Genomic DNA, 101100 nt, shown 5'->3' on the forward strand with positions numbered 1-101100 from the left:
ATAATTGACTTGTAATAATACCTGGCCTGCAGCTTGTCCTGCTTGATACAGGAGGGATGGAAAACCTCAAAGGCACTCTTGTCTTGTCTTGAATTCATTGTCACTGAACCACAGGTGTAATAATATCTTTGTGACCATTTTTTTAATTTCAATTATTTCTGCTTTGGGTACCCTTACAACAAAGAAGTTTATTCAAGCGTGCTATTAGTAAACTTTTAAACTAAAAGTAAGACTGCTTGCCTTCAGTTTACATTTATTTAATTATCAGAGCTATAAAGTCAAAGTATATTTGGCTTACTTAATCTTTTGCTCAAGATACAGCATACTTAAGCAAATAAAGGTACATTTTTATATGTATAGTCCACTGGTAGTGTATATTTGAGTTAACGTCAAGTCTCCTTATAGTACAGTTAAAGATATATTTCAAGTATAAAAAAATGATACCTTAGTAACCACGTGCCCTTCCCCACATGTCATCCCCTCTCTCTCTACCCCCTTTTCCGGTCATAAATTTCAGTCACTATCATAATAAAGGCTCAAAAAAGCCTCCTGAAAATAATAATAATAATAATGAAAACTTAGGTGTAAACTAGTTGTTACTACTCTTAAAGAATACTTAAAGTATACTCTCATAATCTAAGAGTGGACATATATATATAGTGCAGTAAAAGGGACATTTTTTTTCCATCTGAAATGAAGTAGAAGCATAAAGTGGCCGAAGATGAAAGAAGGCCTACATTGAAATGTTTCTAACACTGGTTGCCTAACAGGGCGAAGCAGTATATAATGGCTTTGGTTGTCTCGTGGGTTAATAAAAAACAGACATATGGGACATAAGTAGCAACAATAAAAAGCGACACAGCAAACACAAGCCGGGCAATAAATCTCACTCTACCTTTGAGCTCACCTATATCACACATTATGCAAGCTGCGTTATGAAAACCTGAACATTTTCAAATATTCAGTCGCCACTTTGTTGTGATTGACGTTGAACGGGTAGTATAAGGTGTAAGAAGCAGTAAACTTCATGAAATAGTTCATGAAACAGTTTCTGTTTTTAAGAAAACATCTTTTTATCCAGATGAATGTAGTGGCGAGATGCACGTGCTGAACGTTGCCCCGCCTCCGTTCCGCACACAGCGCGCTGTAATTGGCTGGCTTTTCAGCACAACCCAAATCTGATTGGACGCCAGGGTTCAGTGGGCGTACCAGGATGCAGTTGTTTTGCAACTGTCACAACTGCAACTGTGGGCGTCAGTGAAACATCGTAACACACGTTAGAGTTTATTCTGTACAACTGGTTTATCTTATTTTAGGCGTCTGTTTGTAGAAAATGGCGAACGTCGACCTCGCTGAAGTTGGAAAGAACTTGTTGAAGAGCGAAACTGGAGAGGTAAGACATGAAGCTGGTCGGCTGCTCAGTGTTTAAGGTAGCTAAGTTACAGCCTTGAGCCTCCCTCTTCTTTGTAACGTCTCCATATTGACTGGTTTGTGTTTAAAGGTGTTATCTTTAATTATGAAGCTGGGCTGTTAGGTTGCCTTCTTCCCCTCAGAGGTGTTCCCTGCTGAGACTTCCGTGTTAAACCTGTCATTACCTCACAGCACTGATGTAATTGCTGTCAAACGACCCCTCCAGGGTGACATAATGATGATCTGAAGGGACTAAATGTGAATATGAATCATGACATTGCACTGTTTGAAGCTATGATAATAACAAATAAAGTTAGTACAGTCCACCTGCACCTGTTTCACATATGATGTCTGTGTCACCTGTTTCTTGGGTTCACTGTTTCATTGTTGTACCCTCTCTGTGTGTGTCAGAGTGTAGAGCTCCAGTCTCTGTGGCAGGACCAGCCGGTGGTCCTGTTCTTCCTGCGCAGGTTTGGCTGTCAGATATGTCGGTGGATTGCATCAGAGATCAGCAAACTGGAGCCGAACCTGAGGGCCAGCGGTGTAGCACTGGTGGGCGTCGGACCAGAAGAGCTCGGGCTGAAGGAGTTCAAGGAAGGAGGGTTTTTCAAAGGATGTAAGCAGTACTTTACCTAGAAAGCGATTATCGACCCTGGCAGATTATCGGGCCGATATTCAGCATTTTTCCGATTATCGGTATCTGTGATTTTTCTGACAGATTGCTGATAAAATAAACTAATTTCAAAAAGTGCTACTTTGGCCCTGATGCAGCATCCTCTCACACAATGTCCTGCCTACAACACTATCTGAATGGTAACACGCCACAGTTAATAGCCTATAAACACTGAATAATCTCAATCTGCAAAGTAACAAGTTACTAAATGTGTCAAATAAATGTAGTGGAGAGGAAGTATCAAGTAGCAGAAAATGGAAATACTCAAGTAAAGTACCTGAAAATTGTGCTTCAGAACAGTACTTGAGTAAATTGTACTTAGATTTATTGCATCACGGTTGTTCGTAATTCATTTTAACCGCAGATGAATATCGGTCCCAAATATCAGGTATCAAGCTCTTTGATTTCTAATAATCAGACTTGGTATCAGCCCTGAAAAAGCCATATCGGTCGGCCCCATAATACAAACATCCGCCTTTTTATACTTGTGTTGCACTTGACACAACAGCCCATCATGTGGTCTCTTAACTCTTATAGAAAACACATCTCAACAGAGTAGCATTAATTGGAAAAGTCTTAAATATGATCCTCAAAATGTTTTTACATGACACTTTTAATTGTTCAGTTGTTTTTTGGTCTATTTATTCATTTTTAATTTGATCAGAAATGATCCAGTGACATGAATATCGATGACATGATGGCAAACTCTACCCAAAAAAACAAACACACAAAATATTCCAATGAAACAGGAACTGTATCAGATTTTGAACCACTTACTGCAACTTTTGGCAGATCTTTGTTACACTGCAACTTTTAAATGGGTAACAATGCAGCTAAATACAAAAATGTACCATTTCATTTTGTTTTACTTCTAGTCTACAAGTAAAACAAAATGAACTGCTACATTTTTTTTTCTGTATTTAGCTGCATTGTCACGCTTTTAAAACCAGTCTTCTGTGACAAAAAGTTTAGATGAGTCACAACGATACAGACATGCACATTGACTCCATCGCTCTCAACAGCCAGTCCTTTTGTAGGATTGTAAATAATCACCAATCATCTTCTCTTTTAGCCATTTACGTTGATGAACACAAGAAAAGCTACAAGGATTTGGGCTTCAAGAGGTGAGTAAAGTAAATCCATTTTTGAAATGCATTTGTTTTGATAAATTGTATAAATTGATCAAATTGCCTGTTTTGGGCTTTTTTTTTAATAGCCAGGTTGCTTTATTCAGGCTTGTTTCCGTAGACCTGGTTGCTTGTTTCTTACCCGAGATCTGAAATCATTGGTTTTAATCTTAATTATATAATGGAGATGCAACGATTAGTTGATAAATTGATAGTCAGTCATAGATTCATTCTTCATTCGTTGTCCTCTCTGGGTTTTGGACTGTTTTTTGAATAAGATATTTATAAATACATTTCTGTGTGCTGCAGGAAATCATAATGGGCATCTTTGTTTTACTTGTCATCAGGTTTGGCCACTCATACTGATCTCATGCTAAAATATGCTGCCTTGTTATGATCTCTAATTGAGAAACTGTGTTTTCCACACTCAGGTACACAGCTATAAGCGTGGTTCCTGCTGCTTTGGGGAAGAAAGTACGAGATATATCTGCAAAGGTAGATATCTTCATGGTGATATGATTACTTTTTTGTTAATACCTGTCCAGTTTCAGACAAGTAGGGGTAAAGTTGGTGAAACCCGGACTGACAGACTGACTTCTGAATGCCTCTTTTCTCTGCTATTTTCAGGCCAAAGCTGACGGCGTCCAGGGAAACTTCTCAGGAGATCTGCTGCAGAGTGGAGGCATGCTCATTGTGGCCAAAGGTACAATCAATATACCAACACTGTCGGGGGATACTAGTAATCGTCTGTCTTGTAAAGGTGTGAGGTAATGAATCATGGGGTGTGTCAACATGTGAATGACCTTGTAGCATGGCAGTCATAAGGGAAAGGTGTGTACATTAAATGAGGTAAATAAATGGTTAAAGAAATGCATTTTTGTGCATGTCCTCTAGAGGGCAATGCTACATCACTTCATGGTAGAGTGGCTGGGAGTTGATGATGAGGTCTCCAATCCACTCACTTTCAACTTCAGTGCTCCTCATGTTAGTTGCCTTTCTTCATTCTCATTCTTTCCTCAAGTGTGAGGATTAAACTGCTCATTTAAACTAATCAGCGTAGCAATAGAGTGTTCAGTGTTGGGTTAATAATTCTGCATACAGGAGAGGAGAAACTCAACATTAGGAAAACTAAGAGGATTTAACATTTTTAGAGAGAAGGCCTGACTGTCACCTTCATATATGCTGAATGAGAGACTTTAAAAAGGGATACTGATGTCAACAAGGGGCTTGAAATATATTTAGACATTTTCTATGTCAAAGACAGTCACACTTATTCTCTTTTATGGTGTGTTACTCGCAGCTGGAAGTAGATTACTGGTCTTTCTGTCCTGTCTGCATCCTTTCTGGAAGCAGTTCTCACTCAGAAGTTTTGAATTAAAACCTGCATTAGACATTTTTTTGGAGGACTTTACCTTTGGTTTTTTTTGTGGTGTTCTTATTCTTGTACTTACAATGTATCTTTTGTTAGTATTTTTTTAATCACCATTGATACCTAGGTATGTCATTTTTTGTTAAATGTTGAATTGAACACTGACAAGCTGCTTACTAATGATTCCTCTTGAATTCATTTGCCCTGTAAAGGTGGAGAAAAGGTCCTACTGCACTTTATCCAGGACTCACCAGGAGACCACCTACCTCTGGAGGATATTTCCAAGGCTTTGGGTATCTCAGCTGAAGTGAAAGCAGGACAGAGGCCAGTGGTAAGACATCCCATAAACAAACAAGAAAGATACAATAAATTCTTGATTTATTTCCTCCCACTATTTGTATTACTTCCCCTCTTTAACTTTTAAATCCTGCTCAGTGTCTGCTCGGTCTCAGTGTTCTCATTAAAACACACTGGACTGATGTAATAGTTTTCAGCAGACTGATTTACGTCAGTAGCAACACACACAGCAGAGTAGCCTCTCTAAAGACAATTTCACACTTATTACTCCATCTTCATGGTCTGTCAGTGTCTGTGTCAAAGGCCCCGAAACCCTTTTAAACTTCAGTGATGATCTCAGCAGCGATGGAGGAAAACACAGTGTAAAATATTCCACAACAAGTAAAAGTCCTGCTTTGAAAATGTTAGAGTAAAAGGATGAATATGATTAGGAATATTTATTTAAAGTAAAAGTACTAAATGTAGAAAATGGCCCGTGACTAACATATTGTCCGATTTGTTTTACTCATGCTTTAATATAAAAGTAACATTTTACTGTTATAGTTAATTGAGTTGGAGTTAAATTATAAGTTTGTGTAGGACTGCAACTAATAATTCTTTTAATTAATCTGCTGAAATGTTTCATGAATTATTTTTACATGACAAATGACCGAAAAATTATGAAAGTTAATTTTCTGTCAATTAACGTATTGATTGGTAGACTAATCATTAAAGCTGTACTTGTTTGGAAAATGCTGGGTAGTTTGATTTATGAAAAAAATCATATTTTATAAACCCTTCACATGCGTTTTATGAAAAAACATCTTAAGTTTGTAGAAACTAAAGCTGTCAAATTAAGGTAGTGGAGCAGAAGCTGAAAGTGGCATGAAAAGAAAATACTCGAGTAAAGTACAAGTACCTGGAAATTGTACTTAAGTACAGTACCTCCACCACTGGATCTGAATCTGTTCCTAATTGTACGTGAACATCTCTGCAAACACAACAGGAGACATTATTATACAAATACCACATGAGTAGTCAAACATGGAAAACCAGTATTGGCAGCTTTACCCAAGATTTATGAAATATATCCTCTTATTTCTCTCACACAGACTTTCATGTGGCTTCAGCAGTGTGCTCCAGAATTAAATGTCAAGTATATCAAGGAGGAGTTAACAGCTTTAACCTGTCACTGATTACTATCATTACTGCATCAATGGAAGCGATTTTTACATAACACGTAAGAACCAGTTATTTGAATAATGATTTTGTTATCTTAGAAAGAACCCACTGAGCAGGCAACGTCTGTGGACGTCCAAAACAAGTTGATATCATGTCCGTCGGGCCAGGCCATGATCTGGACGTCCATTGACAGCCAGAATTAGTCGATGAATGACGTTGAGAAAAGACGTCCAGTCAGGCCATAATCTAGACATCCACTGACATCCAGAATTAGTTGAGAATAGACGTTCATACTGGCTATGATCTGGACGTCCACTGACAGCCAGAATTAGTCGACAAACGACATATAAACGTCTATACAACGTCCAGAAAAGACATATAAAAAACTTTCATTCTGGCTCCCCAGAGGACGTCTTTTAGACGTCTTGGATGTCCATAAATGACGTCTAAAAGACGTGATCTAGACCACTTGGGTCAAACATTGGGTAATGTAGGCACCAGGTTTTGAAAAGGAAGAAAAAATGGCGTGGAATAAAAAGGTGATATCTCTGTTTCTGCTGTATCGATTTTGGTCATCTGTTTTAAACTGTCCACAATGATACCAACAGTGTTACAGGAGTGCAATGTTTGACCAGTGAACTGCTTTCAAAACTACATTGCCCACAATGCAACTTATCACATATCACACATATCTCATATTCAGGCTGTAAACATATTTTGAACATCGTTAAAATATAGCTGTTTTGCATTTTTATCAGAACTTGGTAACAGACCTCGGTTGTCACGAGGGTGTACATGGATAAAATTATAATGGATATACATTTAGAAAACATGAGGATAGTGTGGAGCATGACATTCACTTATTAATGGCTGGATCATTACGATCTGAAGGCTCTTCTTATTTCTAAAGGTGGATTTTATAGATATCAGAAAGAAAAAGAAAAAGAAAAATCACTCAGGGGTCAGACACATAATGTCTGGAGTCCAGAGCAGCAGGGGTTTTGTCCTGTGATCAGCAGAGCTTTCGGCATGCCCGTTATATCCAGCACATGGTCCTTAACACCCTCGCCCCCTGACTCTGTTGCTCACTTCATACAAAATGCACCATATCAGATTGCTGTATTTAAAGTAGTCTTTCCCATGACCTGTTTGAAGACCAGCAGATGTCATCGCTGACGCCCAGGAACAGAATAAACCTTGTTTTCTCTGAGGGGTCAAAATGTGGATCAAACAAGTGCGAGTCACAAGCTATATGACGTGTGTGAGAAGAGGACTGGGCAAAGCTAAAGCTTGGGGTCACTGGTTAATACAGATAAAACCAAGAAATGTCTTCTTGTTCAAACCTTTCCTGCTCAAACAGCTGATAGACAGTGTTTACATCCCTTATCTCTATCTAGAGACGGAAAAACTCAGATTTCCCTGAAGAACATCCTGTGTGTCTGAACGTCAGAATGATGTTGAGGTCCCATAAACACGACTAGTTTGCAATCAGTCTAGAAAAAACAAACTTGAGATGTGTGTTTATCCTAGAAATAACTTACCTATCACCTTATCTGTAACTAAATCACAGATAAGAAGTTAAAAGGTCAATGGCCAAGTCAATACATACTGTAATAACACAACGTCCTCAGTGTGATCCGGTTGCATATCACCCGCAACAAACAATGGGACCACTTTTTTTTAAGGTCCCATTTGTGAGAAAAGTAGATTATTTAGTCTCATTCCCAACCCATCAAAGACTGACCCTTTGGGATTGTAGGACGGGTTGGCCGCCATCCCAATACAGTTGAGGTGTTCACATTAGTGATCAATAAGCTCTTTTATATCAATACGTTCCACAATTGGGTTCGTGGGAGATTAGTTTGACTGCCAGTTATTGTCATCAGAACATAACATATGATCACTTCAGTTGTGCACATAAAATGGAAGAATAAGACTTGCTTGCTGTCTCCTGCATTAGGGTCCACCGTCTCTGCTTCACTGTGACACAGAGTAATGTGGATTGATTAAAATGGCAGCGTAACTGTTCCATCAGACGCTTTCTGTATAGACACGTCATTTAAATTTGAATAACGAATGTCTCTTGCTTATCAATTCCAAGTAAATAAACGCCTCTCACTTATTATTTGCTGTTTAACTTTTGTACTTTTTTCTTGCAGTGCAACGATGACGTCTGTACTCGATGATGACACAGCCGACCATCGTACCTGATGAATAACTTCGCATTGGGAAGCTGAAATGAAGATTCAGGAAGTGGAATGTCATCAAAATACCAAAGTGAACATAAAAGTGCTGCCAATATTCTTATAATTACTTTGTGACACTATATTATATTATTATATTACCTATAATGAAACTCATAAATGTCATTAATTTTAAAGTTTACACTTACATACTGATCTCGATGATTCTTTTACATTGCCTTTTATGAATTTGCATTTATTATACTCAGTTAATGTAAAATACATTTTATGTGTGTGTATCTAATTATAATAAAAGTTTAAAATCAGTTCTTTGCTTCAGTCAGTGGGCAGTTTCATGCAGACATGAGTGGAGAGGAGGCAGACGGCAGAACGACAGTTATCACTTCTGACTATAAACTGAAGTAGCATGTGGGAGCCGTAATTCATAATACAGTGAGAAGACACATGACAGTATGACTCTGTAACATTAAGATGAACATAATGCCTCTGAGTGCTTTTATGGTTTAGCAGTATCATAAAAACACATAGTGATGTTTTTGCTTCTACATGCTTGAGAACGAATCCTAGATGTTTTTGTCAGGCTTTTACATAAATATATAACATTTTAATTATACATTTGAAGGATTAAAAGAGAGACTTGAGATCGTAAACAGTTGAGACAGTCACTTTAATGGCAATCTAGATAATTACATAGCAGCAGGAACATTCATAAAACATCTTTAACGTCTGAAATCCGGCGAAGCAACAATGTTATTTCATAAATATTCATGTAGATAAATAAACTCCTCTGATTGGTATACAGATGAAACATGTTCATATATAAACAATAATGTATTTGTACTTGGCTGGTTATTTCAAAACCACACAATTTCACCATATAAGCTATAACTAAGGTAAGAAATGTTCGCTCTCTTTCTTACCTGGTTCAGATCTTTTATATGTAAATACTGCAGTATCACATCGAGTATCTACAATAACACATCGTATATTCTTATTATAAACTTTTGTTTTCTGTCAACAATGTTGAACGGTTTTACTCATTTTGAGGAAAACTAAACAAAACATACACGAGTCTAAGCTGTTGGCCTTCAAACAGCAGCCCATTGTTGCACCGTAGCTTATGATTTATCCTCCAGCATTTCTCTGAACCAGACATGATGAGTGTGCCTTGTTGTTTCAAGGAATAGACTGACATTCAGGGAAATCATTACTTGCATTCTGAAGGAGAGTGAGATGAGAAAATTGATACTGTTATCACGTTAGTCTGTTTATGTAAGGCTGCAGCCAGCAGCCGGTCAGGATAGCGTAGCACAAAGACTGGAGGCAGGGGGAAACAGCTAGCAGACACCTAAGGTAATACAATCACCTGATTCATCCGTGTGAAACAAAAGTGTAAAAACTATGAGTAACTCAGCAAAGAGTTAGTCCAGCATATAACCCTTTGTAAAAAGGCAAATTGTTGAATTAACATGTTGGTTTTTGTTTAAATTAAACAACTGAGATACCTGTATCATATTGCGATCTGTATGCTTTGTGATCTGATCTACTTGAGGATTACAAAATAAAGGCAAGATTTGAATTGTTTATTCCCATAGTCCCATTTTTATTACTCTTGGACAGCACCATGTTTTTCCCATTTTTCCAGTCTTATTAACAAGCTATGCTAACTGGCTGCTCGCTATTGCTCATATTTAAATGACAGATAAAAGAGTGGCATCAATTTTCTCCTCTAACACTCTAACAGAAAAAACAAAATAAGTGTATTTCTCAAAATGTCTGATCTTTTGCTTTAAGATAGCGGCACACTATCCGAACCTACATTCTGAGTAAAACAGTCATTTCATTAATGTGTCCTCTTTCCTCTCTAAACACAACAGTATTTGCCAATACGTGAAGACTGAGAGACAGACTGGGAGTGTAAAGCTTCAATATGCACATTCAACTTGGCCTAAATAGTCGTGTTCAGTTTACCAAGGCATCCTGAATGTGACCTAAGACAAGCAAACATTCAAAACCAGCTTGTTTTCTGTTTCTCTGCTGTGTTTGAAAGCTCTATTCAGCACAAAAAACGGTAGCTACCTGCAGTCACTGCCTCCATTGTCTCTTATGAGTTCGGCTCTGCTTTGATTCTCCTGTCATTACTTGTTAATAAAGGTAGAAAATAACAGTCCTGGCCCTGGCCATCTCTTTAATGACAAGCCACACTCTTCAGTGTGTCTGCCCGAGGGGCTCGTGGTTCGGCTACAGCGGTCACCACGCTTCAGCACACCGCACTCCATCCTTTCATCTTACACAGCGCTGATCAATGTGAGATCAGGGGGCAAACCACTTCATCTGCTGCTCGTCCATGTGTGAGCGTATCTGAGGGGGTTTCTTCTTCCTTTCCCTTTAGCATGTAATTGGCTTTGCCTAGAGGCTAAAAGTCTTTTAATCACCGTGTGTTCTTGTTTCCTCTCAGGAAATAAATGTTCTCCTGCAAATCGATCAGCATGTCGAGTTAAATGTACTTACAGATATCATACAAGCAGACGTGGTCATTTTGAATACATGTAGGCAAGTGTCATCTAACAAGTGGCACATGTGAGTTATACGTCAGTGAAGTATGAACACTTTGGAGCATCTAAAAATCATGTAAACGGTGGAATATGTGAGAGGGAGCGAGCTTCAAACACTCAGCATGTCCAAACCTTTATCTAACCGTGGCAGTTTGGAATAATGCAATAAAGTGATATACATAGGGTTTTTCATCATTGTCACATCACTCTCCACTGAAAAGTAGTAACAGGCCACCAATATTTCTCAAAACATCAGAAATGCGGTTCCTTACAGTCATGACATACATTTACATGTCTGCAGTGAGTGTTGAGCAACAATCATTGGCAGAACGTGATTAAGAAAATTAGAAAAAAGAAGATCCTCCAAAAAAATACTAAATCGCTTTGTAGATTTCAAATATTTATCCACTCTGAGTGTAAAAATGCTGAAAGCAGCAGCTCCAGCAGAATGTTAATTTAAGGTTAAAGCTGCAAAGATTTAACAGTCTTAAAGTCTTTTGATAATTTGTTTCACGTAACAGTGAGTGACCAAACTCTCAGAGTGTGACTAATTCTATTGTAGCTTTACTTCAGCAAAGCTCCGAGCTTTCATTTATTTTGGTCCCTTCAGTCAGACTTAGAAATGTTCACTACTCTTCCTCCTGAAGTGGCACGACGTCTTGAAAACAATACATCAGAGGAAAGACACTTAGGGCAACTCAGTGCCAAACGATAATGGATAAATCACAAAGATCTGCACAAGAGATTTTTTTTTTTTTAAGGATTAATTCAAGAGCCAGCAAGATTAGCTTTTACCTTTTCACGAGGTCTCAGTTTTCTATGTCGACTTCATATCCGTGTGCCCACTCATCATGTGTCGTGGGAACACAGCAAAAAAAGAACAAGTGACCTACTCATCCACAGACAACACTTGAAACTTGAGAAGATACTCAAGCAAGTTTCTTTTTTTTTTTTAGTATGCGTGCTGCAAGTTTTGAAACTATGGTGTAGTCCAGGATGTAAATACATCTACAGTATATTAATAACTGTGTCATCACTCTGCCCCAAATAAATTGAGATAAGCTGGATGTCTCCGCGGGTTTAAGAAGCACAACTTGTTCTTTTGATTTGAGTCGCCCGTGTCAAGAGATAAATATCCGAAGAGTCAAACTTTCTACCAGACGCGACACTTCTGCTCGGGGTTCATTCGACTTCCTTTTTGGCACTCGAAAGCTTCTGAGAATGCTTCGAAATTCTGGAGAGAGCCGAGCACCCTGAAGACAAAAGACAAACATTATCAGGCGATAAAAGCTAAAAAGGAATGAATGAATACTAGAAGAGTGAGGCCTCATATTTGGATCAGCAGATGACTCCAATACTTAAAGTGAGAACAGACGACTTTTCTCCCACCTAGCGTTTCCAAGCGGTGTTATTGTTGGCGCCGCTGTCGTTAAGAACTGGATCGCTTTTTGTTTTCTTCAGCGTAGCTACTACCAACAACAACAGCGTGAGTTTAATCATTTATTTAGTCTATAATAGAGTCTATGAAGCGCCAGTCTGCCTTCACTGTCCCAGGAGATTTCATGCATGGTGGCAGACAGAATTTTGTCAAGACAGTGAGGTTCATGGGGAACGAATCTAAACACAGATGGTGTTATCGTTCTAGCTATAACATTATGTGAACACTTTCTTCATAATGATACGTTGAGTAAAAAACGTGTCTATTGCCAGTTTGAATGAAAATACTTTTCCAGTGGGAGTATTAGGTTTATATTTACAGTGTATTAAAACTTTACGAGACAAATTGCCAGCTGCATCCAGCTGAGGTGTATGGCTGTGCAGAGACTGGAGGAAAGCATCTCTCTGAAACCGAATTAGTGTGTATATGCAGATTTTTTTTAACGCAGGTAAACTTTGTGGAAGTTTTCCTGTTTGTTGTGTGTCATGCTTGATGTTACAGTGGTGACTTTTTTACATCTTTTGCTTCAGTCTCTCTTTCAAACTTGACGACATTCAATCGCTGCATCAACAGAGACGGATGGGCTACTATCTTTGCCAGCCAGCATCCCGAACTTTAACATGCGACACAGTTGTTTAATCAGTAATGAAAAACATCAGACTACCCCTTAAAAATAATCTTATTGGTTCTCATGTATATATCTGAGTGCACAATAGCTCCTTACCTGTATTCTAAGGGACTGTGTGAGTCAGTCTTGATGGACTGGCTGGCATACTCAGGCCGATAAGCACCACACCACACCTAGAAACCAAAAAGTCATTAGGTGAGCTCGTTTTAAAAGCAGTCATTGTGAGATAAAATAAGGTCTCCACAGACTAAAAATAGAATTAATATTTCACCTTGAATATAACATGTTTATTCTATGTAATTAGAGCATACTGCATCTAATAATCTTTCTAATTCCCAGCTCTTATATTTAAGTTATTTAACTCATACTGGCTCGTAAACCTCTGTGGGAAGTGATTGTGGCTCTTGAAAACGATTTATAAAGGGTGTCTGACCTGTTTTTATTGTGGGCGACAGTAGAAATGACTTATGCTTTACATTCCCTGGCAGCCAGACGCTCTTTACTTTGGCAGCTGCTCTTGACCACTGTGTGCAGCTGAACGCTCATTTGTTCTGGGATTGCTTCAGCGTCTCACCCCCCGACCCCTCTGCCTTTGTCCCAATGTTCACTTCTCAGCACCAAACACCCACTAAAAAAATTGCAACCCCGGAGCTTTGGCTCTGGTTTCCAGATTGAGAAATTACTGTCTGCCCTCTGTCTGCTGAAATAACACTTTTAGAAACGACACATTATTCTTACTTACTTGGGCAAAGTTGAGAAAGAAAAGTTGCTTGTGATCCATGTCTAGACCAGGTAGACGAGGCTCTTCACCCTCCATCTCAACCCACTTTAGATAAGCCTGTAAACACACACACGCACATGAAAGCAGATTTAAAGTTTATTATAAGAGTTTGTCATTGCTGCTGAAATAGTAACAGATGATTTAGGGCTTTTGCAGCTGATATCCAACCTTGTAGGCTTGGCGAACACCTCCGTTGTCTGCAATGTTCTCCCCCAAAGTGCTGATTCCACTGACCTGCAATCACGAACACACACATGACAGCATGAAAACACTCATTCTGGTGGTCACTTTAATACACGGTGTACATTGTCAGGGATTACAGCCGAGACAAAACGTCTCATTTCATACGTGCCGGTGGGTGCTTACGTTTTGTCCGCCTGCTAGCTTCCAGTTGAAGTTGCCATATTGTTGCACCATGCACTGTGACTGCTCTTTGAAGTGCTCAGCGGAGTAATTACTCCACCAGTTTAGCATATTACCATCCTTGTCAAAATTACGCCCTGCAAGGAAACGTAATGCGTTAAGTAAAATACTGTTTACCAAACTTAACCTATCACAGTCAATAATTGGTCATCTCAAAATAAATAGTTATTATTAAATCACAGTGAAAGATTAGCTGCGTTTATCCGTATGGGCTTCCTAAAATATCCATGACGAGTCACTTCTGTCTCACCGTTGTCATCGAATCCGTGTGTGATCTCATGTCCGATAACCATTCCTATTCCACCGAAGTTAAGGGCCTGGTGCTGCTGTTTGCTGAAGAAAGGCGGCTGCAGGATCCCTGCTGGAAACACTGGACAGACATAAACAACAGGAGTGAAACGACATTAAGTAAACAGGATTACAATGAGGAGTGACATCTCTGAGTTGTCACGGAGGCTCCCGGCAGGGCTCTTACCTATCTGGTTTCTGTTGGGTGAGTAAAAAGCATTCACCACAGCAGCACCGATGATCCACCTGGGGAGTGATTGGTAAAGCATTTATAACTGATTAAAGAGCACTAAACTGCATTTTCAGTTGAAGATACTATACTGTGAAATCAATGCAAACAACATGTTTCGCACCATCAATATTTAGAACTTATTTTTTAATGCTGTTTGGGGATTACTCGATGACGACATGGATCGTCTTTCTCTTGACATTCTCTGTTTACTATCTTGGAAACATAAAGAGAGAGCAGAAATGTATGATTGTTTTTTGTGTAGTGATTGACCTCATTTCAAAAAGGGGTTTGTGTTGTCACCCTTGATGACGTTCGATGAGTACAAGAGCTTGTGTTTTACAAAGGACAGCGGCGACCACATCTCGTCAATCAGCACACAAGTAACATGTTCAAGTTTCCAAATGGCACAGGTGATATGTCAATCCTTCCCATTAAAAGTCTGTGGAGAGCAGATTCATAGTCAGGTGACTTTTGTTGTCATGTTGACAAAAATAACCACGTGGTTGACTTTGTGAACGGTCGTAGTTTAGTTAGGTTTGTGAACGGATCATGGATTTAATTGTAATAAGTACGTTACGTTGTGTTTCGTTGCATTTTCTTACGTGTAAGTTAAACATGGTACATCTGTTAAAGATTTAATATGTAAGATTTCTGAATTAAAACGTCTAAAAATAACTTGACGTTTATGTAATTTCATATGCTTTGTTGCGATGTGTACTTAGATATCTGAATTGTTTCCAATAATCTTCAAAAATCCATTGTTTTACTCAAGGTAACTCATGGTCACTATAACTTCCAGGAGAGAGTCAGAGAGGAAGAAAGTCTGTGATGATGGGAAGGATCGGCGATCGCCTGAACATTGGTGTACATGCTGCATGTTTGTTACTTCACAGCTTGTAGTATGAGATGAACCATCAGCTTACAAGTCTGGGTCCACTGGTTCTCTGAGCTTCTTCAGACTCTTGTGTGCTTCAGACCTGAGGTTCTCGAGGACGTTCTCAAAGTAGTGTTCTTCGCTGAAATTAAGCTGGAAAGAGAAATCAGAGATGAGCGATGAGTAATTCAGTCATTTTAGAATTTACTAAAACCGTTCTTACATACATGAGCGTACTCCTGGTCCAGCTTCTGGTTGCTGTCCTGCAGAATATGATCTGGATAGCCGATATGCTCCTTGATTGCCATGGCCTAAATGACGCGCATAACGATTAGTGTGATGACGTAACACGTAGAGAAAGTACATCTTTATTTTATCAGCTTGGCTACTTGTGCTTTACCTTCTCTCTTGCCTTCTCCTTCGAGGGACCATCCATCCAGCTCAACTCCTCCAGTGTTTCCACATAAGCCTTCTGGATCTTACCGATGAGGTCACTGACCTGTGAAATGTGGTTAACACAATCCCATACAGAAACAGGTGAAGAAAATGAGAGTCGAATTGTGATGGTGATGCATCCTTGTAATAATTTTCTCAAATCAGGTACAGTAGAAAAGTACATTTCTCCTCCAGCTCCAGTCGGCAGTCAACATTACAGAACATAAACACCCGACAATGGACGTCACCTCCGTGGATCACTGCTGAAGTCAGGTTGATAAACGGGGTTGAAGATAAATCCACTTTTTAAATCCCAACATTTTAAAAGTAATGTGTGAGATCTATGATTCGGAGCACAGTCTGATGTGACTCTGGGTGTTTGTTCCTCCAGAAGGTCTGGCTCTGCATCTGACTTTCTAGGAAGTGACACTTGGCACCTCAAGGTCTATTTTTTCCACATAATGTACATCATGAATTTCTATACATTTTCTTTGATTATTTCTGTTTTGTTCAGGGGGTTCAGACCAAATGCACTTGACTTCTTACCATTTGTTTGCTCTCTCCAGCAAACGTCTCACGCACATACAGAGCTCCAACTGCGTTCTCCATGCTGCTCTGGACATAACGGACACATTCTCGCCACCACGCGTCCTCCACGGTGGTCCCATAGAGAGTCTGACCACACGCACACACAGACAAACATACGCACGCTGTGATTTTGTTTTTAAAAAAGATAAAGTTATCATGTGCCACACAGTGTTCATCTGACCTTCCTGTAACGAGCTCTGGCATCTTTGAATCGGCGGCTCAGGCTATTAACTCTGTCAATGATGAGCTGCCAGGTGAGGTAGTTCTGCATAGTTCTGCAAACATGCATATAATATTTGTTAGACTGTAGTGCTGAAGTGTAGATAATCTGTAATCATTTGTTCTCATTGCACTGACCTGACACTGTGTTTGGAGAGAACGTCATTCATCTTCTCAAGATAAGGAGAGCTGTACACCACCACCTCCTCCTCTAACTGGACCTCCGTGGACACACTGGACAGCACACCTTGAATATATCGCGTCCAGTTAAAACCCTGGAAAACAAAAGGTAGGACATATATTTTTTACATGTTTAGTTTTACTTAGAGGTGCTGATGGGTAAATTTGGCTACCTTAGGACAGAGCCAAGCTCGCTGTTTCCCTTTGTTTCCAGAGAGTGGTATCACTCATTTCATCTTTCTCTTGGCAAGAGTCAAGAGTATTTTCCAAAATGTTGAACTATTCTTTTAATGGACAAATGACAGGTAATGAGAAATTAATATTTTCCATGGCTATAGTATAAATGTGCTATAAACTTAATTATATAATTGCCTTCTATGGTTCTCTAGCTGTCAACTTGCTCAAAGGCGTTCCAACAGCTAAACATTGCTTGTTTATTAAGTGGAAATAACCTCATTCACTCATTTAGTTCTTCCACTTAGACTTAACTTGAACCAGTGACCTGCTTGCACACTACGTAACACACAAGAAAGAAGTTAAACACACACTTACATTAAGGCTGAATGTGCTCTGTAGCTCTCCAAGTGTCATCTTATTGTAGAGAACAGTGACATCTTGCCGCTCCTCTGCTGGTGATGTGGCCTGTCCAGCAACAGGAAGGAAACAGCCTTGTATAAACTGCTGTCGGTTACATATATATATTCACATTTTGCTCTCCTTTCATCAGCATAGTCTCATTTGTCATGCTCTCGACAGGCACGGACAAATAAACAGGTTAAAAGCTTGGCCGATCTCCTCAGTCTACATTAAATGTAGCCTGGTTCTCTCATTCACTGGAGGCAGAGAGGCGGTGCTCATTTTTCATCTTGTCATTATTAATTTTCCTTAGCCCTCGTCCCACAACTCCATTTCCTGTTGTGGCTGGCACTCACATTGGCGATGTCTGTCTCCAGCTCCAGCACTTGCATCATTTCCTCCCACACACGGTCGTCATCCTGAGTCAAGTTCCTGTCCTCTCGGGTTATCTTCGCAATAGAAACCATGAAATGGAGGTAGGCCTCACGAACCTGTGGTACAATCACAAGCGCTATAAATCTTGTTTCCACAACAAATTAAGATGTCAGAACAACAGTGGTGAATGAAACTATATCATTATGATTGTGCCACTCAAAAATGTGACACAAGAAAACATCGAACATCAAAGTTTTCTAAAAGCAAATACAATTTCTTCGATAGAAAATAGTTCTGTTACTGTGGACTTCAACACCACATCCACCTCTATTGTACTGTGGTGGAGGCAGAAATCTAAGAGGAAGATATCTCAACATTTTGACAAAGAAAACATAACTCGAGAGAGTTAAGACAGAAAATCATGTTTTTCTTGTGGTTTGTGTGAACTGAACCTTTTTGTAGTTCCCGTCATTGAAGTAATAATCTCTTGATGGCATTCCAAGTCCCGGCTGGTCGATCTAACCAGAATACAAGAACAGCAGATAAACATTTTTGCATTTCCATAATCTTTTTTATTATATTCACACATTGTTTTTAACAGTATGATTACGATGGCTGGCGATATCCCACATTGCAAACTGTAGTTTATATTGAGTCAATCCCATGTGCACATTTCTAAAACCTCCCAAGCACACAAAACGCTTATAAATCCGCTGCTAAAAATAGTCCCACACAAAAACACGATAATGTTTGCTACTTGATTAAGCCACCACATCAAAGGCTCCTTAATATTTCCTTCCTCATTTTCTGGTATTTTCTTTTTTGGAGTGCCTGGTTTGCCTTTGGAATCGTCTTTTTCTCCCCTTTTTAAACAGAGATGTAGAAGACTGGAGGGAAGAAGACCCGTCAGTACGCCTGCTTTGCGTCTTTACACTGACCCAAACAACACCGACATAGTGCTGCATCAATTTAAGATTTTAAATTGCATGCTGGCGTAACAGGGAGGCGTGGCACAACGTCAGTGTCCATCGTGGCTCCGGGCTAGGAATGGTACGAGACATTTTAGCTCGCTGGCTGGCATGCTGGCTTCGACGTTTTGACTCTGTTACAAACTCTGCTGCCGGCTTAAAGGCGAAACAAAAATTTCCCCGTTCTGTGTTTGTGCGTTTTATACAGAACAGCGAGGCGTTTTAGAAAGGTGCACCATTCCTTCCTTAAACAGGCTGTGTAAAAGGGGCTTATAATGACTGTTTAATGATATAATGGCTGTAATGTGTTATTTGTGTGCCAATAGACGGTGATCTTACATAAATGATATGGCGCCGGGAGTCACGGTCGTCCGTCCACACGTACATGTCCAGCAGAACCTTCTTGTGGAAACGAGCTGTAAGCGTTGCCAGCGTGTCCTCGAGGCTCCACGCTTCCTCTGCACCAACAGGAACAAAAACTGACACTTTAAACACAACTGTGAAGAGGTATTAAATGTAACAGGCTGCAAAAATCCGGCTCCCTCTCTGCCCCTGCTGCACATTTAACTGGGCTCTCGGTGTAAATCTGTGTGTGCAGATGCAGCTATGTGTGGTTAATTCTGTTTGAGCCACTGTCCATGATTACATTTAATTAAAGCGGCAAGAGCCGGGAGCTCGGGGGAGAAAGGAGTAGACTATTTAAAGCATCCTTCACAGTCCTGAGTGAGGACTGCTCCGCTGCCCACTCATCACGCTCCAAACTCCACACCTGACTGCTCAGCTGAAGAGCCTGGGCCGGCCTCTTGATCCCGCCAACAAAGCTCGTACTCAGCAATTCACTGAGCGTAAATATAGATACACATGCTCAGTGTGAGCACATGTATTTGGGTAGGAACGCTCGTTTGTGTATGAGTGTATCACATGTGCACATTTGTACAGAACAAACTGTAAACATTATTCAGAGTGTTGTTCGGGCGGGAGCATTTCTACCTGCAGTGGTGTTCCAGTCATCCGACGCCACAGGCCAGTCTCCGATACTGTCAATGAGGCTCAGGAGGGGCTGCGAGTCACGCTGCTCGATGAGGCCTGCAGGCAAAATGCAACAACTTATAAAACATAACATCATCGTAGTCTCGCTACTGTTCATTCTGTTCATTTCTTTACCTTGGAAGCAGCAGCTGACGTAAGCAATCTCACCTCAAGAATCTTAATTTTCAATCTCAACTTTTAAGCTGACATGGAAGAGAAATCCTTAAAAGTGCCATAAGTAAGAATTTTAGTTTAAAACGTTCAAAAATTAACTCGAGTTAAATGAACTCGAACAGAATGTGTAGAAACAACAGTGGTGACGATGTGTCAAATACCTCTTTGTATTGTTTCACAGAGATATCTGCTGAAGTTAGCATGCTAACCAGCTAGCCACTGATTGTCCTGTCTCGTAATACCAATTTTTACCTCAAGAGGCGATAAACCTTATATTTCAGGAGGTGGGAGCTGACTGATGCCTGCCCTCTTGCTCTTTTCCTGCGTCACGTTACTTATGTTCCCGATATCTTCATTATCCCAGAGTCAGAATCCTGGTCCCGACAACTAGCTGCACGGCTAACTGAGCTAACAAGCTTACGGCAGCAACAGTTACCAGCAGTTAACAGTAATTCTGGTGATATGATGCTCACTAGGCAGTAACGTTAGCTATAAATACTAAGATATTAATGTTTTTATATTTATATTCATTGTATGACACTTATCCATGTCCAGCCTTCATTATTCAATTAATTACGCCACTTTAGTACTGAAACAATGTGATATAATAATGAATAATTCAAGGACACATTGTCTCTACTAGTTTTCCATCACACTTTCATAAATGACAAGATGATTCTGATGAGAAAGATCGTAAAGCCTAAATATAACTTTAAGCAGAAACCCTGGTTGAGAAAGATCATGTAATATGATCAAGAGCTCAAGAAACACCGACTGTTTTTGTCACCACGCTTTAAGTTTTCTTGTCCTCTTTTAAAAATACTGACAATACTGCCTAAAGAGAGCCTTACTCTCATTCATGCAGGAGCTGTAAAGGATCTTGGCCTTCTTGATGGCAGCTCTGTCCTCTCCGTTCTCCGTTTCAAGAACACCTGCAACAACAAAACACATGCAGACATTTCCTTCTCTGAATGAAACCCACGCATGGCTCCGAAACGCTGCAGCCCACTGACAACTAGAGATTAAGCTGACCTTTGAGGACAATCTCCAGCTTGTCCCTCAGAATGTCAAAGACGCTGTGACGGGAGCTCGTCTCCGGTATGACATGTCGCTCCAGCCAACCCCCGCAGGCGTACTGGTAGAAATTATCACAAGGCTTCACGGACTGATCCATGTTCTGCAAGAGGCGAGCGGCTTTGAGGGGAAAGATTCACACGTGGTCAGAAAAACAGCTTGTTGCAGGGGAGGGGGTGACATTGTAACATAAAACAGCAGGAGAGCAAAAGAAACAACAGTCCCCCTCACCTGCAGTAACACAGTCTGCAGTTGTGCACACACTGTTGAGGCTGGAGCGAAACAGCTGGCCTGGAAGAGTCGGTGTCAACATTTGTGAGAAGGCACGTGCAGGATTTGACAAATCACACCCACACTGAGAAAAGGAGGATGTCGTGTGAAATGAAGGGCTAATTCTAAATAGCCTGAAACCACGGTATAGTCTGTGTGTGTGCGAGGCGCACTGTCTATGTCAGCAGGGACTCTGTTCTTTCACTTTTGTGTGGCACTGCTGATCAGGCAGTAAAGGGAATTACAGTGACTATCAGAGGTGCAGGCTTCAATATGACACATGCCCACTTATCCCCCAGTGTGTCCTCTGTTCAGTTTAAAGGCTTAAAACGACCGACACTCACCTGTTGAGCACCTCGACACACTCGACCTGTTAGATTGCTCTGAATTGGTTGGAAGAAACAGATTTTAGACAACATTAGACACAATCGGGACCACATTCTTCCAACTTATGACGATAATTGCAATGGTTTTAAATCCACTGGTAACATTTAAGCCAAACCAAAACTCAAAAAAGAGCCTGGAGTTGCAGTAAAGGTTAGGCCTGTGCGTGTGTAGTGTAGATCCCTTATTCTGCATATTTTGGTGAATAACATTATCCTTTAAATATCTCTCAAAAGGTTAACGTGACATATGTGCATCAATATTGCATAGAGCGCATCCTGTCCTGTTTGCAGTCACACAAAAAGAGAGAGCAGGGAGACACTTGTCATTACTGTTGCCATCTGTAATATCTGGATCTTTCCACTGTGAGCCTGACAGAGCAATTACCTTTCACAACCGATGTGTAGAGGACTACCAGCCCAGCCAAGGCACAGCTGACCAACAGCAGCAGCACGAACAGACCGATTTCTGCAACAGTCCAACGACGCTTCCCAGGTTTACTTGATTTCTCCATGATATCCATTTGGCTTTCGGATTTGCCCATATTCCTCCTGACTGCCGGCTCTGTGGGAAAGACACCGTGTAGTGTGGGATGGTCCAGGCAGAAAGCTACCAGTGCGTGTGTGTGTGTGTGTGTGTGTTTATGCATGTGTGTGTGGGCTGTGCAGTGATCCATCGGTAAACTGTGCCAGCTGACCTGCAGTGAGTGAGCTTCAACTGACGAACACCTACAACAACTTCACCGACAGGAGTTGTGAAACTGTTGGTCTCGTTGCATGAAAACAGTTTGTCACTAGATGTTCTTCTTTTCTTCCAGTTTTTTTTTTTTTTAGCCTTCATGTGCCTATTTTTACAGCCTTGAATCCACAAAATCTGCCTCTGATTTATTTATCATCAATACTAACTTTCAGAAAAGTAAAGGCTGAAATGTGCCTTTAGGAACAAAATGCTTGCTTTGTCTTGCTTTATCTGTAAAAGGACACCATAAGTCAGTGGTTTCAAGCCCCAAAACAGGAGTCCAGCATTATTTTTAACGGGTCACAAGATGATTAGAGGTACAAGAATTTAAAGTAATCTTTATATGATAAAAAATAACCAGATCTCATCAATCTACGCACAAATAACACATCTTTACACTTTCGAATTGCATGCCGTGCATACACCAGAGTCCAATTTTGCGTGCAGGTGATACACCAATCCTTCCCATTAACTACTGTGGAGAGCTGATCCAGTCAGGTGACATTTATCGTCATATTAACAAGTAAAATCTTTATTGACTGATTTCATTCTTATGCCTAAACAAACCAAATAAACCAACTCTCTTTGTTTCCATGACTGAATAAACTGAATAAACAAACTGACCTTAAAGGACAACACAATTTCCTGCTGTTTTCCTTTGTTTATATGTGGCGGACCCTGCCACCTTTCTAGCTTCAAACAGTGTTCTGGGGGCCTTAATTTGTATTATTACCTCATTAATATTGTAAATATTAAAATTATGAGTTTGAATTTCTTCTCCCAAACTAAATAGTGCCCCTTTAAGCAACAAAACTATTCGATTACATAAGTTTAACACATTGGTTTCACACGGGACACAAACACCAGTCTCCTGGAAGAACGTCCTGTGTCCTCCCTGCTTGGACATTCTTGGTCCTTATGCGACATAACTGCCATTTTTTCATGCGTTTATATTTGGACGCATCTGTTTTCAACAGAAGTTAATGGGAAGGACTTGAGTGTCACCTGCACTCAAAATTGGTCTTTGCCATATGCATTGCACACAGCTTGTAAGTCTAAAGTCATGTTATTTGTACACAGATTGAAGCGACTGGAGCAACGACACAAAACTGTGACTTTTTCTCTCACCAGCTGTCGTTGCTTTATGAATGGGTCACAAGCCAAAACGATTGGGAACCACAGAGATAAGACACTCATCTTTGTGTTACGAAGGCTGAAAAAATACAGTCTGACCTTTAAGCTACATGTACATGAGTGTCGTCCATTATCTCACTAAGAGCGTGTTTATAAGACTGACTTTTCGCTAACTGCAAGGCGACCTTCAAAATCAATACATGCAACTTACTGCCCATTTTGTAAAAGTTATTTGGGACAATTTCCAGCTGGTTATTTTTCATGGGAAGTTGGGCCATCTCCAGCTAAAGAACCAGGTATTTTAAGCTAAACCATGATGTTTTCCTGAACATAAACAAGTGGCGTTGTGCCTGAAACTATGACCACAGCATGAGCACAGCGACCAGAGAGAAATAGAACATTGAAGCTAAACAAATGGAAAGTCGAACATAAAGAAACGTAAAGCTTTAAATTCTAGCTAATATTTATTCTGGCGATTGGGTTGCTGATTTTAATTTTATCAAGGAGTGCTGCACACCAGTGGTTAAACAGATTAGTTTACAATAATAATGATGGTTCTCCAGGGCTCCGCGTACCTGTTTTAATAACCTGGCCGTACTCAATGCAATGTTTATTTGGGACATTATCTCTCGCTTCATCATTAAACTCCATCTGTTGTTAATATAGTGGAGGATGGAGAGTCGTCGTGTATATTGAATGTATCATTTACTCTGGAAACAATTTAGGGAGCCGTAAATGTACCATTAAACTTACTTTAGCCGGCTATTGTGGTTTGAAATATCTGCCGCCTCCCCATCTTACCTTACCCCCTACACACACATGCACACACACACACCAGACCTCTAGCCATAAGCCTACTTCCAGAGAGCTAATTTCTATGCACAATAATTATGTATGTGTGAACACAATATTGCAAATGAGCATTTGTGCAGGGGACAAAACGACAATCACCCGTGGCTTTCAGCGGCATTGCTTCGCATCTATTCACTCTGCAGCACCTGTTTCTCCATAACCAGCGCCATTGCCCTATCATTAGGCCTGACAGGGGACGGGCTGTAAATCAGAGGTTCACACTGCTGTGCCCCATTAGCCCTTCCTGATGAATACTCATGGGCACATATCTGGCACTACAGTGATGAAGAGCAGGCGGGGGCTTGTTAGAGCTGCACTGACATCCTCAGTATCAGAGAGCACAGAAACTGAGGCAAAATCCTGTTATACCGCATTAAAGCCAGGTCTCACTTTGTGGAACACTATGCGCAGTCTGATGTGTCAATACAAGATTTATTGTCTAATAGGAAGAGTTATTTACATCTTTAAAGGTCCTCAGAGAGCTGTTTAATTTCTCCCTGTGTTAGGAGTGGGTACAGGCATTTTAGCTAAAAATCTTTGATTTTGCTTCTTTGATTGTAAATCCTTTCATATTAATTCCAATCATATCAATGCAATGCAGAAAAATTGTCCAACAAGGTTGAAAAAAGACATGTTAACATTTTAAAATAGGTTGAAATGGCTTTACAAAAGATTTTTCTGCTCAGAGCAGCAATAAATCAGACCCACCAGTCTTTGGTGAAGGCCATCAGATTTGCATTTTGTTCGTACATTAGTATTAAGCATTTTTGATATATATTAAGACACAGGTAAAAACTAAGTGTGTGCTGATATGACCAAAACGCAACACCCAACAAAATCTGGGAAATAATGTGAGGAAGTATCTATGAATGAATCGTGGATGAAGGTAAAGCTGTTTGCAGACTTGTAAAATATAACTGCTTAACAGTACAACATTTGAATCATTAAATACCTTTTCTTTCCTTTAACAAAATGGTACTATACTACTTTCTCCCAGCCTGAGAAGTGTTGATCCACCAACCAGATGGTTTGGACAGCCTCCTCTCAGCCTAAGAGACAATGCCCAGGGCCAAAACACATTCCACGGTTTCTCACTGCCATGAGCACAATCTAGGAGTCAGCCTCACAGGTGTACTCGCATTTTTATCAACCAGCAACAGAACAAAAAGCTACAGTGACAGAGAAAATGTGTTTCTGTTCCTGCAGCTTCAGCTCTACACAACATTCTCCAGCTTTATGCGCGGGCACCACAGTGTGGCGAAGGCCTCGGCACATCATCCCAGCCAGAGGTCTTGCCAGGAGGGCAGCATTAAAACAACGTTGCAACTATAAATACAGCTCAGCATGCACTTTGACAAAAAGTACTATTTTCAGGCAGCAATCAAGTGCGGTTGGACCATTTCTATTCAAACTAGGGGAAACGACATCTGTAAACATCATGAGAACAAAGACTTTGATTTCTACACGTTTACTGTATGCAGGAGGCGATTTGTGTCAGGAGGGACTGACCCGGTCCGTTTCATTCAGCCATGACAGGCGGACTGACTGGTTCTTTTGATGTCAGAGCCGTGGTCAATGCCACAGATTCTAACTCGCACAAACCTCAGTCAGATAAGGGATCAATGAGTCAGACAGACTAGACCTACATACTCAACTAAACAACCACCCCGACTCTGCACACTCTCTGCCATGAGGGAATGGAGAGGGAGGTAGCAGGTTAACAAGGCGGATGGCATCCCGCCTCATACACTGTATGTACACAGGTGAGGAAGAACAATGCTAAGGATGGATTTACATGGACCGCATCATCGTGACTTCTCACTAACAAGAACAACTACTTCCCAATCAGAAAGCTGGCAGACGATCTGCATTGTGGAGATGTGAATTCGGCAAACTTGTGTATTTCTTTTGTCGTGTTCACCTTTGACTGTAACGTGTAAAGATGGTTAAACATGTTGGTAATGCTTTGGGTGATTTATAATTAATAAATTCATTTTAGACTAATAAGATGTACACACCTTGAAAAAACATCATGAAAAAAGACTTAAATTGTGTGCAAGCAAGTGCGTGTTGCAGAGGTTTTTTACCCAGAAGTTATTCTAAACAAACACTGTGGTTTGGTCTGTAGAAGAGACATTGTGGCTCCACCGATCCGGTCAGTGACACTGATGATTCAGTTCAGTTCAGCTCCAGGATCCAGTGTTAAAAATGTGTTGAAATGAGTGACTGAGTGCGTGACCTCAAATGATATTCTGATTAAGTCCCCAGAACCTTCGACGTAGCGTGCAGGTGTTAACATACCAGCGAGGCGTTGTAATCCGACAGGTCAGAGGTTCAGTGTGTCAAAAATAAAAATCCTTTCTGTGAAAGTGAAACTAATCCGTACTAAATGTTTTGAGGTCTCCTTGCTTTAAGCACATTAACATTTCACGCAGCTGTGTTCACTGACTGGTACTGATTTTCTCTAAACTTCCAAACAAAACAAGGATTAAGTCGCAGGTCAGGCTGCACACTTTCTCCAGTTCAGTGTTATCCGTTCAGCCACTCACTACTTACCTCCAAGTCTACAAAAACAACAACAGCGTTCTTTTTTAAAAATGTCTTTTACAAATCTGTCCTGGGACTGCTGACAATCTGACACAAGGCTGCAGATGCAAGTGGCTCTAACTTTGGGACTTGACAGCAAACGGGAATATAATCTCAAGGATCCAGAAGCTTACCTTTGAATGTGGCGATGGTAGAACTCCCTGAGCCGTTCACCCCAACAGCGGGCTAATATCTCAAACACCCCTGCTGAGCATCCACTCAGAGCTGGTGTGTGGAGAAATGAGTCTGTGCTGCGGGTTGAAGGAGACGTTATCCAGCTCAGTGTGCTGCTCAGGGTATGAGTGAGGCAGCAGAGAGAGAGGGAGAGCATGAGACAGAGGGAAGGAGGGAGGGAGGGAGGGAAAGAGGAGGCAGATGGGAGGTGATAGTACTGGATTGTTTTTGATTACACTGCTGTGATAAGAAAAAAATGTGAGGGACATGTTTGTTATGAGAGGTTGAGGTGGATTATGAGACGTGTGTGTCTGAGGGGTCAACAGGATGTGTTAAAGCGAGCATCAGTGTATATTTCTCACTGTGAAGTGTCCCCAGCTGCTGAGCGGAAAAAGGGCAGAAAAATCTGGAAAGCTTGCAGAAAGATAAGACAAACGTCTAAAGCGTCTGTAGACAGATGATCTAAACATCCCCTCACTTGTCATCTCCATTGTGTCCAGGTAGAGACTCGTCTTCAGGGAGATCTCAGGTGCTCCTGGTGTGCTTGGTGGGGATCTGAACCCTGGCCTTATGTCAGATTGAAATGGCATGGCGCCCGGGCTCATTATCAGCCTGATTAACCACACTAATTAGCTGATAAAAAAAAAAGAAAGTGGGGGCCGAAATGTGATTGGTTGCTCAGGTGTTGTTGCTGCCTGAGAAAGTAAACAAATTTAGTGCATCAAAGCCGAAACAGGACAGGCATTTAGGACGCGTTAATATGTTAGAGATCCTGTCTTCTGCTCACGTGCAGCATTGTTTAAATTGAGTGAGGAGGAGAAGTGAAGGAGCCAGCAGTCATTTAAAAACAACATGACTGATGAAGTGCAACACAACAGGGAGTCGAGGTTTGCAACTGAGTCAATAATTTATTCATAGATTTTATTTAGCAGAGAGGATCTTTCCTCTCATATCGTCACTGTGTTCAGTGTTTTGTATTAAGTTGTGCAATGAAATTAGTCTAAAGGGCCCTTTTTAATATTCAGGGACAACGCAAATGTTTGTGTTTTTTTTAAACAGTTGTTTACGTGGTTTATATTTATTATGTATGTATTCTAAATACATGTGTTTTATTTTACATGTATATGCTGTACATATATGTAAACGCCTGCTCTCAATGACCCCTCTCTGTTTGAATAAAGGTTTGGAAAAGTTTTTTGCTTTGACGTGTCATCATGAAGTAAACATTGTCTTTGCGACAGTGCGCCAACAGTAATACCACTTGGTAGGGAACATTTTCTGCTGACACCTGAAGGTTTACAACTTGATTAAATATTTTGGTGTATGGTGGCGCCCATTAGCTCAGTTGGTAGAGCGGGCATCCCACGCAGAGGGAGTCCAGCCTGGGCCCTTTGCTGCATGTCACCCCCCCTCTCTCTCTCACCCTCTTCCAGTCATCTCTCTGAAGCTGTCCTATCAATAAAGCCATACAAAGGCCCCTTCTTGACTTGTACTTGTTCAGCCCCTAAGGTAAAACATAAATGTTATTCCTGGAAGGAAGAACAGAGATGTACTTCCTACACACGGGAATCACAAAAGGCCAAGAGAGAACATGTAATCAGGCATAAAAGTGTTTCTCCTCACTGTCCTTTTGAACTATGAAGTCATCCCACAAGCACGGTGGTAGGTGCATTGCAAACAGGAGACTCATACATCTGCCCATGTGACTGCTGCAAAGAGCCATGAAATTAAAGTAAAATTTATGCTTGAGAATATCCGAAAAGAAAGCTGCTTTATCTTAGTCCCTTCTTGCAGAAGAGCATCTGCTCCGACTAATGTATTTCTGCTAATTTGAGCTTTCATCCAAAGTAAATGAACATCAGTGCTTTTAAAGGCTCGGTTGCTTTTGGTTGAGCGTATTCTTTCCTTTCAGAGTGATGCTGAGCTGCTAAGATTTTCCTCACATTTCCACGAGTCGCAACCTTCTGCTTTCTGCCAGCCGTGTTTGTGCTTCCTGCTCTGCGTCGCAGTGCTGACAGCTAATGTGTTCATTTTTTCCTGATCATTCCCCAAATTCAACCAAGCTGTTTGCAAACATCACATCTTTACTTTGGTGCAGTTTCAAGTCTGGATATTGCAGGTTACAGACCATATTCTCAGCTTTGCGAGAGTAAGCCTAATTACGTTTATGAGGGAGCTTTAAATTAGATTATTGGTGATTTATTTTCTGTAAGGCGGAGTATGTTTGTTCTCACGCAGGCCATAAACAAATACTGGACTGTCTCGGTGATTAGTGGATCTGAAAAACAAGCTTGAAAGCTTTTTAATTAGGCTATTGTTGATGAATGCTACTGTAAGTATTTGATGGAGAGGGCTGCTCAACTTTGCTAAAAGCCTGTGGCAGAAAATGAAATGTGTGCTCGGAGACTCTCACTCGGAGACGCGCAGAGAAGGTTGTTGTTGCACGAGGACGACAGGTCATGTATTTTAGTTTTTTAAAAAGTCTCATAACTAAAAATGTTATTGAATCACAGGTTGCGTAAAATGGAGCCGAATGGGAATCTTCTCTTCTTTGTTTCCAAGATGTGAAAATGTTCTAATTTGAAGCCGGATTCATTTATTATCGTATCATTTTTCTTTTTCTCCTGTTTTTTGGTTTTGCCTGAAATATCTTTATTTTTGAGCGTACAGCTTGACAATAGTAGTAATCACTGCTTTACATTCTCCTCTCCCTGTTAATTACGTCCCATGGTAAATACTGTCGGATTAAACCAGAAGTCAGCGTGAGCTTAACCAGCGCAGAATATTTGAGTTTTTAATTGCAATGCTTAAAGCCATTTTCGCGCAGGAAGCTTATTTATTGTGACTTTGTGATGAGGTGATACTATCAGTCCCTTTTTTACAAACACTAACAATGCCATAGTCTTGGTTATATAAGGATGCTTTGTTGACAGCAGGAGAGACAGGATGAAATAGCGGCATTGATTGTTGTTTGACACACGGCCGCTGAGGCCGTCCGTCTGTCTGACATGACAGCGTTAGTTGTCCTTAAACACTCTCTGTCAGCTCGGCAGCGTTCAGTTAGATGCATTGTCCTCCCTCAGCCCCGAAAAACAAAAGGCAGTGATTAACTGGTATGTTCCTGCTCTGTTGATTTACTGCATGTGTTTAATAGGCCTCAGAGAAGCGAACAGGTCATTAAGCACAGCAGTGGCATTAAAAGCCCCAGAATGAGGTCCCACTGCAGACGAACTCAGAGGAAAGCGAACTTGAAGCAAACCTCGTGGTCTCTGTCCCTCGTCTCTTAAATCAGCGTCCATTAGATGAGCGTGTCCAGGTGTAATACGCTGGAATACGGGTGTGATTGCTGGGGTCATCGTGGACATTTTCACCGGCGTCTTCACTCCTCACTCTTTCTCAGGCTAAAACCGAGCGTGGCCGAGCATAATTCTCTGTAAAAGAAGTAAAGAGAGGAGGACATTTAAAAAAGAAATCCAGTTATGCAGGGGCCTGCCATACAGATAATGTTAAGTGTGTATTAGTGTCGGTTTTTCTTTCTGGACATGTTTGTTAAAACTTATACAATTATAAAATAAATAAATAACGTGGAAAGGCAGAACCCCAAGTAGTCGTTTGTGAACATCTTCTGGCTTAATACGCGTTGAATGGAAGTACTGCATTTAAATTTTACAGTCAGTGGCTCAGCGGTGACGACTGTCAAATCTAATGCAATCCAATACGACAACTCAGCCATTAATTCAATCTTTACAAACATGATAATGTTCAGTTTTTATTGAGACTCTTAGGTATCTATTTTACTATACTGTATGTTTATTATTGAGGTTTCAGTTTGCGGCAGTGGTGGAAGAAATCTTCAACACCGTTACTTCAGTAAAAGTAGCAACGCCACACTCTGAAAATACTCAAATACACAAGTTAAAGTCCTGCTTCTAAACGTTACTTGAAGCAGCTACAAGGGATCTTCGTTTTATGTTGATTCTGGCGGTCCCTGTGGACAAAAGCACGAGCACCACCAGCTTGTGTCTGAAGATCTTGGTCTCGCTGGCATGTGCATCTGCTTAGAAAGCGATTGCAAGAAAGATCAAACGTATTTTTAAAACTGTATGTCTGTGATGTAATTATCTATTTGTGGCTATGTTAGATCAATAACTAATAAGATGAAGGTGAAACGAAATATCGTATATCGTCCAATAAACAGACGTTTATTACAGTGATCCCTAAAACGGGTTATCAAACACTTGGTACAAAGATATTTATCAGAGGCAGGATATTGTACGGTTTAACAATGAACCTTATTGTTGACAAGATCTGACACACCAGACGTAGACCCAACTCGCGACAGTTCAGATTTTCCAAAAAGACAGACTGAAGCTAGTTTGGTAAAGAGAAGATCAGTCAGCGTGGCAATCATTCACAAGAAAAGGCTAAGGCAGAGGCGAAGTCAGGTCCAAAAGACAGGATCAAAAAAACACTTGTAAAACGATCACTATAGGACGAATGCCGCACGCAGACTAAATACACAAGGGAGGTGGGGACAATACACACAAGTGAAACACATCAGGGAGGGGTGACACAACACGGCGGGAAACACACAAGGGCAGGAAGGGGATCTGAAACGAGAGGAGGGTTAGACACCAAAATAAAACAGGAAACAGAACCTGAAAGAACGATGTGAACAAAAACGTGACCTCTAAAATTATATAAGTGCACCAAAACTTACTGAACATACTGGGAATTCAAAAATCCTAAATGCCCCAAAGCATTTTTAACTGCGTTATAATCTTTAAAAAAGTTTTCGGCACATATCAGCCAACATATGCGCTGATCCTAATACATCTGTGAGAAGCCATTATCAACCAACCAATACATCAGTCAGGCTTGAATAACTTCTTGCTCTTATGTACTTTTCTTCAATAACCTTTTGAACGCTGGACTGCTTGTTAGACTGTTGTACTGGGTCTGAATCCACTGCTAATAAAAATATTTCAGTTGTCTTTTCCTCAAGCTTGTGACAGAGTTGCTTGTAGTGACAAATGCCGCTTAGATCTCTCTTAATCCCAACAATATCCTATTAAATCATCAACTGCACATGAAGCGGTCCCTTTGGTCACCGACAGGCAAAGTGACAACAGACCCTCCTCGATGGGGTCTTTCACTCTCCACCTGTCCCTCAGGCTGGAGCAGCCAGGACAGCGATGTGGCAGGTCTAATCCTCCTTATCTTAATGGCATCCACCACTATCGCTAGAGTGTTGGGGACAATCGACCCTTTCCCTTTCTTTATCAGCAAAAACCACTTCCCTCACCAATCCTGTTGGTCACCCCCGTCCATCAGACCGGCTCACCCCTCCTTCTCCTCCTCTCCGTCTGGCTCCTCGGCTGGTCTTGTCACTCTCTGCTTTTACCTCACCTGATCGCGCTCTGTCACAGCCTCACCGAACTAGTCTTTATTTCGATGTTCCAGGAAAAATATAAAGAAGCTTGTTGAGAAATGTTTCTGCTTTTGAAAAAAAGGACAAATGGCATATGTTTTTGACGGAGCCACAAGCTCACACTGCTCACAGAGTGGATGTGTACCTTGGCCTCGGGTTGTTTTCCTTTTCCTTCTCACATTCCCACTGTGACGAGGGCGACTCTGCAACGAGAGAGTCAAGAGAGACTTTTCAGATCAGATAAGAGAAAGCGGAGATAGCCGCAAGCAGCGGACCATATGGTAATACCAAGTTTTCTTTTCAAAGGCCTCACACAGAGCAGTTTGTAGAACCACAAACTCTGTTTCCCTGGACCATTGCTCAACTGAAGATAAGTCCAGAGATTGTTTTAACAGGCAAAAGGCAAACTACATTTTGGGACGATTTACACAATGAGGCTCATTGTGCTTTACTTTAAAACAATATTTGCTCAGATGGATCATGACTGATTGTTTCTGGCAGTGGGTTAACTTGAGGGAAATAAAACCAATAACCTCGGCTTGAATACCAAATTCGCTGTTTTGTCTCGTACTTCCTAGAGTATTTCTCTCTTCGTCTCTCTTTGTCTCTGGGAACTGGCAACAGCTGAGCAGAAAGGGCATCACTTTCATCGTCTAATAGAAAAACCCTACAAAAATGCTGTGCCATGGTTAACTAGAACAGCACTCAGTAGAGCGCATACCTCCGCCAAGTCATAATCATAGTCTCCATTGTGTTGTGGAGGAATAGTAGGCTGATAAAAAGAGAAACAAGTTAAAATGAAAAATGCCTTTTAAACCATTTTAGAGCACATCAACAGTCATGTTGTGCACCTGTTGAACAATATATGACAAAAGATCAATTTCTTTGTGTTTCTATAACAGATCATGTCTTCTTCCTGTAAGACAAAATGTCACGTGTGCTTACGAAAGCTTGTACCAAGTTCAACTAATAATATCATGCTATGCATCAATCAATCAAACTTCATTATCACTGATTACCGTACAGAAACACAAAATTTTAAGTCTTTTCACTAATTTGGGTAGAACTGGATCATATTTTGCGGAGACAATGTTTTCTGGTTTTCCTCCAAACATCCTACGGCAACTCTGCCTAAACCCACTGTGAGTCATGGATTTTCCTGACGAACAGATGGCTTTACTTGTTGGCTAAAGTAATAGCTAGCAGCGACTAACTGTACTGGGCTCCAAGTTAACATGCTGACAAATTAACAGCTGTTGGTCTCAGTCTCGGATGCGGACAAGTGTTTGGCCGGCCCTCGCATCACTTAAAGGGTCTCTGTGCAACTTCTGTGTTGTCCTTAAATCCTGTTAAATCATGTTAGCGGACTCCGTTTCTAAACTAACGTTAGCTACTGTTGCTGTCTGTTAGCGGAGCAGAGAGAGGCACTGAGCCAAGGCATTCGAGAACGTGCGTAAGTCCCATCCTTTGGACTGTCGCTGTAAACCTGACCCGAGTCCTTCACAAAGAAACCAACAGTCCAACAGCATAAATAACTTAAAGAAATCATCCACAGGCTTGTATCTGCAACCGAGAGCGAGACGGGGATGGTCTTATTTTTCACATCACATTACAATCTGCTCACATTTGTCAAATAAAAAAGCGATTAATACATTTAAATTGCTACAAGTTGTTATATAGAGCCCCTTTAATCGACCGTGTTCACTGGCAGCTACAGGTGATCCTTCAGACGGAGTTGGCAAACCAACCAACCAACACCAAACAGTCACGGGTGAAAACATAACCTCCTTGGTAGAGGTAAAAATTCTGAACCTAGACAATAATTAGTGATGATTGTACTGTATGATTTGATACACACCCCTCATGTATACTTATCATAATGTACTGTTCAGGAGCTGCTGCTTAAAGGGCTTTAGGGATTAATCGATCAATTGACGTTCGTTATACAACAATGTGCTGCTGCTGCATATCATCTGTGCAATGACGTTCATTTCCCAATAATTTAGCTTCTTATCTCCTAAAAACACCTTTGGTTCCCTCAAAATAATGACATCAAAATCATTTGTCTTCTAAAGGTGATATTTTGTTATTAAGCAGAAATATGAGTAAATCTGCCTTTTCTTTTGTTTTTGTTGTTGATGTGTCCGTTATCTGTACCTAATGAACGATGAAGCGTTCTGGCGGCAGGCAGTAATTGCTTGGAGCCCAGCAGTAGGGGTGTAATTAGAGAGACAGGGAGGAGTATATGACTTCATGACTGGCACCGTTTAATGATAATGGGGTGCAACTCCACACTTCTGTGGTCAACTAATCATACTGGACTGGCCTGGACAGCTCTCAATGCAAACGAGCCGTGACTGGAATACTGAGCAGCAGCTCGCCCACGCAGTTCCACACCATTCGCTCCGCGGGGGATCAGGCATATGATTATGGCTGTGACCCTGCACCACCTGCAACACTGTCATTACTGCCACCACGGATGGACAGGTTTAACATAAATAAACTAATGTCATCAAGCCACCCAGCAGAGGATGAATACGTACGACTGTTCCCACTTTCAAAAGTACAGGTTGTCCTTCAAGAGCGATACAGATCAACACATTGATCCATCAGATGTCAGTCGACATATATTTAACACAGGAAATCAGCAGGAAATTAAGACTTTTACCTGGAGCTACTATTATATCTATGTGCATGCAGCTGATCAAATACATTTAATGTACAGCAGCAACATGAACAGAATGTGTAGATTTGATAATGTGCATCAAAGGCACTACAACCTATTAAAAACTTTAGATGGACAAGTCGGATTAAACACTGTCTGTTCTGTCAGGTTATCTTTACAGAAGCAGGTGACATCTGTATGTGCAGAAGAGTGTCATGAAATATATACACATTATTATACAGCCACACAGATTAGAAACAGTGCAAGCAAATTCTTCCAGACAACAAAATGCAAATGTTTTGTGGATGTATTGATTAGATGGAGCTTGCTCATTAAGCTCACAGTGTATGTAATGTAATGTTTACTTAGCTGCAAATGATTAACAAGGGCCCCTAGCTGAGTCAGGAGCCCAACATCAATTATCATTTGGTGGCGTATAGCCTTCTTGTATCACAAAAGGGGTGTTCATCTGTGAAGATTATTTTGCTGAACAAAACATGTGAGTATCATAAACTTGGCTGATATTTTATTTTCTGCGATGTTTCAAAATCCAATTTAAAAATCCCATAAGCTTTTTGATGAGGGAACCAGGGCGATGCTAACTTCTGGTTTAGCCTACAAAAACATGTCATTGCTACACCACTCCATTTAGCAGCTAATGTTAGCTGATGACCATGGAGAAGCATTCGCAGCTAAAGACCCATATTTCTCAAGAGGTGGTGTAAACCAAAGCAGAGCTAAAAAGTGGGTGAATATAGGACTTGCGTTGATGTTAAACTTGACTCCAAGTGAATGATAATGTCTTCCAGAAGTGTAAATAGCCAACTATTTACTAACATGTTCTCTCATTTAGCTTAAGAAACTACTAAACTACAGTGGATCAATCTGTGTTGCAGGTCACTGAGCTGCCCCCTAGTGGCCAATAAATCACTGTTATTCCAGGAAAGACCAAAAACACCACTTTATTAGGTACACCTGTAAAACATAAAGCAAATCAATACAACAGCTCTACAGATGTAGTTTACCGCTAATTCAGATTTTACCAGTTATTTCATATAATATGAACTACACAACAGTATATGAATAAATCTAATGGACTCCACCCCGACCAGCTGTAATATTATCGAGCTGGTTACACATTAACACATCGGTAATATGAAATGATGCTTTTGTTTTCTAAAAACAGCTGATAACATTAAAAAAAAGTAAAATACACATAGGGACATTTTAATATGTTTTACTATGTGTATCTGACTTTTCTGTTTGAATATAGGACTTTACTTATAGCATTAGAGGATAAGGCTGACTGACAATGTCCTATATTTTTGTTATTTTCAATAGCATTACAACCATGCTATTAAAAGATCAAAAGCAAACATCAGCTTAGTCCACATTTCTGTCTGTGGCTCTCAGTCCCATAACCTCTAATCTACATGATTACTGACCATATCCAACTGTATCCAGCGTCTTATCTACCAGTTTTTCTTGAATGAATTTAAATTGTACTTAAAATCATTAAACTAGTAAAGAAATAAAAACACAAACATTGTGTCATACTGTGATTTTTTCTACGTATGTCTTTTGTGTGTTACATTTCTGTTTAGAGCTAAAACACTGTTATTCAATTGTCAAGCTTGTATCAAAAGATGTTTATACTGTTGTTCCCTTTGGCAATTTAGCATTTTGCAATACTCTTAAATTATAAATGATGCGATACTTGTTTTGTACATTTGTACATTAATAATAAAAGTGTTAAAAAAATGTCTAGTGTCACAAATTAAGTAAACAGTGCCCTCTCTCGTTCAACATCATGTGCTGTCGCTAAAATCACATGTGTGTCTGTCACTTTAAGAAAATACCTCGGACTGTCGCAAGGCATGATGGGTAGACGATTCCCAGCCAATCACATCATTGTTGTCAACGCGTTGTTATGGAGCCGGAGGAAGCTGGTTCAAATCACAAAAGAGTGTGAAACTTCCGCTGTTTGATCCGCTCTCACGCAGATAAACGTGATTATAACGTTGTATGAATTTATAAAATGTGGTCAACGGAGCGACTGGACGTTTTACGAGAGCGCAACAAAGATTTATTGAACCGTTTGAAGCAGCAGAGAGAGAAACTGGGGCGCCCGAGCTGCTTCAGTCACAGCCGCAAGAGGGAGAGAGAGGACGAGGCTGAGGAGAGGAGAGACCCTGCAGAGATTCTGACTGTGACCGATGGAGAAAGCGGTTTTGCTAGGGCAGCCCTAGCCAGACCTACCGTGAGGTTTGCGGGTAATGAATCTGTTTGTTTACATAAGGCCAAAGACACCACAGCAGTCCGCAGATATAAAGTTTGCTAACACGTAAGTTAGCTAGCTAATACCGAAGTTCCTGGTCGTGCTTGTCGTTCAAGATGTCTCATTTGTCTTGTATTTAAATCGTGGCACTGACGCCAGTAGTCAAAAGCTAATATTGTGTCCGTTTTGCTAAGTTTCATACCCAAGTTTAACTCCTTAACGTGTATTTTTTCGACTACAGAAAGTGGCTAGGTATAATGAATGGTAACTGTCTAGTTAACACTGTATGATCCTTGTTTTTAAATTACTCACCTCAACTATGTCGTCTAACAAACTGTTACCTGTGTACTTGTGTGTGAGTACTTTTGAACGTGGGTGTATTTCTGGATGTAATGTTTATTTTCTTATATTGTGTTTTGCTGTTTTAATTGCCTTGTAAAGTGTGCAGAAACTCTCTTGGTGATGTGCACTCTAAATAATATGAAAGTGATTATTATCAGCCGGAGCTCAGCAGATGGTGTTATGCTTAGTTTTAAAGGATAATACTCAGATGTCCACGTGTGGACATTTGGTTACATATTGAGGTGATTGATGAAATTAAAAACTCCAGAAAGGGTGAGTTAGTGCAAGTGTAAGGTTTTTTCTTTTGTTAAAATAAACATAATTACTGATGTGTGTGGTTTTGTGTGTATGTTTTTGTTTGTTGTTTGTGTTTTCTGTTGCCTGTCTCTTTACATTGCATGGCCTCTTCAGTGTATGTGAAGAATGCAGTCATTAATGTAGAAATCTACTCATCTCTGTGTTCATCAGATGCATGTGAGGAACAAACAGGCATCCAGCACACTATTACAACACCATCTTTGACCTCTGAAAATGTAGACGGGTCTGTTGAACATACATCGCTATCGGACCTTTTCAAAGACAGCGACAGACATCTTCGAGACCACAACGGCCTGCAGGATACGCGACCAGCCCGCATGAAGTCCTGTCTCATGAATCGCAGCAAAGAACAGGCAAGAAAAAAAGAACAGGACTGTCTATGCAAGTTTGTGTTTACATTTATAAACCGATCTTGTTCCCTAAATATCAGGTATCTCACAAAATAAACAGCATTGTCTAGACTGGTTGGCTAAAAGGAATAATTCATACCAAACAGAGAAGGTATCCCTTGTCACAGAAAATGTTCATCAGCTGAACGACTGACTTAACATGATTTGGTAACTTTGAAGCAAGACATTTAAACGTTTATCTAAAAGTTTGTTTTGCTATTTTTGCCCTTGACATTCCTCACTGTTGCGATCACTCACACACCCTGCAGTAGCTATCTGTCAGAGCAGGTTTTGGCGTGTATACAACCAGTAAGGAAGTTTAGAAGACAAGTCAGTAAATGTTAGACTTTGGTCAAACAAGTGCAAAGATTTGTTCATGTAAAATCTAACTTAAGCTGCTTTAGCTGCTCAGAGAAAAGGGATATTTTAAAGCTTTTTGGAGCTAATAGAACAACAGGACTAACACTGTAGCTTTGTAAGAACTTGATGAAGAATGTCTTTTCACAGGTGATTTGCTACAAGTAGAACATGTGGACCATAAATGCTCTGCACTGTTTGTTTTGTTTTTGTAGAGAGGTGTGCAGAGTCAAGTCACATTTCAGTCTGATGACTGCGAGAAGATATCTGCCTCAGACAGGCATCATTTGCAGCCTCTACTCGGGTATGACTGGATAGCAGGTATGCCTTGTTGGTCTCTCTCTCTACCTGTTTCTGACACATAATCATCTAATGGAGCCCTAACAGGCGATGTTTGTTCCCTCTAAGGAGTCCTGGATGCTGAGGATTCTTTGATAGAGCGCCCTGACGAGTTCTTCGATGACTTGCGCATGTTTCGATCGCTCAATAGAGACGATTGTGTCCACAGCCCACAAGCAGAGTGAGTGCTTCACACTTGATTGCACCTGTGACTGATTATGTGTCAAGTTTTCCTGTGATTTATGAAGGCAACATTAAATTACTATTCACTGGCTCTCCGCATAGATTTTCTGAGGCGAACCTTTCAGACCTGCCGCTGCTAACAGACGAGGATGGCCCAGAGGCAAACATGGACACTCATCAATGTAAGAGGGTTTTTTTTAATTGAATAATACTCTCATTTTTCTAATATATCTGAAGATTTTTTCAGCTTGCTCACTTGCTCACCCTTTGTCCAGGTACCTTCTCTTACAGGATTAACAGCAGACTGTTTCCCATCCCACTTCACTCTGAGGAGCGCTGCCCAGTGTGCAAAAAGCATAAATCCTCACACCCTCACACTGCTGCTGAACCAGCTCTCATCAGGTAATGACAGTGTGTGCACTCTGACTGCCTTTTACAACCACTTATGAACAACAGAGCGTGTAATTGGTCCCAGCCAAAAGACATTTTTAACTTAATATACTTTGTCCTTGCCAAGTGGCAACGTCCAGGGATGAAAAATGAAATCAACATGGAAGGGCCAAAAACTGCAGTACCTCAAATGGCCACTTGATGCTGGCTCCAAAAATGAGTCAATGCCCATAGATCACCATATTAAATGCCCGACTTTACAGCAGAAATAAGCATGATAACAACAGGGGATGAATTTGTATACAAATAATATTAACTTATATATTATATATTAACTTATTTATTAAAGCTTAAAGTTGTATATAAGTGAGGGCGTGGCTGCTATCCATGGACAGTTTAATGTCAAACTATAGCTGACAGCAACCAGGCTTCATTCAGCTCTCCTTAGCTCCACCACGCTCCACCTCAAAGACCAAATCCATGCTTGTATGTCTTTAGTCCCTGCTTGATGAAATGCTATGAATGAAAGGGCTGTGTACAAAGGCAGTGGATTCAGGCATCGTCAGGGATTACCAAGATCTCCACTGAATGTGAGAAAAAGTTTTTAATAGTCTTAAAGCTGCTCTAAGCGTTGTTGTCTTCCTGTCCATTTTGCAAGTAGCAGTCCCCTCCCTCACATCACAGTACTTGCCAGGAGTCCTTTCTTTTTCTCAAGGCAGCTCTAGTTGCCTCTTTTTTTACTTCAAGCTTTTTTCACACTGCTCTCTGCCTGTTCACAAGCAGACAGAGCTGCCTCTTTATGGAGTTCTCTGTCCTGACTGGATTAACTGGGACGATTTCTTTTTTCTTTTACTGCATGAGCAGGGGGAGGAGAGACATGGGTTACAGACCAAACACCCTATACCAATGATTTCTGTTGGAATGTAGAGTTATTTAAAACTTTAATGGTTTGGTAACAATAATCTCATTTCCGCTTTTTGACATTGACTAATGTATTATCTACGGAAGCGTATTGCATTCACTTGAGTAATTTTTCTTTTTTTGGTTTGTTTTTCGGAGTAATATTTTTTTTTCTGTTTTTCTGAATCATTTTTTTTCTGAGTTTAGAGAGCATTTGAAACAATAGACACATTCATTCCTTTATTGAAAGCTCGATAATGGAAACAAACATGACCAACTTGTTTAGTCTAATCAAGTTTTACTTTGATCTGGGTTTAAGACACTGGGAGATAGTCCTGTCTTTAAGTCATATAGATGGTATTACCATTAGTTTGTCAACTTTACGCGGGCACCTGAGGACTTTGCGGTTGTTCAGGAGAACCCATTCAGATCTCCTGTGGACATAGCAATGTTTCTCCAGAATCAGTTGGACAGATATGGCAGGTTGGAGGTTCTCGCGGGAGTTCGAAGTATCCCGATAATTCAGAAAAAAAATTACTCCGAAAAACAGAAAAAAAATGACAACGAAAAACAGAAAATAAATTACTCCGAAAAACAGGATAAGAATTACTCAGAAAAACAAACAAAAAAAAAATTTACTCAAGTGAATGCAATACGCTTCCGTAATTATCAGCCGTTTCTCAACATCAAAGATAATATGAGAGATTGATGAGACAAAACTGTATGTCTGTGTCCTAAAATCTGTCTTTTTGGTCCCTGTCATAAAAGTGTTTGAGAATTCCTGCTGAAAGAGGTTGATCAGGGCTTTAAATCCAATTGAAAACCTTTCACTAAAAACGTTTTCTTTAGAGAACTCTTATTTTCCATAATTAGTTTTTGCCCAGTTATATTTAAATGATCATGTATTACAACTGTAGCATCATGTATATTGTCTTGTGAATTTTCTTTTTGTTTTATTTGCCAGGGTCAGCATCCCTCGCTTCACCCTCTTGCCACCTTACATGTACAAAGCTCATAGGCGATGCAGCTTTGACCCTTCTGATAGTTTGGGGTTACCATCGGTGAGTAAGCGTTTGAATTTGAGAGGCATTTTATAACTACAAAGCTTATTTCCACTGTGATTTTACATATTATCTTAACATATGTACGTTTACATTAACATTAAGTTTTCTAAGTTTCATCTTCATGGTCTTGGTCTTCTCCAGCACTGTCTCTCAGGTTGGTCCAACAAAAGTCAGTACACGCTGCCGCCACCCAGCAGCCTCGATCTGCGGAGCAGTCTGAATCTGAACAACTCAGCCCAGTCACAGAACAAGGAACTGGAGGTCAGACATTGCAGGATTTCTTCAGTATCTCAACCTAAAACACTTGGAAACATTTTGACTGCTCAAACAAAAAACAGGTGGAAATTAATTGATAGTAATACCTTGGAACTGGCTTATCTAAGTGGAATGCAGGTTACACCCATGCTTTTCCTACCATGCTGTTTCAAAATGTCTGCTGGGAAAAGGTCTGCAGCATGTGTGTTAATGTCTGAAATGTTAACAATTATTTTTCAGGATCTCTCTGCACCCAACATGTCCGGTAACCAGATCCCCGACCAGATCTCAGATGTGTCTCGCTTGGCTCGTCACAACCTCCAACGCTTCTCTCCAAAAAGAAAACTACTTATCTAGCACTTCTTATCATTTGCGCTGACAAATCGTAAATTCCATTCTTAAGTGATTAAAGCGGTTCCTGTTAGCGGTCTGACACCACTCAAAATGATTTCCTTTGTTTTATGTTCATGTTTTCAACTGAATCTGTATGCCTTTCTGTAACATCTCTGCTAAATGTGAATGCTACAGTACACTGAGAGTTTATTTTTCAGGAGGAAACAATTATCTCTGCTGAGAGTGCATCAACATTTTTCTAAGTGCCTCTTCTTTAATAGATGAATTTGAAACATGACATTATTTTTAAGAATGTAAAATGGGGATAGTCTACAAGACAGAGCAGCATATTTCACATCTTTAAAATGTGATTTGAAGTTTGAACTGATTTTGCCTCCACATGTGATTGTCAGCAGCCTCATGAAGCAAGAGATAACATTACACCACAGCGGAAAGGGAAGACCGCTAGCACATAGACTCTTTTAGCTAAATTTAACTTTGCTTTGTCAAATTTCGCAACATTGAGAAACTCATTTTGAATCATGTCTGTTGCTCAGGCAGCAGTTTGTGTGTCCCTTTCTAGCTGTTTGCCTTGGCTCCAAGGTTCAAATGCTTCTGTTTTTTTCACTTCCTTTGACACTTCCTTAACGTGAGGCTAAAATACACTGACAAAGAAAAGGCATGTATCGTATAGAGGTTGCAATTCACAGGAAACTTGTACTTGATGTTAAATACCTTTTAAATACTATCTCACCAATGACACTGTTGTTTTTCCAGTTTGAGTTAGACAAAATGTATCAGGGTGTTTTCAAGAAAAATGAATGAAAATGAACTCAAAGTAAAGGAAATGTGGTTTCATTGTGTTGTGTTGTGATTCAGTTTCAACAAGAAAATATCTGATTTTTAAACTTTCAGTTGTGTTTTGAAGCTGGAATACTTTGATGTTTTTGTAGCGGCTTGTTCAAAGCAGAGCCAGTTATCTGGCGGCAGACTCGATCTTTATCTCAGAACTGGGATGCTGAGACGACGCTTTGTGTAAGATGAGGCTTTGAGATACTACATTTGATTCGTCGTCACCACAGACAGTTGTTGAGGGAAATGATGCTTGTGAAGCTCATGCTATCGTGATATCTTCAGATCTTCAAATGAAGCGTCTGTTTTCACCCTCTGTTCATTTTCGTTGGATGGTTATCATTGCTATTGTGAGATTTTTGTCAGTAAATTAATCCAAGACTCAACATGCTTCAGACGATGATGTTTTTTCAGAAAGTCAAAAAGAGATAGAACAGGTAACTTACTTCACTGGTAAATAGAGTCTTCAGATAAAGACTTCTGTCTAATCACAAATACTGCATTAACGTTGTTTTCTACCTCTGGGCAGCCATTGGTTTCCACTTCACACAGTATGGAGAAAAACAGGATTTGAAACTTGACTGAGACCAATGACACATCACTGCAAATATAATGGCTGCCCTTGTTTCAGGTGTACAATGTTCTCATAGTGGGGAAAACGCAGACGTAGAAAAACCTGCACTGCATTGCAACACAATACGAATTAAAGGAAGTCCCTTAAAAAATACAAAGTATGTTCCTGTCTCAAGTCAGTCATTTACACTAGCAACTGTTATGCTGTACTGTTCGGAAATGAGTCAGCAGGCAGGTACAGTATCAAAGATCAGTTCACCAAAACATGAAAGTAGGCCAAATCTGACGAAAAAACGCGACTTTGATCCTTTATAACATGTTTCACTTCTACTATAGTCACGTTTTTAAGGTATGATCCTAAAAATCACTTCATAATTACACGATAAAAGAAGTTTAATACAGAGAAAATACAACAAGACCACAATATAGGCACAAGGCTGCTTCTGTTGTACTTGAACACCAGAGAAATAATGAGGATGTGGGAGGGGGAACTTTATTGTGAAATGTCAACATCTCATACAGGAAACATTAGGACATTAATCTAGGCACGACATCAGCACACGTACAGTACTGTGACTTAAACAAGACAAGACATGTTTTAACTACAGAAGTCAGTAGAGTACAGTTGTGTTTGAAAATGAAATTTCTGAGTTTTCTAAGACGAGAACACCTCCAAGTTCTTTACAATTGTTTGTCTGAAATTGGTTCTGACTGGATTTTGGTGTTTTCTCTTTATGACCTTGTTCTCATGGGTATACCAGGACCAGTAGAAAAGAGTGGAAAACTGACACAGATGCCACTTTGCTACCAAAATTTGCTTGGATTCTTGATTGTTGCTGCCATCTAGAGAACCAGCCCTCACGTTTCCACCAGTTTCGAGCGGAACGATAGTAATCAAGGACGCATCATTGACGGAAGGAGGTGCACAATGCACAACGACCTGTTGAATACGACACGCCCACTTCAGTTCACACTTCAAGTCATGTAAAAAATCTACTATGTTTGATTACAGGTGGGAACCAACTTTCAGTCAAAAAGCTCAGAACGGATCACCTTCGGAGGGCTTCACGAGGCCCTTATGAGGTATTAATTGGCTCGTCTTGCACATTTCTTTCTGAAGTTATTGTTTTCTTAATTCCCAATCATTATGTACTGTTTGTATTCTGTTTCTTTTTACTGGTCTACTATGTACTTTCCTCTTAGGTGCAATGGAATAAGATAAATAAAATAACAGTTAAAAATAAGGTGTGCGAACAGAAACAGAACTGGTTCCTTGTTGGTGGAAAACAGTTGTATTGCCTACCAGGTACCAGTACTGTAATTCATTTTAAGACAATGAAGACTGACCAGGAGTGTTGTTTTATTCACCAACAATGAACCTTTTCACCTTTGTTTCAGTTATTCCCATGCCTCAGGCCAAAGTATGTTTGGCCTGAGGCAGATGGAGTTGGGAGATGATGTTGGTTTTCAGTGCCTTCTTTTCAGATAAACTCAGGTCCTCTGCTTCACGAATGTGTGACACCACGTTTGTTATCTACATATCAGCTACAGTATCCTGCCACAGCACAGAAAGCAAGCTGCATGATTAAATTCTTCAGAAACCCACTTTCTAAATTCCATCGACATCCTGTTTCACATGCTGTGAAAACTAAAACAATTGTTATTACAGTCGATGTGGCACCTCATGCTGGGCTTTGTGACTGCACTGCATCTAAGTCAGTCCACTTCCTGTTTTGTTATGGACAAGAAGTTAGTGTAGCACATTTGAACCAACACATACAATTGAATCACACAGGGCACAGCCTTGAGAAAATTAACGAATGTTCACTTTTTGTTGATTTTTCTCCTTCAGCCTTCTTACAACACAAGTCAATTTATTAACTTAATGTCATGATTTATAAACTTGCCATGAAGGGGCTTTTATTTAATTCCAGTTGTGGGGGCAGATTTTTGGCTTTGGATTTTAAGGATTTCTGTAAAGTGCAGGTTTTGCAATGATTATGACTCACTGGTGATTTAGATGTATCCTGTTAAAGGGAGCAGTTACATGCAAACAGGTCATTAGATCCTACTTGGATTCAATCTTGAAAACAACAACACACAAAAAGGCCAAAATGGGTGTGAAAACTTTTCACAAGCGCTGTATCTGTCCTCTTATCAGGTGTAGGCTAAAACGATGAATTCACTGTATTTTCATGCTCTATGTGCACTATAGATATCAATGTGTGGAAGTACAGGATCAGTTTTTAACCACATCAAAACTCTGTCTCACCTCATAGCAGATTTTCACCTAAGATCAGCAGATGTAGGTTAGTGCCTGCCTGCACTGTTTCCTTCCTTCAACACTCAGATCAGTTCAAGGAAATAGATCCTGTTTGCTCGACTGCTGGCCCGCCTCTGTAAAATGATCAGTACAGTTCACACGCTGGTAGCTGCATCCTCCACACTCTTTAACTTGGTTAAAGGAAGCAATGAAGGGCATACTCGTACTGCTGGTTCTCTTGAATACCCAAACTACCAAGGTAGGCTTTGTGTGTGTTTATGTCTGGAAGTCTGTCGTGCATGTTTGCAGCGTTTATCTGAGTCTCTGGACAAGTTGGATATCAGCCAGTGTTCTGATTCATACGATGACCAACATACTTCTTAAAGAGTGAATTGTTAGTTTAATTTTCTTTCAGGATTCATTCAAGGAAGTGTGAAGTTTAACACTTTCACACTTGCTAAAAACTTATTTTTGTGTCTTAACTCTGAATGTAAATCTATTTAATCTTTTAAACATGTTTCTAGTCGGTCTAAGTTTTTCACATGTCTACTCATTTCTCATTTTTCTTTTTAAACTCTTTTTTGAATCAATGCCTAATGACTGTTCCTGAGTGTGACACTGTCACATTACAGTAGAGAGTCTTACTGTAAAGTTTAACAAATAGTAATGTGGGGAACCTGTATGAATATTTGGTTTCGGTTGCTTGGCATCTGATGCACTTTCAGACTGAATGTCCCATTGTTAAGAACCCCGGTCATGAAATGATGCAGCCCTAACTACTGCCTTCCTTTATCACTGTGCATTCCTGTCAAGGAGGTTGAGTTAGTCTAGGCAGGCAGCCAGGGGGAAGGAGGAAAAAACAGAATGTTCTCTTTGATAAACTGGCCGTGAAAATTAACACAAAGCTTCACAGGTTAGTCTTTATCATCACATCTTGTGTTGGTCACACCACAAAAGAAGTGTATGCTTCTGAAACGAGGGCTTCTAGGTTGCCGCCTCTGTTTCCTGTAATACGAGAAGTACATTGCAGCCGTCAGCATATTCTTACTTTTGCTTGTCATTGGAGGGCATTGTGGTAAAAGACTTCCAACTCGTGTGCACAGGACAGGTGTGTCAGCAACTGTGTCATGACTCTTCAGCACACCAACACTGTGGTTTTAGTAGCTGTATGTGTGACATTTATACTGTATGTCTGTCAGCGAGTTTGTACATGAGATACTGCATTGGTGCCTCTGTGCAGTGACCTACACCTGAGGACTTTGAATGAGGGATACTGTGGAGGTGAAATGCACCTTGTATACATTTAGAGCAAAGGCGGCCCGTTTGTCTGCAGCTGAGGCCAACAGCTTTACCAGAAGGGAAAAAGTGGGTGCAGGTGTGGGTGGTCTGGTGCTACTTTAAGCTTCTGTTTAACACGTGAACAACTTGCAGTCATTGGTCAACTTCTCTGACTAAACTGTTGACTTTAAAATGACTTTCTTTATGATCACTGGTTGACTAGGATTGTTTGTTACCTCAGAGCAGGTGCATTTCAAGGAAAAACGTCTGGCTGATACAAAAGTGGGCTTCAAATATCTCCCACATCAGTAATTTCAAAATTACTAAATTTACCCTGAAATTCGAGTTAGTTAGTTAGCATGTGTATCGGAGAGTTACGAGAAAATACTTTCATGTACTTCACTATCCTCATCTGAGCAGCCAAAGATGAGTTGCTCTTAAGTTTCACCTCTCTTTCCCACAGGTCTGCTCTCAGCCCTATCAGGCAGACTCAAATGGAAAGTGTCGCAACCAAACAACAGAGTATGTATTAGACGGTTCTAACCTGTGCTGCAAGAAATGCCCCCCTGGTAAGTTCCTTAAATAACACATAGACTCATGCTCACGCACATACTGTACAGAAAGACTAGAATAAAAGATGAAAGACACAGATCGTGAAACGTGCTGCTAAAAGCTTGGGTGTGGAGGTGTGAAAGAAGATTAACAGAGCCTACTGTAACTGAAGACGTTTATCAGTATGTTTTTTTTCCATCCTGAGAGAAAATGATTTGTTCAAACTAGAGCCAGACTGAGAAACCGGCTGCACCAGTGTATCAGCTCACATTAGCTCATATTATACAGTATTTGTGTATGAGCAGTTAAATGATGAGAATTTGCAGTACAGCAGTACCAAAGTAGACAGGGACGTGCACATGATTATAGAGGGCCAGTTTAATTACAGATGGTAAAATTTCAAACTCAGATAACCTACAGCTTATATAACCTCTGAAATTGCTATATTATTAATCATTTATTGCATTATTATTATTATTATTTTATTAGCCAGTACACACACATAGCTAACGTAGCCTGAGACCTATATTAGCTAGACCAATTTTCCAACTTCCCGAAAACCGAGTCATGACTTCCGAACTGCTAGGCTAAGACTAATATAATAATTTTTCCAAGGTTGCACATTAACACAGCTTGCATAACAAAAAGAAAATCATGGGAGGGCAAGTGCAAACTAGGCTACACATCTAAAAATGTGACAAAACCAAGAAATTACTACTGTGACTGCTACTGTGAATGTTAGTAGGAACAGCAATGTTTACAACAGCAAAGTCGCAATAAACTCAATATCTGGAAGAAGTTTAAGATTTGTGGCAAGATAAACAGCCTGCACAGCCCCTCTGTGAGAGACAGAGCAGAGCCGCAGCGGACAGAAGCGGCTTTAGGCTCAACACACATACAACACTGTATTACAAGGAAATGCGTACGGTAGATAAACGTGGCGTTTTTATACCGCTGTTTTTTTTTACATCCCTATGCACAACAGGAATTTATTTACTCATTAAAAAAACACACAAAAAGGGCACTTTTTAATACGAGGCAAAAAGGGCAGGGGCTCAAGCACCCCTTGGGCCCCATGTGTGCACGTGCCTGCCTCCGGTAGACCACCATGGGACCTAATTTCAGACAAAATATGTATAGAGAATAGAGAGAGACAAATAATTTTTTGATCCAGATTGGCTTAAACTAAATGAGGATTTGCGTTGCTATGCTTCTAGATAGACTTTTCCAAATTTCCATGGTAGCAACTTGTCAATCGCATGTTAGCCATTCCCTCAAGCATTCCCTGCGTTATTGTCCATTTTATTCTAAATGGGACCATATTAAACAAATGAACATCATGCTGCGTTGAAGAAGACTTGAAACTAGTGACTAAACTAAACTCATTAGGAAAATGTCTACTGAGGTAACAAATCAAGTGAGAAGTAGACTCATTTTCTCATCAGCTTACACGCAATCAGATTTATTTTTGAAACCAGTGGGGTTGCCCCCTGCTGGCCATTAGAAATAATGTAGGCGTAAAGAACTTCTATGATGCCTTCAATTTCCAGACCAGGAGGCTCCGCTCATGTTTAATACAGTCAATGGGCAGAGTGGGCAAAGTGTTTCAGCTTTGAGAAGCACTTGAAAGTTGCAGCTCATGAGGAGCAGGAACTTTGCTCCCCCCTGCTAGAACGCTGTTCTAAGTGTCAAGATGTGGTAATACAGTTTAACCAGAAAAACCAAGTCAAACCAAGATAACCGCATGGGACTGTCATGGTATAACATTATGACAGATAACATCAACTTTCTCTTCTGATCTTTAAAGGTCCCATATTATGCTCATTTTCAGGTTCATATCTTTATTTGGTATGTCTACTAGAAAAAATGTTTACGTGCTTTAATGTTCAAAAAACAAATTATATTTCTCATACTGTCTATTGCTGCTGCATCTTTATTCACCCTCTGCCTGAACGCTTCATTTTAGTACCTGTCCCTTTAAGACCTCCTGTAAGGCCCAGTCTGCTCTGATTGGTCAGCTGTCATAGGCCTGAGCAGGCACTGTGGTTGTACACAGTCACAGTGTCTGTCTGTGTTTATGCAGCCATGGCTTTGCTGGGGGCATGGCTGAGGGTGGTGACTGTTTAGTTCTGACATCTCATTAAAAGACAGTTTCTGAATATGGAGTTTGTACATTTCTCTGTGGACTGAGTGTGCTGATACTCACTTTCCACAAGATGGGACATTTAAGTTTTCATCTGTTAGTAGACATTTTGAAATCACAATGCACTTGTGCTGTTATAAATGCATTTAAAGTGACTAACATGCAGATTCATTCATGATTATAACAGGAATGCGACTGAAACAAGAATGCTCCGAAACTAACGAGACTGAGTGTGAACTCTGTCCGACGGGACAGTACTTGGAGAAATGGAACTTCTCTCCAAACTGCTTATCCTGTAACAAATGCAAACCAAGTCAGTAGCTACACAAAGAAGTTATTATTTATCTTTTGCTTTGCTTTATTTTTTATAAGCGAAACATTTTTTTCTACATACAACCAGATAAAGGTCTGCGGTATGTTCAGAACTGCTCCAGTACCTCAAGGTCCAAGTGTGGGTGCCAGCCTGGGAGGTACTGCATCATGGGATCTGAGGGGCAGTACTGCCAAGAATGTAACAAGTACAAGAAATGCGGTCGTGGTTATGGAGTATCTGCACAAGGTACAGCACCAATTTTGTAATACTCACAGTTTCAGTATTTACCAGAAATGCAATTGTTACATATTTCATTTTGAAACTTCAGAAAAACCCTTTGTAAGAGGAGCCATCTTGTTTTGGTGATGGTCCTTTAAAATTATTGTAAATCTCCTGTGTCAAGAACAGAACGACAGTTTGATGAGAATGGACTCAAGTATAAATGTTGCAAAGGTCATTCCCTTTGATTTCCGTTCAGTAGGAAACTGTTATTGCCTATAACCATGTAAATGCTTACTCTGACTGTCTCTCTCTGGTTAGAATTAATATATGTTCACCTCACATGGGGGTAACATTAGGTAACGTAAATGAGTTTCTGGTTGGGACAGATACAAGGCGAATGTATGACGTAGTAACATCACCAATGTAAGAACTTTTACTCATCTAGAGATGAGTTACATATACTGTAAGTTTGGTGTAAATCCCACCAACAGTAAAATATCACTTTTGATAACGTGTTTCTCTGTTGTTGCCACGATCATTTTTACTAAATAGACAGTCCTCTGTGAGAGGCTCTAGCGGGAAAAAATGGTGACAAAAATTGATTTCTTTTTAAAAATACTTGTTGCTTTGTCAATACGATGCATCCTGAATTCATGATAACTTCATGCTCAATTGATTGCTGTCATGTTTCCATGTCTGACAGTGAAATTTTAGTTAATGGCAGCATGTTTGCGTGTTGTTCTCAGGGACGGCTAACAGAAATGTGATTTGTGAACCGTGCTCCAATGGGAAGTTCTCTGATACGGACTCCTACACGGATCGCTGTCGGCCTCATACAGAGTGAGTGAAGGACAGCCACATCTGTATACATCTGTTTTGGATGCTCAGATTTTTAACCTCTCTCTGTTCCTTTCTAGTTGTCATGGGAGGGTTGTTGTCAGAAAAGGTGATGCTTCCTCAGACAACATGTGTAAACTTCAGGACATAAGATCCAACGTACAGCCCCAAAGCCCAGCAAAAGACCCTCATATTGAGAATGTGTCTACAGCTGCAAGTACAGTGATGAGTGCAGTCTCAGACTCAGAGACTCTACGTGGGCCGACAAACTCCACACCGTCTATCAGCACCTCTGTTTCAGAGGCAGGGTTCAACCAATCAACAAAAAGCCCACCACCAAGCACAGCATCTGACAACACACTTGGTACGGTAACTGATTTGGTGTTTCGAAGCAGTCATAATGAGAAAGCTGATCAGTGTCTCAACATTTCTCTCTTTTGGCCTCTGTGTTGTTTTTCTCTCTATTAGCTGCAATCCTTTCGATCGTTGGAGTGATGCTTCTTTGCATTGCCATCATTCTGCTGTTCTGTTGGAAAAAACACTGGAAGAAAGGTAACTATGCTGAAAAAAATTGCATTAATCATGTTCTTGTTTTGTAGGAAAGCTCTGATGGTATGCATATGATACTGTATTTATTTTCAACTTGAAATCTAGAATGAGATGATGTTGAAACATAATGATTGCTATCACAACCTTACTTACGGTACGCTCTGCTTTTTTGCCCAGACCCTGCGAAATTTCAACCCAAAGTGGATGCAAATGGAAATTGTGAGATTGGTGATAAAGTGAGTCATCCTTGAATCCCTTTGAATATAATTGTGGCCATACAGAGTACAGAGAATAAACCTTTCCATGTCTTTCTACTGCAGGTCAATCCAGGTTATTTGGGGGTAGCACAGCTGACTTCATTCACAGAAACCTCCCCAGAACAGCATCGTCTGCTGGTGAAAGGGGAAGCCTACAGTGACCAGAGTCAGTCCAGTAGCAGTACTGAAGCTTCGACCAGAACAGACGGCTGCAGCAGCTTTGAGTCCATCGGCCCTTTGCAGTCCACCGCAGATCTTCAGGATCCACACTGTGCTCTGTCTGAGCCCATGCCTTTACTTTCAAACATAGATCCTGTTATTCCCCAGACCAGCATCCCCACACAGTACTCCTCTCAGCCCACCAGCCCACAGATCACCAACCCCCCGGCCACCAGTCCCCAATTCAATGTCAACATCAATATCCACATAGGAAACGGGTCCGGCGGGACAACTCCCGTCACACCCACAGACTTGATGCATGTAGACTCCAAACTCCCCTTTGGAGTAGACTCTAAACTCCCCTTTGGAGAGGAAGAGCAGTCCTTTAGCATCCCACAGCAAGAAGCCGGCAAACAATCACTGACGTCAGTGCAGGAAACTGCAAGTTACAGTTTATGAAGAGTCACCTGCGTGAAAGACTGATAAATACATTTGTTTTTGCTTTGTGTCATGATATAACATTGAAAACAATCTGGCAGGCCAGTAGATGCACATGTAGGTAAAGAAAACAGGCTTAAACCTTTATTCTGTTTCCATATGAAAGTCATTAACTGGCTCTTTGTGTGTTTATATGTATATATAGTATGCTGTAAATAAAGATGTGAATATTGTCTTTCCTTTATGTCAAGAGTATTAAAGTACAGCCCCACCTCCAACTTATCTCATATAAAGAAATATCCCATACACAGTGGTGGAATGTAACTAAGTACATTTACCCAAGTACAAATTTGAAATTTGAGGTACTTCTCTGCAACTGTATACTTCCACTCCACTACATTTTTGAGGCAAATATTGTACTATCAACTTCATTTATTTGATAACTTTTGTTAGTAGTTACTTTGCAGATCACCATCAGAGCCAAAGAAGAACATTTTTAAATACAGAGAAATGCTAAATACTGGATGTTATGACGACAGTCGATAATGAGTTGACCCCTAGTATACATTCTATACATAAATGTAAATAAATGTATGATTTACTTTTACTTTTGATTAATTACATTTATTGCTAGAAAATTACTTTCGATACTTAAGTGCAGTTAATATCATACTTTTGGACTTTTACTCAAGTACTCTACTGTTTGCATGGGTGACTTTCATTTTTACCAAAGTAACATTTTAACACATGAATACAACACTGCCCATACATGTCAAATTTACAATTTTTGTTCTTGATGTATAACTTGCCAGAAAAGTATGTCGATTTCTAATCTTAATAAGTAACCAAAATGTACAAAACATACTTATACATCTTATCTTATAATAATTCCAGGTCCAAATAGTCCAAATATTGTGAAAGAAAATAATCTTTCTTGCTCTACACCTGTCCTGGAAAGAGCATGGTGTTTTCTGCGGACGCTGCTGTCCCCTGCTGGTTGAAGGCGGACACTGCAGCCTGTTGAAGCTCCTCTCTTTCTCGGCTCATTGAACACTCGCAGTCCATTTTGATACCGGCTCCTACACTTATTTTGTTTTAAGTAAAACAGTTTACTCGACGTATTCAGGTGCTTTTGTCGTATTTTGGTGGGTTTATTTGTTGTAAAAATCAAGGTAGCTAAGCAGCGATGCTAACGGGGAGAAGGAGGGGAGAGGAGCCACACTGAGCCACTCCATTGTTAGAGTGGGATCCAACTTGATATTTTTACTTTTTTTTCAGCCTTGGATTCACTCACTAAATCACTTCAATTCCTAAATTAGATAAAAATGAACCTCTATTCATTTTTCATAACGTATTCATCGAAGTAATCATCGAAGCAGTTATTTATGTAAATACTATCGCTTACACCCCCCTGTCTTTCGACACAGTTGGTAGCGTCTGTTGCCGCTGTGTGTTACCTTCCTTCCTGAAAGACACTTGCATTGGAGCCGCTGAAGTCGCTACTGAGTCTGGTGAGTTGAGGCTTTAATCTCTATCTCTATCACTTCCTTCGTTTAGGAATTGTCACACTCATACACCCACATCTGTCACACACTTCCCCAGAAACCAGCTTTTAAGATATGTTGCTTTTAAAATGAGTGTTTCGCCTCTTTTTCTGCGTCTCTGCCCCCCTCTCATCCTCCCTCTGTGGTTGCTGGTGTCGTGGTCCTGGTCGGTTATGTTTACAAATCCAGCTTACGAGCAAGGTGGAGGAAGCCAATTAAATAGCATTTACGCTAAATTACAGCACAGATGTTGACTCGACAGTTCGTGGTAGATGGTACGAATTAAAAAACTCCAGTCCAGGCTGTTGAACCTCTCTTGAGAAAGGGAATTAAAAGGAAGCTCCTCCACACCGGGGGTAGGAGGAAGACAGCAGCGGAGATAATACCGCTGCAGGTGTTTCCCTGTTTGCCTGTCGGTTGGTGCTAACAGTTGGCTGTGATCAACAAACCCTCCACAATCAGAGGGGGAATGGATTTAGGAGGTGGAGGGGAAGTATTTAGATAAAGCCACCCAAATGTTCAGGTGTTTGCACAGGTGAGGGGAAAGTGAAACTGGATTGCATCTTCTCTCGTGAGAAGCTAAATGATGGCATTTTAAAAAGAGTTGTGGTTTTATTGATGAAGAAGTAAGGCTACAAGGGCAGCTTAGGACATGTTACAGGTTATGTCTCATATCATCATATGATAGTGCTGGTTTTTAAGCGGATTTGAACGCTTATTTAAGCTACTCTTTGTGTAAAAGTGCTTTAAATTGGACTATTTTCGTTACACATCATTGTTTTTCTCATGAAATGAATCATAAAATGTTAACGATTGCTATTAAATGTCAGAAAGTTGTGAAAAATATAATATTATTCCAGAATCCAAGGCGACATCTTAAAGGTTCACTGTGTAGTTTTGGGGAAGGAATTTTAATCAAATAATAAAAAAGATTATATTTCTGAATTTGTATTATAACCTCATTCATATTGTAAATATTACAATTCTGAGTTTGAGTTTCTTCTCCAAAAACTACATAGTGCCCCTTTTTAAGATTAGTATTATTGCTTCACTGACAGTCCAAAACCCAGAGGTATTCAATATGCTATCACAAAGACAAAGAAAACAAATATTCAGATTTAAGAAGCTGGAACCTGTCAAATGTTTTATTCTTTTTGCTTAAAAATGACTTAAACAGTTAGTTCTTAATTGGTTATTAATCAAATGGTTCAATCAATGGTTGCTGATAGATTAAAGCAACATTTTTTTTTTTTTAAATAATTGTTAAAACACTACTTTTAAACCAAGTATAGCCAAAATTAACGTCCACTGAAATCTCTATACATAAAACTGAAAGTTAAATTGGACCTCGTTGAAGTACGTTTTGTTAATGTGTAACCAAAGAATCCGCTCCTGTTAATGATTTCTTTGTTATAATGTATTAGACCATTCACTAGGTGCATAATGAAATGTTTGTGGCATCTGATTGTTGTCTCCTGTCATATTTCAACAGAGATATTCAAGCTGAAATCCTAAGATTCCTGAAGATCTTGTCAGTCAACTCTCACATGGAGGAAGTGAACCACTTACTTGAATATTAAACCAATTATACTCCGCTCCAGAGAATTGCCCTCTTAGATGCCGCTCAGTCTCCGTGTTTGCAAATGGCTTGCTGTCTGAAGGACGAGCTCCTCTGTTCCATCTGCCTCAGTATCTACCAGGACCCCGTCAGCTTTGGCTGCGAGCACTACTTCTGCAGGAAGTGCATCACCGAGCACTGGAGCAGGCAGGAGCCTCACGGAACGAGGGACTGCCCTGAGTGCCGGAGGACCTTCGCCGACCCTCTCCTCTCGCCTAGTCTCAAGTTGTCCAACATTGTGGAGCGCTACTCGGCCTTCCCGCTGGACGCCATCCTCAACGCCCAGAGGAGCTCCTACCCCTGCAAGGACCACGAGAAAGTCAAGCTCTTCTGCCTCACCGACAAGAGTCTGGTGTGCTTCTTCTGCGACGAGCCGGCGCTACACGAGCAGCACCAAGTAACCACTATTGACGAGGCTTACGAGGAGATACAGGTCAGCTATAGCGCACACACACACTCTGACAGCTCATTAACAAGGTAGAGGATGACATTTTCTTAAAAACCATCAGCACTCTGTGCCACATTCAGGCAGTTGCACTCATTCACCCTGTGGGAGCTGCCCAGACAGTTCAGCCTCAGTCCTCTGCTACCACAGAGCAGCTCCACTCAAGCAGTTCAGGGATTTAGTGCTTTGCTCATGAGTACTTTCAGTACAGTAGGTGCTGAGGACTGAAATATATCTCATTTATTTTTCCCTCCCTGTTGCCCACATTACCTGTCTCATCTGTGAGTTCAGTTAGGTGTTATTCCTCCTAAAGTAAAGGGTTTTTAGACAGAAATAAATGTCCAACCTGCTTTTCATAAAAAGAATCATAAAAAGTACAACAACAAATAAAAAACTGACTGTTTACATTAAAACATATGCAGGTTTTTGCCTTTATTTAAAAAAAGACAGTATTCCTTCTCAGTTGTAAACATGGCTAATGAGAACTATTATTCCACCGTTCACATACTCTGATTAACATGACCTACCATGTGTTTTATCACGTCAAAATGTGGAAGAGTGGAACGGCTGGAGCTGCTCTGTAGTCTGGTGGTGTGGCAGCGGATACTTCTGTATCTTTTGGGTGAACAGACTGTGGCTGTGGTGGGTTTTGTCTTTTGGTATCCTTTGGGTTCTGTGCAGACATCTCACTTCACCCACTGTTGAGCCTTCCTGTCCTGGGCCGTGCACGACTAATGCCAGTTTGTGATGTTTCCTGTCAGGATGCTGTCTATTGCTCCTCTGTAAAAGCTGACAAGAATTTGGCTCTGAAATGTAGCCCTCTTACGTTTCCAAAGGAGTTAGAGCCTTTTCTGTGTTTTCTTTTTAATCAGGGTGGTGATGTGTAATGAACAAACTGTTCACCTCCTCCAACTCGGCTGCACTGATGTAGACAGGGGTGTGTGTCTTTGTCTCCTTTTTTTATAAAATCAACTATCAGTTCCTTGGTTTTGCTGACGTTGGGCAGTAGATTGTTCTCTGTGCACCACTATGCAAGATTGTTGAATTCCTCGTGATATGAACTCTCATCGTTGCTTGTAATGTGGCCGATGATGATGGTGTCATCCGCATACTTCACTATAGAGTTCTCCTGATGTGTGGGAGTGCAGTCGTGGGTGTACAGTGTGAACAGGCGGGGGCTGAGAGCAAAACCCTGGGGGGCTACGGTGTTGCTTTTAAGCATCACAATTACATTTTTTCTAAGCTTTCCACCATGTGAACACAGCCTCACACTTGATTGATGTTTGATAGATAATCATCAGTGATGTGGCTATCACGACTAAATGGCTAAAGACAAGTACTAGAACAAGTAGAACAGTCTGATGAGTTCAGAAAATGACATCACTGTACTGCAATGCAGCCTTTAAAACCAGGAAATGACGACACTTGACACATCACATCACTTAGATATCTAAGATGATAAACAGTCTCATATCACAATCAAGATATAATGTCAGTATATTAAAGAGTCCTAGTTGTGCATATACAAGTCTTTCATAACCTTTAAAAGTAGGTGTGTTTCTCTTTTTGACCAGAAATGTGGCTTTTCTTTTGGACGTGTCTCTACCACAGCCTTGCAAACTGTTGGCTAGGGGTGGGTAAAAAGATTGATTCACATCAGAATCAAACTGTCACAAATTGATTCTCTAAATGTCCCCTGGTAGTCTGATGTTGACAGAACAAAAGACGGAGCTATACGTAATGTAATGTTAGATGTATTATGGATAAATTGTGGCTTGTCTCAGTGAAGGACTCAAGTAAGGAAGTGCCGGTGCACAAGCAGTTGTAAAGAGTTAGAACCCAAAAAGTTTAGATCAAGGATATTTTTCATGACAGTGACTTTAAAGATGTGAGCTTCCCTACCAAGTGTATGTTAATGTGTCATGTGTGTTTGCACTGACTGATTTTTTTCCACATTAAGGGTTCGGTGTTTTCTTTCCTCTCACTGTTTGGATAATTCATTTCCCACGGAGCCAAAATCCAATAACTGTGAAACAAAGCTCCTAATCCCGTTCCTTCTTTGCTCCAGTATGCAAGGAAACACATACCAGTCTTATTTCATGTAGTCTGCCTCACTTCCTGAGCTTGTGGTTACCGATAAGGATATTTAGAACTGTAACATGAAAACATTTGGTTTCCCATTTTCTTGGCAGACAGCAAGGTGAACTCTCTGATAAGAAACAGAGCAAAGTGATGATGGTTAACACACAGTATTTAAGGGTTTATAGCTCAGTCCACAGTGGGTGTCACCCTAACATAATCCGTGAGTTTTGGTGATTCAGAAATTTGAGTTTCTTATTTAAAATCTTTGCTTTATGTCCACATTTCTAAAATATGACAGACTCTGTAACCTTGAATGTTATGCCTATGTCTATTATGCATAGTCTGTGCCAGAGACTGTATCAATAAGATGGCTTCTGCCTTTGACTATTCATTACACTGACCTCTTGCGCTCCTCTGAAAGTATATCTTTGACGCTGTCAAGCTCATTTTGCCCTCAGTGCTCTGAATCAATGGGCAGGTTTAAATGCGGACTGCAGCTGAATTATAAACTACACCTGACAGAAGTGATGAGACACAATCAATGAAAAATATTTGTTTTTGTAATTTATTTCTTCAGTCTCATGCCAGAATTTTCAGCAGGGGATCCACATATTTAAAATGAGAATATCTATAGCAGCCAATGACATTTAATCTGAAGCTCAGTCAACCAAACACCTGACAGTCCAGGCCAGAAGTCAAACTTCAGAACTAAAAAAAAGAAATGTAATGCACTTATTTATTAAAGGTAATCATTGCTTTAAGTTGTTCCACAAATAAATACTGTGGAAGTATATTTGTTACATCCTTATTTATTGCTCTAGATTTTAGGTTGTATTGCCCTAACATTTGCCTGTTTATAGATTTCCAGAAGCTGACAGCACCTCTGATTTTTCAGAGATTGAAGTAGGTCTGGTGTTGTGCTGATAGACACCTGCCAGAAATACAACCAAGCCGATCAGAGCTTTGTGAGCAGGTGGACTAAGAACTGAGAATTATCTTTCTCTGCCAGAGTCAGAAAAATTGCAATGAGTGTCGAAGAGATGAGAGCACGACCAATACTCAATTCTTGGAGCCGATGCCAATATTGGGGAGTATCAGGAATGTCAATATATCGGCCAATAGAACACAAAACACTCATAAGCTTTACTGGAAATTTAACAATTATAAATGACCCCAGTCAGTTATTTCTGTGCCATGTTCTGTAAAAAGAAAAATAAGTATTCATGCCGGCACATATCGGACAACAAATGACGATACCGATGTCGCTGTGATAGGCCGATATTGGCTGACCAGTATATCAGTCGAGCTCTAGAAGAGGTTTGCAACTATACAGATTGTAAGTTGACTGACAATAACAACGACTGTTACACTGAGAGTTGTTCCTGCAGCTTTCATGCTTTTTTTATCTAAACAACTGTTTGCACTGGACATATTAGCATCTTTGCACACAATGTCCAGTACATACAGCATGTCCCAACCATCAGACAGAACCTTACTTAATCTGTAATATATATTGCTTTTGTATATTTGTTTATTTGTATATTATCATTTGAAGTGCTTTCTATCTTTTTTGGCTGTCTAATCTTTTTTGTTTGCTATAGTATTCCCTCAGTTTGTGGTTCTGACAATGGTAACAAATTCCTTGTTTACACGTATTTGGTGAACTAGCATGGCACTCCGTAGAGCGCATACCTCCACCAAGGCTCAACAGTCCCCTTTAATTCAGTCAAGCATAATCAATATCAAACTCGATAGTATCTAAACTCTAACTGCTTGACCATAACTTAAGCTCACCAGATGTAGGATCTGAATCATATTGTACTCACTCATAGATACCAGCCATCGAAATATGACATTTTTTTCCATCAAGATCCATACATTATTCCCTGAGAAAGTAACAAAAATGTCCAAAAAAAATGCTTTAGTTAAATGTTAAAGAAAGTGAGAAAAATTTTCTAGATCTGTCCTGTTATCTGGATCCGCACTAAAAGTTTATGGGGTACTGTTCTGTGCATCCATCCAAGTTTCATGGAAATCAGACCAGTAGTTTAATCCCGCTGACAGACCAACCAACAAACAAACAGACGTTAATAAGTCTGGCTTTTCCTCAACCCTCAATGCTTTAATTGGATTAAAACCAATTACCTCCACTGAGTTGGTTGTGAGGAGTGCATTAAGAATTAAAGCATTAAATAAAAGAGGAGTACAATGAATTTAATTAATAGATTACATGTAAACATAGTGAGTTAGTGGGGAGTATAGAGCTACAGATGTTCTTCTGTGTTCTGCATTAAATATAATTAACAGCGCTGAAGACATCAATGCTGTCCTCCTTAATTTCCAATCAGGCTCTGTGCTGGAAGCCTGAGAAAGGTCAAAACTGTGTAATCTTGGAGCAGAAGTAATTAGGCCCAGCACAAGATGTTTCTCTTTTCTTGGATACCCGCTTGTCCCTCTGCTTGGAGCTCTTTTCAATGCCGCGTTCTGGCATTTTGTATTCTGGCAGGAGCTTTGGAGGCTTCCCAGATCTACAATACTGAAAGAGAGCACGAGTACACAGAGGCCCCATCGGAAAACAACCGTGTCCCATGATGAGCTCGGCATACTGGCCTTTTCAGATCTACAAGTGGGGTGGTTTGTTCCTTAACATCCCTTCCTTACTAGACAAACACAAACATCCGAACGAGACCGCAGATGGTGTTGCGACGGTTTGAGATCACAAAGTAAATTTTATTAGGAACGTGTCTTCAGTCACTTTGAACTTTATTCTCTGAATTAATTAGTTGTAAGACAGAGCCCGTGCAAGAAATACGGATACTAGTCAACGCTAACGTCTCTTTACTTTCCAGTGAGCAGACAGGAGCTGTGTGTTAGATACAAACAAGTGTGTGAGAGCTGCGCCCGCAGGCACAAACTTCACTTTTAGCATAAGGCTCAACAATGCTTTACTAAAGTGCCAAAACAACATGGTGAGGATGTGTTAAAGTGCAGCAGCAATTAGCTCCAGTGTTGTGACTACCCCTGCCAGCTCGTTGGCCTCTTTAAAATGAACCTTAAGAGTTTTTGTAGGGTGGGAAAGTTTGTAGATGAGGGGGAAAGGATTTGCTAGGTCGAGAGCCAAAGCTTGGCCTTTTTGTGTTGAATTGTTGAATTGTTTAACCCTTTGGCACATAGGATTTGGGACTGGCTTAAACTGTTTCTGCTTCTGTGTCTCTATATGTTGCTCTCTCATTGGCCTGCGTGATACAACTCATCATTTGTGTGGTTCTGCAGAACTGTGACTAATTGGCAATATTTGAAATCATGAGTTTGTAGCCCAGTCTACAGGGAATAGTGATGTCATGACAGCCAGGCAAGATGGCTGTCAAGCGAGAGACCACCATTCGAGGCAGCGTGTCAACATTCGTAAGCATGAGACCACTTGATCTTTTTAAGGACACCTTGGGTAAATTTCCAACTGTGTTCATGGCCCCAAAAAAAGGATCCTTTCCCATCCCTAAGCAAGTGTTGTTTGTGCCTAAACCTAACCAGACCACAGCGTTTTCACAAAGTAGAATTGAAAATTTTAGCTAACTTCATGTCCTAACCCTCCTCTACGTCACCACACTTACACGACTCCTTTATTTTTATTTTTTTGAGGCAGCTCTCTTTTCCTCTTTCTTTTCTTCAAATGTATGTCATAGCTTGGCAGGGGGACCGCCTCATTATTGAATTCTCTATCCTGATTGGATAAAGTGGGCAGGGATACCAGAAAATGTATTTTCTCTTTTACTGCATGGGTAGGAGGAGGAGAAACATGGGTTACTGGCCAAACGCTCAACAACAGTGGTAACTGTTGGAATATAGACCTATGTAACACCTTTAAACAGCATCTTCCAGCAGCTTTTAAGACATATAAAGTTTCAACACATCAAACCTGAAGTTTCAACATATCCGTGATTTGCTCTGCGTGTGCATTGCCAGAATTTATTCTAGTGACTGGTTTGTGATTTTGTTCTCAGTGAAGACAAAAATCCATACTCATGTATGAGTAATAATGGTTCACTTTTACTATCCATGTTTCCAGCAGTGTTTGCACTCCAGTTACATCATCCACTTACCTCATCACTCGTAAGATGAGCAGGATGACGCAGATATCGCATCCCCTTTGTGTTGCAGTTAACCCATCTGTATTCAGTAAGCAGAAACTTGTCTATGAGTGTGCTTCACAATCAGATCTTGAAGGATGACGAAATCAAATTTCAACATCTACAGTAGAGACTCAGACTTTTAAACCAACCCTGAGTGTAAATCATCACCCATTGGTTTGTGAACCACTATTCTGAAGCCTGGAGTTTGGCATCATGGCCGTTGCTTGGTACAACGCATTTGATATTCTCAAACAAATTAGATTCCCAAAGGGTTCAGATAAACACATGTGTTAAGTCATGGCACCACCGCCTTAACTCTGTGTTGACAGTGTGTTTTGCCGTCCAGTGACGAGGCCAGTCCTTGGTTGGTGTGTGGCAGGCTGTAATCTCCTTAGCCTGGCATGTCACTCCGCTGACCTCAGGCCCTGAGTCTTGATGCTGTGTTGAGAGCTTTAACTCCTGCTGATTTGCATCCTTTCCTAACACGTGAAAGCTCCTGCAGCCAGATCTGTAATGCACAAACACATCCGGCACCCGACCCATTGCAGGGTGACGCACACACATCTGGCAAACATTCACCCAACACATTTGCACGTACTCCTCAACAGAAAGGACATTAAGGTAGGATCGGGGAGGATTTGTCTGCAGCCCTGCCTGCCATTTGCTTTAGGGAGTGGAGATTTCACAGAGGGAACTAATGCATTCTGATTAGGAGGGGTTTTATTCCACCACTCGCATTAGATGGCATTCATTCAACACAATTAAAACGTAATGCACAAGAGCAGGAACACTCCTAATGTAAAAGTATTTCTAATGTCTCGATCAAAAACATTATACAAAGCCACAATCAGCACTAGAAATCTCCAGATTTCTGTCATTTTAAGTGATATTTTTGTTCGGCCTGTTAGTTTTATTTTGAACTCATTAAACAAGGTTATAACCAGAAAACCAGACATCCTTATCTTTGAGCCACAATCTTCTTCACCCTGTAAAGTCCATGCTTTATGTTCTGTGAAATAAAGCCTTTTATTTTAGTTGTTAATGGCGATGAGATTACAGTTCCCTCCCACAGTCATGCTACACTTGGAGCTCTGGCGCCATCCTAAATAGAGGTTGGCTGGATGGCTGTAACCCTGACTAGAGCTGGACGAAGCTGTGCACTTATTATCACACCACTGTGGCCCAAAGTTGGCAGTGAACTCCCGCAGAGGACAAAGTGGAGGCCGCGGCAGCCACCGCGCTTTAATTGTGCTGATCGAGACTGTCAGTTGGCTGTGTGCGACCACAGTCTTGCAGGGCTAGACAGACTCTTCCTGCTGTCTGCTTGCCCAGGGGATGTGTTTCCGCTCTACTTGACAGCGGTGTAAGACTAGATAAGAAGGGAAAGTAAGACTGCAGCTCCTGGTTATCCGTGCATACTCAGGAACTTAACTTTTGTTGCAGAGACTATAGATACTGTAGATGGTATAGCAGCAGGCAGCTGTGCAGTGATGCTGCTGGTCTGACTAAAGCCCACGCAGCTGAAAAATTAAATGATTACTGTGGTGTAAGTCACCCACACAGACCTGTCACTCAAAGCATCCAGATGCACCTGTAGGCTGTCCTTGATTAGTTCTTATACCTAGTAATTCTGCCATCATCAGACCACAAAGAGGAGGGTTAATCGTGAAAACGTATTCCCACGTTCCTCGTCTGCCTCGCTGTGACGCAGGGCGGCGTTTGAAAAGGCAGAGTGAGCATGCCTTCTTTTGAAGCATTCCTCTGGTGGTTTTAAAAACAAGGCTGTCTTTCACTCTCCGACTGTCAGAGCCCAGCCGAGAGCTCTCTCTCTCTCTGAGCCTGCCATCACCACGCATGGCCGTGCTGCTGCAGTAATGAGTCAGGCAATTTCAAGGGCACCCACGGCTGCCATCTCCCCTGTGGCTCGCCTCAGTCTGCTCTCCTTTCCTCTAGCAGCTCCATCTCTCTCTCCCTGTCTCCTTTTTTTTTGTTACACCCCTCCTGCTCTGTCTTCTCTCTCAGCCTCCTCGTTTCTCAGGTACATGGCTTTATTAAACGCCACATATCTTGTTTGGTAACCGATCCCTTTGAGGAAGCTAGTTCCCAGTCCCTTCCACCCTGCTAATTTACCGCCACCCACCCACCCCCAGACGAGTGAGCTGTCCTGCTTGGCGGTCAGTCAGTTTGGTGTGGCAGAGAGTCAGCGTTCATGTGAAAATGGAGCCATGGGGAAAGACAGAACAGTCATGTTCCATTAGAGGAGTGCTGGCATAAAATCCTCATCCAGAGAGAGGCTGTAGCTTGTACTGCACTTATCACTGATACTACTGATGATGCTTGAGGCAGGACAGAGCTGGGCTGCTTGTTTACTTCAGCCCATGCTGTTCTTAGATTAGCAGATAAACAACTGCATTGATTGGAGAAAGTAGAGCTGGCGCTTCTTGTGTCTATCACTCAGAACATTGTGTCTTGTTTTTAGATGATTACTTTGGCTCTTGCTTAAGTTAAGTGCGTCAGATGACGGTACATCTGTTGTGCATTAGAACTGTTCATGTAGGCCTTCTGCACAGAGAAGTCTGTTTGTAATTTGCCATATGTTTTCTTGCAAGTAAAACTGCTTAACTATTAGGATAGAGTGCTGGAAACATGCAGATGAGAAATGTTTTACAACTACAGAGAGACCAAAGGCCTGTTTCCAAAAGTATCTCAAGGATAAGATGATTTTAAAAAGCATTTTACAAACCTTGTTAACAGCTGTAAGCACTGTAACCTAAAGGTCATGTTGATAACATTTTTATGTGCACAAATCATTTTTTTAGATAACACATCTATAAAGCTTGTAGAAAGGTGCAGAATAAATGTGTCACTTTTCCTTTAAAATGTTGCTATGATTGTGAATCAATAATTTTACAACATTTCTCAGGTCCACAATGATTGTTGTGTTTATCTCTGTGTAAGAATTCCGACAGTTGGTCCAAATTCTCTGTTGGTGTCATGTGGTATCTGTGTTTCATCACCGATCAACAGTCTTGGTAGTTGCCAGTTTGTGGTAAAAAATAAGTAAGATTGGCTGAGTTCTTCAGTATGCGTCCAGCTTGATGTACTTAATTAATAACTAAATGTTAGCTAGCTACACTGTAGCATTCGCAACGTTAATTCCACTTGCCTTAGCAATGGTAATGGTTGGTAGCTAGCAACGTTAGCTAGTGCACAAACTGGCAACCCCTTGAGGGAGTAGATGATTCAATCAACATTCAAACTTTTATTGTAAATTGTTAAGTGTATACTTTGTCATGACTACTTATTCTCTCCAAGTCTGAAATTAGATGAGCGATATTTGAATCAATAAAAATGAAATAAAAGAAAAATAAAACTAAACCAACTCTCTCTCACACACACAAAAAAATAATTGAACATTTGATTTATGAAATTGATTTAGGCAGTTTTTGTTGTCATCATTATCCTCTCCTTCTCATCAAATGCATTGATCTCGTCTGGACTATATCTTCTCCTCTCCTTCTCCTCTCTCAACACAAGTCGATCTTTTGCTAAACAAAGAAATATTACTTTCGATTGCCAGTTTACCACTTGCATCGAGCTAAAACAAATAATTTTATTTATGTAACACTTTTCAAGCTTAAGCACAAAGTGCTTTCTAGATTAAAAGATTTTCAGATTAAAAGTTAAAAACAGAAACCCAAGTAAGCTCCTTGTATGACACAAAAATTATGAACATGAGAGCACATATACGAAGCAGCTCTGAGCCCATACACCTAGTCTAAAATAAAATAAATAAGGTGTATATCAATAGGTAAAAATGGATAAAAAAAAGTGGATAAGCTCATCTAAAGCAGGTGAAATTCAAAGAAAATAACCACATATATTAAATGAGATACAAACATAGGAAATCATCTCATATAAAACGGATTGAGTGCCCATAAAGGAATAAACACTTGAATCTAAAACAGATAAAAGTGCAAGTTATATGGGAGTGCATATAATAATACTAAAATGGTAACAGTGAAACAAACACAATTTGAATATGTAATGACAATAAAGGTAAAATAACACACCATAAAATAGTCCACCTTCATTGAGGTTAGAACTTTTTTAGAGCCGTGTTGATTCAACTTTATGATCATTTTGGAAGATGTAGTTTGTTGTGCGTTTGAGCTACATTGGATTTTAATGTGAGGTGTTCCTAATATCTAGTTTACCCAACAGGCAAATATTAGAAAAACACCTCTCAGTATTATTCAGCCTCCAAACAACAGCTTTAAAAAAGGACAATAAAGTTGAGTCAACACTTCTCTGAAACAGTTATAGCATTATCACTCTCATGAAGGTAGGATTTATTGCAGGGCTGTTGTATCAGACTGCATCACGCTGGCAACTGAGCACATATTTGCTTAGCAACATTACAAATTATACGACCTCAAAAATAGCCCTCTGAAGAGGTGTATTCTGCAGAAGTGTAATTGGTTTTCTGTAGCAGCAGCACGCAAACTCCCACACATGACTTTGTCTCAGTGATTCATTATAAATGAAAGTATTGTACCTGTTGTGTTGACATCAGCTGTTGGACTTGTATCTGTGTGCTAGTTAAACGTTCAGGTCACAGCAGTGTAGTGAGTGCTGCAACTGGTCTGGCAGGCCAGAGAGGAAGAGAGGGGAAGGATCGCTGGAGAGGAGAGAGATTTACTGGTCATCTTAGCGAATGAAAGAGGAAGTGCTGTCCTTAAAGTTTTGCGGCTTAAAGTGAGGCTTAATGCTCACTCCCTAATGTGAGGCGGATCAGTGGGGGAGAGCAGCCTGCACACCAGTGACACCAGCTATAAAGGTTTCATTAAATGAAGATGACCGAGCAGTGAAAGATGTCGTATAAATGGCTACTTTTTCTCCTTTTAGTTGTAGAAAAGCCTTTTTAAAAGTTGTCAATATGAAATGAGAGTTTGAGTAAAATGGGTTCTTTGGTGGAGACAATTGCAGAGCTTGGTAAATGTTAAAAATCCATGAGTTTAGAGTGATTGCAGAGCAGCTATTATTCAGGCCTAGCTGCCTTTTTAGCTTTGTCACTTGAATATTTGGGTGGATGAACTGCTGTACCACTGCAGCCTTGAGACTCTGAGCCCTGCGTTGCTTGATTAGCTGGGGAATTAAGACAGATTATAGGCCATTGTTCTCGGGGGTCTCTGGGCAGGGCCGGACCGGGCTGTAATCTCTTGTAATGCCCTGTCTCCGTGATTTGCTGCAGATGATTTAATTAGACGTGCTGCTGGTAGGAGTCCGTATTTACTGCACAGATTCCAATCAGCCGGATCTGACCCCCTTCCTGGGCGAACCAGTCGAAGGGAGCCTGAAGATGTTTCCCTGTTAAATGCCTCGTTTGTCTGAATGAGAGGGTAGAGCTGCATTTCTGTTTAAACCTGTGGTTTTCCCCCGTGAAAGTCCAGGTGTAGAGGGGCAGGAGATGATTGATAGGCAGCCACGTGCTAGGAAAGCTCTCACATGCTAAGTCTAGTTTTAGCCGTAGGATTAGGGAAATGGCGTCAAATTAAATAGAACAACAGTTCTTTGCCAAACATTTGTATAATCATCAGTCGAGAGGGAAAACGGCTGTTAAATAATCAGTTTTAGCGTTTTCATGTGTGGAATGGAAAGCACCCAGTGAAAGTGAATAAAAGTTTTGCATGACTGCCTTGCTTTGGCCTGTATAGTAATTGATGTCCTCATTAGCTCTTTTACTCTGAAATTATTTGTTAATGTGATGTATGGCCAGTTCAAGCTTCTCTGGCCAGGTACCCTAAGAGCTTGTTTATTTCCCATAATGCATTTAGCATGCATCCGGGGTCAGGCTAATCAGTGGGAAGCAGCCAGCTGGAAAGTCTGTCCTCAACCCCTGGTTCCTCTGCTCATCATTGCTCTCAGTGTGCACATTAACAGAGGTTTCCTGCTCCAGCAGCTGTTTGCAGTTCAGACATTTAGTAGAAGCTCTTTTCCACTGTGACTTACAATAACTGCAGCTGTAAAACAACCGAGCCTTCGTCAAGGATTTAAAGCGTTAGCTTTCAGATAGTTTAGAGGGCTGTGAGAAACGGCTTTAATCAGGAAGAGACAAGTAAGGGCATCAGTCTGATCAGCACTCTCATATATTGAAGTGACAGAGTAAACGCTTCTTTAGACAAACCTCATTTCACCTTTTCTAACGTGTCTTAATGGTGGTTTAAAGATCATGCACTGTTTAAAAGAGAGCCAGATGCGTGGGAATGATCATACGATTGATTTGCGTATATCTGAGTATATTTCATTGAAAGAAGGGCAAAGAACGACACTGAGGGCTTTTCTCAATGGAAAGGTGTTTTCGCTCTTCCCTCGACTAGGGATGGGGAATTTCAAGCAAAAATTCCATTTGATAGTCACCGAGTATTCGACGATCATTTGATTAGCGATGACCTGCTGTTTTTATAACTAGTAATGGCTTATACTGACCTTATGTGGCGACGACCGTGCTTCACACGTTTTAGCAGAGTCTTGATTAAAATAACGTGATTCTACAAAGGTCTGTAATCGCGTTATTACAGACCTTATTTCCAGGCGCAGGTAAAAACTAGGGATAAAACAATGGAAACTATATTTTTACCAACAAAGTTACATGAACTATTGAATATTTCTAATTCGAAGACTATTTGAAAATCATGACCCATCCCTTTTGACTGGCTTTGGCAAGAGTTTGATGTGCCAACTGGCTCCGCAAGTGGTAGCGCTCTCTTACCGTTGATCTGATTGGCTGAAGTTAGCTTTAAACTGAGCTTTTTGAAAATGTGATTGAATCTGAAAATTATATTGACATTACCTAAGCCTGATTGACAGCTCTGTGGCACGGAAGTTCAGAAGACAACTGTCAATCCAGGTGATTGCACAGTTGTCATGAGTCGACTTCATCTTCGTATTGATTTGTTCTAAATCACAGCACAGCAGCGCAGGTTTCACTGTTTCTTCTGATTATCAAGTGGCATTTATGAAGTGCTATCAAATCACAATGTCGTTCAGATCTTGATAGAAGAAAAATATGTAAATGAGAATGACTAACTAATGAAAAGAGCGGCCCCACAGTATACGTGATCGGAGTGATCAGTAGGAGACTGAACAGAGGCGATTTAGCGTAACTTAGATGTCTATTTCACATTTTACCAAATGTGAAAGCACAGTTTTATTGGTTGCTGAACAAAATTGGACGAGAATGAAAAGATTTAGCTGCCATAATTCAAGCTAAGTTAGCGTTTACTTCTGAAGCTGTCAGAAACAAGTGAAGCAGGAACAAACTTAAAAAAGGTGAATGACTCTTTATACTCTCTAAACTGTGATCAATAATTTACTCTTCTTTACTCTTAATTTTCTGTTGCTTGTTTACACAGCACACAATGTTTTACTAGTATATGGCTCTCTGACTTCCCTATAATCAGAAGTTTGGATTAAGAACACCTGATGAAGACCTGTGTGGGTTGAAATGGTCAATATTGTTCAAAAAAGACATTAATTCATTGTTTACAAAATTGTGCTTGTGCCTGAATTTGTTTGAGTTTTTTTTATGCCTCTGTGCCGGTGACAGCTGTGGCCTGAGGCATTATGTATTCAGGTTGTACTCCCCATTCTTGTGAACGTGATATCTCAAGAACGCCTTGAGGGAATTTATTCAAACTTGGCACAAACATCCACTTGGACTCAAGTGAAAACTGATTAGAATTTGTTGTTCAGAGGTCACTGTGACCTCGTAAAACACATGGACCCCTGGACATAATCCAAGGATTCATAAGATAATTATGACAAATTTACACATAAATTTCAAATGGAGATGATGAAGTGATGACATTTTATATCCAAAAAGGTCAACTTTACTGTGACATGATAATGTTCTACACAAACACGTTTCTTGCCATCATTAAAACCCATAAGTCAGGAACAGAAGTTGAGATTGTGACCATATTCAATTCAATTCAATTCAAAATACTTGAGTGTAAATTAATGTAATGAATGTAAATTCCCTTTATAGTTAGAATGTCCTTTCAATAAAAAGACTACAACAGTCTACAATATAAAAACTGCATCTTTTCAATACCAGCATCCATGTGACAGAGCTCAGTACATAAACATTAAAATACTAAAACATAAATCTGTCTGCAGAGCATTACAAGAACGTTATCCTAATGTCTGTCTACAATTCAAAGCATGAGAGCGACATTACAGCATTACTTTACAGCCGAGGCCATAAATCAACAATTTACAGAGACGGCAATCTCTGGATTATGCTCTGTCTCTGTATCGATGCAGAATCTTCCACATCTGCATCACGATGCATCTTACAATCGAGAAATTTCCTCCCTTTGAAACTGTGCTGATTGTAGAGATCTTCTCTGCTGCCGGTATGAACATGTGTGTGATACATCCACAATCTTTGGCTTCTTCATCTTCTCTCAGAATTGGCTTTATTGACCAAAACTGAACACATTCAAGGAAGTCTGTTTTTTTAATTCTCTTTTTGAATTTAAACACTAATAAACATGCATTAGTTTTTCTGATATTGATGTTGCACCAGATGACGAAGCTCTCTATCAGTCCTCTGTACATTAATATAGTGATAACTTCTATTTCACCAAATATACGCTGCATACCTTTTAATAAATTCCTTCCTGACTACATATATTATACAAGTCGGGAAAGACATGGGTGTAAACTGCAGCTTGACTGGTGCGCGGAAGCATACAACTGCGATGCGGTAATTCTGGTTTAATATGATCTTCCAGGCTTCAATATGTAGATTATTTGAAAATCATCAGGGGATTTAATAAAATGCAGACATGACTGAAGGCTATACTTAAAATTCATGGAAGTGTACTGCCAGTGTCTGCAGAAACAGTCTGTTATTTTACAGTGTGACTTGACAAAAGAGGCGTACATCCCAAATATTTATTTGATGTCAGGGGACTGAGAGAAAGAGAAGCAGACGCACACTTTATTTGGTCAGATAGAGCTGCTGGCTAGCCATCACGCCTGCGTCGTACACGCACGCACGCGCCCACACACACACACATGCAGACACAGACACACACACACACACACACACACACACACACACACACACACAAACAGACAGCTAGAACAGAATAGCTTCCAGCTGCACCCATGCCGCAAAGACGAAGTGGAGGCAAACAAACTGTTTGTTATCCGTGCCATGTTTGTGTCGTGCTGGATGGCATTCGACCACATCGTGTTTTTTCACAGGGTGATTTATGCGCCTGACACATACTACATGGTTTCATATTAACAACATGCTGACTATTAGGGGGTTCACTAATCCTAAGAAGCTTTTTCTGAAAGATGACACGCTTGTATGTGGTTGTGGTGAAAATCTGCTGGCAGTCAAACATAACCAAGGGTTATTGTCGGGGTATGTTTACGCAGCAGTATGACCACAGAGTGAAGTCACTGCGCAGTAGCAAAGAGGTGATGCAGTTCTTTAGAGCTGTGTTGTTATGCCTGCATTAGAGTTTGGTTTGTGTGTGTCTGAGTTTCCAAATATGGCTGTTGATGCCTGTCTGGCTATTTGCCCTTCTTCTTTGGAAACTACAAAATGTTAGAGACGCCAGTGAACCTAATCTGCATGTCTTCATGAGAGGAACCAGAGCACCAAGCAAAAATCCACGCAGAGAGAGAGCGAGCACCAAGCTTAATTTTAAGCATAGAGTTTAGTCCATATTCATAAAATTCACTTACTTTGTCTTCTGCAGTCATCTATCTTGAACTTTTTAGCTGTAATCTCAACTCTCTAAAAACTTCTACACTGTTGGCTCCTCTCTGTCCTGCTGTTATTACAGACATATCTGCTCTCTCTGCTGCCCAAAGTTGCAAGCAACCCCTTTAACTCGGAAAAGTGCATTTATTTGTAAATATCCCATATATTACAAGGTGCTAGAGAAGCAAAATACTCAACACAGTAACAAGCATAAAGGTACACCAAGTTTCCACCACAGCTTCCCTACTCGCCAATGGACCCATCTCTTCTGTCAAGCAGGCTTATGGGAAATGTTGTTCCTTAGGGAATGCTAAAAAACAAAATATTACATTTTTAATGTTGTGTTTTTTTACTTCTTGAACAGAACTGGAAATTCCTAATTTGGGAACCAGAAGAATCTACAAGCTCATGTTTCATTTGCTCTCCTTAAAAGTGTTAAAACACATTTTAGTGTTGTATTTAGCAAAAAAAAATTGTGACCAGGTTGCCATTTTTTTCCCGCCTGAAAGCAAAACAAGCACCGTCGCAACTTGCATGTGTCGCTCTGTGCAGTGTCATACATGTCATTGCTCTGTTGGCTTTAAAGTCTATCCAATTTTGTTCAGAGGCATGTAGGTTTTTGCGCTTTGACATGTCTCTTATATGTAGAAAATGAACTGAAACAGATTTAAATCAACTTGTGAGTTGTTCTGTGAGTTTGGTTGTTGCTAGGGTTGCAGCGGTATGAGATTTTCATGGTACAATAACCATCTTAGAAAATATCACAGTTTCGAGGTAACACAGTTTATGGCATTATATAATTATTGTAATTATTATGAGTTACAATGGTCCTTAACAGAATGGAAATAGGTTTCTCAACACCTCTTGTAACACTTCTTCAAATAAAAAAGCCCCCTCGGGGTTCAGTCTTCATTTCTTAATGTTTCATAATAAAATCTCGCTATCAGGAATTTGTTGTGAAAAACTAATTGATTAATCTTTTCTCCAGTCTTATTTTATTTATTAATTTGATGTTAAACTTTAGAAGAAGAAAAGTTAAGTTAAATTGTTGTTGTGAGACATGAAAACACAACATATTGTAGTTGCCCTGATGGACTGTAGTGCTGCTACATGAATGAGAATTAATGGGCTCTTATTATGTTCCTCTCGGGAGCGGCTCAGTCTCGTGCATTATCTAGTGGTGAAATTACTGGTCCAGTCAAGTCTTAGGCCTTATATTAAACAGTTTTACATTTTTTTTAAATAGGCCTAACCCTACCTGATGGACATAAAACTTGATATAAACCAGATTTTTAATTTTTTTTTTGCTGCGGAAATCAATAGCGTGAATAAGCAAATGTACACAGTATGATAATTGTCAACTTTCATACCACTGTATATCCTGAAAACAATACATTGCTGCAGTCCTAGTTGCTGCACAACCAGGTGCTGTGTCCTTATACAGCCACTTAAATCAGTTTCATTCATGATTCATTTCTTTTCAACTTATTATAGATGTTGGGAATCATTGGAGAAGTTTGTGGTTTATTTAAGATTTTATGTGATCTCACATGCCTTAAGGAAGTGGGTCTTTTTTGTTGTTAATGAATTTTTGCTTTTCTTTCATCAGCTGCCTGTTGAGATGATGCATAGCCCTCTCCAAGATTAGCATCCTGCTCCTGACAGGGCTGATTGATGGCTCTTCAAAGATGTGTTGAAACTGGTTGCTGTAGTGAGAATATTCTGAAATCTCATATTAGCCCCGAAAGCATTTAAACTGGCTGCCTGTCAAATACATTTTCCACGTCAGCTGTGAAAATTGTGTATCTATCTTGGACTCCTTATTTGAATAGCTCTGCAGAAGCTAGTTCTGCTCGGCAGTCAGGAGAAAACAGCCTCAGGACTGTCGGTGAGTGTTTCTGTGAAGCTGGTGACTCTTAACAAGCAGCACGCTCTCTCTCTTATCGCTCAACACCTCTCATATTTCCACTCTTGTGCCAAAGACAAACCCCCTGTTCCTCTTTAATAGCCTGTCCTGTGCTGTGTAGATGATCAAACTTAACAATGATAGCTTCGAGACCTGTCCGTCTTTCTAAAAGATATCAGATGTCCAACTGCTCTGCTGCCCTGTGAACACCACACACTCCCGTGATTCAAACATCACAAATCTTTTTTATTTTAAGAAGGTAAAGATATTAAATGGCATGCAGTTTTGTGGGTTTTTTTCTTTAGCTATTCATGTTTGGGGTAGTACATTTGCATACTCTGTGCCCTTCCTCGCTCCAGGAAGTGGAGCAGCAGCCTCTGAGCATTCATCATTTACATGACGTGCCCTATATTCAGAGGACTGGAGGGGGCCGCCAGCATCAGCGCTTTTACTCCATCCCCACTGCTTTTACCAAATGTTTTTGTAAAATAGGAGTTGTAGATATGGCGGTCATTAGTGATCTGGTGCTCAGACCCAGGATCAGTCACAGCAGTTTTAATTTATTAAAATAATTTGGATACAAATTATTACGAAGATATTTTTGTTGATCGATCAGAAATGTTGATGTCATTCGGTAAATTGACATACATTTTGAAAAATTAATCTTTTTTTATTCTGTACATTTTTCAAAAGAGTGATGAAAGATGTATATTTAAGTCATTTGTCATTCAAAAGTGTGTGTGCCCAGTTTTCACCTCAGGCAATATACGAATTTGCTGATGTTTATTCTTTATTTTTATCATTCTATATTTTATATCTTTGGTTTTTCTCGGACTCTTAAAAAACAATTTCACCTTGAGGTCTGTGAAACTGTGTGTGTGGAGCACTTTCTCCACTTTTTCTTGCATTTTATAGACTAAACAATGAAGCCACTCAAGGCTGAAACCAATTTTTTTTACATTATTTTATTATTTTTTATTTTGTCAATAAATCAATTCATTGTTTATTCTATACAATGTCAGCAAATGTTCAACTAGAACAGCACTCAGTCAAGCGCATACCTTCACCAAGGCCCAATAGTCACCTTTAATTCAGTCAAGGCTGATACAATATCAAATATAACATTTAAATCTGCGAGATCCGGATATTTATTTGGATCTGCATCTGTTCGTACCAGCCACCTAATATACCTAATACACAGGTATTAAACACATTTTTTCATCTAGTTCCTTGCATTATTGCCTGAAAACTTTACAAATGTGGGGAAAAACATGCCCCATCTAATAATGTTAAAGAAAGTGGGGAAAAAATCCTGGATCCTTCCCTTTTATCAGGATCCACACCAAGTTTTGTAGAAATCCGTCTAGTAACCAACCAACCAACATATGGACACAGTCAAAAACGTATCCACCTTGGCGGAGGTAAAAATGCCCATCACAGGTTTGCAGAGCCCACGCTGACAAACTGCTTGTGTCGTCCAACCAACAGTCCAAACAGAAACATAATCGACTTACAGCCGTACTGTTTATAGTGACTACATTTGACAAGGTTGAACCAGCATTTAGCATTTTGCTTGACATTCAACTTAAACAATCAATTGATTAACAGACCGGCTGGCATTTAATTTTCTGTCAATCAATTAGTCAACTGTGTAATTTTGCAGCACTATATTGAAAATACGATCAATAATGAAAATAATTGCTATTTGCAACCCTGATTAAAAATGATCATATATGCCAGCAAATCATCTCTACACTGTAACTGAGGAGTGGACTTCGCGGGAGGTCTGATATGAGAAGCACACAAAGAAACCTCTTTCATATTTATGAAGTAAATACCAACGTACTGTACAGACTGTTCTTGTGGCTGCTTCTGTCTCTCCAGGACAGATGTTGGCGGTGAACAGTGTGTCTCTGTCCTGCAGCTTTCTGAGCCAGTTCCTGCACAGTCAGCTCAGCTGGCCTCTGCCTGCTCTGCTGGCTGAGCTCAGGCTGCAGGGACGCACTTGTCCTCCCCTGGAGAGGCTGCAGGCTCTGCTGATGCTAGAGGAAACAAGGCTGTGGGATGTAAGCAGCAGCTTGAGCTCAATTTGATGTCTTGGAACAAATACACCAGAGTTTGCAGACTGAGACAGCACTTTTGTTGTTCTGCTTTTTGTTTCTTTTCATACGTTTTTGTTTTGGTTGCCGCCTTTGGGCTGGAGGAGGCGGACTGCCGTCCCACCAGACAGACAGGTGAAACATTTCTATGATTGGCTTCAAATGCTTTAGCCAATTGTTTATCCTAAATAAATCAACCTCTGTTGGCTTATCCATGAAAATGATGACTTGTATAACATATAAAGAAACATTTTGAAAGGCAATATGTTGTATTCCCAGAGGTCATCAGTCTGCATTTTGTTGTTGTTCCGAATGGCTGCTCTTGTAAGAACAATGTGTCAGAAATAAAAGAAAATATTTTGAAAATCCTGCACCTCAGAACACAAAGCTTACATCACAGCGAGTAATTCTGATGTTGTGACATGAGTAGCTGCTGTTCGCTGGTGGAGGTCGGCTGTTAGCTCTTTCTCTGCTGCCCGTGTCAGTGTCTTTAGGCTGCACTCGGCCTGGCATTGAGTGCTGTGAAAGGGTCCTCGCGCTGTGAGGACACGACCACGCACAGGCTAGTCGCTTGTCAACATGTTTCATGTGGACAACCTGCTGATGAGATGGCCTGTTTTATTTGTGTGTTTGCACTTCCTCCTGGCTTCTGTGTCCCAATTAGAAAACACTGGCCTTTTTCTAGATTTTCTTTTACTTTTAGTCTACTAGCAGATTATTTATCTTGGCTCTCTTCTCTGTTTGCTTGCCTGCTTGTACCCTTTTTACCTTCAGCTGAATCAAGTAATGACATGAATTTTCATGTTTCCTCTTGCTGTTTTACTAATTTATTCCCGTCAGAGTCACAATATTTTCACTAGTGGTTGAACAGGAGCGAATATTAGATTATACACTTGATACACTCAATTTATTCAGTTCAGACTAAGAAAAAAGATAATTTGTTGCTGTTTAGTTCATGCTCACACTTACTTAATTGCACACTGTGAGAGACAACACAAGCACAAAACACCTTCATTTCTTAATCCTTTTTTACTATCTGTCACATCAGGGAAAGTCTCTGCACTCCTGTGGTGACCCTGGTTACCATGGTTGCTAAATGCCTTTGCATGAATTAAGACTATGCGTCGCCGACAGCTAGTTTATATATAATGTTATATAATGTGGTCTGAGATTTTTGGTCACTTAATGGTGAGGAAAAATCTGTCAAGTTGCGGGTGTGTGCAGAATGTGTTGCTTCACTTGTAATATCCACACCGATAACCTTGAGCCCCCAGCATGTTGTTGCTCCTTTGACTCTGTGCCTGGGTGTGGACGACATATTTCAGACCTGGTCCATGTGTGAGCCCATAAAGCTCAGTGGCCGACTGTAACGGCTGCAGTGTGTTCGCTGCTCTGTCATTGGCTGGTGTCCTTTTTACCCACCCTGTCTGCTACCTGACAGAATAACACCCTCAGCTCGACGAAGGTTGTGCCAAACTGTCCGTCCTTGTGAAAATCACTTGCAGTGCATTGAGTTATTGCGGGCTCTGCTGGGGTTTGCGTTCTCAGATGAAAGTCTAAGTATGATATTGGCCTTGTATTCTATGTCTTCCAGTAAGGAGATGAGTTGCAGTTTCCCCTGTTTTTAATATTTCCTGTCATCGATGCATGTGGATGAAATCACTGGAAGCTAGTCCTGTCTGTGTGTGAGAGAGGAAGTTCTCCACCCTGTAGGCTTTTTATTATTCATGCTGGGACACTGCATGCTGTTTTGTTCACCTCTTCATCAGGGCTGGCAGTTTGAAGCTCTTCAAAATCCTGCTGAATGTAATCGAAATCACAGCTGAAAGGAACGTATGAGGAGTTTTCAGCCTCATGCAGACTTTTGAAGAAGCAGTTTATCATTTTATGAATTTATTTCCTTGTAAATATCTACCAGAGGTGCTAACCTGGCAGGAGAGGAAGAGGGAGTAAGGAGTGACAGCAGGATGAAATGAGTTTGAGATTTATAATCCCCCAGCCGTGACCCCCATTTCCTGCATCTAGACGTCCTGGGGAAATGTCATGTCAGACTTGTGTTGGCCAGATGCGACGGACGGGAGAGAGAGACGCCTCCAAACAACGCATACGCTCACATACAACGTCCTTGTCTCTGCCGATACCAGCGTTCATTCACCTGCATTTTTTTGTTTTGTCACATAATGGTTTTGCCTGTCGTCATGCACACTGTTCCTCTCGATACCAGTGAATCACATCCTCATTCCTCACTCATCACTCATGTTGTAGTAACAGACACTACAGCTGTGCCTTTTTCTGCTGCTGCTAGAAATGTCACCACAGAAAATCTCCATCTGTAGGATACTCAAAGGACGTATTTTGCTTCCAGGAAGATTAAAGAGGATTATGTAATTGCGCGTTATGGAGGAGGCTTTAAGGCCTTGAAGTATGAGGAGATGATTTTACCGAAGTTGATTTTGCTTTTTCTAAAATGCGGATTTGCTAGCTTAAATACTTTTCACATTCTCTCATGCGTTTAATTTAGTATCAGTTCTATCCAGTAACAGGAACAGAGTGGATATACCCAGTTTGGGGATGATGCAAAAACTACTAGACAACATGAATCTAAAACTTGTTTATCAAAAGAAACACTGCAGATGATTTCAGGTTTTCTCTCGAGCTTAATTAATTAGTTGTAAACTAATGAATTAATCGCCAACTAATTTTGATATTTGATTCATCAGTTTGAGCAATTTTTCAAGAAAAAAAGTCAAAATTCTGATTCCTGCTTCTTAAAGGAACAGTTTAAATTGAGTCATTATCTACTCGCCCGGGTGAAGTTTCATAGTCTACAAAACATTTCTGGAGCTTCGCAGCAAAACAGCAACAAACAAATAAAGAAACATAGAATGGCTCCATACAACTGAGAAGTGTCATCCAAGTTGCCGGTTGCCAAGAGATCCAAAATTAATTTGAAAACATGTTATTTACACCCATGTTGCATGGTTGAGCTCATGCACCCACTTCAGACTGGGTGCAGCTAACACTTTTAGCTTAGCAACTACAGTTAAGCTTTCACCTTTAAAAATGTATGTAAATAACATCTTTTCAGGACAATTTTGGACCCGATTTACACCTAATCTTCACTGTAGCTGCTAAGCTAAAAGTGTTAGCGCACACAATGTCAGAAGTAGGTGCAAATAATGTCTTATCGAATCAATTTGAGATCTCTGGGCTTCAGGAGACTTGGATTACAGTGCGATGCCATTTTATGTTTTTTTCTTACATTTTCTTGGTTGTATTTTCACATTTTAAAACAAGTCCCCATCTACTTCAGTTGATTTTCAATTGTCAATTACTGAATTTTCATTTTTGTGTGAACTTTACCTTTTTAAATATGAATATTTTCTGATGTCTTTACTCTTCTCGGCCCGTACACTGAATATCTAGTGGACCAAACGAGACATTTGAGGACGTCATCTTGGGCTTTGGGAAACACTGATCGACATTTTTCACCATTTCCTGACACTTTATTGACCAAAACACTAATCGGGTTGGGAATTAATTGGGAAAATAATCAGCAGATAATCATTGCTTTCAGCTCTAGATTTCAGAGACGTGGTTTTGTGCTGATGCATCCTCCCATTAGCGTGACGGCAGGAAGATTTGAAGTTGCCCTTCCCTGACCAGTCAGTCAGTGAGGCGATGGGCAGCAGCAGCAGAGCGGATGAGCATGTTTTCTCTGCCAGTCTGTCAGTGTCGGTCTATCTCAGTGTGTGGGAGCGGCCTTTGACCTGCCGCAGACAAGCGTGTAGCGATGAGGCGGAGCGCCCGCTGAGCCTGCCGCACTCCTATCATTAGCATGTAGAGCCACGCTCCCCCACTGCACCAACCATTGTTTTTCACTGTTTCTGTCCTTGACAAGAAACATGCTTCATCTTCGACACCCCACATCTGCTTCTTTTTTAATTTAGCAGCTAATGGTCGAGGTCAAGGGTCTTCTAATGCATCACAAATTGATGCACAGCTTATTTTTTACTCTATAGTATCGTATATAGTAAGGTGTCATAACCTTAATTTTCCCCTGGTAGTGTAGATGGTTTTATTATTATGTATTTTTCCTTTCAGTGGAGCTCTACTGTGGCATTTACTTCAGCCCAGTAGCTGACTGATGGTTGTTTTCTTTGCCCCGCTAAGCTGACAGTTCCATTTGGTGGATTTTTAGCCGTGGTTGGTGTTCAGGGGAGGTGACACTTTGTGGATCACAGACAAAGTGACGCACAGGTTACATGAGCAAAGAGACCAGCAGCAGGAGGTTGGCATAATGGAGGGGTTTGAAATAAATGAGGCTTGTGCCAGGTTGTTTCCTTTTGATAAAAATCCCAGAGCAGATAAAATGATGCCATTTTTACTGCCACAGATATACTGTCATTTTTTGGAGAAGGCTTTTCTGCGATGCACTGCTCCATTTGAAGCCGTGTTGTGGATGATGATGTGGATGTGTATGTTTACACTTGAGGCTGGTTTGTTTGTCTGTATTGAATGCATTGGCATAATTCCACTGATGCTCAGTTCTGTCTTTTATAAAATGGAGTTAACTCAAAGCTTTTTTTAATGAGCAGAAATCCAGTCTCTCTGGATAGTTACCAGAAAGCTGTTTAACCACCTCAAAGACTTTCAGGTTTTAATAATCAGATCCATGATGCAGTGTATTTTTGTACCCTTTTGATTCCCCATTTCTTCTGAATGTTATTGCTCGTTGCAGTAACAGAAGTTATTACATCCCCTGCATACCTGGGGATGATACCACGCCTGCCGTGTTCTGTTGAAGGCTTGTTTGCCAAAATGTGTGAGCATGCATAGGGCTGTATTGATTTCATTATTGATTAATCTGCCAACTATTTTCACAATTAATCAATTTTACTATTTAGTCTATAACATGTCAAAACATTGCTAAGTGATAAGTGCTCACTATAATGCTCCAGAGCACAGAGTGACATCTTCCGATTGCTTCTTCTGTCCGACTGTCCATCTACCGTGTTTTTTGGTTCGTGAATCAGGTCACATTGTCTGTGGTGTCGGGGAAAACCCTCAAAATTAAATAACTTGCAAACAAGCAAGTGTTTTTTCATGTGGTCTGCCGTCATCCGATTGTTTCCAGCATCTTTTTATACACTCTGTTCATAAACGGTTCTTCTTGTCTCCCCTGTTTCTTCATCTGGAACAACCATTAGTTCAAACATCAAATTTTTCCAGTATTTTGGTTTATGAGCAAATAGTTTCAGAACTAATGACATTCCCATCAGCCTCGGCTCTACTTTGGGTTTTGTGCAAATTACCAAATGTTAGCGTGCTAAAAATACTAAACTAAGATTGTGAATATGGTGACCCTGCTACACATCTGCATTTTAGCATTGTCATTGTGAGCATGTTAGCATGTAAGACATTTTAGCTGAAAGCACCGTTGTGTATAGCTTCACAGAGCTACTTCTTCCTCAACCTTGTTTGATAACACATTGTGTGCCCCAGTGAAAACTCAAGCAAGTCTGTGATGTAACCCAAAAAGTTTTTATTTTCAACAGATTAAAGTTTGGGAGAGAACTCTCCTCCTGCTAATTCTTTGTAATTTACCCAGCATGAAAACATCAGCTGAGAGCTGATTAACAAAGTGCAGAGCTGCACCTTGAGTCTCGTACCCACAGTTCTTTGCACATTTGTATAAACAAGTCTCTACCTAATGGAGGCCGTCTGCTGAACCACTTCTGTCCTAAAAGCTAAATCTGAGTGCGCCGGTGTTGTTGGCACAGGGGACCCACATAAAAACTCCCTGCCGTTCGTGACAGCAGCCGTCCCAGCCAGCTCCCGCAGAGCCTCTCTGCTGCCTTGGGGAGTCTCGGAGATGGCTGAGCGGTGCAGGTTCTGCCAGCATGTGCCTGACTAGAGATGAGACCCAGTTTTCTCTGACATACACACCCCAACATCTCCAGAGATTTCATTTTATCTCTTTCATATCTCGCTCTCCATCTGCCTTGCTTGTTTTGTTGCTGAGGCTTAAATCTTTGCTGCCTCGTCGTTCCTGAGCAGAGAGAGCTGTTACACAAATAATACAATTTAAATAATTATAATAGAGTTTAAAGTTGCAAAAATGTCTGCCTGCCAGATATATTGGCTTTATTTTTAAGTAACTGACTGTTTTTTAGACTTTATTTGACTTTATTTTTAAAGAAGAAGTGAAGGGTTTTTTAAGTGTCATACAATATTTAACAAAATCCTTCAAACAGCGTTCTGCTGTTCTGTTTTGTCGACTTCCAATAACTTATTACTGACCTGTTGTTTGTTGTTGTTTTGTTGTGTTGCAGAGGGAGATGAAGGAGCAGCTGGCCACCCTGCAGGACAGTGAGAAGGGACACACTGAGGCCCTGCAGCTCCTGCAAAGACAACTTACTGAGACCAAGGTACTGAAACATTACAACATTGTTCAACAGAACAATCCTCATATGTAGAGCTGCACCAGCAGAAATCATTCAGGTGCACAAAGCAGCATCTAAGAATTGTTTTCCTTATTTATGTAGTGGATAAAAATGTCAGAAAATACTGGATAAGTGGCCGTTCCAGAGCATAAGGTGGAGTATTAGTACCAAAACATTCAGTTCACGACAATACGCACAAACCAATCAGTGTGTAGGAACTCTAAAGAATTCTTTCTTTCTTTTAAGTCTTGAGCTGAAACAGTTTGTTGATCAAGTAGACAAAATTCATCAACATCTATATCTGAGATCAAGTTTGCAGACGTCTTTTTTAATCTGATGAAGAGTTTGAAATGAAAAGATACTCCTTTAAACCATCATGAAATGCTTTAAAATCAGCAAATATTCACATTTGAGAAGCCATAACCTCTGCATTTTTTTGCTTTAAAAGGGTATTTAAAAGATTAAATTTATCAAGCAATTGTTTCAGCTCTAATCTTTGTGCTTTGGTCTGTTGGTTAGACAAAAGAAACCCACTTAAATCCCATCCCATCCTGGGCTTAATGAAAGTGTGAAGACCATTAATCATACTTTTCTGACATTTTACAGACAGAACTGTTAATTGAGTAATACCAAAATAAATGTCAGAAATCCCATTTAAATATAACAAGTAATTAATTATACACCAACAAATGTCATGGGAAGTCAGTCGTAGCAGAGCGCTTGGATATTCACAGAAACAAAGCATCCTTGTTTGCATCATAAGCAATCAAATGGAGACAGTGATGCTCAGCTAGTAGATGAAGTTCTTATAGAGAAAATGTCAGGAAATAACGGACGGGTCTGTTTAGCGTGTGCAGTCTTTCAGTCACTGATTATCCGTCTTTTCCTCCAAACTGATTCAGATTGACAGTTAAATTCCGACAGGTAAATTGGTTTATTGAGCGGCTGTTTAGTCTCGACACCTTGTTTTAATCAGCGAACCATGAGCATCCACTCGATATGTCAGCTCTCAACACACACACACACACACACACACACACACACACACACACACACACACACAAACACAAACACACACACTTACACGTCTCCTGTCTCTCCTGTGGTGACATTGAAGCTATTGACCAAGAAAAAGGTCTCTGGTGGAGACGATATTGCAGCCGTCAGCGTTATTTGTCATTTCAGTGGCACGTTCCCCTTCCTCTTGTTTTTGTACCTGCTGTCTGATGTCACAGCATCACTCCTCTGTCTTCTTGAGTTCTGCACTGCAGGACCCTCAGCTGCCAGAGAGCCCAGCCCCTGTCAATTTCAGCCGGTCCATCCACTCACTCTGACTGCTAGATTGTAGGCCTTTCAGCCGCCCCCACGGCTCATTGGAAATGAGCTGATCTCATTAGATCTACATCTATTTGCACAGAGTGCTCTGCCTGGAAGAGAGCCGAACTGTGACTTCAGTGATCTCTGAAGCATTTAGGCAGCTGACAGTGAAATGTCTGCCTGCATCTCTTCATCTCGCTAAATTTAAAGTTGCCGGAAGTAATTTTTCTTGTTGGTTTCCCCTGATTTTTGTTGATGGCATAATATGTAGCATTTCAGCTTAAAGTTGTCCAAAAACAACTAGATCTTCTTAGGTCATTGACATTCTTCACCAGCAAATACACATTTTATTGACCGAACGACTAATTGATTAGAAAAAAAGACATTCGAGACAATAATCAACAGAAAAATCATCAAGAAAAATAATTATTTGTTGTAGCCTTACCCCCGCGGGGTTGTGTTATGCTAGTAGTGGCTAATATAGCAAGCAGAGACAAGGAGCAGGATAGATGGGTCTGGTAACTCCACTCCCCCAATATGTTCAAACTTGCAGTCTTGCAGTGCGTTCTTGTAGCCCCAACTGCCACTGACTCCAGGCAATTTATCAGACTTAACACACTTTATCTGATATTCGTGTTGTTCCTGCAACATCATAATCAATGTTGCTTTAGGACCATCATTGCAACTAACCAAAAAGTGAGTCCTTTTGCTCAGGAGACTTGGGTTTGTGTCCTCTGTGGATCTTATTATTGTACTGGTAATTTATTATTTCAGATTTAGTTGACTTCTGATTTTCAGTTTCTTCTTTGTTTTCAGTTTTCCCTCACAGTTTGTTTAGGTTCAGGACACAGAAATACTTGGTTAGACTTAGGAAAAGATCATGGTTTGGGTTAAAATAGACCCTTTAACCAGGTTAACCATGTGATAGATAATAATTTCTCCCATATGCATATTTTTCAGGTCTCTTTCCCAAGTCACACGGCTTTTACATTACAAAAAGGTGATTAGTGTGTTGGAATGATGGTCCTGGAGCTACATTAATTATGATAATGTAGGAAAAGCCTTTACATTACTTTTTTCACGTATGCTGTAGTATTGCCCAGGACCTGCAAAACAGACTTTGTTGTGTAAAATCTGTAGTTTTCCCCTTTAATGTTAGACTGAGCTGCATCTCAGTTCTTGTTCTAAGATTGAGATGAATCACTGCAGCAGCCCGGCTTTCATTTTAACTGAATGTTCCTGCCTTGCACTCCAATTTGAGTCCTTGGCTCGTGTGTGTCTCCGTCTGAAGGATAGGCATTGTGTCCTATTCACATACCCACCGGGGATTCGCTTGATAATCACATGCTTCCCTGAAAGGTAGCCAGCCTCCTGTCTCCAAGGGCTGCAGACACCCTCTCAGTGCCATCACATCCCACTGGGCCAAGGCAACAGACACGTCACTAAGAGACTGATAGGTGGGCTGCTGCAGTCCTCCCCGTCCTCCTCCGTACCATCAGTTTTCAATTCCTAACTAGGCAGGAGGGCTGCGATCCAGCTCATCAAATGTCATAGCTCTCACGCTTGCCTGAAATAGTCATCTGAAAAGTTCCCACAGGCAGAGCAAGAATACCTTCCCTGTGCTCTCTGAAAGAACAAGAGGAACGGGCCTGCTGTGTAATTAAACCTCAGATCACAGTTCCTGAATCCTGCTCCTCCTGAAAAGATCAGAGGAGTGGCTGATATTCCCAACAGAGAAAATAAACAAGTTTCATCTGAAATTCTTGTTTGGATCAATTTCGCTGCGAGTCAGTAGTCATTAATTTTCTGTTGTTCTGAAGCGGCTCTTTGATGAAGAGACGCTTGGATTTATTTTGAATCTGTGTACAAACACAACTTCAACTTTTACTCTTAAAACATGATTGTCGAGGGCAGACGGGGGAACTTTCAACTAAATGTCTGAATGAAGCCCAGTCTCTGTTCCTCAGAAGCTTCAATCTGAAAGGCTCCTGCGCTCTCTGTGCGATTTTTAACAGGGTTTCCACATCACACCCTTTTGTTTCGTCTCTCAGACACTCAGACTCAGACTCAGATGATTCATTCTCTTTGATGTCCAGCTTCCCATTTTTTCTCTTCAGCTACAAACCAGTTTCTTTACTCTTCAGCTCCCAGTCTGCTGTCCCTCGCAAACTGCCTGTCCACCAGTCTTAAAATCAGTCATCTTTAGACACAGGATGTCCTTTGGGACGCCCTCCTCTGTCATCTTTTTAGGGTTATTTCTGTGACTGTGTGCTGTCCTCACTAAGTCATTGAAAAACTGCTTCTTTGCCTCAATGGACGGCTGTACACACGCTGTTCTCAGAGAGCCACTTAAATCGATACGTGTACAAGCTAAATCAATGAATGAATGTTAATGTGATATTAACACGATTTAGGGCTCTTTGTAAGCTCTTGAATTACTGACCCGTGTCTAATTAAGAGTCAGACTATTGTGACTGAAACACTCAACAAACGCAGCTAACTACAGTACAAAGTCTATTTCACAGTCTCATTATGGCAGCTATAAATAGCCCGGCCGAGGTTTAACCGCCTTTTTCCTCTTTCTTTCAGTCCTCTGCCAAGAGTCTGCGCGCGACTATCGGCGACGCCTTCGAGCGGCTCCACCGCTTCCTGCGCGAGCGTCAGAAGAGCATGCTGGAAGAGCTGGAGATGGACACGGCCCGCAAACTGGCCGACATCGAGCACAAGATCCAGCGCTATAGCCAGCAGCTGCGCGACGTCAAGGAGGGAATCCAGATCCTGCAGGAGCGCCTTAATGAGTCGGGACGACATGACTTCCTGGAGGGAGTGGCTGTCACATCTGAGAGGTGCTTCACCTGCCCTGAGTTTACTAAAACAGTCCTAGTATTGTGATATGGGGGACTATAACAGTCAAAATCAAAAATTTTAAGAAATCGAAGACCAAATATTTCACGATAAGTGTTGCTATGGGTCTTCAAGAGTTAACAAAAACCTGATTCTTCTTGATGCAAATGTGTTTACAACAATATTTCTTTTCCTATTGGACTATAGTGACAATATGGAAGACTGAAACAGTCAAAATCAAAAAATAAATGGACACATTCCTCAGTAAATGCATTTATATGCCTCCATAGTGCACTGCAGTCCTTTTATCAACTCTTGAAGTCCCATAGCAACACTAAATTTCATCGTAAAATATTAAATTTTTGAAATGATTAAAAAAAAAAAAAAGCTCAGAGCATGCCTAATGTTTGTTCTCCTCATGCGAAGTGTAAGGTTGCTTAAATTTTGGAGAAAGTGCAGATTTGAGCAGCAGCGTTGGCTAATCCCTGTCCAGATGGTGCTTTAGGCCTGAAATAAACCAGCTGTAGTGTTTAATCTGTGAGGGGTACTTGAGGACGGTTTAATTGAACAGTTTAATATCTTGGAGCAGATTAATGAGGTTGAATGTAGAGCTAACAAGAGTGACACAACTAAATGTTATGTCATCTTTTTTATAAAATAGATTTGATGGACAAGCGGGGAAGATCAATGCAATCTACTCAGCTGAGCAGTCCCAAGAGATAAAGTAGGGCTCTGTATCAACTACCAGTACTTTTGTTTTAGTACCAAATTGTATTTACTGTCACATTAGAAATCCAAAGGTGTCAAATATTAAGTTCTGGTTCAGATGTTCACTTGTCAGATTTCTTTGATCTACATCAGGTATTCAGCTAATTATTATTATTTATTTTTTTAAACCAAATATTTTAAGACCCATTTGGTTGAACCAACATTTAAATACTGGTAGAAAAATCTGTTTGTATTCCTAAACTTCCAACAATAGATTTTTCTTTTATTTCTTTTTATAAGCTATTATAAACCACAAGCAGTTACGTTTTTTTATATGATGGGATAGGTTAGTTGGTGATCCTACATCACCTTTATTTGATTAAATTTATGTTTCTGTCTTCATTCAAGGTGAGTCATCAAAAATAAGTACATATCTTGCAGGATATAATGATATTTTTTTGATAAATATGTTATTATTTTTTATATATACCAAGAGATTAACTGACAAATTGTTTTTAAAATCCTTGCACATTGAATAACTTCTTTCTTTTTGTATAAATGTGTGGGGTTTTCAACATACTGTTCAGTTATTTCCATGTAAGAAACCCACTCAATATCTTCCCTGGACTCTGAACTACATGTAGGAGTGCACTGAGTGATTCATGTGGGGGTTCATATTGAATCATAGTGTAATGGTGTTAAAGCTGAACTGCCCCCTCTGCCTCCTCCCGCCCGCTGATACATTCATCTCTGTTGCCAGAGATTCATGAAGCAGTTTATTAGTCGTTAAATGTCAATAATGCCACATTTCTATGAGAAAAACCAGAATATTTACTTGAATCCTTGACGTTGTGGGTTGAACAAGACGCAGTATTGTTTTGAAAAAGCAAATTGGTTTTAGACTGTTATTGATCTGTTTTTCTGTCGCAGGATTAAAGGGAAGATACATGAGACCAATCTGACGTATGAAGACTTCCCGACATCCAAGTACATGGGGCCCTTACAGTATACAATATGGAAGCTGCTCTTCCAGGATATCTCGCCAGGTATGTGAACATGACTGGAGCATGAGGCGTATGTTACTTAAACCTGCTGGTTGGTAAATATGCTGTGTGTTAACTAGTGTCAAACACTGCTGGTCTTAAAGAATTGCAGACAATCTCATGGCCAAGAATAAATACCTTTTTATAAAGTCCTTTTGGCAAACCAGCCATCAAAGGACAATTGGATTTGCAACTGTCAACGAAATAAACTGTATGAAGAAATGTACCTTTACTTACTACAACAGTACTATAACAGACTCTTATTTTTCTATCCCCCCTTGTGTTTTCAGTTTGTTTTAACCAGAAAACAACAATAAAAAGAAAGTTACAAAAATAAATTAACCAGCTGCCATGTGCATGATGTGAACATGACAGACCGGAAAAAAACAGAGGGGCGAACTTGTTTGTAGGCAATGAGAAAGGAGTCAGTCGCCTATTTTTAGTAAGTCTCCTCTGTTTTAAAGTGGTGTTTGTGTGGTTTTACCAGTAGTTATGTGTCAGTCTGTTTCTTGGCAGGGTGCAGGGACCCCCATGTAAAAAACACAAATTGTCATGTACACTCCAGTTTTTCTACATATGTTAATGAGCGAGCTTTAGAGGTGCTGATTTTGTTATCTTTGGACTGGGCCATACAGGCTGTTTTTCCCTGTTTCCAGTCTTTATACCTCTCTGTATACTTGAATTAACTATACAGCGAGGAGTCCAAAAAAGCTGTTCCTTTGAAAACACGCTTATTATCTAATTATCCTCCAGCACTTGACTGTTTGACTTTTAAACACGGAGTGCACAAACTAGTCGAGCCCCGCATTAGGATTCTGGGATCCTTTGGGCTTTTTCTTCCTCCTTGGATGAAAAACATTGGTCGGGGCCCAGAGGGCAGTGAGATGCCCCTCTGTGTTTCACGGTGCCAAGAGGAGCGTGACTCCCTCTGCCCTCCAGCCATCACTCACTCACAGGAGATTATTTAAAATAATGTGCTGAGGAACTTTTTACTCCCTCAATCAATTCTCCCACTTCAGCCCGCTGCCCGCCGAGGGGAGGCCAGGCAGTTTTTTCTTTGGCCTCCCTTGACTGGCTGCCAAATGGAACAATTGGTTACGATCCATCACCAGCGGTTGCCAGAGACGATATAAAGACATTCCTCCCATCATCTCTCATCCCTCGCCGTCACTGATGGGTTAGAGGGAATAACCACCAGACGCATTTTTTTTCCTCCCCTCGCTCTCGGGTTCAGCAGGAAAAATGGTTTCTCGGCTGATGTGTGTGCGCTCACTGGTTTCTCTCTCTGACACAAAGAGGCACTCAGGTTATGAAAGTTTAATGACTTGATTGTAACAAACACTGGAGATGTCATTGAGCGGAGAAGGCGTTGTCCTGTCTGCTGGCCGAGTGCCAGACATTTCACCTCCATTTATCCCAGCTGATATAAATAGAAAGGATCCGGAAAAAATCTTCTTTTTTTTCACTCTTTCCTTCGTCTCATTTATGTGAAAGAAAACAAGGCTTTACTGTTACGGTGATACAGTTCTCTAATAAGCACACATGGGTGAAGATTCTCCTCCCTAAAACCACAAACGGCCTCCTACCAACCCGGAGCCTGTGGAGCGAGCCGGAGCAGCTCCTCCCATCGCTGTAATTACTTCTTTGCTGTATTGTTTTGCCTCTTCGCGTGGTCGGATGTTGCACAAATAGAGCTATCCTATCGGACTCTGGAGAGCACTTGACTTTGAAGACTGTATTTAACGCATGAAGGTAGAAAACAGAGTATAAAAAATGTATCATGGTGCACTCACAGTCACACTAGTTGCACAACTCCATGTTTCATTTTCCTGAAATAAGAGTGGAGCAGCAGTAGGGTGTGCCGTATAATAACCAGCCATCAGTCATCTTTTACTGCAGGGAATGGCTTTGATCACCTCTTATCTCCACCAGGTTGTTGGTCTTAAAGGTTTAGTTCACCCACGTTAGAAAAAAAATCTCATAACTCTGGTGGTATGGCATCGGGATCTGAGCCTTGAGGAGCTGGTTTTATTGGTCCAGGGTTTGGAGATATCTTTCTTAGCTGGAAGGGAAATATTAATCTATCATAAAGATTATCACTAAAATTATCGTAGCATTATGCATCATTTTACACGACAGGAAGACTGCTCATTCTGCATGAAAACATTTAAAGGAGCACTGTGTAGTTTTGGAGAAGAAATTAAAGCTCAGAATTTTGATAATTACAATATTAGAGATATTTAGGACAATAACTACCCAGAACACTGTTTGAAGCTAGAAAGGTAAAACAGTATGAGTTTGTGTTTTGCTTTAAGGTCAGTTTGTTTATTCAGTTTGTTTAGGCATAAAAAAAATCAGTCAATGTAGATCTTTCTCTTCGGATTTAAAATGTCTTCCCCCGAACTATATAATGCACCTTTAAGGCCGTAAGCTAAGATAATTAAATAAATAAATTGAATTAGTTGTGAGTTATTTATAATGCACCACTGACTACAATAAACAAAGCATACTTTAGTGAATGGTTAGCGAATTACGTTCATCACCAGAGCCTAAATATTGCTTGACTGGCTGTTTATATATACTGTAGAAAATATAGAGACATAGAAAACATTTTCTGTGACCTCCTGGTCTATTTTCAGTATATATTTTCCAACCAGACAGTGTCGTTTATTTTTAATCCACTGCCTGTGGTGAAGTCTTTTCACTGGTAGCGATCATTTCATAACCTTGACCCCACCTCTCTTGTTAAGTGCCTGAGCAGCCGGGACGTATTTACTTACTGCCTCAGCATAAAACTGTTCACACAGCACCTGCAATGATAAAGAAGAATGAGCTGCTGAGAGTGACACTGCAGTCCTCGCTTTTCTGTTTGTCCGAGCTGAGTTATAACACAGTGAACTGTTTGTTTTGTTTTTTCATACAAACTTATATCCATGACCAGCTTGTTTGTCTCCACGGTGTTGAATCTAATAGTGAAATAAATGCCGATCCCAGGTTTTAAAACTGTCTCCTCCTTTGTCTCCCTTTTCTTGTGCTCCTCAGTGCCAGCAGCGTTGACCCTCGACCCCATCACAGCCCACCAACGACTAATCCTCTCAGACGACTGCACCATAGTAGCCTATGGAAATCTCCATCCGCAGCCCCTGCAGGACTCCCCGCGCCGCTTTGATGTCGAGGTGTCTGTTCTGGGGGCAGAGGGCTTCGTGTCGGGCGTTCATTACTGGGAGGTGATGGTGTCGGAGAAGACCCAGTGGATGATCGGCGTGGCCCACGAAACGGTCAGCCGCAAGGGCAGCATCCAGATCCAGCCCAGCCGCGGCTTCTACTGCATCGTTATGCACGACGGGAACCAGTACAGCGCCTGCACCGAGCCGTGGACCCGCCTCAACGTAAAGAGCAAGCTGGAGAAGGTGGGGGTGTACCTGGACTACCCCAAAGGCCTGCTCATCTTCTACAATGCGGACGACATGTCCTGGCTCTACACCTACCGGGAGAAATTCCCTGCAAAGGTCTTCCCCTACTTCAGCCCGGGCCAGAGCCACGCCAACGGCAAGAACGTGCAGCCGCTGCGGATCAACACTGTACGCCTTTAATAGCTTCACACATCTGTGGTCACAGTTGTCCTGGCAGATGAATTCATCATAGGTGAATTCACAGGGCTTGTGTAGGTTTCAAAAGATGTTCAAGAAATCAGTTTAAAAAATGTTTAATAGGGTGTTTGAAATGTTTATTTCTTTCCGTTCAGTTAAGAATTGTGCTCGATGTTGCTCTTAAAACCTGCGCTGTTTTTTGTGACTTGAAACAACCGTACGATAATGGCCTGCACTTGAGCCTCATTCCGCATCTTTACATGAAACGATGACACTAAATGGAGACAGAAGGACCCCCTGGGCTCCTCTTGGGTCTGTGGCAGTGATGTAAAAGATAAGAGATGTGATTTCCCCTCTCAAAGTGACTGTCCCAGGCCCACCTTGCACACTCCCAGGGGGGAACCGATCTCCTCATCAAGTTCCAAGCTTGTCAGACTTGACGTCCCCTCTCTGTCCAGTCAAGCGGACGCTGAAGACTGGTCACTTGTCTTCTCTGTGCTGTACAGTTGGCTTAGCTTTGTGTGTGGAAACGTGATTGACAGCACTCGGCTCCTTTTTTTTTTGGCTTTTGTTTGGCCAGAAATCCACCCTGAAATTGTCAAGTGTGAGACCATGATCCCCTGCTGGTCACATCCATATATGTCTGTTCAGTGTCTTATCATAGCAGGGGGGAGCTATTGTTCTGTGTCCACCAGTGATCCATGACACATAAAACAAACAAAATGAATCAAAAAAGTAGCGAAAAAGCTGCCCATCCCTATCTACTGCACAGTCCTCCCACATGTGGCAGGAGAGTCTGGAGGTGGAGGTTGTCCAGAAATATGCTGCTATTGGTGGAGTAAGAACTTGCATGTTTGTGTATAAAGGGTAAAAAGGAATAAGTCCCTCATCACGCTGACTTGTTTAAGTTTCTGCTCTTCCCAAAACCACAAACTGCAAACATTATACCTGTTTTGTCCACTTCAGTGTTTTTTAGTCGTTCTTTTAAAGCGACACTTCACCCCAAATCAAAAATACATGTTTTTCCTTCTAACTGTGGTGCCATTTATCCATCTACTCCAGATTATTTTGGTGCGAGTTGCCGTGTTTTGGAAATTTCTGTTGTGGAGATGTCTGCCTTGTCTTGGATATAATGGAACAAGATGGCACTCGCTTTGTGGTACAAAAGGCTAGCTAACTTAGCAAATAGGTGTGCAACGATACACAGAAGTCACGGTGCAGTATGTAGCTTGGTACAAGGGTCACAGTTGGGTACAGGTTCAGTACGACGGCAAAACAAAAAATCCCAAATGCACAAGGCTAGGTTTCTGTTCATTTCTTTTCAACAGACAGTAGTTTAATTACAGTGTGTTCCACCTGGTTAAGACATTAGAAATTGCATTTAAAATGACAACAACAAAAAGCAAAAGTTAGCAAATAAGATGAAAGAAATAACATTTTGAAAGACAATAACAAAAGCAAGGAAATAAATAATAGCAGACTATAAAGAGGTTTTGTATCTAACTTATTGGAAAGCCACAGTAAACGATTACGTTTTAAGCCTAGCTTGTTAGTTAATTATGTCATGAGCCTCTCATCCTTGAAGAAAATAGTTCCGACATGAAAGTGCTCACAACAAGGTCTGTGGATTATTTTGACTTACTGGGTCATGTTTTCTGGAAAGAGAAATTGCTGTTGAGTTTTTTAAATGTATTTTTTGGCGCTTTGAGCACCACAGTCAGAGTGCGATCTCGTTCCATAATAGTCAAGAGAAGGCAGACATCTCCAAAACTCTGAACGTCACACCAAAACAATCGAGATGGATAAATAGAACTACTGGTAAGAGGAAAAATATGTGTTTTTGATTTGTGGGGTGAACTGTCCCTTTTTAAAATCAAAAGAATATTAAGTTTTGCTGTTTGAGTGAAAGAAAAACTTCTCAAATGTGAAAATCTAAAAAGTTAACAATGAATTATCGCAGCAAAGTGTAACAGAGACAAAATGTTCTTTTTATTCTAAATCACATCATTTATGTAAATGAAGTCGAGCTGTGTATTTGGGAATTATCTAGAAAAATGATGATGGACGGATAGACTTCCCTAATATACAATCCCCGTGCGACTGGCATTCCCAAGGCTGCTGCTGCGTTACATAATCACAAAATCACTGATAATTCCTCTGAGGCTCACCCATGTTTATTTCTTTGCCCCACATGCCTCAAGCGCTCTTGTTTATCAGTAGTTGCACACATGTCCTGCAGAATCGGCTCTAAGAGGCTTCGGTCGCTCAGCCAAGTCCAGCATACTGAGAGATGTGTGTGTGTGTGTGTCTGTGGGTGGGTGGGCATGTGCACGGGTGTGTTTTTCGCAGCCTGGTTTAGCTATAATTTTAAATCCAGCTTAAGTCGTGCTTGATAAAGCCCATCTGGCCTTTGAAGCAGACCCACGCAGTGGCCAAAAGTGATTATTACAAAATACGTCCAGGTAGAATTTAACAGATTTTTCTTCGGTAAATCAGAAAAAAAAAGGAAAAAAATCACCTCACCCCTCATTTGCCACTGTACATCTTTGCATTCGTGTCTGTGTTGTCTGTGTTGTCTGTTTAAAAGAAAATTGGGGCAGTGCCCTTGTTTTTGTAGGATGTGATTCCGGTTTGTGCAGTATGCATACGACGGTCAAATTGTGAGCTTCAGCAAGTTATTCTTGGTCTTTGTTTTAACTAAACGCAGATCTGCAGGGGCCTGTTTCCAGAAGCAACCGTTTGTCTGAAAAACGCTGCTGAAGAAATCCACGAAAAGATATTTTTACATCTGTCTATTTTCTGGGATGTACTCAGCAAATTTATTCAGATAAACCTGCTTAGTGAAACAGGATTTATATTAAGATGTTTGAAGATAAAAATTACTGAACGGTTTTGACAATCAGGACAGAATTTAGTCATTTTGCTTCTCTCTATACAATTAAGCCAGCAGATGCTTTTTTGCAGGTTAAAACAAATGCTTCACTTTGACCGCAGTTTGCTGTGTTGCAGACTTCAGTGTGGTCTGCTTCAGTAACCACTTTCTGTTTGAATATTAAGAAGGAGATTATTGTGACATGGTGTTGGGTTACTGGTGGTGGTCATGACGCTAATGGTTAAAATTATTATGATGATAACTATGACACTTTTAATGATGATTATAATGATGATTGTGTCTTTTGATGATGGCAGCTGTGCGCCCATCATCGTGTGTGAACACACTCTGGTGTGCTTTTGCTGCTGGAGGTTTGTGGGAAATGTTTTAATGTACAATAAATTACTGCTAAAATCAGTCTCTTTTACTTTGTCCTGGTTTAGGTGCCATTAACACAAAGGATCAGAGCATCAATATAAATGCTGGTCCTTTTTTCTCCACTATGCCTGAGTCCAACACTAGTTCTCTGTTTTTATTAAATGTAAAGTCTGCACATCCCTCTGTTATGTTCGTAATGTGAGCCAGAAATTGCCATGGCCTTAAAAGACCTGCACTAGCCCTGACCGAACTCTGCTATATTTAATGTGGATGAGGTCATGTCATGGCCGATGCCCGGTCCATTTAATGAGGTCTGTAATGGGGCAGATACAGATCCGGCATATCAGATTGATGCGTTCCTAGTTTCCGACCTGGGAGTTCATAATCTCGGAGGGGTCACAGGATGATTAAATAATTCAAGAAAGATGAAAAAATCATTTGTCTGCTACATGAAGTGTGTTAATGTTTTCAGCCCTATCTCATATCTTTGGAAAGGCTGGATGGTTTAACCTCCTCAGGCCTATAAAAGTGAGAATCCAGCGTGACGCTGTAGTTATACAATGATGAGCTAAATGCTAACATCAGCATGCTAAAAACATCACAATAACTTTGTTTCCACTAAAGTAGTGCTTAAACATCACCTTTTAATGTCAGATCAGTGTGCTAGGTATCTCCACAGAAGGGTAAAAAAAAAAACAGGAGTGCTCAGAGTGTTGCCTTCGGTACCATCCACAACAACCTAAACTGAGTGATATAACCTACTGTACACAACACTCCTATCACATTCAAGCTTCCCCCTATTAATAAAGGTCATGAAAAGACTTTGACATTGAGTGTACCTACTCACACAAGTCGAGCAACAGCTTCTGCGGGGATACGGCAACACCACTTGGACAAACCACACGCACAACTGAAGTACACTGTAAAACTGGAACCAGTGGTAGTAATGATGGCAATTTGTTTAGTTGTGATTGTCACATCCACCAAGGAGGTTATGTTTTCACCCGTATCCGTTTGTTGGTTGGTTGGTTTGTCAGCAGGATTACACAAAATCTACCGAACAGATTTCCACACATCTTGGATGGAGGATGGTTCTTAGTCCAGAATAGACCTCATTAATTTTTGGTGCAGATCTGGATAAAGAAACGGATCCAGGAATATTTCCTCAGTGTCTTTAACATTGTGAGATAGAATTTTTTAAAACATTTTTGTTTATTTCTCAGGGATTAATGCATGTATCTTGATTAAAAAAACAAAAAAAAACATACGGTATTAAATCGGAATAGAAACATGTAACTTCCACCGATGTGCAGCTGAGATAGTGAGGATTCAGAAACAGTTTTAATGTAGCTTTCATAGTTTGGGAAGTATATCCAAACACATATGACAGATTTTGGTGTGAAAATGTGTGATATTATACCCAATGAGATCTGCTCACATTATGGTTATGGATTAGGCTTGATTGAATTAAGGGCACTGTTGGGCCTTGGCAGAGGAACTGTGTATATATATGTAAGGTGGGAACGTGCACTCCACCCCACCGGTATATTTTAATTACAGCTCTGATCCTTAGAGCCGCTCTGTTCTTGTGGCTAAGAATCATATGAGAAGGTAAAAATCACTCTTTGCTTCAGGTGCTCACAGCTCATAAAAAATGTAACCTTTGAAAAGTATCCACAAGTTCACTCACTTCATTTTAAAGCCTCACAAGTTAAAATGGTCGAGAGGCTCTGCTGTAGAGGACCTACGTGTCAATTTGCTTTAATGCTGACGCAGGAATATCAACTTGAACCTGTCAAAGTGAAACATATCTGGAGACAGAAGACTCTTCTGTGATTTGCAGGAAGCCTCTGTCTCTGCCTGTCAGTACCTGCACCAGTTGAGTAAGAGTTTCATGCCAGACATTTCAGTTAAGACGTGCCAAACTCTCGACCCTGCTCAGCCATCCAGCGGGGAGGTGGGAGGCTGTGTGCTCTTTTTATTACTATTCCCTATTTTGGCATAAGCTGAGGCCCAGGCGTGTGATATAATGAGTAAAAAGATGTCTGCATGGCTTCAGTGCAGCTTTCAAAAGGGCCTGTTCGATTGTGTTTTAATGGCTGGTTGTTAAACTGGAGCGAGTGCATTGTGGTAGAAAGTTGAGTCATACGCTGCATCAGAAACTCAGAAAGTTACATTTGTGGGACCCTGCTGCGTCTTTCTTTCACACCTCAAAGCAGTTGAGCCTTGTTGCATCATGATTACAGCCGCTCCACAACAAACTGAGCAGTTTGTAGCAGAGTGCGTTTTTTTTTTCTTCTTCTTCTCTTTCCTCAGCAGACCCTCAGGACACCAAGTTACACATTAACCTCAGCTTTGATTCATGGTACTCTTCTCCTCTTACTCCTGAGATAGAGACATTTTTATCCAAGGAGAAGGTGTCCGTCCTGCAATCGACATTTTTAGCCGAGGGGGAAAGACTCCATTTAAAAGTCACTGAGCTCTCCTTTGAGAGACCCGTATCTGATTCCAGTCTGATGTGGCCCTCCTGAGGCGGCAGTGTGAGCTTTGTAATCTCGTCAGTGATGGAAAAAGCAGAAATGAAGGCTCATTTCTTCCGTCACTTACAGTTAAAGAACATGAGCTGCAGCTGTGCTGCCAGTGGCATGAACAGATCTATGGGCTCGTATAATACAAGCCTTAGAATTACGCATTAGGTTAAATATAGCTTGGGGTTAAGGATTGTACAGTTACAATAAAAACAAATAGATTTTTGAGCCATCTTAGTGCTGAAATAATTATTTCTATAATTAGTTGAGGGACAGACAATTAATTTAGTCATTTAAGTAATTTATTTTAAAAAACACCAAACTTTTCCACGCTCCAGCTTGTCAAAGGTGATAATTATTTGATTTCTACTCTTTTATATCATTGAAAATAAGATATATTTTGGTTTTGAACAGTTGGTTGGACAAAACAAGCAGCTTGAAGTTTTCACACTGTGCTCTGGAAACCTGTGAGGGGCATTATTCCCTTCAACCTTTATCAGCTGACTGAAACTGACTTCAGTTGCAGTCCTGCACTCTCTTGTGTCCTGAATAAAGTATTGTATTTATGATGTATCTGGAGGCAACTGGACTTGAGTTTCTTGAAGACATTTCACGTCTCATCCAAGAGGCGTCTTCAGTTCTAACGGACTGGTCGCAGGCTTTAAACCCCGTGGGCGCAGAGTTCTTGAGGTCACATGTGAGTTATGAGTTTCAGGGTCAGGGACCATGAAACCCTGAGTTCAGTTGCCTCCTTATGGCACACGACCTGGATGACTGACAATCTTCACCAATGTATTCATAATGGTGGACCTGATCAGATCACACTTTTCTTGTTCTAATCATCAGTATTGTTGATATAATGACTGAGGGCAATGTTAGAACAAGTAGAACGATCTGGTAAGTTCAGAAAACTCCATGTCTTTACTGTAATATATCTAAGGCGATATAAATATAAAATAGTAGGTTGTAGACCTCTAAAAAACTGTGCTGTGCAACTTAGGACTTCAAGATTTTGAACATGGGACCTGAAAGCAAAGAAGAAAGAGGTCACATGAAGGTGAATCAATAGATCAATCATCTGTCTGGGAGCAGTTAAGGAGGGGAATTACTTGTACTACTATACAGCTTCTTGATATTTCTCATGCCACCAGCACAGTTGAGTGAGCTCAATTTAATGAGTGTACCTCTGCTTCTGCCACGTTTATTATTTTTTTAAATGTCAGAATCCGTCAAATCAGATTATAATAATCTATAATCAATCCTATTGGATTATAAACTTAAAAATCCTATAAGAGTCTAATATTTTTTTAACTTTTATAAGACTTTCTTGTAGCATATTTATATATAAATCTGACCATAATCAAATTGAATTTCTTATTGAGATCCTACAGGACGTTTTGACCAAGGAGTCCACAAGAAATAGCAACAATTTCATGACATTACAGCAACTAACACATTTCCTCTTAATGTCATCATATCCTTAAAAAAAAAAAACACCCTCCAAGACACAAATCCACTGCTTTCATTAACCTTTTGTCCTAAAATAGCACCCGCAGAGGAAGCTGGCCTTTTTGTTTAATCTCTCCAAAGTCAGTGTGAGCTGCAGTTCAAGTATTTGTGTGCACTGGTCTGAAAGAAGAGGTGGTTCACTCAGCCCTCCGGCTCCATCAGAGGTGAGACCACCTAAAAATGCCCTCTTTTGTTTCCTCAATCCTCCTCATCCCTCTCCTGTTACTTCCTACAGCTCGTCTGTGTACATGTCAGGGGGTTGGGCGTCAGTCGCTGGGAGCTGTTGTTGTACCGGAGTGCCCTCTGGTGTTGACATCTGTTCATCCCTGCTCACCTTTTGGACCAGATACAAACTCTTGTCACTTCAGGATACATGAGTGCATTTCTTCCCGCCACAGCCTCTGTCTCTACATGTGAGCTGGCAGTAAACCCAGTCCTCTGCATGTTTTGATACGTTCCTTTAATTCTCCAGTGACACAGTAACAAACTAACTCACATTTCTTTGTTTCCTTACACAGGAGCAATAAGCCTCGATGTGATTGTTTGGTTTAAAGAAAAGGCCATTTTTGAGAAATGTGTTCACTCGCTTTCTAGCTGCAGTTAAAGATAACACTCATGTACAAGGCTACAAACAGTTAGCTTAGCTTAGCATAAAGACAAGAAACAGCTAACAACATCCAACTGCTAGTTAGTTATTTAGCACTTGTAAAGCTCACAAACTAACAGACGTAATTGTAATTGTGTTTAATACATTTTTAAAAAGAAGACAAATTACAAAGTGTAGTTAATGTTAATTTGTCAGTTTAGGCTGATTTTGTTTCCTTTTGACAGAGCGTGGCTAGCTGCTTTAGCCCATTTTCCAGTCTTTGTGCTAAGCTAAGCTAACTGGCTGTTGGCTAGTGGCCTTGACAGACATGAGAGTGGTTAGTCCTCTTGTCTAACTCTCGGCAAGAAAGCAAAAATGGTAACGTAAGTACGTAAATGTGAAAACATTTAAGCACTCCACCATAAAAAAATGTTGGGGTGGCTGCACAATGACAGAAGTATTTTTTAGAAAAATGTTCTGAAAGTTAGATATACAGAAAAATGGCTGCTGAGACTAATATACACTATATATGCAACAATATTGGATCAAAATACTGACGCACCAATATTTAGGCCTAAGTAGCATTTTACTGTTGTAGCTGGTCGAGCAGCAGCTAGCTTTAACTACTTTATATACATCAAGGTTGTGTAGTCCAGTGGTGCACGTAGATAAGGGTCAGAGCCCCCTGAAGGGGTCACTACAGGGTCAAGAGATCATTAATTCAACTTCTCAGATTTGTATGAATTTTAACGTTCTCCTATCGGTTCAG

The 101100-nt window shown here is 40.5% G+C and overlaps 5 protein-coding genes across 8 annotated transcripts; 4 read left to right on the forward strand and 1 right to left on the reverse strand.

The window, feature by feature from the left end:
- Nucleotides 1-1216: 1216 nt before the first annotated feature.
- On the forward strand, nucleotides 1217-8517 carry prxl2b (peroxiredoxin like 2B). The gene is made up of 7 exons (XM_084348490.1): nucleotides 1217-1393; nucleotides 1822-2026; nucleotides 3156-3207; nucleotides 3642-3705; nucleotides 3838-3913; nucleotides 4792-4910; nucleotides 8197-8517. The coding sequence occupies exons 1-7, from the start codon at nucleotides 1334-1336 to the stop codon at nucleotides 8221-8223; spliced, it is 603 nt and encodes a 200-aa protein (XP_084204616.1). The 5' UTR covers nucleotides 1217-1333; the 3' UTR covers nucleotides 8224-8517.
- A 372-nt stretch (nucleotides 8518-8889) lies between these two features.
- mmel1 (membrane metallo-endopeptidase-like 1) lies at nucleotides 8890-32587 on the reverse strand. Of its 2 annotated transcripts, XM_084348958.1 has the most exons (26): nucleotides 32522-32587; nucleotides 30476-30647; nucleotides 27177-27293; nucleotides 22120-22296; nucleotides 21693-21731; nucleotides 21310-21369; nucleotides 21037-21198; nucleotides 20856-20936; nucleotides 19792-19887; nucleotides 19141-19259; nucleotides 18286-18351; nucleotides 17815-17949; nucleotides 17435-17524; nucleotides 16841-16977; nucleotides 16665-16758; nucleotides 16442-16570; nucleotides 15861-15959; nucleotides 15688-15771; nucleotides 15510-15613; nucleotides 14542-14600; nucleotides 14317-14436; nucleotides 14010-14143; nucleotides 13812-13877; nucleotides 13605-13700; nucleotides 12959-13035; nucleotides 8890-12049 (listed from the first exon to the last, which is right to left on the reverse strand). In XM_084348958.1, the coding sequence occupies exons 4-26, from the start codon at nucleotides 22274-22276 to the stop codon at nucleotides 11950-11952; spliced, it is 2304 nt and encodes a 767-aa protein (XP_084205084.1). In that variant the 5' UTR covers nucleotides 22277-22296; nucleotides 27177-27293; nucleotides 30476-30647; nucleotides 32522-32587; the 3' UTR covers nucleotides 8890-11949. The 2 variants fall into 2 exon arrangements, with proteins under 2 accessions (XP_084205084.1, XP_084205083.1); XM_084348957.1 differs by lacking the exons at nucleotides 30476-30647; nucleotides 32522-32587 and having other exon boundaries at nucleotides 27177-27324.
- A 4652-nt stretch (nucleotides 32588-37239) lies between these two features.
- miip (migration and invasion inhibitory protein) lies at nucleotides 37240-43318 on the forward strand. Its single transcript, XM_084347830.1, has 9 exons — nucleotides 37240-37585; nucleotides 38401-38603; nucleotides 39212-39317; nucleotides 39405-39516; nucleotides 39621-39700; nucleotides 39794-39920; nucleotides 41773-41869; nucleotides 42014-42133; nucleotides 42368-43318. The coding sequence occupies exons 1-9, from the start codon at nucleotides 37351-37353 to the stop codon at nucleotides 42482-42484; spliced, it is 1197 nt and encodes a 398-aa protein (XP_084203956.1). The 5' UTR covers nucleotides 37240-37350; the 3' UTR covers nucleotides 42485-43318.
- A 2760-nt stretch (nucleotides 43319-46078) lies between these two features.
- Nucleotides 46079-53135, forward strand: tnfrsf1b (tumor necrosis factor receptor superfamily, member 1B). 2 transcript variants are annotated; one of them, XM_084349632.1, is made up of 9 exons: nucleotides 46079-46194; nucleotides 47890-47995; nucleotides 50309-50434; nucleotides 50522-50680; nucleotides 51403-51496; nucleotides 51574-51857; nucleotides 51962-52045; nucleotides 52220-52278; nucleotides 52363-53135. In XM_084349632.1, exons 3-9 carry the CDS (start codon nucleotides 50311-50313, stop codon nucleotides 52915-52917), a joined length of 1359 nt encoding a protein of 452 aa, XP_084205758.1. In that variant the 5' UTR covers nucleotides 46079-46194; nucleotides 47890-47995; nucleotides 50309-50310; the 3' UTR covers nucleotides 52918-53135. The 2 variants fall into 2 exon arrangements, with proteins under 2 accessions (XP_084205758.1, XP_084205757.1); XM_084349631.1 differs by lacking the exon at nucleotides 46079-46194 and adding an exon at nucleotides 46208-46407.
- Nucleotides 53136-54371: 1236 nt separating this feature from the next.
- trim62.1 (tripartite motif containing 62, tandem duplicate 1) lies at nucleotides 54372-95747 on the forward strand. Of its 2 annotated transcripts, XM_084349107.1 has the most exons (7): nucleotides 54372-54407; nucleotides 55933-56491; nucleotides 82846-82941; nucleotides 86863-87119; nucleotides 87779-87841; nucleotides 88756-88871; nucleotides 91911-95747. In XM_084349107.1, the coding sequence occupies exons 2-7, from the start codon at nucleotides 56084-56086 to the stop codon at nucleotides 92459-92461; spliced, it is 1491 nt and encodes a 496-aa protein (XP_084205233.1). In that variant the 5' UTR covers nucleotides 54372-54407; nucleotides 55933-56083; the 3' UTR covers nucleotides 92462-95747. The 2 variants fall into 2 exon arrangements, with proteins under 2 accessions (XP_084205233.1, XP_084205234.1); XM_084349108.1 differs by lacking the exon at nucleotides 87779-87841.
- The last annotated feature ends 5353 nt before the right edge of the window (nucleotides 95748-101100 follow it).

The sequence above is a fragment of the Pagrus pagrus genome (assembly GCF_965226575.1).
Source record: "Pagrus pagrus genome assembly, chromosome: 3".
Taxonomy (NCBI): domain Eukaryota; kingdom Metazoa; phylum Chordata; class Actinopteri; order Spariformes; family Sparidae; genus Pagrus; species Pagrus pagrus.

What these genes read in the sequence shown, in the direction of transcription:
- prxl2b (XM_084348490.1), top strand. Translation starts at nt 1,334, where the DNA reads ATGGCGAACGTCGACCTCGCTGAAGTTGGAAAGAACTTGTTGAAGAGC. An exon ending in AGGAGGGTTTTTCAAAGGAT is followed by an intron (nt 2,027 to 3,155) that starts GTAAGCAGTACT and finishes CTTCTCTTTTAG; the next exon opens with CCATTTACGTTGATGAACAC. An exon ending in AAGGATTTGGGCTTCAAGAG is followed by an intron (nt 3,208 to 3,641) that starts GTGAGTAAAGTA and finishes TTCCACACTCAG; the next exon opens with GTACACAGCTATAAGCGTGG.
- mmel1 (XM_084348958.1), bottom strand. Translation starts at nt 22,276, where the DNA reads ATGGGCAAATCCGAAAGCCAAATGGATATCATGGAGAAATCAAGTAAA. An exon ending in TGGAGACAGACATCGCCAAT is followed by an intron (nt 17,525 to 17,814) that starts GTGAGTGCCAGC and finishes GTTGCTGGACAG; the next exon opens with GCCACATCACCAGCAGAGGA. An exon ending in CTCTCCAAACACAGTGTCAG is followed by an intron (nt 16,759 to 16,840) that starts GTCAGTGCAATG and finishes GCATGTTTGCAG; the next exon opens with AACTATGCAGAACTACCTCA.
- miip (XM_084347830.1), top strand. Translation starts at nt 37,351, where the DNA reads ATGTGGTCAACGGAGCGACTGGACGTTTTACGAGAGCGCAACAAAGAT. An exon ending in ACCTACCGTGAGGTTTGCGG is followed by an intron (nt 37,586 to 38,400) that starts GTAATGAATCTG and finishes TGTGTTCATCAG; the next exon opens with ATGCATGTGAGGAACAAACA. An exon ending in AAACATGGACACTCATCAAT is followed by an intron (nt 39,701 to 39,793) that starts GTAAGAGGGTTT and finishes CCCTTTGTCCAG; the next exon opens with GTACCTTCTCTTACAGGATT.
- tnfrsf1b (XM_084349631.1), top strand. Translation starts at nt 46,357, where the DNA reads ATGAAGGGCATACTCGTACTGCTGGTTCTCTTGAATACCCAAACTACC. An exon ending in AGCATCTGACAACACACTTG is followed by an intron (nt 51,858 to 51,961) that starts GTACGGTAACTG and finishes TCTCTCTATTAG; the next exon opens with CTGCAATCCTTTCGATCGTT. An exon ending in GAAAAAACACTGGAAGAAAG is followed by an intron (nt 52,046 to 52,219) that starts GTAACTATGCTG and finishes TTTTTTGCCCAG; the next exon opens with ACCCTGCGAAATTTCAACCC.
- trim62.1 (XM_084349107.1), top strand. Translation starts at nt 56,084, where the DNA reads ATGGCTTGCTGTCTGAAGGACGAGCTCCTCTGTTCCATCTGCCTCAGT. An exon ending in GACAACTTACTGAGACCAAG is followed by an intron (nt 82,942 to 86,862) that starts GTACTGAAACAT and finishes TCTTTCTTTCAG; the next exon opens with TCCTCTGCCAAGAGTCTGCG. An exon ending in CTTCCAGGATATCTCGCCAG is followed by an intron (nt 88,872 to 91,910) that starts GTATGTGAACAT and finishes TGTGCTCCTCAG; the next exon opens with TGCCAGCAGCGTTGACCCTC.